The sequence below is a fragment of the Phyllostomus hastatus genome, unplaced genomic scaffold (genome assembly GCF_019186645.2).
Source record: "Phyllostomus hastatus isolate PE091 unplaced genomic scaffold, TTU_PhHast_1.1 phas_scaffold_755, whole genome shotgun sequence".
Classification (NCBI taxonomy): Eukaryota; Metazoa; Chordata; class Mammalia; order Chiroptera; family Phyllostomidae; genus Phyllostomus; species Phyllostomus hastatus.
Window position 1 is genome coordinate 7,036,087 of NW_025334039.1, and position 103,101 is coordinate 7,139,187.

The following is a 103,101-nucleotide window of genomic DNA, read 5'->3' on the forward strand; positions in this document are numbered from 1 at the left end:
GTGGAGATCCTGAGTCTAGGGACTCAGGCAGCTGAGGTACACTTAGGGGTCTCAAGGTAGTAACTATTTACCAACCGGTGTGTACATAACTTTACATGTCAGCTGAGCGTTAACGTTTAAGGACCATTTGTATTTTCTCTGTGCATTGCTTATTTCTTTTGCCACTTTTTTGTGTTATCTTTGTTGATTCATAGATTCACTGTGATCCTTTATCAGAATAGACCATATCCCAGTTCCATCTTGTCCTAAGAAGTCCTCGGTGTCAGTGAAGTAAAGTTTATGACGTGTTCCCTTCACGGACAGCACTTTTTGTATCTCTCTGGATATCTCACAGGAAAAGCCCCTTATCCTGTTCTCTTTTAAGAGCATGATGGCAGTGTTCAGCTTCTCTTCTGTAAAAATTTTAGAATAATCAGCTTGTTAGGATAATATGGAAAATTCTGGGGATTTTGCTCCGATATGCACTTAACCAGTGGGATTCGGCCTCGGAGAACCAGCGCCTTATGACACTGACTCTTCCCATCCATGAGCCTGGTTGTACTTCTCTATTTGTGCAGATTTTTCTGAATGTCCTTTGATGAAGTATCACAGTTTCCTCCAGAATGGTATCGTAAATCATTTGTTCGATTTACTCCTAACTTATACATTTTGTCTTGCTATTTAAAGTGTATCTTTAAACTTTTTTCAACTTCATTGCTAGTATCACATGCTTTTTAGACAGTGAAGATACAGTAGAAGTATGAAATGTTTTAATTAAAAAATAAGAGCATAATTATATTAAACTATATACTATACAATCTCTGAGAAAGTTCAGCTTAAATAACAAAGCCTGCTGTGGTATCCGACAGGCAGATACACCGAGGAGTTCACACTGTGGGGCACGCCGAGACGCTGAGACACTGTCCGCTCGGGGAGCACGTCACTCCACCATCGCTAAGTCTTTCAGGCTGTGGCTCTTTTGTCTCTTGGCCTTGTAGCCCGGACGCAGGAGCTCTATCTTCCTTTTCTTTGCTTCACCTTTATTTTTGTGTTTCTTCAGCTTCTTCTTGGCAGCAATATCGGGGTTAGTTACGAACTTGAAAAAAGAATAGAAATTTTCTATTACTTTAAAAGTGAATGTTAAACCAATAAAAATCAAATGCACATACAGACCATTTTATTCACCTCTAAACACAAGTGTTTACACGGCCACCAAAGTATATCTGGAGCCCCAGCGATAAAGCCCCCACTTCTCAGACACTTGGGTAAGTTCCTCTTTCCTCCCTGGGTAGGTGTGATGCACGTGTGTGCACACAGCCCCAGTTAAAAATAGTTACTAAGCCTAACATACAGGTCACGTCATATTTCAAACAGCAGACTCACCTCCAAAGCCTTTCTCTTCTTCCGGAGTGCCCTTTTCTCACTAGCCTGTTTCTGAACAGACGCGAAGGCTAATGAGAAGCTCTCCAGCCCAACCAGCTTTTTAAGTAATTCTATGATTTCCTGGGATAGATTCTTCAGCGAAGGATCTAATCACACAAAAAGTAATAATCAGAGAGTCAGTGATGTAGGGAAGGATACATCTGAATATTTATAAAATTAACATGCGCGGTTTAAACTGCGGCATTATCACTTTTATTCAACATTAAGCGCTAATCTGACACCAATCCCTACATTTCTGAGATGAGAGAACCAGAAGTGTTGGACACAGCTCCCAGCCACCACCTCATCCAGGATGCAAGGAGGGATGTCCACTTCTAGTGGACTCTGGGCTCAGAAGACCTTATTTTGAGAACGAGACAGCAGTTTTTGGTTACCTTTGTTAATCTGCTCATCGCTGCAGATGGGGGCAGGTAAGGATGTTTCTCTAGACCCTCTCTAATTCACAGGTCACAGAGGCTTAGCTCTGGCCATAACATTTGGGGGTGGGAGGGTAGAGTATTAAAGATTCCTTTGTGAAGCTGATGAAAAGCTACGCTCGCCCGTCTTTCCCTGCCTTCTTTCCCCCGAATGCAAATCACTTACAGATTTTTGCATCAGTTTCAGGAGAGTTCAGCATACCTGTTCAAGTTTTTTGAAAATAGGCAATAGGCCTTTTCTCATTATTGAACCCTAATGCCTGGCAAATATTAGGTGCTCAGTAAATGTTGGCTGATGAGAACCAAAGCAGACCCAACCTTTACCACTGCTTTTTCCTCTTTAAAGAGGAAGGAAACTTTCAGGGTTTTAGGACCAACACACATCATTGTTTTATTTTAAAACTGTGGAATATCTACCTTCTCTTTCCAGCCCCCAATTTCCACTTTTCCTAGTATCAAAATAGGCATTTTAGGATAAGTGAGGCTGATGCACCAAATGCACCAGGAAAGGAAAAAAATATTAAAAAGTACTTAAATACTATTTCATGCTTTTGCCTTATAATTCTTGAGAATATAATGACATTTCATTGTTCATTATTTATAGCACTATGAGGTTCAGAACCACCTCAATTTATAGTTTCCTTTGAGTATTTACGCTTAGGAGTAAAATATCTCTTAAGGAACATTCACTCTTAGACATGAGAAAGTATAAGGGAAGGTAGTGAAATACAGCACAAACACGCCTTATTTTTTGGTATCAATTATCTTGATGTTTAGCAAGTTCTTTTTCTTACACTCTGAAGGAGGGAGGACAGAAAAGAAGAAAGCACTCAGGGAGAGGTGCAAGTATTCAGAAGAGAGGCCACAGTTACCCTGGTCCGAATAGGTGCTGTTCAGTTCTCGGAACAGAGGATCTATGATCACCGGGAGATACGGCTTCACCTTGTCTACTCCAAGGTCCATTGCCACAGCTCCGAGAAACTTAAAGATGCATGTTCTCTGAAAATACAGACTGTTTTCATTAGAAGTGTCCCTCTTATACTTACAGCCACACAAACAGTTAATTTACAAAACAAGGTCCACGTTGGGGCAGATACTGCTATAGTTCTGGATGCAAAAGTTCCTAGGGACTTGGGAGGATCACTAGCACCACTAAAAATACTTCAAGTAATAATGACTACTTTGTCACTCTGCACATTTACTGTACCTTTAAGAGGTTTCTAGGTGAGTAAGCTGCTTCCAGTTTTGCGATCCGAGACAACTTCTGGATCAACCACAGCAGCGTGGCTGGCTTGCTGTGCTCTTCCTTCCCCTCTTCATTCTGCTCTTCGTCGGAGTCCGCCTTCTCATCCGGACGGGCCTCTGGTTCTGCTTCCTCTTTGGCTACCCCAGGTCCTACAGCTGCTTGTGCTTCCAAGTCTCCTTTCCTCTCACCTTGCTTATCCCCAGAATCAAGTTCCAGTAAATATAAGACTTTGGCTACAAACAACAAATTCTTAACAACCTAAAAAAAAAAAAAAAAAGTTTGGGCATGCTAGCTGAGATCCCTCTTTACATAGAGCATCCACCTCGTTTCTGGTGCCCCTATCTCTTAGTCTATATTGCTACATCTGGTCCGTAACGACTCACAGGAGATGTGGTTAGGGCCTTGCTCGTATCCACGTAGCACCCGCATCACCTACCAGCCCAGCTGCTCTGTCGAAAGGAGGTACAAGGGAGCGAGCAGTAGACCTACTATTCAAAACTATTTATATTTACAAATGCCTTCTCTAAATTTAATTTCACATTATCGTTAAATTTTACAACATGAAATCACATAAAGCTTTTTAGCGACAGAATTATTTGTCTTCTGCTAAGGAAAGACAATTCTTAGACCATGCAGTAGTATGAACATTATTTGCTTTCTCTTCAAATTCGAAGAAAAGGAATTCAGTATTGTAATTTAATATAAAAATAATCGGTGCCCTTCAAAGATCTGGTCACTCACTACAGATGAAAAGATTTAATGAACAGCCTCCCACTGCACCATCTTTGTTGGGAATGTTAAATGGTGCCAAGAGTAACCCCAAATGGACCCGAGAGTCAATTAGAAATATGTGCATAACTGAACATATATTTGAGCGTATGTTTCTATTTCATTTAATTCCCCAAGCAGACTAGGAAAAAAGGCCCCCAAAACAAACCAAACACCAAATGTGAGCCCATTCCTAGAATGTTGGTAGAATAGGTCCCTTCTATTTAATTGGGTAAGATTATAATATTGTATTTACCTGCTCTCCTTGAGATTGATCCAGGAATTTGGAATGCAACTGACGACAGGAGGCTAGGGAGATACTTTTCATCTGTGAAAAGAAAAGGGACATCAGTACACACAATACAGGGTATCCCTGAGTAACTAGCCATAATATAATAGCTAAGAAACTATATTTTGCTCTGACCACTTGTATACATCTGGAGAGGGAAGGTCCATGACCAAAAATTGTATTGGGTTGGCCAAAAAGTTCATTTGTATTTTTCCACGAGATGGCTATAAGTAGCACTTAGTTGTCTTTACCTTCATTCAAAACAATTTTGCAAGATTGTATTGTGACAGCTGCCATATCAGCGGGCGTTCAAAAAAACATCAAAATCAGTGAATTTTTGTGTGGCCATTTTAAAGATGGAAGAAAATAAGCAATTTTCAGCACATTATGCTTTATTATTTCAAAAAAAGTATTTCAAAAAATACAACTAAAACGCAAAACGAGATTTGTGCAGTGTATGGAGAAGGTGCTGTGACTGGTCAAACATGTCAGACGTGGTCTGTGAAGTTTAGTGGTGGCGAGCTCCTGCTGAATGACGCTCCATGGTCAGGGAGACCAGGTGAAGTTGACAATGATCAAATCAAGATACTAATTGAGAAAAGTCAATGTTAAACCACAATGGAGATAGCCAACATACTCAAAATATCCAAGTTGATAAAGTTATTGGTGAGAATGAAAAATGTATCTTTTAGTAGTTCATGGAACTAAAAGTACTTTTTGGCCAACCCAATACAACAGTTCTCTTCCATCTGCCACAAGCATCTAAACCAAAGGAAATGGTATACTTTTGAGCTCTGGCAAGACACAGCTCATGAGTCCTGAATTATTAGAGGAGAACCTGGCAACATTCCAGTACTTTTTTTTCTTCTACCCTCCCTGCAGAGTTCCCACTATGAGCCTGGTGGTGTGTTAGCCCTTAAGAACTGAGAGATGGATGTAACTCGGTCCCCACCTAACATTTTCAGGAACATGATCTTATTTGGTTATAAGGTTTTGCAGGAGGCAGGACAGACAGTATTCATCTTATTTTCCAATGTCGACAGCTTATGCATATAATGAAAAATGAATGCTAAAATAAAGCAAAGGTCTGACTAGACTGATAGTCTAAAAATTATCTTTATAAAACCTTGGCCTTCAGGGTGACCCCTCTCTGGTTCCTAATATTCCTATAGATTCCCATATGCAACAAGCTGCAGGCTGGAAGGGCTTCTCCCAAGGGCCAACCCCAGGGTGGTTGCAAGAACCAGAACGAGTATCTCACAATGATCACAAGGAAAGAAAGAGGTTTTAGAGAAACCTTACCTTTTGGTGAAGGTCACTTGTTAGGAACCTGACTGCTACAGGTTCTGTGAGTTTCCTTTTAGTCTTTTTGACATTCTGTTTTCTAATAAGCTCCTCAGGTTGGCAAGAGGCAAAGAGCAATCCAAAAATCTGGGCTGCGGTGAGCCACACCCAGTTGTGCGGGTGTCTCAGGTGAGAGTGCACGTGACCTAAGGAAACCGAAATGCATGCTCAGCTGTCTCACAGCTTTCCAGACTCTGGTGGTAAGGAGGACTAATCTAGGTACTTCTCGAGTACTTATTACACACTCAGATTTGGGAACTGAACATAGACAAAACAGTCCCCACTTCCCAGATGCTCTCACGTAGCCGGGGCGCAGTGAGGTCACGGACGCTGGAAACTGCTAGCAAACCAACTGCTGACTCGGTAAAGGGCACGGGAGAGGGGAGCCCAAAACCAGTTCCGTAACAACTGGTTTCCAATTCAAGGTCGGTAAGGTAGCACCAACGTTTACGGTTTCTAAATTAAAATTAACGTGTGTATGTAATACACGTTATTTGTTTCTCATAACTACTGAAATTGGTGGCTCCAAGTAGCTTCCAGGAAAGCATCATTTATTGATGCTTCCTGTGTGCCAGGCCCAGGGCTTTCAGACCTCACAACAGTCCTGCCAGGCTGGAGCCGTCACTTCCATTTCATATTACAGACGAGGAATCGACGTTTCAGAGGGGCTACGCGCCATGTCAGTGGTCACAGGCAGAGCCAAGCCTGGGCTCCAGCTCCGCCGACCACGAAGCTCATCCTCTTACATATGACTCTTTCAGAGCCAAAAACGGTTACGCTGCACTGCTGTTCTCCATGTACCGTACTTATAACTTGGAAAGCCTTGTGGTGTCGGGGAACAGGATTAAAATTCTGCACTAATCATGTCATAGCTGAGTTTTAGTCTCGGTTGCTATATTTCATGAACGTGGCTTTATTTTGGTTGTGCATGAACTTTTGCAATAACCTGGCCATGTCTCAGCAGAGCCACGCCAGAGGAGGCCATACAGTGACTTCGTAATGGTTTGACTTCTAAGATCATGGGGTCTTTTCAGACACATGGGCACTTACAGCGTCCATTCTAATGTTTATTTCCTCCTGACTAATCAAAGTTGAACATGTTAATTTTAAAATTCTGGGATATTCTTTTTCATTCAGAGTGATATAGGACTATTTATAGCTATTTAAAGGGATATTTACTAACTGCATTATACTAATAGTAATATGATTACTTAGGTACAAACAGGATATAAAAGTCTATATGGAGTTATACAACCTCAAAAAGAAAGGGAAAAAACCCAAAAGACTGGAGGGAAATATATACCAAATTGTCACCAAGTAGCAAGGAGGACTTTGGAAATTTTTTCCATTTTTATACTCCCTGATAATTAATATTCTTTCTTTTATAAACAAAATGTATTGCTTACAAAGTCATAAATATATGTATATATATTTCAGAAAGAAACATTTTCGCTGTAATCAATATGAAAGGGCCCTTTAAGTCTCTTTCTCATGGACTTTTCCCCTGACATTATATACTTTCTGAAGTATTCATATTCTAATCTCCCAAATCTGCTCTCAATAATTTTATCACAGTTAGTGTGTTTATTTTTAGATTTAAACAAAAATATAACACTCACTCCAGATTCTACTCAAAGTCTGAGAGGGCTTGGTAAACTGAATAACGTTACATTCCTTGATGAGTTTACTTATCAGTGTAAGAAAACTGAATAGAAGGCGATCTGCAGCTTTTTCTTCAGCCTCTTCCATGATCTAGAAACAGGATGGATGCAGACGAGTTAACACAATTTCAGAGCATCTGATGGACACTTTCATTCCAGCATGTAACTCTACGCCCGGGCTTCTCCACCTCAGCACTCCTGACATTTAGACTAGGAGAGCCTTTGTGGTAGGAGCCGCCCTGGGCACTGCGGTGCATTTGGCAACATCCATGGCTCCTCCCCACTGGACGCGAGTGCCTCCTGCCCTCTAGCTGGGACCACCGAACTGCTAACTGACTCCTTTGGGACAGAATCACCCTGCTTGAGAACCTCTGACTGTCCCATATTACGGAAGATAACTTACTTTAACCCTCATTTAATGAAGAAGATCCAACTGCATTAAATTCTTGCTCTTATACATAAAAAAAACATTTCTGAACACATTACTTATTGACCATACCATCTGAAGCAAAACTATAAAAACTAGCAAAACTTTTATTCCCTAGCTGCTAGCAAATAACTTACCTCCTCGAAGTTTTCAGGATCAATTTCCTTTTCGATCACAGGGAGAACAGTTCCAAGTCTTCTTTCAAAAGTGAGTCCTTCACTTTCCGCAAACAAGCCACAGACCAGGGCAGCTAGCTGTCTATTTAATCTCTACCAAAAACAAACCACAAGACAAGGTCAACACGACGTGGGAGGCTGTTTCCGGTGCTACAAGGGAAGATGGGCATGACGCTGTTCTCAGCCATCCTTCACAAGACCAGAAATCAATGGAAAACTGATCATTGTGGCTGACAAGAATATGAAGGAATCTTCATACCCAAGGGCATTTCAAAAAGTGATATTGGCCCTGGCTGGTGTAGTTCAGTGGATTGAGCGCGGGCTGCAAACCAAGGTGTCGCAGGTTCGATTCCCAGCCAGGGCACATGCCTGGGTTGCAGGCCACGGCCCCCAGCAACCGCACATTGATGTTTCTCTCTCTCTTTCTCCCTCCCTTCCCTCTCAAAAATAAATGAAATCTAAAAAAAAAAAGTGATATTCATCATTATCCACTTTTCTCATTGTAAATTTAAAAAAAAAATGGAAAGAAGTTTCATATCATCCCCTATCCTGCCCCCCCACCCCCGCACCCCAGCCAACTTCTACCTTTAACAATATGTAAACCAGTATTAAGATGTGCTGTGTTGTTAATGTCCCACAAAAGATGGGCCAGTGGTGACAGTGGCAGAGTCAACAAGTGGACACAATCACTGGCAAAAATTACACTCCATCAACCAAATAAGCAAAAAAGCCAAACTGGAAACAAACACTCAGCGGTGGGGGCTGGTAAATGACGAGACATTCAAGCAGTGGAGTAACGGCCGGACATTACCCACGTGGCGGGACTACAGGGCACTCTCACGTTGTCACCTCTACAACGTCTCACATTTTCTGAAATCTTACTATGAAATTATATTATTAACACAATCAAATGCAAATAATAAAGCTATCGGGGAAAAATTAATTCGACGATGTATATGCATTCTTAAAGTACAAACACCAAAAGCTAAGACTTTTCATTGAAACGTGACTAAAAGCAACCCTCACCTTCTTTGCTCCAAACCACTTGGTGACCATTTCGAAAAGCCAATCTTTCTTCTCAAGGTTGATTTTACTGAGTAAGGATTTGATCGTCATGGACGCCATCTTTTTACACATGGCGGAGTCATCGTTCACCATCATCAGACACAGAGGGATAAAGAACATCCCGCAGTTCTCATGGAGCAGCCCCTGAAGGAAAACGGGCACTTATCAGCACACTCAGAGGGAAGCTTACAGATGACCCCCAAAAAGAGGACCTTGGGCTCCCAAGGGCTCATGGGAAACCCAGCTAGCAGTGTGTCTGGGTGACGCACGGTACCTGAGGGAATGTGTCAAAGAGATAAGCAATCATTTCCAAGGTGGACTCTCTCCCGGTCTCGTGTTCATAACTAGGGCAAGAACATCAGAAGGATTTGTCAGTGCCTTTTAATTTTACCAATAATTATTTTTAAGAATTTGTAACACTGTCTTAAGGTGCCAGCTTATTTCTACTTTCTTAAAAAGTAGAAAACATTCCATTTTCCCAATTTTAATGCTTGTATATATCATGCTACTGTGCCGTGTTAAATATAATTTTGTTCGATCTCCTAAGTGGACTCTAATGAAAGCAACAGTTGGACTGAAGTGAAACGCAACGTACAGAATCGCTACGTGAAGCCACACACAATGTTTGCTGGCTAAGTCAATGATCCACATCAGAGAACGTGCCATTACGTTTAGGTGTGTTCTTTTCAAAACAGGCGCCACATTGAAAGGAGAGAAGAAACTACCCCACTGCCTCTGTGTAGTTTATGGCTTAAACTTACTTCAGCTGAGCGAGCATGAATTCCAAGTTTGGTCTCAATTTATCACCCAGGGGATAGTCAAGAATATATTTCAGAAAAACCTAGGAACAGAAGTCACACAAAAGATTACTGGGATCCTATCTCTCCAGGACTCCTGTTTCCTCAGCTGCTTTCTGGGACACGTGGGCGGGTTAAGAAGGCCTCTCAGAATAGTGATCGGTTCAGCAAAGTTCACTGCTGCACCCCTTCCTCTCTCCTCCCTCTTCACTTGTAAAGGTCCTGCCCACAGGCCTGATGGAGTCAGGCCCTGGCCCACCCCTGGCATGCTTGCTAAGGGCTTGCTAAGGGCACCAACATGTGCCACCCCCCTTCAACGGGAACGCGAAGCCCTGTTCTTGCCTCCACTCTCGCTTCCGCGCCAACGCTCAGGAGACAAGCCTTGCCCGACTCCAGACTAGGAGAACCAGACTAGGGTGGTTCTCCACCTGATCGTATGCTCTTACTATATGCTCTTCCATATTTCATTCATTTTGAGAAGTGCAGTTTTTCACATTTTAACATCTGAGATGGGGATGAGTCTTACAATAGATGGCATGTTACCCTTGTCATAGGTTTGGTTTGGTTTGGTTTGAGACCTATTAATAATGGTGTGTCCTATGATCAAATCCGATAACACTTCTTCCCCCCTGGCACTAACAATGTCTGAAATTAAATAACTGTTTGTGGAATTTTGTTTTGTGACTGTTGGGGAGAATTTTGCCATCCACTCTTCCGGCAGCAGTGACACGCAAGGGTGTGCGTAGTCGTCCCCGGCCGCATCGCTGCACGGAAATCCTTGCTGCAGGCTGTCATGCTGCAGAAGGAAAAGGTGCTTCTTCGTCTATCTGAACACGCCTCATACAAGGGGCTACACTCAAACTGCTCCTTGTTAACAGAAAACCTAAGTCGAGGCTGAGACCCCTTCTCACACTTGGAGTGTACATGGGATCCCAAGTCACAGAATAAAACATCAATACGATAGCAAGTCGCCTTCAGAACTCAGTCCATGTCGACATCGATCTAAAAACCATACAGAGGAGGCAGGGCCAGCCCTTGCCATGGGAGTAAGCTCTGCACAAACCTGTCTGCACTGGACTCGGACGGGCTCGCTTTGTGCAGAAATCGCTAGCTTGGACACTTTCCGCATGACGTCATCAATTTCTGGAACCAGCAACTTCCTTGATAAAATGGCCTAAATTACAAAGGAAAAGACATACTCTTCATGTCCATTGCAATTGGGCATAAGCTGACCTGATTGAAGTAGTTAAAATCGCTAAAGGAAGTTGAAGTAGTCACAGGGAGTTTTCAAACATAATGCAAGTACCTCCAAAAGAAAAACAACGTACACTTAAAAATCATTATAACACACGATTTTATGCTATGTATATTTCACCATAATTAAATAAAAGAAAAACAATGTCCAGTGTGACAAATACAAATACATACCTGTATTTGTACAGAATTCCTTGGAAGCACTAATATAAAACTCACATTCAAACATTTTAATAACCACCAAAATTGTCATCTTTATAAATTACTCAATTTTGAAAGTCTACAGCTAGTCAAAACACCATGTTGCATGTTATTTTAAATACCCGACGCGAGGCTCATGAACTGTAAAATCCGACATTCTGATGACACCGCACCTTGAGGAGACCAAACGCAGTGGCCTGTCTTGACGTGTCGTAAATGTCCTCCTCGGCATATGCTAGCAGAACCTGGAGCTGCTTTTCGGTTACCTGGTAAGACTTCACTTTCTTCACAAGGATGGTCACACACTGCAAGTTACAACAGGGAGGTTAAAGGCCAGGATGCCCCGCAAATCAGGATCCAGTGAAATCGTGAGGACTTAATACAGTAGCAATGCTTTTTCACACAGAAAACCAACCCTCTGACCTTAGCAAATTAATCTGGAAAAAATTCTGACCAAGATGACAAAGGACAATGTGGAAAACCGACTTTGATGTTGATTCTGGGTCTGGCTTTTCCTAAGCGGAAGTGAAACCGCCTCACCTTGAAACAATTTACCACCAGGTGGAAGTTCTGGCCCTTGGCAGCCCCGAGTTTTGCATAGTCCTTCAGCAACAGGAAAAGGTGTTTTGTCAGCTGTTCCGCTGTGGTTTCTATGGAAGGCAGAGGGAACCTCAAGACCCAAATCAGGCACTGTAATGCACCTGTGATCACCTGAAAAGCAAAACCAACAAAACCAATCAACTTATAGTGACCACACTCAACAGCCCAGCACCCAGGGCTGTGTACTCCACAGGCAATCGACGTGAAGGGATGCAACAACGCTCTGCCCAGCGCACTCTGGACGAACGGTGCCCAGGGCGTAAGAAGACAGGCAGTGTCCCGTTCCTTGCTGTGGAAGAGCTTACTGCCTCGCCAAGGCAAGTGAGGATGCATCACAAGCTCCCTGCCCATATTCTCAACCTGCATGGGTTAAATAGCATAGGTTGGCCCACTTAAACAATTTTTTTGAAAAATACATTATAAATGACTTTTCTATTTTCTAAAATGGTATTTCAGTGTAATCATTCTTATTCAGTTTGTATTATGCATACAAGACACTAATGAGTATTATAAATACAAAGACAAAAAGGATGCCATTGTCTATTTATGGAGCAGGTAGCTGGCCCAGAAATTAAGCAGGGGAAACAACAAGCTATAATTTAAAACAGTTAACTCCTGTGCTAAAAGCATTAAAAAAGTAGGTTGGGACCAGCTGATTTACACGAGAATCCCTGAACCCCCATGCCGAACCTCAGAGATCACCTACATCGGCTTGTTCACCTAGTTCCGCTGCACCTCACGGACTCCCACCACTCTGGCTGCCGTGATGGCCCTACTGCACTGGGTTAGATGGAGATACAGAGGAAAAAGCTGCAGGGTTAAAAGACCAGCACATAAATCCCAGCTCTACAACTTTTACCTACTTGACTACAGAGATGTCACTCAATCTCTCGGAACCTTCACCACAAAACAGACAAGCTGAGGATGTGGGAGGGTGGAGGCTTTGGCGTCTGAGACTGAGGCTCATATCCTCTATCACAGGTGGCAAACAAAGCCCTTGGACCAAATCCGGCCCTCCACCTTGTTTTATCCGACCCTCCACCCTGTTTCTACCTGGTGGCAGTGCCAAGCTCCTTGCCCCTAGTTAAGGAGCAGTTACATTTACACAGCCCTAAAATTACATTTGGCCCTTTAAAGGCAACCTCGAGGCTGATGTGGACCCCGGTGAAAATGAGTTTGACACCCCTGCCCTGTATCTATGATCTGGAGCAGGTCACTTAGTCTAAGGCCGAGTCTTCTCATCTGTAAAGCAGAAACAGTACTACTGTATGCCCCTTGGGTTGTTCTGAGGGTTCGTGGCAGTGAGTAGTGGCAGTGATGGCGATGATGATCACTGACATGGGGACACCTCCATTCGCCCTCATGAAGTTGCTGCGAGGATCAAATAAAGCAATTAATGTACTCAGAGGGGCTTTCCAAACGGTTCAGGGCTATCAAAACATATGGGATTACTAAATTGGGGAGCAATTTAATGCAGGGAACGGAGGAGGTTCATGATGTCATAAATCCCTTTAAAAACCCATCTACCGTGTGACGCAGGACCCTAGAAGTTAAGTCCTAGGTGTTCTGCACGGCCCAGCTCTGGCGAAGGAGCAGGGGCTCACCTTCACATCCATGGAGCCCAGGCAGTCTATGAGGAGGGACACAAAAGGATCCAGCATCTCCAGAACGTGCTCACTCGAAGACTTGATCTTGGAAGTCTTCAAACTCAGATGCAGGAGCTAAAAGATTTCAAAAGATATCTCACAGCAGGTACTCATAAGACCAAATGAGTTAGGCAGAGGTGAGATGATTTTAAGAGACAACCTGAAATGTTAAGACGCTTCTATTTGATGTATAAAAATTTTGAAAAAACAGAAAACTGCCCGGGAGAGTCTCAGCAAAGGAGGTGGAGCTCACACTGCAGCTGAGGTTCTACGTTCATTCACCGAGTGGTTCCTTGGCATCTACTTCGGTCCCAGGCACGGGCTCAGCATGTGGGATGCGGCAATGACCGACGTGGGCAAGGTCCCTGCACGGATGGATCTTAGCCTGGGATACGGACTCGAGGAAATAATTTGCTGTAAATGCAGGGTTCTGTGGGGGATCTGGGCAGAGGGAGGCCTGGGTGATAAGGTCCTGGGCAGGAATGGCGTGGAGACTTTAAGAACCGAGGGAAAGCCACGTGTGGCTGGAACATGTGTTGAAATGGTGTAATAAGAGGCGAGGCCCTTGCAGCCCAAATGAAGGGCTGGCTCTCTCCTAGGAAAAATGCATGCCAATGAAGGGTTTTTAAAAGCTCACCGTCTTTTGAAAACATTCAAAGTAGTTTAGGGGTTCAAATTCATGGGCAAAGCAACAATGAAACCATAATAAATATTAATTCAGAATCATTAATTCTCAGGGAGTTATATTATCAAAGTCAGTACTAGAAAAGATAAATAGTAAATGGACTGATGTACCTTTTAAAAAAAGTTCCATGATTTATTTATGGTAAGGCATTTACCGTGGAAATAAGCAACACCAGAAATTCAGCAGAGCAGTAAAAGGCACAGACGCACTGTGGGCGGTGAGCCTCACTGTAAGGCGCTTACCCGAAGCCCAGACTCAATAAATATGTGCATGTTGGTCTTCCTGCTCACAACAGCTTTCTGCCCGCCTCGAACTGGAGTTGGGGGGAGCAGAAGACAGCTCTGGGGAGGCAGGCGTGGGTCTGGGGCCGGGGCTGCTGGATTTCTGTCAATCACAGTGAAATAAAAAATGAAATAAAGGAAAGAACGCCCCGAGTTGCATTCACATAAGCTACTGCAGCCCTCTCTGGGGGCGAGAGCTGAGCACTAAACACAGCACTGCTTGCTGGGGTTTTCTCTCCCTTGAGCACGAGAAACAGAGGGCACCCCCGACTCCAGATGAACAGCAAGGGCACTCCTTGCCTTTGATTTCTGAACTCCAGTGCCAAGAGTGTCTTTTAGAAAACAAAAAATCTAAAGGAAGCTTCCCAATACAGTATTTTTAAATCTTTTAAGGTCTAAATCTCTATTTGATCAGAACACAAGGTATATATTTAAACTCTATCCTAACTTTGAGTCAATAAATACCCCAAATAGAGATGGTATCAGAGAAATATGCTCCCCCCCCAAAAAAAGCGATTGTCACAGCAACCTCATTCATTGGAAAAATATTAATCTTTTTACTAAACAAATTATTAAAGTGAATAAGAACTGAATGGCTTAACAGAAGCAAACACCTAAATGATAGTTTTGTTTTGTTTTTTTTTTCTTTTTAAACTTACTTTTCTTTCTCTGTTAGCAGGGGGAGATTTTCACTGACCAAACCATAACTGAGCAACAGAATGGATTCTGCCGTCATCTCCTGATTTACAATCAATCCTGCGATGATTCGGCGTAAGGTCTCATGAACTTTCCGGGCCAGTTTTAAACTGGTGGTATTTTGTAAGATCTAAAGACAAACACAAATGCCATTCTGAGGTAACACAGAATTGTATTTGGATTTGTTGTAACAGTAGTTCAAAAATATATATATCTATTTATATATATACACACATATATAATTTTTAGTATATATTTTTCTAAATAGCACATTCTTAATAAAATTTCAAATAGATATAACACACAAAACCAAATGTACCCATAACCTCAACCCCAGAGAAAACCCCAGCCAGTGGCGTGAGTGCCCCTGAGTTCCCCGCACTTCTCTCTGCTCTCTGCTGGTGAGGCCCAAGGGTGCACAGCTGGAGACAGGATGCGACACTCGGAAGATGCTGACCCTCCAAGCACATTAAAAGCTATTCCTTTGCGTAGGACCTGGTAGTAATAACCTTCTTTGCATTGAAGGGATTTGATAATATGCATGGAAAATACACATGCTCTGGTCACTTTCCCTTATCCTGAAAACATATCTAACATTCTTAGATCAGGCTAAATACATTCTAGGAACAATTATGGAGTTAATCTAGCACCAAAACATTTGGAATTAGAGTTAATTCATGCCATTAGATAGTGCTTTTTGCTCCAGTTTTAGTACTTAAAATGGTGATAAAGAGAATTAATTAGTGTTTATTCAATGTTCACCCATACAGCAGGCACAGAGAACTCTATGAAGGGAGGTGAATTACAGTCCCTGCCCAATTAAGGCAGAAAGAACAGAAAAACGTTAGCTTCAGACCAGAAAGGTCTGAAACTAAATCTTGACTTTCCTCCTCAACCATGTTCCTTACTCCCTTCATGAGCCTGAATTTCTCTGTAGAGGGTGGCTGTGTAGATCAGAACAGATAACAAAGCATGATGTTTAGAACATAATACACGTTCCACAAATGACAGCTTTCCTCCTCGTGGCATTCTGGGAGCAGCAGTCTGCCTCCAAAGGCTACATTCTTAGCTGCTGACTGGACCAGCTGTGCTACTCACTTGCACTCTCCTTCTGCATCTCACAGCTCACATCAGGGACTCGGATTCTTGGATTAGAATGCTCAACCCAGGGCTGCCAGCTAGTGGCCACCAGGCACTTGGTGTCCTTACACCAGGGAAATTACAGTCAAGTGCAGTGTCAAGGTTTGCCCTGCGAGGCTCTTTTCAAGATCCCCTGTATTGCATCCAAGTCCTCACCTCTTTCAGTGGAAGGATAAGTTTTGTAACCTGATCTTTTCCTACAAACTTGCCCAGGATTTCATACGAATCGTAACTCTTGCTTCTTCGTGCCTCCATGACTTTGGAGAGGATCTGCTTTACTTCCTTCTCTTCGGCAATGGCACCAAACAGCTCGTGATTAAAAATCTTTAAAACAAAAGAGCCAAATGGCAGTTATGCACATTCAGCAAGATATACCAACATAAGCAGTCTTTCAAAAGAGCAATGGCAGATCCAAATCAAGGAAAGCAAGTAGGACTGGACTGAAATTAGATGGCAGGAATTTCTATTAGATTTCACTTTTGTCAATGTAGTTTAGGGACCAGTTACTAAAAAACAAATGCAGAAACATCTACAGGTTTATATCAGTGCGAAACAAAAGAACATGGTAAATTTTCAATGTCATCAATAGGTTCTGCAACTGTAAGTGAAGTAACGTGTAACAAAACCAGTTTTACCATAGGCTAATTGATATAAACATCTCATCAATGTTGTAATAAAATGACATCATTCAAGGGCCTACTGTACTACAGAGATTTACACATAAAACTGTATAATATATACAGAATCTTAGATATTACCAAATAGCTTAATTTCTTTTTAAGAATTCTCATGACATTTCCAAACCTAGTCATCAAAATTAATGCATTTAATTCAAAACGTTAGTGTCCGCAGTTTTAAATAAATAAAATGTGTGGCAAATTTAGTTTCTTCCTAATCTTACTCTCCAAATTATCAAATTATTTTATTTTAAAAGTTATTAATTTTTCACTATTATAAATAAAGCTCTGGCCATGACTGGTGTGGCTCAGTGAATTAAGTGCTGGCCTGTGAACCAAAGGGTTGCTGTTGCTGGTTCAATTCCCAGTCTAGAGCACATGGATGGGTTGCAGGCCATGTCCCCAGTAGGGGGCACACAAGAGGCAACCACACACTGATGTTTCTCTCCCTGTTTCTTCCTCCCTTCCCCTCTCTCTAAATATAAATAAATATTTAAAAATAAAATAAAGCTCTGGTAAACACACTTTTTATAAAACCACAGACCACATCTCTGATTACTGTTTTAAAACAGATTTTTGGAAGTGGTTGAAACTGTTGTCCATTTCCAAAGCTCTTGATACACACTGCCAGTTTCTTCCCAGAAAGGTCATACCAACTCATGACCTCCCAGCTCACTTCACTGGACTCTTAGCTTTCTGAACCTGCTCATTTGAGACATGAGACAGTGCATTATATTCACTTGCACAGGCTATTCACTGTCACTCTTGCTTATTATGTGAACTGATTTTTTGGTGTCTTTTGCCCACTTAAAAAAAATAAGAATTCCTTTCTCTAAATCTTACCTCAATCATTATAGCTAAAGAAGAGTCCAAATCTCCGACTTGTAGCTTGCCTGTGAGGCCATGCAGCAACATGTAAACAGTGAAAGTTAGCACGTGAACCTAAAATGAATGTATTAAAAAAGTATGAATGGTTAAGAACACCACACTAGAAAAAAAAATAAGAGCTAAAATCTACTGCCAGGGGAACGCTCAGAGTATATATCTGTCATTACTGCAGGGAGAAACTCTGACAAATAACACACTCCATCTAAAATCTTTCAACCAAGTGGTGACTTTGTACGAAGACACTCAGAAACATACGACCATGCTTAGGATGACAGCAACTAACAAGTCCGGGATTTATAAAAGCACAAGAACTTTATAAACCAAACCCCAACTAAGGTGCTTGCCAATGCAATCAAAGCTGGTACAAAGTGTTATGAAGAATGCAAATACATTTTTGCCAAGAGTAACCACAACTAACATTCCTAAGAGCTTGCCATAGGCTAGGCACGTATTAATACCTCACATGTACTGAATCATTTAATGCTCACCCATTCTATGAATGATGTAGGTGCTATGTTACCAGCATTTTTTAGAAGAGAAAGCAGAAGCACAGAGGTCAAGTAACTTGCCCAAGGTTACATGGGTAGGAAGCGGTAGAGGCAGGATTTGAAAGCAGATGGGCCGACGCCGAAGCCCTAGCTCTGCATCACCCTGCTGTGCGGCCTCTCAAGCTTTCTGATTCTTGATACTGCTTCTCGAGCTGCGAGACTATCCAGGTAAACATCAGACAATGACCACAGGGCAAGGACACACACGTGGTTGTAAGGACACAGACTGGATTTCAGAGGCATAATTTCATATACATCTACTTGTGAACTTGCAGTAATTTTACATATGTAAAATTTTTGTTGAGGGCTTTATGTGATTTTAAAAAATCCTTTTGGGAGGATGAGGAATGGCACTCAAAGAGTACAATCTTGGCAGTGTTTGCATGGTTAACATTAAAATCCAAACCAGTAGTGTCTGCATGGTTAACATTAAAATCCAAACCAGCTGTCCTCTATGTTATTATTTTTTATTCAGATTTTTTGGATGACATTGGCTAATGAAATCGTGTTTCAAGTGTTCAGTTTTACAATACACCATCTGTATGTTGCACTATTGACCCATTTACCCCTTACTACCTCTCTATTTTAGTTATTGTAATAAATAATAGGATGGACCTGAAAAACAGGTGGTTAAGAGCTACTCATTTAAATACCACTGGTGCTCCATTAAATTTTGAATAAATCCTCTAAGACAGAGTTGTGCTTTATTTATCTTTGTATGTGTAGTGCCTGACCCATCAGATTCAGAGTTCAAAACACTGGTGATAAGGATGCTCACAGAACTCATTCAGTACAACAAAAACATAAAGGAAGAAATGAAGGTCACACTAAGTGAAATAAAGAAAAATCTACAGGGAACCAACAGTGAAGGGGAGGAAACCAGGATTTGAACCAACAATTTGGAACAAGGAAGAAATAAGCATTCAACCAAAACAGCAAGAAGAAAAAAAAGACAGAGAATCTTAAAAGCAGCAAGAGAAAAGCAGAGAGTTACCTACAAAGGAGTTCTCGTAAGACTGTCAGCTGATTTAAGAAAGAAAGTTTGCAGGCAAGAAGGGACTGGCAATAAGTATTCAAAATGATGAAAAGCAAGGACCTACAATCTAGATTATTCCAACCAGCAAAGCTATCATTTAGAATGGAAGGGCAGAAAAAGTGCTTCCCAGACAAGGTAGAGTTAAAGGAGTTCATCATCACCAAGCCATTATTACATGAAACGTTAAAGGGAATTATTTAAGAAAAAGAAGATCAAAACCATGAACAGTAAAATGACAACAAATGCACAACCATCAACAACTGAATCTGAAAAAACGAAGTAAGCAAACAACCGGGACAGGAACAGAATCATAGATACAGAGATCATCTGGAGGGTTATCAGCTGGAGAGGGAAAAGGTACAGGGATTAAGAAGCATAACTGGTAGGTGCAAAACAGGGAGGTTAAGAATAGTACAGAAAATGAAGAAGTCAAAAAACCTTTATGTATGACCCATGGATGTGAACTAAGGTGGGCGGATTGCTGGAGGGAAGAAGGTTACTGGGCAGGAGAGTGTAAAGAAGGAAAATTGGAACAAGTCTAACTGCATAATCAATAATATATATATATTTTTAAAAGCTTGGAAATTCAGAAATGAAGAAAGAGCAGTAGAAATGATAAATATCAGGACAAAAAAACAGACCATTCTTCTTGAATTCTTTAAAATATGTTTGAATTCTTTAAAATATGTTTGATAAAACTCTCACACTACCTGATAACATTTTCAATATATGGCAATGTAATACAAAAAGAGAAGAGTGAAGGGATCTATATGGTATGTACATTCTACTTGAAATGGTAAAATAGTGACTCTCAGTAGATCATTAAAGGTAAGTGTATATGGTAATCCCTAGAGCAGCCACTAAAAACCATACAAAGAGAGGTGGTCAAAATGAACACTGATATTTTTAGTGTGTTAGACTTATGAAGTGTAGAACAGGAACCTTACCTATGAGCAAATGAGGACATGGGAGGGAGAACTACCAGGAATCTTGGCTGGACTTGAAAAGAACAAGCTGCAGTTTCTCTGACTTGAGCTCATCTTATTAAAATGCAGCTTCTGTAGGTCGGCTATAGGGCCCTGAATCCTGCATTTCTAACAGACTTCCAGTAGCTACTGATGGAGCTTGCCCAGCGCCCACACTGGGAGAGGTGAGGAGCTAGCAAGTCATGTAACTACTCAGAGAGCTTTGTATTCCCCCTATTTTATGACTTATGTCATATTTTTCAACTCTTAAACAGAGCATATGTTCTTTACTGTTCACCTTTGTGTCAATACATTCAATATGCATTCAGCGAGAATCTTTGGAAAAACTCACAGAATGCAGAACTTGATACTGTGACTTAAGAGCAAATGACAGGTTATGTAACCTAGACCTATAGTTTTTGCAAAAATCAAATATAGGAGCTTTTTAAAATGCTGATTAGAAACCTCTGACTCTTCTTGATTGCTACCTCGGCAGATCAGCCATACTGAAGACTGGCCCAAGGCACCGTGACTTAGTGTTCGAACTGCACACACGTAAACTCCAATCCAACTGGAAAATGAGGCACATGATGCAGTTTACCTGATATCCGCGGACAAGGGTAGTCTGTAATTCTTTTAAAATATATTGTAGGTAGTGCACACCCAAATCTTCTATTATTTTCGAAAGAGTGCTGCGTGCAATGTCTCTGACTTCTTGTGCTCTATTCTTGAGAAGGGCACACACTTTCAGCAAAACACTAGAAAATTAAAAAGTGACAAATAAAAACAAGTAAGCACATAAAGTATTAAGACCCTTTTCTTTCTTAATTGCCCATATCCCCACACTCCCAATCAGGATTATAAACCACAGCAAATTATGACAGTGCTTCTCTTCTTCCTGATAAAAGAGATTCAAAAGTCAGGAAGAAAGAACCAATGTTTGAGTTCGCGAAACTTTTCCAACTGTAACACAACACACCTTGGCAGATTAGTTTCCATAACTTCTCGTGGAAGGGAATGCATCAGTTTAACCATGGCAAAAGCTAAAGGAACTCGAACCACCTCCTCATCATTCACAACCTTGGATTTTATGAGCTTGTGTTCTTCTTCCCTTTTAGTCTGTGAGAAGAAATCAGGTTAAAGTAAAATTGAAGTAAGTGGATCAGGGACCTACCAATACCGCAACCTTTCATTTGAAAGATAAGCTCTTTTAATATAGCTTATGTCCATTTTTAAGTATAATGCCTTAAAAAACAGACCTGCAGATTATGATGCTAAGTGAAATAAACCAATCAGAGAAAGACAAATACCATATGATGTCACTTCTATGTGGAACCTAACAATCACAATAAACTGATGAACAAAACAGAAACAGGCACAGATTCATGGAACAGACTGACAGCTGTCAGCGGGGAGAGGGAGGGAGGGGGCTGGATGAAAGAAGGCGAAGGGATCAGCTAGGAAACATGTATGTATAACTCACAGACAACAGTGTGGTGATGGCCAGAGGGAAGGGTTAGCAGGGACTGGGTGGAGGTGGGCAAAGGGGGAGAAAATGGGGACATCTGTAATAGTGTCAACATTAAAAATAAAGTAAAAAAAAACCCTAAATTATGGAATTTAAGAATAAGCCTCTAAGAAATGTATAAATAGTAAAAACACAAATGTTTTTACAGAGGAACAACCAGAAAAGTAATAAAGCCAAGTTTTTACTAATGTGGGTTACAACTGCTGTGAAATATATAGAACTCATACAAAATTTTTATCAGTTGGGACTTTCAAGTATTTGAGTGACACTGCTGGTACATAAGAAATACAGTGTTTCAAATAAGATTGCTTACTAAAATATAGAATGACCAAGTCAATATTCTACACCAGGGGCTGGCAAAAGTTTTTCTTAGAGAGTCAGACAGTAAGTATTTTTTGTTTGCTTTCTGTTGGAACGATTCAACTCTGCTGTGGTAATGCAAAAGCAGAATTAGACTATATGTAAATAAATAAGCGTAAGTGTGTTCCAATAAAATTCCATGCACAAAAACAGGCTGCAGGCCAGATTCAAGGCCAGGGCCACAGTTAACCCATGTTTTACACTTAGTAGGAAGGGCTCTGGCTTCATGAGGATCCACTGCTAAACGCACCCTGTTAGCCAGGGGGGAGATAATTTTGAACAGGAGAGAAGTGGCCAAGAAGTAAAAAAGGGAAAGAGACTCTAATTTTAATCACCTGTTTTAGAAATGGGAGTCATCTCACCACCTACTTCAGAGATAAAAAAGCCTATGTCTACCATATGAAAATGATAATGAAGAAGGAACACTACTGCCCAGTTGCAGCAGATGAACCTGAAGATGACAAGACGAGAAAGAAGGTGAATCGTGAAAGGTTGAGATTAAAGAAAATCCAAAAGCTGAAGTCAATCAACAGTTCGGAGCCTAAGGCTGACAGGGCCCTGCAAACACCCCAGTTCACACAGACCTGCAGGGCCCCAGACACAGTGATTACCGTAGATGCCAGGCACTTGTGTAGCCTGGGCAGGATATCCCCTGTTATGGCTCCTTGGATATTTTTAATCGTTCTCTCCAATTCTTCCTTATTCTTCGGAAGGCAGGAGGAGGACTCGGTGGTACACTCGGTTCCCTTCGCTGGCGTTCCTTCACAATCGACTGGGTCAGGGTGTCCTGGTCCTTCGATGTGGCCTGACACACTCTCACATGGAGTTTCCATCTCCTCCTCACCCGAAAGCTCTAATTCCATGGCTTCGGGCTCTGGTAACCCAATCACTTCTGTTGTGTCTATGTTTAGTAAACGACAAAAGTCACCTTAAGTCAAATAAGGAAACAACACACTTGGGTTGAGCAGTCTTTTCTACCAACATCCAATAAAAAATATCTAGTCACCAATTACAGCAAGCTAAGTGCTGAGGAAACCACAGTCAATGGGAGGGTTATGGGTTTTTGTCCATCTGTCTGTCTGTTTTTTGCTTCCTCAGAGTTTAGTCTAATGAAGAAGGGAGACAAGTACACTGACAATTATAAAAGAGTGTGATCTTTGGGAACACACAGGAAGGTTAGTAGGGGAGGAGGATCTTAAGCGAAAGGAAAGCTTCCAAAGTACTGCGGTTGGCGGTTTCTGACAGTAAAAACCTACATTCACAAGCATGAAAATCACACTGGCAGCCGTCAGTTCTCATGCAGAAATGCTCTGTACTATGGGGTTCTGTTTATTAAAGAAAGTCCCGCAGCCCAGTATCGTGGATGGCGTCCAGCTGTGGCTCTGCTAACCAGCCCTGTGACTACAGTCAGTAGTTAACTTAACCCCCAGGGCTCTGGAGTCTTCACCAGTAAAATGGAGACAGCATCGACCCTGTAAGGCTATCGTGAGGATTAAATGCGATAAAGTCTATAATGCGTCTAGAATACAGGGTCCGGCAGAAGTAACGCCTGCTTGAGTGTGGCTGGTAGGGTAGTAATATGGATGTAGTAATTTATAGTATTAATTTGAACATTTCACCTAAAATGTCATATGGTATGCTTGAGTGTGACATTGTTATGTTACAGAATTACATGTCTATGATTTTGTAATAAAAAAGGTGCCGGACGCTATATGGTTCTGACACTTCACTGACTTTCCCAAAATGGAAGCTATTAGTCTGTTTTGCCTACTGGTTGTGTAGCTTTGGGAAAGTTACTTTGCATTTCTGAACCTTAATTTCTCCTGTCAAACATACTGGGTACCCAGTAACTAAGGTTCTTATGAGAACAAATGACACAGTGTCTATAAAATCCCAGCTCACAGTAGGAGCTCAAAAAAGTGCTTTAAACTTCAGAATATCTAAGAAGAAAAGAAACAGTTAAGCCAATTAATTATTTTAAATGTTTAAGTTTCTATTTATGCAAAATTGCAAAATGCAGATTCAACTGGCTAAAGGTAAACTGTGAAAGGGCTCTAGTGCACTGTTTAAAGCACGAATGGTTCCTACACACCAAATCACCTTCTCTGTTCATTACTGTGGTTCTAGAATGATTTTGCCATGAATCAAAGAATTAGAAAATTTTGAGTTAGAATGTTGGAGAAATGCAAACTGAGGGCCAGAATATTTCAACCTTTTTACCCCAAACAATCAGGATACATACTTTGGCCTGCCTAAGTATCCATTCTTTTCCTTATTTTTCTGTGCTGGCTAGAACTGCTAGTTTGATACTTGATATAAGCAGCAGTGGCAGGTCCTTGCCTCACTCTGGCTTTAAAGCAAAGTCTTTTAAACCTTTACTACTAACTATGATGTTGCATTAGATTTTTAAAAGGCATCTTTTAATAGGTTAAATACATGTTATTTATTCCTTGCTTGATAAGTGCTTTTATAACACGTAGATATTGAACTTATTTTTATTTATTTTTAAAGATTTTATTTACTTATTTTTTAGAGAGGGGAAGGGAGGGAGAGAAATATCAATGTGTGGTTGTCTCTCACATGGCCCCCACTGGGGACCTGGCCTGCAACTCAGGCAGGTGCCCTGACTAGGAATCGAACTGGCAACCCTTTGGTTCACAGCCCACACTCAATCCAGTGAGCTATGCCAGCCAGGTAGATACTAAATTTAATCAAAAGTTTCCCTTTTGTCAATTTAGATGACCAATATTTTTGTATGCTAATGTGTTAAATTCCATCAACCAGTTATTACAACTTCCTGAGTTAGTGGAGTATGCCCTCTTTCAATCACCTGAAAGAGCTGGTGTTAAGGCTGAAATGACTCAGTGCTTGAACATTTGCAGAAGTTGCCTATAGAACAGTCTGAGGCTAGCATTTTCACAGGAGAAGGTTTTTAACAACCAATTTAATTCCTTTAGTGGTTATATGTCCATCCAGATTTTCTATTTCTTCTGAAGCCAGTTTTTAAATTTTATTTTTCTTACATTTTGTACATTTCAGTCAAGTACTCAACTTTGTAAATACAAAGATCATAATATATTTTACCTTTTCATTTAATTGTGACCTTTTAAAGTTCCTGATATTATTATGCCTTCCATTTACAGTGACTGGTCCATTTATAATCTTGTCAAATACTTATTTTTAGTTTGAGGATCCTTTCTTATTGTATCTATTTCATATTTCATTAATTCTTACACTAATTTTTAATTCTTTTCTTACACATTTTTGCATTCATTGCTAAATAATCTTTTTAAACATGAATGCAATACTACTGGATTTCTATGTAAATAATCTATAGCTCAGATTTTTTCACCTATACAGTTTAGACTGGCCTTCTCTATTGTTAAATAAGTTTTTACAAGTATACTCAAAATATTCATTTTAACTTCTACCTGACTCATTCACTGGTCATTGCTATAAGAGCGAAAAAAGAGGAATAAGTTGAATTTTGTAATCTTTACTTCATTAGCATAAATTATCCAAACACAAAATAAAAATCTAGTTTAAGGAAGTTTTAAAAACTTACTTTCTTCATTCTGAATTTTTCTCATTTGTTCTTCAAGAGTTTTGTGGTCAAAGTGGAATGCGTCTAACACTATCACTAGCAAGCTGTTAAGAAAAGGTACACAGAAATACTTGGTTGTTTAATAATATCATTTGATGATTAAAAGGAGAAGTAATTCAAAGATATAAAAACATCAAAATTATTTTTACCAGTTTATGGTATTTTTGACTTTAACAAACATTACCATCACCTCAATAATAAAATGTAAAATTAGATTACAGAAAGACTATTTGAGAAAATAAAAAATTTACATTTTAAAAATATAACAAAAATAAGAAGCTTGACTATACCTGACACCCAACTTTTGATTGACCTGCCCTGTCTGTAAGACATGAATGAAATGTTTCAAGTAATATAAATACGCTGACCACGGGAGATGTCTGCACACAGCTCCAATGATCTCTGTGGCAGCGATGGTTATATTTTCATGCTGTAAAACAAACCAAGAGCATCAGCATAAAGAAGGCATTTGCAAATAAAATACAGAGGTAACTTTGTACATTAAAAAGCTTAGACAAAAGGTGATTTGCAATTATAGAAAAGAATGCTCAAACTAGACTCTATTTCCACCCTTGAGAAAAAAATGCTGTCCATTAAAGAAATGCCACCGTCCTTTCATTAAAAGAATATTAACACATTTTGAGCTTACTCAGGCCTCTCTGATTGGTTCAAGCCCACAGACTGTGATTGAAATTAATTCAATGTGGAAAACTTGACAGATGCCCAAGTTAACTATATTCTGCACTGCTCAACATTCAAAAGCACACTCCTTGAAGACCTCGCTTTCCTGCCATGACGGAGAATAGTAACAGGATTTGCTCTCACACCTTAAACTAGAAAAGCAAACAAAAACATACGAAACAACGGTTTTCAGACTTTAGTTACCACACAGTGCGGGACAGTGTCCCTGGCAGGAAGAGTAACAAATGAAGAGCACACCTTGCAATCACCCAGTCACCGTGTGGAGAGAACGGTCAGGTCACAGCCAGGAAGGGAAACCCAGAAAGGCCCCGTCCCGTGTGAAGGAGGCAGAGCTGGGGAAATAGCTGTCAGAGTCCACAGGCCTACGTACCAGAGAGGAGAGAGCTACACAGACAGGAAAGCTGCACGGGTGTAGAAAGTAGGAGAAAAATCATCTCTAATGAGAAGAAAAATACCAACTAATAGAAATAGACCCAGGGATGACCGGGGTGATAGACTTAGAAGGTGAAGGCAGTAAGACAACTGACATAATTTTATTCCATATGATCAAGAATGGAGAGAAAAACATGAGCATACTGAGGAGAAACATGTAAGGTATAAAAAAGGCCCAAACTGAACTTCTGGAAATGGAAAAAACAATTTGGGAGGGATAATATGCAGATGGAATTAAAAGCACATAAGGTAGTATGGAAGAAAAGATTAGTGTACTTGAAGACACAGCAATAGAAAACAAAACAAAATGAAAACTGTAACAAAATATTTAAGGAAAGAGCTTAAACGAGTTATGGACAACTTGGAGTGGCCTAATATACATGGGGTCTCCCAAGGCAAGAAGGGAACCCAAAAATATCTTTGAAAAAATAATGACCCAAACTTTTGAAGTTTGATGAACAGTACAAATCCATAAATCCAAAAAGCTAAATTCACTTCACGCACAAGAAACATGAAGGAAACTACAGTAAGACACATTGTAATCAAATGACTTAAGATGAGTGATAAGGAGAAAAATTTAAAGGCAGCCAGGAAAAGCAAAAAATACATTACACTTGGAAAAAACAGAGATAAGAATGACTTCTCGTGGGAAATTATGTAACCCAGAAGACAGCAGAGCATTATTTTCATAGTACTGGGAGGAAAAACCCTGAAACATTATCTCCCAAAAGCAAAGGTGAGAAAAGACAAACACTGAAAGAATTCATCACCAGCAGAACTGTACCACGAAAAAATTAAAGGAAGTCTTCCTTTCAGAAGTAAAATGATACAGGATTACTATCTGGATGTAAATATGTAAGCAAATAATAAAGATCTTTTCCTTATTTTAAAAGATGTCTTTGAAAGACAACTGTTTAAAGCAAAAGTAGCAATGCATTTATTGTGTGAGTGGTTTAAATCTAATGTAGGGGTAAAACCTATACAATGATAACTAATAAACAGGAAGAGAGGAAACCAAATCTTTAAATAATAGCCAACTGATCCGATACAAGGTAGAAGAAAAGGAAAACAAATTGGGACAAGGGAAAAATAACCAACAAGACCACCAACTTAAACCCAATCATATTAATCACCATGTTGAATGTAGATGGTCGAAAACCAATGAAAAGGCAGAGATTGTCAGACTGGATAAAAAAGCTATCTTACTAGAAAACAACTTTAAATGTAAAGTCACAAACAGGTTAAAAAAAAAAGACTACTAAAATATATATGATACTAAAGCTGGCCAAACCTAACTATAATTTCTTTTCCCACCTACCCCTCTTCCCTATTTTATTGCCATCAGACCCCGAGTGGTTGTGCTTACTGATTCTTTTAACTGGAATTTAAGGGAATATTCCTTTATTTACTTAGGTAATTTTTAAAACATTTTTTAATACCCTGAAACAACAGAGCAAATATATCCTTGTATAAGACTATGTAATTAATAAAAGTATAAATTTAAGCCACAAGTCCTGATATTACCTCAATTAGATTTAAATATCTGGGTACTATCTTTCCTTAATCTATTCAACCAATAAATATTTATCAAGTCCTTACTGTTTGCCAAACACTATTCTATTCTATGCACTATGCAGCATAATGGTGAAAGTAGTTCTAAGTTCAAACACTGGGTCTGAAACTGCATGTCTCAGAGGTTACATAACCTCACTCTCATTTTACTCTCTTATGAAACAGTGATAACAGTCTGGACCAAACAGGGTTGAGCTGTGGTGAGGAAGAAGTAATATTACGTAGTCAAGCACTTACCATAGTGCCTGTAACTGGTGCAGTGCTACAGAAATGGTAGCTATTGTTTTATTTCATTTCTCATGAGCCATTTGGGAAGACAACTACTCTACTGATCACTGGAGTTTAAGCTCTATGATACAAAATTAAAAAGTATGCTGCCTTAGTAATGTGATCACTTCTAACAGGGGAAATATTCTATGGTTGGCCTCCCGTGAGCTAATAATAGCAAAAATAAAAATATAACCACCACTTACAGAGCAATGACTATGTGCCATGTACCATCCACAGGGCTTCGGAACTGTCCCAAGCCTCTAGCTGAGGTGACATCGTCAGTTTAGATGCCACGAAATTCAGATTCCATCCCCCACCTGCACTTTGGAAAGCGTGGCATAGCACGGGAAGAGGGTTACCGGTTTCTGGATCTGATGCCCTACCTTGAGCATTTTCTCATCAAAAACTGGAGTCATGGCATAAGGCATGATGTAATTCTGGAGGGATTTAGAGGACAGCATGATTTTGCCTTCCATTAGTTGTTTTGCCAGTTTCTTCAGGGCTCTTGCTCTTCTGTGGATCTATGAGTTAGATAAAATATGAATCAGTTACTGAGTAATCTCACCTACAACCGGCTCCATTTCAGTATCGTGTTCCTTCTGCATGGAAAGATTAAGGGGTGAAATACAGTCTATGTGTTACATGAGCAAACACCTGTGCCTTGACTTGATTCCGGAGACATAATCCTTAGCATTTGCTTAACAATGGATCGCCAAACATTTAAACTTCTTTTAGAAATGGCAGAGAAAGGTAACACTATTATTGCAGGTTGTGATACCACCAAGGAAATCAGACTCCAGGAAATGACCCTCCCCTACGCAAAGTTGGCTGATATCATGAAGACCAAGGAATGAGATGCTCACAACTTTTTGACAAGTTAAAATATATCTTTTTAAATGAGACAGGACAGTTTGCAATGCTTATTTTATAGGCAGGGGTTAAAAAGCGGCAGTGTCTTCTACCTGAATGTGCTTCATATTCTCAAAGAAGTCCATTTCTGGGTCATGGCAGTCAGTGAGCTGCACCAAGTCTTTAAATTCTGGCTGATTTGGAAAGGTTTGAATTAAACAAGAAAGCAGTGTGGTATAATCCTGTTGAACACTCTGCAAATACCAAATTGAGAAAAGAAAACTTATTTTAAAAAGAATTTGCTTCCTGGATAATACAAAGAAACTCAGCCATTAAATTTTTTTACGAAGTAAAACATTCCCACGGTATAAACAAACTACATAAAATCACAAAGTGATTGCTCTTTCCATTCCCACCCCCAAATATGTGGTAAATATTTTTACACAATCGACTATTTTAATGAAATATACCAAGGCTGACTGCTTTTCTAAACAGAAAAAGCAGGGAAAAACAAAGGCATAACAAAAAACCACAGACAGTAAGAAGTACATAAAAATAAAGTAACTGCAAAGCCCGATACCTCTGTCGGGCTCTTCAATCCTCTCCTCAGTTTCTCCAGGAGCGAACGATGAATGATTTCTCTGTAATCTTTCTCCGTGACGTTCAAGGCAGCTAGCTTTTTGATGATACTCATTAAGCACATGCTGGCATTATCACTTAATGACATGTCTCCTAACTGGAAATTAGAAAAACATCCAAATTATTCCATGTAACTAAATATAATAAGGAATATTCTCATAATGAACAAGTTCACAAAATTCTGCCACTGCGCCATATAAAAATTCCTACTAAGCACTGCCCCACGAGGACTTCACCCCTTAAGAAGAACCAAACACAGGGTTGTGAGGGACACAGTAAATGACTTTGAAGTGCCATGCTTGCTGAGACGTGTCGCCCCATTTCAGAAAATACTATGACACAGACTTTTTAATTAATTTGACTTCTCAAAGCAAACAGTAAAAGGTTCAGTAAACTGTTTTTAATATTCAGTGTTAGATGATCACTGAAAATGACAGAGGTGGCTGGTTATAATTCTGGTTAGTTGCACTTGAGTTCCTGGTTTGAGAATGCAGGCAGTGAGTACAGGGAAAGTATTTCTAAGTCTGCCAAACAGGCAGCAATTTAGAATTCCTTGTGTTGGAGAAAACCAAAAAAAAAAAAGAACCCCCCCTTTTGAAAATGAAAACAAAAACAAAAACACACAAATAAACAAAGAATTCCTTGTGTTAAACTGAACATGATATATAGAGAATGAGACCCAAATGGTGAGATTACTTTTTCATACATCAGACAATCCTTAATATCAAATGAATAACTATAAAATACCACAAAGAAATTACTGATGCCATTATATGATTAACCATTAATTAAGGACTTCATTTCCACTGGTTTGGGGTCTCAGTTCAGTTCAGCAACATGGAACCTTATATAGTCTCACCTCCTTTTATTTCTACTATATCAATGTGAGAGACAAAACTGTCAAATACTTAGCTACGTAACTTTGAAAAACTGAGATATAACTGACATACCATAAAATTTACCCTTTTAAAGAGTACAATTTAGCAGTTTTTAGTATATTCAGTATAACCATCACCACTATCTAAATTCAGAACATTTTTTTATCCTCACCTGAGGACATTTTTTTTCATTGCTTTTTAGGAAGAGAGGAAGGGAGAGAGAAACATCACTGTGAGAGAGAAGCATCGATTTGGCTGCCTTCCATAGGCACCTGGATCAGGGACTGAACCTACAACCTAGGTATATGTCCTGACCAGGAGTTGAACCTGCAACCTTTCAGTTACTGGATGATGCTCCAACCAACTGAGCTACACCAGCAGGGATAACTTCAGAACATTTTCGTCATCCCCCACAGAAACTCTGTACCAATAAGCGTCACTCACTCCCCATCCCTCCCTCTCCCAGGAGCCACTGGTTACCCCTAATTTAATTTCTGCCTCTAAGGATTCCTCTATTCTAATACACAGCTTTCTGACTTCCATATATTTTATTCAAAATCTTAGTCTTTCAAATCATGCAAGTAACAATCAGGAATATTCTGCAACTAAAAGAAATTTTATATTAAAAAACCCTTGTCCTCCTCAAAACACAGATTAAGAAATTAGATCATGTAGTTGTATTATCAAAACATTAAAAAAAACACACAATTCACAAAGTTTAGCTATAAACACCTACCTCCAGATTATAGAAACAATTGTGCATCACTGGAATGAGGTAGTTAACATCCACAGTCTGCATCTCTTTGATGTAGGCGGTGATGGTCTGGAACGCTGAGAAGCGGACATCGAAGTTGATGTCATCGAGATGTCTTTGATCAAAGGCATTGAGCTATGAGAAATGCCATTGAAACCATATTAAGTGAAGGCATATAAACCTTAAATAAACAAAATTGACAGCATTATTGAAACAGAAGTGAAATAAGATTTTCTTTCTTACCTTGACAACATCAGTGATATATTTTAACCCACTTTCGAAATCAGAAAGAGTCTAAAAGGAATGGAAACAGTGTATTAGTGAATAAAACCTTAACTTTTCTGCCCACCTCCTGTCAATTCTCTGCTCCCACTCACAGAGGTGATTCAGAGTAAAAATGAATATCACAGACCTGGAAAATTGTGCAAAGCAATTGTCTTGACAGCTTGTTCTTAATAACTGAGAAGAGTTTTGCTAGAGGCTTGAGGAAGCTTGTAGGCTCCAGACAATGTTTTAATAGGTTTTGTATTGTCACTAGAATATCCACCTCTGTATCCTTAAGAAGGAATATTAAGAAAAATTATATTTCAGTAATTTATAAAACTGGTCAACTTGGCTTTAATACATTACAGCACAGAAAAGAAATAATTATGTGCACAGCAAAGGAAACAATCAACAAAATAAAAAGACCCACAGAAAGGGAGAACATATTTGCCTATATATCTGATAAGGGGTTAGTACCCAAAATTTATAAAGTACTTACAAAACTCAACACCAAAAAAACAAACAACCCAATTAAAACATGTGTAAAGGACCCGAACAGACACTGCTCCAAAAATGACATACAGATGGCCAGTACACATATGAAAAGATGCTCAACGTCACTAATCATCAGAGAAATGCAAGTTATAACCACAATGAGATAACACCTCACACCTGTCAGAACGGCTATCATCAATAAATCAACAAACAACAAGTGCTGGCGAGGATGTGGAGAAAGGGGAACCCTCATGTACTGTTGGTGGGTATGCAGACTGGTGCAGCCACCGTGGAAAGCAGTATGGAGATACCTCAAAAAATTAAAAACAAATCTGTCTTTTGACCCAGCAATTCCACTTCTGGAAATATATCTGAAGGAACCTAAAACACTAATTCAAGAGAACATAAGCACCCCTGTGGTCATGGCGGCATTATTAACAATTGCCAAGATATGGAAACAGTCCAAGTGTCCATTAGTCATCAGTAAATGAGAGGATAAAACAACAATAGGATATTTACACAATGGAATAGTATTTGGCCATAAAAAATTTTTACCCTTTACGACAGTATAGATGGAACCGGAGAACATTATGCTAAGTGAAATGAGCCAGTAAGAGGAAGACAAACACCATATAATTTTACTCACATATGGAATCTAATGAACAAACTGAACTAACAAGCAAAAACAGAGACAGATGCATACACAGATGGAGGGAGGGCAGATGACAGCTAGTGGGGGGCAGGGAGGCTGGGGTGGAGGGATTGAGCAAAAAGGAAAAAGGACTTACGGACATGGACAACAGGGTGGTCACTGCTGGGGGAGGGGGTATAAGGGGAGTAAATGGTATTGGAAAAAATCAATAAAGATTAAATTTAAAAAATAATTAGGAATAAGAAGTAAAACTAGTTATTGGAAAAGTTATTCCATAGCCTTTTAAGAGTTTTTAGACAATTTAACATAAAACCCACAATGTCCATTAACAATTTCTTCCTTTAATTCTAATAGAAAATAAGCATGGTTTTGAAACAAACTTTCTTCTACTGTAAAGCAAAAAAACAGCCAAGAAACATGAGCTTGCTAAAGAAAAATACAGGCCTCAGATTGTCTCCACACCCGTGGTCTGCTGCACTGAATGATTATGCCATAACGGATGTGAGTGTCACTACTGAGGCCTCACAGACGAGTGCGGGCCACAGGGAGACTCTTTGAATCAAGTCTGAACTAGGGTTTAAAAATCACGTCAGAATCTGGCTGGCGTAGCTCAGTGGATTGAGCTCGGGCTGTGACCCAAAGTGTCGCAGGTTCGATTCCTAGCCAGGGTACATGCCTGGGTTGCAGGCTATAACCCCCAGCAACAGCACACTGATGTTTCTCTCTCTCTCTCTCTCTCCCTCCCTTCCCACTCTAAAAATAAATAAATAAAATCTTTAAAAAAAAATCACGTCAGAAGCTCTTAGCTGTATCTAAATACTAGAATAGCCTGACTTTTCATTCAGCTTTGCCACTGTGATCCATGTTTAAGATGACACAATGCACTTCTTAGGTTCCAGATTTGTTACTCTTCGAAGTCAGACAGGGAAAAAAAAATCCTGAAATGGATGAGAAGCTAAACAGAGGAAAACAACGGGCTAACAATTTTACTGTTACGGTAGATGGTGATGTCTCCACGTTCCTGCCTGCCTGCATTCCCGACTCTGTCCCAATTTTTCTCTTCTATTCTCAGTTTTATATTTCTATTTAAAGTCTTTTCACAAATACTTTGAGATAAACACATCATAGAACCTAACTGATAAAATTACTGTTCACAAATAAACCTAATGAAGTGCCACTTCACAGACACAGTCCATCCCCTACGCGTTTATACCTGAGGGACGTTGCCACGGTGGAGGAAAGGAAGCAAGAGTGTAATGAGCAGAGAACTCTGTTCTTTGTCTTTCATTAGTTTGCTGATCCTGGAGAAGGAAAAAAACCGGTAGGTAAGAAAAGTACACAAACTAGGAGTATTTCTCTAAGGAGTTACTTTTTGTAGACAAACATCAGGGAGGAAAGAAAGGCACAGGCGACGCTGAAGTGTGTGTGCACGTATAAAAAGTTTCACTCGGTAGTGGTAGTGAGCGAGCGGTGCTCCTTCTCTCCAGCTGTAGGCTCAGGCTATTCTGTTGCTTTTGTAACATCTGACTGTGTAGGTGGATTAGGATTAGGGTAAAGGCCAGAGCTTTTCTGGCAATTAGTCATTTCTTAGTTCAAGGAAGTAACTTTTAAATGCCAAGATTTGTTTAAGAATATGTAAAGCAGTACAATGTAACTCCCACCACAGCTCTACAATGAAGGGTTTCTGAGCTCCACTTTCCCCAGAGAAAGCCGAGACCCAGAGAGGTCGAGTCACCCAGCAGGGCAGCGGCAGAGCAGGTCTTTCCAACACTGGTCTTTCTGGTGCCTAATCTGTCATCATCTTTGCACCACCATGGCCTGTGATAAAACTTAATGAGTGTGTTTAGTGTGGTCCCCACTCTCTGCGGAACTTTGAAATACAGCAGTATAAATAAAATATTTAAAAGAAGTTTCTGGAAGATTCTAACACATTTTGTTGTTGCTGAGAGTAACAAAAAAATAAAATAAACTCTCAACAACTAAGTCCTAAAACAATTACAGCTTAAGGTACAATCATATTTTTGTACTCAGGTTTACCAACCTTGCACTTTATAGAAATCATAATTATATATACTATTAGGTCTATTGCCCAAGAGAATTGTAAAAGACCCTTGTGAGATCTACTTGAAACAGAACTGTTCTTTCATGTAACTCAAAATTTTAACTGAACACGCAAAGGCAAATTAAGCAGATTAGTCTATTTTAGAACTCTGCAGTCCATTCACTTTTTTTAGTTAAATGAAGGCAGATGCCATAAAAGATTTCTAATTAATACTCCAGCAGAGAAACAGAACTCTACACTAACTTAAAATAAAACCATGGATGGTAATGTTATCTTTTAAGGACATGTATCACTTACTTGGAAAGAATGCCAAGTTCCTTACTGACTTGTGTCCTGTTCTTTTTCTTCTTCACTTTCTCTGCACTTATTGTGGTTTTGCTGAGATACTGGAGAAGTGCAGGTACATGAGGTAGAATTAATCGTCCTCCTACTGTGATACACTCTGAAATACACAGTGACAAATGTTTTGGTTTTAATTAACTATTCTCTTAGAAGATAACTGAACGCTATCTTCATCATGACAGACAAGGAAAGGCACTCAACTACTGTGAAAATTTAATAAACTTCAACTCTAAAGACTAAGTAACTTTTTTCTTAGAATAAGCAGCTGCATCGCTGGCTAAACGACAGATGTGTATAAGACACCCCGAGGCGTTATTTAAACCATTTCTGGCAGCGGTGGGAGAGCCGGCAGGACAACACGGCGGGAAGGACTCAGACCCGGCATTGGAAAGCATCTGATGATGGCCTGGAGGACAGCTGAGCTTTCTGGAGCCTAAGTAACCTGAATTTCGACCACGGCAAAGAAAACTCAGTTTGTGTAAATTGTTAGAGAAAAGAAACTTAATAGCATAAGTTATTCAAAGAGTCAAATTTTCCTTCCTGAGGGAAAACGCGACCTCCACAGTCTAGGAATCATCTGCTTTGTGCGGCACACATACCATCTGCACTCTCTGGGAACACACATCCCGTCACGGGCAGGCTCGAGACTGTGTCCGTGGGCTCAAAGTCTGGCAGGGAGAGAAGGTCATCGGCTATGTCCATCACAATACTGGCCGTTGCTTCGGAGAGGTTCTTTGCTGAGAGAATCGCAAAAACATTGAGCAGGATATCACATTCTGGGTGCCCAGGTTTCTGTTTAGCTAGAAAAGGGAAATATCTGCAAGAAAAAATACTGAAATTGTCATCTTATTTCTCAGTACTTATTTTTAAAAACATCTTCCACGTGAATTTTTATATTGAGTTTAACAAATAGATGTGTTTGTGAACATTAATAGATACTCAAAAGGGATATTACTGTAAAATCTAAAATTTGAGGGATAGTTATTTTAGGCACCTTACAAACATATATACTTAGGTACTTTATGTACTTTTCTCATCTAATCCTCATCAGATCTCTGAGGTAGTGTCATTACCTCTACATTCCAGATGAGGAAAAAGACTTGTCCAAAGCCACTGAGCTAACAAGTGGTAGAGCTGAGATTTGAACCACAAATCTCCAAGTCAAAGCCCTTTATAAAACAAAGATATTGAAGACAGGCTGTATTTTCCACTGTAAGCCTTCTAGAATGTGAATATTTGTACACTCACACAAATGTACTACAACATGGGAATTAGGGGTAGAGACCAAAAGAAACATTTGCTGTGTCAGGATATGCATTGTTCAGAGATCTGTCAGGGGAGATGAATGAGTTCATCCCCAATACTGAAAGACTCACAAGGGACGAGAGCACCCTGGCCCATAGACTGCACAGAGGGCACAAAGGCGTTCCAGCCAAGGGCCAATCAGCAGTTGTTTTACAGTTGGAGATCCAATGCTACTAGTAGGAAGGTCAACCTGAAAAATTCATCATTACTGGAAAAAGAGCTCAGGCACTTTAACACACTGATAGAAAAGTTCTAAGAGATATTCTTCAAACATTTTTGTCCAACAGATACTGGGCATAGTATGGACAGGCACCAAGGAAGACACTTTCCATATTCTTTCCATTTTACAGGTGGCAAAACCGAGGCTCAGGAAGGCCAACTTTGCCAAAGAACACACAGTGGTGCTAGGTCTTGGACCTAGGTTTGTGTGGCTTCAGAGACTACTCTTAACCATTACGTATAGTTGTCTTAAATTTTTTTCAAGCAGAAAAGGTAACAGAACTGCTTTCTTTTTTTTCAAAGTTTTATTTTATTTGTTAGTATATTTTATTGATTACGCTATTACAGTTGTCCCATTTTTTTCTCCCCTTTATTCCCCTCTTCTCTCAGCACTCCCCCCATTTAGTTCATGCTCATGGGTCGTACACATAAGTCCTTTGGCTTCTCCATTTCCTATACTATTCTTAACCTCCCCCTGTCTATTTTGTACCTACTATTTATGCTTCTTATTCCCTGCACCTTTTCCCCCATTCTCCCCTTCCCCCTCCCCACTGATAACCCTCCATGTGATCTTTATTTCTGTGATTCTGTTCCTGCTCTAGTTGTTTGCTTAGTTTGCTTTTATTTTTTTTATTTTGGTTGTTGACAGTTATGAGTTTGTTGTCATTTTACTGTTTGTAGTTTCTGATCATCTTTTTTTTCTTAGATTAGCCCCTTTAACAATTTCATATAATAATGGCATGGTTAGTGATGATGAACTCCTTTAACTTGACCTTATCTGAGAAGCACTTTATCTGCCCTTCCATTCTAAATGAAAGATTTGCTGGATAGAGTAATCTTGGATGTAGGCCTTTGCCTTTCATGACTTTGAATACTTCTTTCCAGCCCCTTCTTTCCTGTAAGGTTTCTTGGGAGAAATTAGTTGATAGTCTTATGGGATATTCCTTTATTGAGAAGTTCCCACACTTCTCAGTAAATATGTATTTGGTTTGTAACACAGCATCTCTGAACCATCAGTAGATACAGGCTCTGTACACAGCCTTTGTCATAAACGAACATCCTGCATGACAACTGTATGTATGGTTCAATGGCACTTTACAAAGATTAGAAGACACGCAGAAACATCTAAAAAGCTTGTGAAATTTTTCTGACTTTAAATGGGAACTGGGAAAAGAACAAAGAATGCCAATTACAAACCAGCTTTTATTTCTAAGCAAGCACACAGAAAACGGTAATATTTATGTGCTGATTTCACTATCTGCCGTGTTTCACATTCTGATTTTCCACTTGCCAGGCCAAATCAAACTGCTGACCCAATTATTAACCAATGGAAGAAGATCCCTATCAGTTATAGTACTTCTGATTTTTAAGGTTTAATGAAACTGTAAAAATAGGAAGCATGTACAAGTCTTGATAAAAAATGCTTTCCAACTTTACATTAAATTGCAAAATGTTATTTTATCTATTTTTTTTTCCTTTTTAGAATCATAAATACTGCAAACACTCAAAGACATGTCATGCAGAGGCACCACCTCCACTCTGGCCCCCCCAAACCTGCACGGGCTGCAGTACCATGACAGCCTCCCATGTGTCCTAGACGTTTTCTGCTGCATTCCCGACCTGCATACGTGTACAAGTGTTTTCGGGAACTACATTATACATATTGGTCAGCAGCAGTGTTTTGCTTTAAACCATGTATTCTGAGATTCAGTTGCCTTATTCTCTTTAACCATACCTTCAGTAGTTCACTGCGTGGGAAGACCCTAAGTTACATTATTAGTGACCCTGACTAACGTAATCTGCCCTTTTGAAAGGGGGGAAAGGCCATACCTTGCATTTCTGCTCCAGACACTTATTAGTTTCAGCAGAGGAGTAGGGGAGTACTGACTCTCAGATCCAAGCCTGCTGATCTAGGACACAAAATAAAAACAGAGGGTAAGATAAAACCATATACAGAACTGTAGGACTGTAACAATTGAAAGGCCTGACCGAGCACAGAAGCTGCACCAGAGGATGGAAGAGCCAAGGCACAGAGGTTAACGGTTAAAGGACAGACCGAGAAAACGCAGGTAATCCAAAATAACACCTGCCCGGGAAAAAATGCAAAGCGGCGCGTGGAAATGCTTGACACTTGAGGGACCAGGCAGTTTAGGCTTCAACTGCTCAGAGATGACAAGCTCAAGCAGCTAGAAATCTCTCCTAAAGTTAAGGCTCTGCTACAGTCAGCTTTGCTACAACCAATCTTAGCTACTACCAAGTGGTTACAACCAGAGAATCAAATAAGGGAACGTGTAACAAAAATATGTGTATTTTCCCTCATGCTCGTTAAAATCTAGAGACACATCATGTGAGATGCTAAAAAGTTATGTAACATTTGCTTGAGAGACACAATCATATTCAAATTAGCCTTAAGAATAATTGCCATGGATTGCAGAAACTAGCTCTTGAGCTTTAGGTGGTAGCCTTGATGTAAAAGAAAAGACCAGGACAGGCATTCATGTCTGGGTTTGGACCATGCTGGTACAATAATGACAGGGGAAGAAGCAAAGGTATCCAGGCGAAATGCAGAAATCAAGATTTACCTGGGGCCAAACTGCACCATGAAACACAGCATCGATTTCTTCTGTTCTGAACTGATAGGACTCCCAATCCAAAAAGATATCAGTTACCATTTTGATTCCAAGACGCCTTAAATTTTTCAGTGGGTTGATAAACCTCAGCTGTATCTGTAAAACAAAGATCTCTTAAAAAAATGTGATAGACATCACTTTAATTCTTGACTTCTCAGGGAAGCACTCTTGCTCAGACAGCTAACAAACTGGAAATCTTGCTATTAAGTCTGTTGACTTTGGTTCTGACTCACAAGGAAAGGTCAACTAAGCAAGTTATACTGGTTTTTTCATTGAACAAGATGGGGAAACAGAAACCTAAAGAATCCAATGGAGAGATGTGCTCCATTATCACTACCCAGTAAAATCACACTAGAGTATCCCAAGGAGAAAAAAACCCCACAACTGCAACAACTGTTTTGTTTCCACATTGTTTTACTTTTCTATTGAAGTAATTGTCTCAAATGAAATCCTGATTTCTGCCCTGGCTGGTGTGGATCAGTGGACTGAGTGCCAGGCTGTGAACCTAAAGGTTGCCTGTTCGATTCCATCAGGGCACATGCCTGGGTTGCAGGCCAGGTCCCCAGCTGGGGGCGTGTGAGAGGCAACCAATCAATGTATCTCTTACACATCCATGTTTCTCTCCCTCTCTCCCCCTTCCCCCCTCTCTAAAGATAAATAAAATATTTTTTAAAATCCTGACTTCTTCCTATGAATGGAACATTTAACCAAAAAAAAAATTTTTTTTGCCATCACAAAGCCTTAGATGAAAGGAAAAGCCTTCATTTCCAATAAGAGTCAACATTCCTTTAAAAAAAATGTATTTATGTTTAGAGTGAGTGGAACGGAGGGAGGGAGGAGGGAGAGAAACACTGGTGTGAGGGGCACTGACCAGCTGCCTCTCGAATGCACCCCAACCAGGAACCAAGCCTGCAGCCCAGGTACGCGCCTGACCAGGAACCGAACTAGCGACCTTCTGCTTCGCAGGACTACGCCCAAACAACGGAGCCACACCGGTCAGAGCCCTTTTTACTTTCACATTTGTATTATTATTATTTTTACCTCTATTAAAACTAGGAGTTTTTAATTATCCTTGTTAAAATTAGCCTTAAGATTTCATGCTTTCTCCATACGATGGAATACTTTGTGCAGTAAAAGAAAACGAGGCAAATAAATGAAGGCATGGGAAGATCTCAGAATATGTAATTCAAAGAAAAACACAATTTGGAAGAAAACGAAATTTGCTCCCATGGAGGCCCTGAAGCTGGAGTGGGGGGAAGTCTGAAGGGACAGAAGCTTCTCCTGTAACAGAGACTGCGTCTGCTGCCGGCACCTCCCCCTCTGCGGAATCACCGGAGTCACAAGCATGGAGGCGCCCTGTTTGGGCTCCGAGCAGGACAACCCATTGAGCCCCTGCCTATGTGTCCAACGCTATGACAGCCACCGTCCCAGCCTCAGCCTAAAATCTTTTGAAGGAAAATTTGTTAAATTATGTAGGAGACTGAAAATGCCAAAGACATCCAAGAAGGAGGAATTATAAATTCGAGAAGGGTTAAATAAAGATTCACGGGAGAGGCAGAATTTCTGCGGGATCTCTGGGGATGCAGAGGTTCAGGCCAGGCAGAGGGAGAAAAAGGCCTCGCAGGTCGGCTTCTCCCAAGCACAGAATGTTGTAAAAACCAAACGCAATGGGGGAGATTGAACCCCTAAATGTCTTTCCACTTGATGAATATACTGTGGACTCTGGATTTATAAGTGGCAACTTATTTTTACATATGAGTTTAATTACCTCTATCAAAATCTAAAAACCACCCTGCATATTAGGAAGATAACACCGATGCTCTAATAAATAAGTATCACATCTTACGACCAAGATACTATGAAAAAACAAACAGGGGAGTTATTTATCATGAAAATCTGATATTCTGAACAACAGAAGGGCTTGAATCAGAGTACATTTTTTGTTATTTTTATTTTTTAAAGATTTTATTTATTTACTTCTTAGAAAGAGTGGGGAGGGAGAAAGAGAGAGAGAAACATCAACGTGCGAGAGATCCATCGACTGGGTGCCTCTCACATGTCCCCAACTGGGGAACGGGCCCTGAACCCAGGCATATGCCCTGACTGGGAATCAAACCTGCAACCTTTTGGTTTGCAGACCAGCACTCAGTCCACTGAGCCACACCAGCTGGGACTGAAAGAGCACATTTTAAATTCAAGTGAATAGGAATAAAGATGCCATTACTGTACAAGTTTGAGGAATCTCATTTCACACACCCATCAAGTTTCTACCATGTACTAGTGATTAATCATCTCATTATACGAAGTTTAAAGACAGAGGAAATGACAGGCAAGGATAAGAAGGTGACACAGTTACAAGTCATTTCTGCTTCAATTCTACTGGTAATATTTTCATTATCAGCTGCAACATGTTTGATAAAAGACAAAAACTATTACTGATATTTGAAAACAACCTGGTATCATGATCCCCTGGAGCAAATGAGAAACTAATCTCAGCACGCATGGTATCAAATCAGACACCACAACCCCCAACCTTTTCCCCAGTTGCACTCCAAGGCCCTTCTCTGTGGGGTAGGATCCCTGAGTTCTATTCACTTCTAAAACCATGGCACCAGCTGCCCAGTCTACTCAACTGTTGAATAAGCTGGAAGAAAACCCTGCAAGTGAGCAATTGTAAACTTCAGTTCCTAGAGGAATAGCCAACATGAGTGAGTTCATGTACATTTCCAAGTTACTCCATTGTTTAAATGCACAGAAAAAATAAAACCAGACCAAAGCAATCCTCACAATACACATTTGATCCTTGGAGGATCAAAAAAGTAAATGTATAACTTAACTCAAACACGCAAATGTAGCATATTATTATGCAATAATTCTTTACAGCACCTCAAAGAAGTCTTTAGATTTGTCCAAAAATTTAAAAAGAAAATAGGAGAACTGCCTCCCGTTCAAGAAGCTTATTAGCACCTCGCTGACTAATGAACTGTGAAATTGCACAAATGATCCTTTGAGTTACTAACTGTTGACACAGGAGTAAGGCTGCATTACTGATTAATTTCTAAGTTAACCATAAATTTGGAGGGCTTACAGAGGGTTTATAACATCTTTAACCATTCAGATTCAGTGTATCAACACAGAGATAAAGTCACTATCACCCGCGTTTAAGGCATAAAAGAAAATTCTCACATAATGTCTGCCTGCTCTTTTCTGGTGGTTTTTCCACTTCCAGTCAAATGGAGCTGGGGGCCAGGTTTAGCCTCCCCTCTCAGACACTGAACAACCGAACCAAACATATGAAACAATAATTTTCAGACACTGGACAGCAGGCAGCAGATGGCAGTAAGCCCAGGCAGAGAAGAAAGAGATGAGGTGAGCTCCACACATCCCCCATCGTCCTGCCCGGCCAGTTTCAGGCACCAGTGTGAGAAGGAAGAGCCCAGGCCGAGTCCAGCCCTCTCTCTAAGATGGGAAGACACGGCCATATGACTTGAGGGGGTGAGGCCAAGGCAGCTAGAATTCACAAGGAAAAGTGTACCAGGAAGGAGAAAGCTACACAAAGAATGACTTTAGAGATCTGTAGATGGGTCTCATTTTATTTTCCTCTCAGAATCTGCCACCACCTGACATTATTCTAATTACTTATTTATAACTTTTCTCCCCACGATACTGAGTCCTTAACGTTCTCATTCCCCCAACCTAGAACAATGCCTGGGACACGTGTGAAATATTTACTGAATGAGGAAATGGACAAAAGCTTTGTTCACTGCTCCATCCCCAGTGCTTACAACAGTGGCTCACACATAGTGGGGGCTCCATTAATATTTGCTGACGGAATGAATGAAAGAACAAAGAAGACAAAACCGTGCCTACCAAAATGGACGGTGTGTTCCGCATCTCTGGATCTTGCTGATCACAGAATATTGTTTCATTACTAAAGCAGATTTGTATCTATGCATAGCCCCAAACGCAGCATACAATTTTGGCTCTCAAGTTTTGGTTATCATGACCATATCTGAGAGGCAGTTCACCACCAGGCACAGCCATAAAACAAAGGAAATAAATCTCAGCCCCATTAAAGCTGCGCCTGTTTATCCTTAAGTGAGAATCAACGGCAGAAGCCTGAGTCTGGGTCTGCACTCCAAGCCCGATTTTCTCCAAGAAGCCTTTAGCCCATGAAGATACTAAGTTTCTCTAAACTCCAGACAGTATCCTCTGGCCACATGCCTATTTCAGCAGAATGTGCTGTCTTGAATACAGTTCAAAAAACACTTTCTGAGTGAGCAGCACCTCGTGAAACCTCTTTCTTGGCAGTTGGCTAGCTGACTTGTCTGGTCTGCCCTTGCTTCTGTGTTCAAAACACTGCACTTACACAGCAATCAAGCATTTACTTCTAAGAGAGCTCTGGGAACTCTTTGCCAAAATAACAAGAGGATGCTAACAGTATTCTATTCACTCCCCACCTGTTCTGGATAAAGGAGCATCGGAAGATGTCCTCCATCTCTAGGCTCTTAAAATGAAACTCTGTCTGACTTTGATTTCTGAGATGTATGTAGAACTCCCTATTTCACCTCCTTGTAAATTATATACTTGATATAATTCACATTTTCTGGCTATACGTAAATATTTATAAAAATGGAGATCCTCATTATGTGGAAAACTGCTTTCAAGACACTTTGCATAAGAAAGATTTAACCTGGAAAGGTGTTAGGCATGCAGGTCCCAACCCATTTCCCAAAGAAAACGCAGACTCGTGTTAGCCCAGATTCGGCGGATCTCGCTCACTTTCTCCCGCTGATCAAGGGTGTGCGACACGGCTGCCGTCATGCAGAGCAGGATCTGCAAAATGTTTGGTAAGTACGCGCTGATCAGGTGGCTGATGTTCTTCAGGACCACTTCCAGGCTGTTTAAGATGCCGTGCTGGCGACCTAAAGGAAGAACCTGAGACAAGTCCAAGTCCTCCACTGCCCGAATGACGGCGGAGTGGCATTCTCCTAGGGAAACAGACGGACAGAGACGTCATGTAAAAGGAAATATTACTGTTATCATTTACAATTATGCCTCCTTTCAACTTCCCTCGGTAACACAGCATTTTTTATTCCGTAACACTTTATAGATGATAATATACTTTTGTCATTTTTCTCCTGATCCTTACCAAATAAATATTCAGTGGTCTAGGCATGGTAGGTTTTACTACAGGATGAGGCAAAGTAGGTTTACCCTTGTTCATTTGGAAAATAATACAAAAATTAATTAATAATGCAAGAATAAACTCTGTGTTTCAGGTACTCACAACTATAAACCTACTTTTGCCCACCCTGTACTATCACTCTATAAGTGAGGAAACTGAGATACAAAAAGAGTAAGAAACCTGTAACAGAACGGAGTCTCTGAGCCCAACTCTCATCCCGCTTACCTTTCCCCTGCAAATCTGAGTTCCTACGTCCTTTATTCCATCGGGAAACTTGCCAAGCATTTTTCTCACTCACAGCTTTCCCTGACTACGCAGACTACAGTAGTTTTACAGAAAATGTTTCACTACATTTTAAGCTCCTTGAAAGCTAAGAATCAAATGTTTTGTCTTATAGCCCCTGGGAAATAAATAAAGCAATAATCCTTTGTTGTTTTATTTATTCATAATTTTCTTAAAAGACTTGAATTTTTATTGACTGAGCTTTACTTCCAACCAAATGTATGGGGTCATGGCTCGCTGACGCACATATCTAGAGTGGCCCGTCGGCAAGAGAACCATTCACAGCACCCTCTTACAATGGAGGCTACTACACTGAACAGAAACTTGTATTCATTGGAGCCAAATTCCCTCACAGGGCAATTTTACACCAAATGAAAACCTTTGTAATGGCTGGATCCATTACCATAGAAAAAAAAAAACACCAGAAAACAAATGCAACACATTACCCTACACATAAATACATATATGCTGGCCTCAAGCAAAGAAATTATGGCACTATGTTAGAGGTTCTGTAGTCAAAAAGACCTGGGCTGAATCCCAACCATTTTCTAGCTGAGTAGTCACGGACGAAACACTTAACCTCTCTAAGCCTCCGTTTCTACATTTGTAAAATGGGGCAAAAAGTAATGATACCTCATGTGGTTGTTTTAAGGCTCAACGGAATTGTCTGTAAAGGGGCCCATCATATCGTCTGGCAAGAGGTAAGCATTCAGTGTTAGCCATTATTATTATTATTGTTATGAAATACTGGCATGGCATGCCAGAGGACATGCCACAGAGCATCACAGCTCACTGAATACACTTACTACACCTACTTCATTTAGACTATGAGGTTGGGAGAGGAGATTATAAATACTGAGGTTTCTATTTTCAACAGAGTTTCAGATCACAGGGTGTATTCAACAAGGCATTACTCACTAGGTGAACAACTCGGTGAATGAAAAATACCAAGACAATTAAGATGAATTTTGTAGCATGCTTTAAGTTTGTAAGGAGAAGCCTATTCGTTGTATGTAGATAGGTACCATTCTCAGATGCTGCACAATCACAACAACAAAAATACACATTTTCTAATCTGGGGCTTACAAACACAGATGCTGATCAGGTGTGCTCAACTGGGAGCTGCACCCAATCACTCAAAGTTCACACTGAACAGCATTTCAGTGAAAAAGACCACCACCGAGACGGCCGCGGGGGCGGGGGGGAGCAACCCCGTCAGAAAGACCCAGAAGAGCGCAGGAAACCCAGCCTGGACCATCGGAAGTCTACAGCAGACAACACACAGTCAAGGTGCCGGGCGGGGGGCAGTCACCCGTTCTGAAGTGCTTCACGGGTTCGAACAGCAGGTCCAAGAATATTTCGATCTCCTCGGGCTGGGTGCCGGCGAGGAACCTCAGAACGATGGCCATGCGGGTGCCTGACGCAGATTTCCCCTGAGTTTTACTCCCGGTCTTATTCTTCATTCGGCCGTACAAAATCCTAAAAGTCAAAAACCATTATTTCATTTGCACATTAAACTGAAAGCATAATACTAGTTGTTTTGTTTCCTGGAAGAGGAAGCAAAGCAACTCAAGAGATTTACATAGATATACTATAAAACAAGAAAGAGTGAAACAGAAATTTGATAGTAACATAGAAATTTAGATAAACGACATCAACCACAAACAAGGAAGCAGGAAGAAAGAAATAATAAAGGAGAAAAAATGTAATAAAATAGGCCAGTGAATGGTAAGTCTAATTAGAGAATGCAAATAAGTATATATAGACTAAAAGGAAATAAAGTAATACAACTGTAAGTAAAATAAGGAAACTATAAAGATTTCAATTAAATGGGTAATTTTCTGGGGGAAAAAAAAATCACACGTATAATTAAAAAAAAAAACAACTTAAGAAGAAAACCTAAATAGGCCAGTGATCATGAGTAAAAGTGGAAGTCATAGTTTTCCAGAAGAATTTTTTAAACATTCACCAATGTCCATGCCATAAACTTTCACAGAAGAGAGAAACCAGGAAACAGCCCTTCACCATTTATGAAGATGGTATAACTATGATATTGCAAAGGGTTAAGGAGTAAAAATGAAACTATATACCAGTCTTCCTATGAACATGAAACATGGTATTTCTAAATACAGGATCCAGGGCTGAAAAAAGCAAGCCAAACAAGGATTACCCCAGAAATGCAAGAAAGTATCATTAGTAAAATCTATTAGATTAATATAGGTCAATGGCTCATAGGAAAAAGTTTATATGATCACTTTAATACATGCTTAATAGGCATTTTAATCAAATTCATCATCCATTCCAGATGAAATATTAAGTAACCTAATAATGAAAGCTACTTCCTAACATAAAACCTACTGACTTAATTAGTAGCATCATGAAGAAGGTTTTAACCTTGGGGACCTCGTGACAGTGTCTCAGGGACAGCCCAAGTCAAGAAGGACCAGACCACACTTTAACACCAGTAGCTATTTTAGAAGCATTACTGTTAAATCCAGGAGCAAGACAAGAATAACCACCACTACAGTTAATTCCTCTAGGTTATGTGGGTAATACGCACATTAAAAGCAAAGCAAAACAAAACAAAACAAAACAAGACTTCCTGTCAAGATGGAGGCCTACTACGCTTTACTTCCTTGTGTAACCATACAAAGAATCACAACTAGATCTCAAAACAAAAAACACCCAGAACTGTCAGAAAATCAAGCAGTATGGTAGTCTGACAACCAAAGAGATAAAGAAGCCACATTCACCCAGACGGGTAGGAGGGGCGGAGTCACAAGGACGGGGAGGCGGTGTGGTGCAGAGTGGTGGCGGCAGTGGAACAGACAGTCCCATATTCACATTCGTGTGTGGTGGATGAAAATCTGGAGGGACACCTTGGGAGCGAGAGATCCCAGCCCCAGGCCAGACAGCAGAGTCCAGGGTTCCAGCACCGGGAAGATAAACCCCCATTACCTCTGGCTGTAAAAACCAGTGGGGGTTGGGAGGGCAGAAGAAACTGCCAGATTTTTGAGGCTAAAGCGCCCACACAGACTTAGAACATACACAAACCCACCCACTCTGGGATTCACCACCAGGGCAGCAGGAGGAAGGGCATCAGTCACATATGGGAAGTGGGTGAAGTGACTAAACATGGGGCAAGTGTCGAGCAAACTTCCAGAAGCCAGGCAGTGGCACTGTCCCCTCTTCAAACCTTCCCCCCGACAGAGCCACAAAGCAGTGAAGCAGGTTGCCCCACTCTGGTGATTACCTGAGACTCCACCCCACAGAATTTACAAGTGTCTTTCCTACAACAGGCCACACTACTAAGACACGGAGTCAAAGGGACTCTACCTAATTCACGGAAACAAACACTGGAAGGCTGCCAAATAGAGGACACAAAGAAGTGTGGTCCAAATGAAAGAACGGAACAAAGCCCCAGAAAAAGAACTAAATGAAACGGAGACTGTCAACCTATCAGATGCAGAATTCAAAACACTGGTGGTCAGAATGCTCAGAGAAATAACTGACAACAGTAAAAATATAAGGGAAGAAATGAAGGTTACACTAAGTGAAATAAAGAAAACTACACAGGGAACCAACAGGAACGGGAAGGAGGCTAGGATTCAAAACAATGAATTGGAACAAAGACAAGAAATAAACATTCAACCAGAACAGAAAGAAGAAATAAGAATTCAAAAACCCCGAGGATAGCATAAGAAGCCTCTGGGGCATCTCCAAATGTGCCAACATCCAAATCATAGGGATGCCAGAAGGAGAAGAGGAAGAGCAAGAAATTGAAAACTTATTTGAAAAAATAATGAAAGAAAACTTCCCTAATTTGGAGCAGGAAATAGACATACAAGTCCAGGAAGCACAGAGAGCCCCAAACAAGTTGGACCAAAGGAGGAACACACCAAGACACATCATAATTAAAATGCCAAAGGTTAAAGACAAAGAGAGAAACGTAAAAGAATTAAGGGAAAAGTAGAGTTCCTACAAAGGAGTTCCCATAGGACTATCAGCTGATTTTTGAAAAGAAACTTTGCAGGTAACAAAGGACTAGCAAGAAGTAATCAAAGTGATGAAAAATAAGGATCTACAACCTAGATTACTCTCACCAGCAAAGCTATAATTTAGAATGGAAGGGCAGATAAAGTGCTTCCCACATAAGATCGAGCTAAAGGAGTTCATCATCACCCAGCCACTATTACATGAAATGTTAAAGGGACTTATCTAAGAAAAAGAAAATCAGAACTATGAACATTAAAAAAAGCAACAAATTCACAACTATGAACAACTGAATTGTTAAAAAAAAAACTAAGCAAACAAGCAGAACAGGAACAGAATCACAGGTGTGGAGATCATTTGGAGGGTTATCAGCTAAGAGAGGGAAAGGAGAGAATGGGAGAAATGGTGCAGGAATTAAGAAGCACGATTGGTAGCTACAAAACAGACAAGAGGATGTTAAGAATAGTATAAGAAATGGAGAAGTCAAAGAACTTACAGGCATGACCCATGGACATGAACTAAGGGGGTGGAACTGCTGGAGAGAAGGTGGATACCAGGCAGGGTGTGGGGAGCAAGAGGGGAAAATTGGGACAACTGTAATGCAATCAAAATATACTTAAAATCAGAAAAGGTTTTATATCATAAAAGAAAACACAAAATTCATAATGAAAACCATGGAGTTCACCTCCTGGCTAGGGAGGTAATCAACATGAAATAGGCTATGCTGAGTGATTTAGAATTGTGAATAAAAATAAAGAGAAGCAAGGGACTAGGAAGTGATAAGGGGGGGTGTGATTTTGTATCAAGAGGCCAGGGAGGCACCTCTGAAATGATGTCTGAGAGGAGGCTGAGTGAAGAGGAGGTAAGTGTCACATGTTCCAAGCAGAGGGATGGCAAGTCCTAAGACTCTGAGGTGGGCTCTGATGGGGCAGTAAATGGGGGAGATGCAGTTAGGGAGTGGGTCTGGGGCTAGGCCATTCCGGGTCCTCTACGGAGTTGTAAGGACTTCCTATTTTATTCTCAGTAAAATGGTTACCTCTAAGGGTTCTTTACATAGGGACTAACAATCCAAGGGATAACTGTTACTTAGCATTATTGTTCTGACCAAGAAAATCCAATGAAAACTAATAAAACTAATAAGTTTTGTGATGAAGATGATTAAATAATTAACACAAAAAGTTAATAGTGTTTATATCCCATATTCAGTTACATACAAAATAAAGGAATTAGTCCTGACTGGTGTAGGTCAATGAGTTGGGAGCTGTCCCGCAAACTGAAAGGTTTCTGGTTGATTCCCAGTCAGGGCACACGCCTGGGTTGCAGGCCAGGTCCCCAGCAGGAGGCATGCAAGAGGCAACCAGTCAATGTTTCTCTCCCTCTCTGTCTCCCTCCCTTCCGCTTCCTCTAAAAATAAATAAATAAAATCTTTTCAAAATAAAGGAATTATTTTTTATTATTTCTCAATAATAAAACTTAGAGCAATACTGAATTTAATTTTATCATTATTATTTAGGGACAAAATATTCTGAAGTCTCTACAGCAGACCTCAAAAGATCCAATTTAAAAAAATCCAGAGAAAATGCAAGATGAAATACTCCATTACAACTACTGAAAGAACCATCATACTACTAATACTCACAACTGTTGCTGTGATCAACTATTAAAATAATCAGACTTTAAACAGTACAAATACCTCATCAGAATAGGAAAGAGATCTGCTCGGTGGGCTGTTTTCACCACTGCGTTATCTTCTGAAATGCTGAAATGCACTATCTCTTCCTTAAAGCTTCTGTCTTCAAGCAATCTTTGCAAGTTTTCCCTTTCAAAATAGAATGCAGTACAAATCATCCCTCAATAACCAACAGTATTTTATTTTAAATGCAAGATAGCAGAAGAGTATATGTGTAACTAAAATAGGTATTAAAGAATAGTCTCTATAAAGTAGTTGACATCCATAAATAAAAATCTTACAGAAATACCTTTCAAAATGGCAGGTTTTCAAATTTTAAAGGATGAAAGGGATTCTAAAGAGTTGGACTTAGTCAATAAATTCAGCTGTTTCAAAGAGCATAATACAAAAGCTTTCTTCAGGTCTTAGACTGATAATTACAATTTGCCAAGTACTCACCAAGATTTTTAAGACATTATATAAGCAAGGAGAAATGATATAATCTTCTCAACACATACTTCTCAATGAATGTTCTCTTTCCTACCTTATTGCCTATGGAGGAGCACTCTTAGCAAACAAACACACTCCCTATTTTCATTTCTTACCTGAAGTAGCATTATGACTGCCTTAGAAAAGAGGGAAATTTCCCAGGCTTTAACAAAATTATTTTAGAAGAGGCCCTCAGGTAGAAAGATAAAAATCAACCACAGAAATAGCTTCAAATAACTCACCTGTAAGGGAGGATATGCGGATGTTTATACGTCATTATACAATCCAGGGTGATTTTCTGAACTGTTTGATCTTGGTGCAGCAACAACTAAGAATGATATTTCACAGATAAATCAATGAAGTCACATATACACATACCACAGGATAGTAATTCTTTTGTGTTAATCTGCAAAATCAGATTTCTTACGATCTAAATTTTTAGACATGGTTTAACACTAACTCCTGACAAAAGCCTAAAATGTTCCTGGGATCAAAGGACAAAGAGAATACATGCAAAGAACTAAAAAACCCCAGCTCTGACATCTGCATCCTGCACCCTAGACCTTCGGGTCCACCAGTCTTTTGGCCAACACCAGTTCTCTGCATGATCAGGAGTCGCACCCAATGAGCTGGCCCTGTGCAGAGCGAAAGCTCTTTATGACGCCCTGAAGGTGACTGCTGTCTGTGAAATGCTATGGAAGACCTGGCTCTGCGGCCTCTTTGACCAGCAGTTCAGGATTTTGCTTCCTATGGACAACTGAGACTTTTGAGTTCTGACTTTACAAACAAGTTATATCTGAATTATGGGCAGACATAGATAAAGTCCGCTTGAAAGGAAATGTTTTATCTACAAAAGCATCCAAATGAAAGAAAATTTTGTTTCCTAGTAAGTTAAGAATGATATTCAATTCTTACCTGCTTCTGATATCAAATTTTTTCTTCAACCTTTTCTAGAATTTGGGGTCATAAAATTGTGACTGTCACGGACTATAATGCCAACTCTCTGTTTCCACTCAATGTAAAACATCCTGAAACTCTAGCACTCTACCAGGCTGACCTACCCAGAAGTGAAAAGTAGCCAACTGCTCTCGGCACAACCTCCACCACCTTCTAAAGCTACTTCCTCAGATAAAACTATGCTTCACTTTGCTCAGTATTAACACAGCCAGCCTGTCAAAGGCAGCCCCAAATGCCTTTAAAGTCAACTAAATCAGTACTGTCTAAAACTTTCTCAAGATACAGAAAATGCGTATTAGTTTAAAATATATATATTTTATATATTTTTTAGTTAAGTGTATGTGTGTGTACACACACACACACTTAAAATGCAGGCATGGGCTCTATTCAGCAATTATTGAAAGCCTAAAAGTTATTTAGACAAAGAAAATGGTAGAGAGTAGTGCACAAAAAATTGCAGAGGCGAGGAATTTACTTACCTGAAGATAGAGCTCATATAGTTTGGATTCCAGATACAAGGCCCGTGGGTTGGAAAACTTAGAAAAAACTTGCAAATGAGCAATTAACTGCCTAAGAAAAAGAGACAGAAAGAGGGGGTACTACAAACTTAACCAGAGATTATTTTCTTAAGATGACAGCACTCATCAATATTCATCTAACAATTATTTCAAAACCCTTAACTATAGTTTGGCTGTTAATTATACAGTGTTAATTATTTGCATTTAGAAAATTACTCTCCAAAAATTCCAAATCTCAGGCAGGTCTTCCCCTTAAAGTCCCACTCCCCACTGCAGAAAGTCATTCAGGATGTGCTTAGGATGGCTCCAATCAAGCCCAAAGCAGACGGAAAAGTAATCAAATACTAATACATTCCAAAGTTGTGTGTAGATGAATGTTGGAATGATTCCTTGTCTAGTTTCTATGCAGTAAACAGGGAAGTGGTAAAATATATTCTTCCTCACTTCCATATAAGATAAATACTGATATCAGGCACAGAAGCTGAGGTTCAGGTAACCGTGGCTCATGCTTACCAAGGAAGAAGAAAGCAATACTCTATGGCTGAAAGTTCAATTAGAAGATAGGAGTGACTCAGGGTAAATTACATCATCTACTAAAACAATGCATGAGAAGAGACCTTTTACTGCACTTACTAAACTTTCTAATCCACAGATGCTATAAGGCTTTAAAAATACTTGAGAAAACTGTTTCCTCTTTGTATATAATTTATAAGATGTATTCAAACTTAAAGGGGAAAAAAACACAAAACCTTGAATGAGTAAGCTGTTATGACGTGGAGAGATTTCTTTTGCCTATTTCAGGGAGAAGTGAAGAGGCAGAAATCAAACTGCAGATGTATGACCCTGTCATTCTGAGCTTTGTGACACTGGAGAAAGTTACTTAATTCACGTCTCAGACTCCCGGTTTCCTCATCTTGACAAGGACAAGACCTCCAGTGGTGTTCTGGTGAGGACTAAATGAAAGAACACAAGTTGTGGGGCTTCTGCTACTAACCATGCTTTTCTCTGCCCCTTATCTAGAGGAAGCAAAACTCAAAGTTCTACTAGTTAATACAGAGAAAACAACGGGAAATTGTAACCTCATTAGATATTGCAGAGAAATAGGGGAAAGTAGCTTAAATGTCTGTGTTGCAGAGTATCAGAGTATGATGTGTCCACTTGCCTAAGTCAGAATACTCACTTACGTGGGGTTTCACTGCAGCACTAGCCGAGGTGCTGCAATGGAAGTATTCTACAGACACTAACATCCACAATAAGCAGACTTTTAATAAGAGATTACCCTCAATAATGTGGATGGGCCTCATCCAATTAGTTGAAGGCCTTTACACAAACTGGTATTTCCCAAAGAAGGAATTCTACCTCAAGACTGTAACACAGACATCCTACCCTCTGAATTTCAGACTCAAGGCTATAGCTTCAAATCCCACCTGAGTTTCCAGCCTGCCTTCGGGCCCTGTAAATTCTGCACTTGCTGGCTCCCATAATCACATGAGCCAATGCCTTAAGACCAATCTCTTTGTACATAACATATATACATACACACACACAGCATACATAGGAGGTCTGTCCAGAAAAAGTCCAAACATTGTTAATAGAACAAGAACAGTTCGTACAACACTGATGGAATGGGGCAGCCAAGGAGAGTGGACTGGAATGCGCATGCGTGAACAACTTCACTGTACTAGTCAGTGGGGGTGGCAGACACCACTGAGCGAGCATGTGTCCTGTGTAGCTGTCACACTCAAAATGACTGAGTGAGTAGAACAACGAATCTGCATCAAATTTTGCATGAAGCTTGAACATTTCTCCATGGTAACTATTCAGATGCTTCAGAAGGCCGCAGCTACGGGCAACTGGTGATTGGCAGCTTCATCACAATAAGACAACCTCTCATGCCTCATGTGTAGCACAACGTTTTTTGGCAACACGTCAAATCACCCAAGTGACTCAGCTCCACTACAGCCCAGATTTGGCACCCTGTGATTTCTGGGCTGTTCCCAAAACTAAAATCACCTCTGAAATGGAAGAATTTTCAGACCGTTGATGAGATTCAGGAAAACAGGATGGGGCAGCTGATGGCAATTGGGAGAACTGTGTGAGGTCCCAAGGTACCTACTTTGAAGGGGACTGAGGCGTCATTGTCCTGTGTGCAATGTTTCTCGTATCTTGTGTCTTCTTCAGTAAATGTCTCTACTGTTCATATTACATGAATGGACAGTTTCTGGACAGATCTTGTACATACATCTCCATTTTATGGGTCCTATTTCTCTAATGCAATGTCCTTGTGGCTACTTATCATGGAGTGCTTACACTTTAACAAGTAAACTTTAAAATCTTTTCCACTGAGACATCCACTCCTCGCCCCAACATTTATCAACTATTTTTTACGCACCAGTGAGCCTTAAATAGCCACAGGCAACAGGAGCTAATCTTCACATTCTCATTAAATACTTGCCACTGAGGAGCATGTTCCCTGACTCTGAATATACTGAGTCTACGAATATACTGAGAGGCACCAAGAATGTCATTATCAATTTATTCAGTTTCAATCCTGGTATGTATTAGCAACAGCCTAGGTCTGGCTACATGGCAAAGGTAAACCAAGATATGGACCTTATCCTTGAAGACTTTCTGATTTTTCATGCAAGACGTATAAAAATGAACTACTATTCAAGGCAAGAAGTAGCATCATGACAGAGGCCTTCATTAATGGCTGTTTTGAGAGTTTGAAGTCAGGTAAGAGAACTTTCAGTTTAAAAGGCAAGAATGCCTCGGTGAGGGAGCTGTGTCTTGAAGCATGAACAGAATTTCCCTTGGCAGAAGCGAGGCAAGGACGCAGCAGAAACAGGGAAGGTTCAGGGTGCGCAAGGAAGAGGTCTGACTGGATAAACAACTTATTCATTTATTCACCAAACAAACAGGACTAATCTTTTGCTGGCTATTACACTGAAGGGCGTGAAGAGGAAAACCGAGATCTGTCTTAGAGAAAGCCATGGGGAGCAGGCCGGTGAGGGCTGTGAGGAGGTAGAAGCAGAGAAGAAACTATGCTTCAGACGCTTGGCCGTGACCTTTCTTGCCTCTGTGCTTTACACACTGTTTCCAGTAGCTGGCAAGTCCTTCCCTGCCTTAACTGCCAGCAAACTTGTGTTTCAGCGTCAAAGGTGTCTTATACTTTGTAAAAGTCTTCGCTTTGTGGTAGAATTGCCACTTTTTACTGACAAGTCAACACCTTTAAAATATTTCCCCTAAGAAAACATTTCACCAGGCATTAGACCGGGCTTCCTGCATGGCAGAGACGATGTACTGTGCATCTCTGCAGCCCAGCAACTGGCAAAAGGCACTCCCGCAGCTGCTAAATGTATGAACTAATAAAAGGCTCATGGGAACAACTCAAGGAGTCGACGTAGATTAAGATTGAAAGTGTTAAAATAAGCCCTGGCTGGCGTAGCTCAGTGGATTGAGCGCGGGCTGCGAACCAAAGCATCACAGGTTCAATTCCCAGTCAGGGCACATGCCTGGGTTGCAGGCCACGGCCCCCAGCAACTGCACATTGATGTTTCTCTCTCCCTCTCTTTCTCCCTCCTTTCCCTCTCTGAAAGTAAATAAATAAAATCTTTTTTTTTTTAAAGAAAGTGTTAAAATAACACAGTAGCACCAAATCCAGGGGATCTCTGACACCCCAAATCAGGTCATCTTCAAGTAACTTTTATTAAGCATGATCACTTCCTATTTTTCTAAGGTTTCTAACAATTTCGGTAGACAAACTGCCCAGAGAATGAGAGAGAACACAACAGCTGAAAAAAAGAGGAACCAGAAGGAGACAAGTCAGAAGGCAAAGTGAGACTGCTGACGCATGTATCTGTAAGGGGAGAGACGGCCCATTCCGCACTCCCCAAAACACAGACACGATGCCCTGGCACCAGGAAAAGCAAACACTACAAGTCAAAGAGCATTGAACAGCTCTGGGGCCCAGCACTCTCACACATAAAAAAAAGCTATGATTAGGTGATTTTGACTCTTAACATTCTGTGTATAAACAAGAAAAAAAAAGCAAACCACCACAAATTTTGGAAGACTAAGTTTTCTTTGGGCTGTAAAAAGAAACAAAAACCAGAAAGAAAAAAAAAAAACCCAAACTAGGGAGATACAGCACTGATGTTATCTGAGCAGGTCACCTCGCCCAAGGCCATTTCCCGTGCAGGCCCAGGAGATCGCAACCCTTTTCTCCGAGAACCGAGAACGAGAACCGAGAACGGAGAACCGCAGGTCTGCGATCTAGCAGCAGCGCTGAACTCACTTTGTTGCAGCTCTTCTTGTCCTTTTCTTCTGTGAGGGTTCGTCTTGGGGCACCACCTCCTCCTCCAACTCTTCCTCGTCTTCAGCAGCAGGTTCTTCTGTCTCCTCCACCACCGCTCCTTTGCTTCTCCTTCTCAGATCCTGGGTTGGGGCAACCTGCAGGTCTGCAGGGTAATACTCGTTGCTACAGAAGGAAGGGAGACACATGGCAGATGAAGCCGAAATGTCCTGATTCTGTTTGTGACAGATGTTATGTCCACAGTTCACAGAATCACACACGGAAGAGACATGTGAGGCACCTTAGACAAGCCTGTGCGACATTATTCTTTAGTAGTCAGCCCCTCTGAGGTACCCTATTTAACAAGTCAATCACTAACTACAGAAGACAGTCCACTCCATTGTTACACTGTTGAAAATATTTGAAAAGTCTGGTTTGGACTGAGCTGAAATCAGCCTCTCCATCTCTGAAGACACAACTGGGGAAGGAAGGTGCAGGGGTGGATTACAGGAAATACTGAAAGTACAGCATTAAGACCATGCTAATCATTTTTAAACCCAATGTAGCTACTTTGTATGGGGCTGTAATGAAATTCAGTCCTCTAGGCATGTGGTCTGATAAGACAGATGGAACCAACAACTGCATTGCCTTTGGGGCAGTCACAACATGACTCAGGCTTAAACTGAATGTCCAGGCAATAAAAATCATCTAAGTCTTTACGTTTGTGTCCTCTAAACTTAGCTTGTGCAGTTGGTATTCACATTTGTTCTCAATGAATTCCATCCTTTAATGTTGGTCCGCTGCTGAAGGTGACTGACACTACCCTGAAGGCTGTTGCTGCCATTCGCTTCATTTATTTTGTGTTCCTCCAGCCCACTCACCCAACAGTTATGTTTTTCTTGTCTGTTTTGTGCATAGCACTAAGATACAGATGTAAGGGGATTTAATCAGACATTAAAGTCCTCACTCAAAAATATGCTGATAAAAACAGCATGTTTTAGGATATTACCGTAACCAACACACCTGCGGGAAAGTCCGGGTTAATACACTAAATGACTACAGAGGGTTGAAATGCTACCATATTCAACTTTGTGTTCTCAGGTAGCAGGATCTAGCAATTACTAAATCAAAAAATGGATGAATAAATGAAATGAGCAAAGTTGCTCATTTATAAACTATATCTCATTGATTTAATAACATCCATATTATGCTCTCAACAGTCAATTAACCACATGACATGTCTTTAACCTTTATCTCCACGCACAGCATGCTCACTCATTCATTTATTAAATAAGATATTTCACATAAAGCACTTACAAGAGTGTCTACACAGCAAGTACTCATTCATTAAGTGTCACTGTTACCTATTATTGGGATGTTTTTGCCATTGTTAGTCATTCATTCCTGCTTGATTCTCATATGATTCTTCTCAGAGAATGGTGACAAGGGATTCACAAATTAGGTCAACATCAAATTATTTGACACATATTTAGAAAGGTAAATTTCTAGACAAAAATAAATAAGCCCCCAACATATTTCAAAGCCAGAATTAAAGGTGACATTTGGGTTTTCCATTAGTTTGGATCATCTGTAAGAGTATTAGTTATAGGTAGTCAGTGTCAACTAGTTTTAATTTACACATTTTATGAAATTGTCTATCTTTCATTTCTAAGTTTTCTTGAACTCAGAGACCCACCTCCTGTTATTGGCTCCTTTCTCTATCCCCACCCTCACAGCATCTTGTACTATTAGAGGAAGGTCTTTATCTTTAGGCTAAGGGGTAATCCATTTCTTTCTTGAAGGAAAAACTTAAAAAAATGAACATAATAGGAAATTCATATTCTACTAACACCATTAATACCAGCTTGCATGTGCATAGCTCTCTGCAATTTACAAATAACTGATAAACATTATTTTACATGATCTTCAAAACAAGGCAAGGTAGCTAAATATTACTGTTTTCACCTCTATCAATAAATTAAAGACTAACAAGTTATGTAAAAAAGAAAATCATTACTCTTTTCCCATCCCATCTACTGACCTGCCCGCATCTTTGCTTGTAACCTTTGCCAGAATGAATTATTCATTTAAACCTTTTCACTTATTCATGGAATCCTGTCTCCTCTTAACTATTCAAAGACATGGCTTTAGCAATTTTATCTCCTCTTATATTACAAATTTTCCCCTCCCTTCTGGGTCTTTCACAGCAGCATTACACACATACATGCTGCTTAAATCTTAAACAGCAACCTTGACCACCGCTCCCTCTCCGCCCCTACATCTCCCTCCACTTACGTCTGCTTCTTCTTTTTTTCAATAATTGTTCATATTTGTTATTTCCATTTTTCTTCTCTATTACCTCTTAAACTCATTTTAATCAGGCTCTCATCCTTACCAGATTAATCCAAACAACTCATGTTAGGGTCACTTCCAAAGACAATGGGGGGGGGTCATTTCTTATTTATCACCTGACTGATGTCTCAGACACATTTGATTCCACTGACCACTCCCTCCTTGAAATCCTTCCTTCAAGGAATACTATGTCGTCCAGGCCTTCTTTTATCATTTTCCTGGCCTGCTTATCTCCCAACCTCTAAATATTGCTGTCAGTCCTTAGGAATCTTTCTCTATATTTACATGCCAAGATGTGATTTAACTCCTTGCCCATAATTTTTAAAAACCATCTATATACTGATGAGTTTCAAAAGTATTATCTTTAGACCAAGTCTTTCCCTTGAACTTGAACTTCCAACTTCAATAACCTACCCGACATCTCTAACTAGACGTCTATTCAGGACCTGAAGCTTACCATGTCTAAAAATGAACTCTTGATCTTCCCCCCAGATCTGTCAATTTCTGCATTTCTCCCAATCTCAATAAATGGTAAGCCTACGGCCAAACCCTCGGAGACATTGGTTCCTCTCCTTCCTCCTTCCTGCACTTCTCCCGACTCTCAGCCTCATCACGACACACCTTACCTGATGGCAAAGCCTGCAGGCTAATCTAGCAGCAATTCTTCAAACAGGTATCATATTGAATTGAAATCCTTCAAAACCATCCAGTGTTCAACTACTTTCTCATAATCTATACTACTCTAACATTGATCAAGTCACCACCTATTCTTCCCCAGATTTTTGCAGCCTCCTCCGAACTCTCCCCTCTCACTGCTCTCACCACCACCATCCTACTGTCGATTCTCAACACAGCAGCCAGAAAACTCCTGAAGAAACCTCAAGTCACGCCGTCATGTTTAAACCTTCCAGTGGCTTCCCACTTGACCGACAATAAAAACCCAGGTCCTTACTATCACTCAAAGGTCCTACACCACTTGGTCTCTTGTTACCTGCCCTCGTCTCCAACTACTTTCTCAGGGGTCACTGCTGGAGCCACTCGGACTTCCTTGCTGTTCCTGAACCAGCCTGCCATGTGTGGCCTGCAGCCTGCTGAACTCAACCCTACGGCATCTTCCCAAGGAATTAAACAGTGTTGGAAAACATGCATGTATTGATTAAGTAGGACTGTTTTGCACACTACCTTATCTTTAGTTTTAAAGCAACCTGATTCTCACACAGCTTATCTAGTCAAAATGGAGCAATGCTCCAGAATGTTGCTATTTTTTTGAGAGTCCATTCCTCAGCATCATGGGAAACATTGAAGAGGTTCAAAACAGAGTGGCTGGGTTACTGGAAAAACACCTTGAGGCTGCAGGCAGACAACAAAACCATGAACAGAGTGAGAAATAGCAAGGTCTTTGTACAATGAGCTAACACAGTGTGGCCCTTTTTATTTTGTAACGAGAAATGTTTTATTAACATTCTTTGTTGGCCAGTTAAATTCATGTAAAGTTAAGTGGTGAACCAAACTAGTTCAGTTGTTAGCTGACAGCGCCAGGGCTTTACAGATGGGCCAATGATTTACAAACATGGCAGACAGACAAAGAACTCAGCCAGCTTAATATGTTGTACCTTCTCTTGCAGGCACTGAGGACACTCAACCAGGAACATGTTCCAAGAGAACACTTACCTGATAAATCTCAAGAAAAGCGGGGAAAGCTCCCTGGACCGTGGCTCTACCCTTTCTGGAAATTTTGCCAGAGCTTGCCACAGCAAAAACCGAAAATTGGTGTGGTCCAGTCTTTCCTGACAGTTGGTTCTCAATGTCAGCTGCTCGATGTAAAGTGCTCCCAAATCTCCTTCCTGAGTTTGCTCCCAACTTTCACCTCCAGTGGACGTCTCCTCATCTCCCGTATCATTTTGCAGTTCTTTCTCTGAAAGAAAAAAAAGTCAAATAACCACCAGAGAAATGTTAACATTTGTCCTTTGTGTTTCCTTAAGTAACGCCGTTCCTTCCTCTAGTAGTACAAGGGAACAAGAAATTGCACCCAAAGGCTATTGAAGATAACCCAGTTCTCATCTCTGTTCCCCGACCTGATGAGCAGTTGAGCAGTAAAATTCAGCTGAAACCACCACCGCTCTCCCCAGTCCCACCTGACGCCCCCTTACATACCGGCATGTGTAGCTGCGTTTTCTAGATGTTCGTAGTAAACTTTCCAAAATTTCTTATTTTCCATTTCATGTGCATGAGAGCTAAGAAAAAAGATCACAAAACAAAATATGTGATATGATCCTTATTTTGTGATACAGGGGAAAAGAGTGAAAGGATATAACTAAAATGTTAGTTAAGTCATTCCTGAATGTGAGGTTATAAAGAACATCTGTATTTTTCTATATTTTTCAAAATGCCTGCACTGACCACAAATTATTTTTATAGTCATAAAACACTAAAAGACATATTTAAAAACCCAAGTAGATCTTCATAAGACGACTATTTTTAAAGCTCAGTAATGGGAATGGGACATGGGGTGTGAGATAGAACCCATTAAGGAAGGACAGGCCTGTATTTAGGGGGGAAAAAAAAACCCCCAAAACTCAGCGTGTTCACAGATAACTTTAAAATGTTGGCTTTTCTCCCACCAAATGCAAATATACTTATTAACACAAAGGCAAAATAAATATTCACTAACTGCATGAAACATACCTTTTAGGGCTTCAAGAAATTAGCTCAATCATGTGTTCACATAATTTATATTCTAGCAATAGTATTCTCAAAATGTTTATATTCTTTTTTGTAGTTTTCTAAGAATATGCACAACCTTTACACAAGACACAAACTGTGTATGCTGTTGACTACTTGTAAAAAATAAATCAACTTTTAGCCTGAAGGATGAACTCGACGGTGAGCGAGCCCAGCCAGATATGGAGGACCGTAAAAAGCACTCAGGAACTGGGGAGCTAATAATTTTGATAATGGGCTATTGGTAACACATGTCAGATTCTTCCTTAAGCACAATAAACGACATTATGAAGTCGGTGTTAGAGGCCTTGCTCCCAGCATGCTGGTCTGATGGCTTTAAACGCCAGTAAATGGCAGGCAAGGTGGTTCCAAATTGGCGAAGGGTTTGTTTATTCTGCTCTGTCAAATAAAAACTAAGAGTTAGGGTTTTGAGAGGCCACACATGACATATTTCCAATCTGACAAAAGGCCAGAGTAGACCATCTGAGGTCAAACATCTGCCAAAGAACAGATTTCTACCCATGAGGCACAACATGCGTATTTTCTATGCAATTATTAAGGTCCTTTTTAGGCTACAGGGATTTTTAGATACTAGACAGCAAGAGCTTTTAAGTCCTTATTTTTATATTAAAGTTTGGCTCAATGATTCATATACATAAATAAAATTATGCAATTATTATACAGTACTTTGTTACTGAAAAAATTCAACAATACAGATGTATCATAGAAAGTACAAATAGACAGTCCTTCAAAGTTATTTCAATGTACAAAGAAACAGACACATAACACTTGCACTGTTGAAAAACTTGGCATCAGACAGAATAATTTGTTTGTTTTTTCTTTGCCTTGTCCCACAAAGGATTTATGGTAGCTATAAATACTGTACACACCTACTCATTTAAATCACACCTAGAAGGAGTATAATACTGGTTCCACCACTCTGCAGCAGTTAAAACATCCATTTAACGCACGCTTACCTTATGAGTTCAATAACAGGATCCCAGAGAGCGCTGAAGTTAATATACAACATGCCTAATAGATAGCGAAGTGGCACCTGCAATTAGACTCATTTAGTAAATGGGTAATGAACTACTATAGAACAGCACCGAGATGCAAATATCCCAACTCAGACAACTGGAGGTTTGGAAAGACACTTTACGCTTTACAAAAAAGTTGTAGGTACGAATTCAAAAAGCAGTGAGTAATAATGTTCCGACTCTCCCCAAAATGCCACTTGCTATTTAACACTGAAGAATCACTAAAGCAAATATAGTATTTAAACTCACTCCAGATGTTCATGCTCAAAGGATATATTTAAATAAACGGATTTGACTCATGATTGAATTCCCTCCTAACAAACACTGCCATCCCCATCACCTTAAAAGACAAAACTTGAACAGTAATCAGTAAAGCACAGATGGCAAGGAACCCAAGAAAGTCTGCGGGGAATGGCAGCTGCGGCTTCACAAGCAGATGTGAGTTCTCAAAACTATGCATTAGCCCTGGTCGGGTGGCTTAGCTGATTGGAGCGTTGTCCCATACACCAAACAGTTGCAGGTTTGATCCCCGGTTAGGGCACACACCCAGATTGTGGGTTTGGTCCCCAGTTGGGGAGTATATGAGAAGCAACCAATCGATGTTTCTCTTTCACACCGATGTTTCTCTCTCCTTTCCTTTCTCTCTAAAATCAATAAACATATCCTTGGGTGAGGATTTAAAAAAGAAGAAAAGAAAAACCCCATGGGTTAAAGGAGTTGCATTCAAGGGTCTAAAGTTTTCTCAGTGGCCTTTTGCAATGAGAGGCTCTGCTAGCATCCTCACATGCTAGGGAGGCACCATGCAGAACGGTAGTTCTATTACTATTTGGGGATGGGTGTTTGTAGCCATTTTAGCAGCAGAACACAACACAGGATAGTAATACATAAAGCAGAGTAGGAACAGAACTGGTCTGATGGAAAGGGGGATGCCTCCAACTCGGCCTTCTTCCCAAAGGGACCCGTGAGGTATCTTCAAGGGTCATGGACAGAAAATCTCACTGCTGACTTTGTACAGCAATGAACAAAGCTGGAGAAGATCAGGCTTTAAACTTGATGTTGAGTCCTCCTGCCGTCACTTACTACCCACCTTCCCAGAGGACACACACCCTCAGGGGAAGGGGGATAGGAAATTACTTCCACCACTGCTGAATTGGCCGACAGAGCCATCTACCTCAAGGGATCTAAGAGAACTGAGGATTTATCCAATTTCAAAAGTTATTATTTTGGGTGACCACTTGGTATGTTTCTCTTTTCAAAAGCCAGCCAAACAGATCTAAAGGCAAAAACAGAGGAAAAAAACAAAGGACAGTGTTTTATACCTCCTGCAACGGCCCATCAGGGACTGTGGCCCGCACCACATCGTGCCTGAGCTTTCTCAAATGGAGAAGCTTCTCTCTGTAGTCATTCACCGTTGCCGGGACGAGTTCCGCCTGGCACAACACAGCGAAGGCAGACTGGCGCTCCGAGGGCGCGTCATCCTGAACAGCCAGGGAGAAGGCAGCAGACATGTCAGTACTGCGATTCTCCAAAAAAGCATTAAATGTGACCAAAGGTCTAAAAAATAAAAACTGGGATGAGTTAATGTTTTAAGTAAGATAAGCAATATTTTGGGGGGAGGAGGTGAGGGTAAATGATTCATTTTTCCTCACACAATTGACTTTCCAGTAGACAATTCAGGTTTATATCTAGCATAGAAATAAAGAAATAGGAAAGTAATTCTAAACATGATTCAAATAGATTGGTAACATCTGTTGAAATGAAGAAAATGTGTATGCATTTTCACTGTATAATTCTACCTCTGGTAGAAGTCATTTCTACCTCAAGAAGAAATACTCTGCATTATGGAAACACTTCCCTATACAAAAATATCTGTGTAAGGATGTTCATTGAAGTATTACTGGAAATACTGAAAAACTGTGAATAACCTACCTAGCAGCCATCAATAGGGAATTGGTTAAATAAAATATTTTAAACCGTGGGCTGCTATTCAAACTTCAAAAGAAATGACATAGGATGAGAGGTAATGATATGGAAAAACCTTCGTGACACCTTGAGTTTAAATTACGTGTATATATAAAAGTCTGAAATAATATTCACCGATTAACGTGGCTTTTCAGTGGTGGCCTTTGTGTGGTGGGATTAAGAATTACAAAAAAAATTCAATCTTTATGGTAGATATTGACCAAGTGAACGTTCTATGAAAGTATAATTTTGCAAATAAAAACATTTATCAGATGACACGTTCAAAAAGCTATCCAAACTGAACAGTTATAAATAATACCTCCATTAGTTCTGGAAGTCGAACCTCAAAGTGGTTTAGGATCCTTACTGTTAAAAGCCGAATCTGGAGAAAGTAAAAGGCACGTTTCAAAGTCCAAAGTTTAAACATAAGAAGAAACTGATGAAGAGTCAGTGAGAGCTAAGTTTCACAAAATTATGAAAAATGCATCCCAACTAAACCTGCTGCCATCAAACCGATGGCAGGTCAGTGCCCGGGGAATCCCTGCTTTACCAGAAATCACCCCACAGCAGCAGCTTCTGAAGAAGGGGCTGGGACAACCGCCGGCAATCCATGCAAACAGAAACCGAGAGACAGGGAGCACGCCACGAACCAGTGTTACCTTGGATATGCCAGTTGAAATGTTTGCTTGTAACTTGGGAAATAATTCCATCAAAGCTTCTTCAGAAAGGGGCCCTTTGCAGCCACATAAGGATAATCTCTGATAATAGAGATCAGCCAACAGCAATACAGCTGGCTCCAAAGGAAACCGTCTGAAACAAGATATTTATTAGGCCCAAACTGTCCCATACACCCCAGAGCATTTGGACTACAATAGCATCCACAGAAAATTATCACGGACAAAGGAGAGGGAAAAGGGAACAGATAAGAGTTTTACTCGGACATTTACCATCATTTTAGAAATAAACCTAGTGACATTGAGTGACATATTCAAGGACACACAGCAGGTTGGAGGCAGAGGAAGGATTAGAAATGCTGTTTTGCCTAAAACCCAACGTGGTCTTTTCAGTCTACATTGTTGTAAATTACAAGGACTGTGAGCTCCTGAGGGAAGCAGTGCAGAGGAGGGGTCCTGCACCCAGGGCCTGGGGTAAGGCAGCCGCATCACCCATCAGCAGTATAACCCTGGGCAAGTTGCTTAACCTCTGTGTGCCATCCTCCTTTAACAAATATTTACTGGGTGCATATGATGTGCCAGTGCTATGATGTGCTTTTCTAGACACTGGATACACGGGTAAACCAAAGACAAAGTCTCTATTCTCTTGGCACTTATACTCTAATAGGGGAAGGCAGCCAGTAAGTAAATAACAATTAGTGTGACAGTGAGGAGTGTGGTGGAGAGAAGTTAATCAGAGAAAGGAGCCCAGACTGAGAGACTGGACTGTAAGGGTGAAGGGTGAAGGGGGAGTGGGGGAGTGGGGGGCGAGGAGGAGCACTATTTGATGTGGACGTGAATGTAAAGAGATCCTAACTGGTTTCTCTTACTCCCCTTCAGTCTCTTCTCAATACAGCGGCCGGGGGGGACCCTATTTAGGCCTAAGTCACTGCCCTGCCCCTAATTCCCTTATGTCCCCTTTCGCTAAAGTAAAAGTCAAGGCCCCATGAGGGCCAAAGGTCATACACTACCTGCCACCCCTACCTCTACGTCCTCTTGTCCTACTACCCACTCCTTGCTCTGCTCAGCCACAGGAGTTCCCTGTTGCTCCAACGGCACGCTCCCCGAGCCCCTGCCACGACGCTCCCTCCTCTCCGGGTCTGGAGGACAGAGAGCCCCGGAGCCCCAGCACCCTCCCGGGTTCCCGGTTTCTGCTCAGACGTCTCCTTGTCGGTGAGGCCCTCCCTCCACTTATGTGAAACTGCTCTGGCCCCTACCTCCAGCCTCTCCCCGTCCCCTTCCTCTGCTTTAATTTTCTTATCACCACCTAACATGCTATTTATTTTACTTATTTATTTCGTTTATTGTCTCATTTTGTTAGCATGTTAGTTCCACAAAGTCGGGGAATTTTCTGTGCCATTCACAATGTCTCCCAGTGCTTAGAATAGGGTCTGGTACAGGAGAAAAGTGAATGAATATTTATGGAAAGAAGGACATGAATAAATCTGTTTTTAAAACGCAGGAGAATAAAATGTTCTGAACTTCAGAAACAGAAGCAAACTATTTTACCAGGTTTTCGGAAGGCCTGTCCTTTAAAAGGGTGCTAATGAGGGTGAGCGGCGCATGGCTAATGGCCCTGTGTTAATATCCTAACCAGAAACTTGAGAAAACTGGACTGTTCTGGCATCCGAGAGGGCCACAGGGAAGTGTTCTGGAATGCTGTTCGCTTTGAGCCAAGAACATGAAAGTAGCAGGAATGTCTTATGTAGGAGCCGCGCAACTACTGACAAGAGGGCAGCACTGCGCAATGTTACGGCTGGGGGTAACCAGCACTAAATACCCTTGACAGATTCTGCAGGACCAGTTCGCACACACCGTGAAACGCCCCTTTACCAAGATGAATCTGTATTTAAAGACTGCCAAGAACTGTATTTTCATTCGAGTATTTAAATCAATTATAAATCTCTTATGTGAATACAGCTCAGGTATAAAATAGATCAAAATAGGACTTATTATACCCCAGAGTTAACAATAACATAAGCTTTTATAGTTTGTTCATTATTAAGGTAAATGGAGAATACGTTTACTCACGAGACTAAATTCTTCACACGTTCCACAGGAACCAAATTAAGAAGTTCAGAAGATTCTTCTAAACTTAGCAGGGTATTTACAGCTTGACAAAGAACAAATAAGATTCCTGAAGGCAGAAAAAAACAAAGAAACCACATTACTTATATCTCTGACATAGTAACTACCAGGCATCTCATTTATATGACACTTTATACAAACTTCTTCAATTTGAGCCTTCTATAGAATTATCTGTCAAATGCCAGAACTTAACAGAAGGGAACTAATACCAGAAGGTTCCAAGTCTTGTATTTAACTTTCTGAAGAGAAAAACATTCAAAATTAGAGAATAAAAATGCGTGTTCCATGAAATGAGATGAGGAAGTCCAATGGTCCCACTGGTTGGCATGATCGAAATGAGAACTTACAAGCGGGGGGAGAACCGGACTTTTTAAGAGCTAAGACATTATCTTCATATAAAGCCCATGTGGATTTCACGCCTCCAATTTATAAGGCGTTGCATATTCAATGGCTCCTACCCATAATCCACTTAATTAGCACTAGCTACACCTTCATTTAATGCTGGAACAGACGTTGGCAAGCTATGACCAACAAGTCAAATTGTGCAGGTAGTCTGTTCTTACATGGCTGGCAAGGTAAAGTTTTCTCTTATGTTGTTAAAGCATTGTTTAAAACAAACAAATAAACAAACAAACAAACAAAAATATACCTCAAATCTGAATGTGGCCTACAAAACCTAAACCATTTACCAATCAGCCCTTCCTTCACACCAACACTTGCCAAGCCCTGCTCCAGGCTCGAGAACAGTCCGTCCAGTGGGACTTCCTGCGGTGGCAGCGATGTTCTCACTCAGGCCAAGGAGCAGCCACAGTCCACACGGCAGGTAGCCAGTAGGTAGCCAGCAGCCACGTGCGGGTGCACCCTTGAAATGTGGTGAGTTACCTCACAGTCTAATGGGTGCTTAGCATCTCACAGAGTCTAGCATCTTAACAGTTAAATGAATGAATGACTACTGTTAGAATAAAAATACTGGGCTAGAATAAAACAAAACACCTACTTTTAAACTGCCGTTCTCAGGCTAGTGAGGGGTCATGTACAAGAATGCAATAGGAAATGGTGTTTTGGGCAGAGCAGCCAAATTCTGCCTGCAAGAGTCATGTTCCCAGAGGTATTGTGCTGAGTTTTGAAAGACATGTGAGAGTTCACCAAACAACAGAGACCTAGAAAGAACTGCAGGGAGAAGGAACAAGGGCATGTCCAAGGGCAGCCAGAGGGCTGGAAGAGGAAGTGTGTTGCTCAGGACAAGCAAATGCCTGGAGCATAAGGTGCACACCAGGGACAGCCTGGGTGTGGAGGCGGCGAACAAAACACAGGCTGGGGCTCAAGGATTGGGGGCGGGGGGGCTCTCATTTCTTTGACCTTATGTTCAAGCCACCTGACCTGGCCACCAGGTTACAAAGTACAAGTGCAACACCTCCCTCCTGCCCTCTTTTTTTCCCCCGTATTTCTCACAGGTGGTTACACCAGGACACACTGTTCCCTGGCATTCTGTGGATTTACGATGACTGGGTGTGTCAGTAAAGAGAGACAAGAGAACACACGGACATTATTACTGACCTTTACCAAAGCGGCCTCTGTCAACAGCCACGAAGAGCGACTTTGTGAAGCATGCGACCAGCGGTATCACCTTCTCCTTCTCAAGAGGTCTATCCAGGGAGCAGGGAGGAAAAGGAAAGGTTCAAACCGGCTTTTCATGGAACAGCAAGGAATGGCTAATGAAGGTTTTACTCAACGTGCTGAGCATCTCTTTAGAAATAACACATAGCGTATTTTCTCACCTAACGTGGGGTAACACGACAAGGGCTGCCCAAGAATGTGACAGGAAAGTAGCATCTTCATTTTGGGGTAACTGAATTAGAGACAAAAGGTGGTCCAGCACGGGGTTCTGTTCCTTTCCTCCATGGGACCTGCTCTTCTTCTGCCTTACATAGGATCTGAAAGACGAAAAGACAAACAAATATTTTAAACAGAATGGAAGGTAGTCGCTGTTGCTTTAGGAAGTCTGAAATACAGCGGGGCTCCTTTCCATGCATGAGCATCCGGGGCGAGGAGGGCATGACGGTGGCGATGGCTGAATACGAACCACCAAACAAATGTGGACCATTTACTGATTTTCGGCGACAGCCTTTTTCAACCCCATTGGTTCTGCTCTCTTCTATTTTCTACTTTAACTTTCTTCATAACTTAAAGTATTTCCTAGTTTTAAGTACTCCCAAATGCCGTGCAGATAAACATACAGGGTCCGGCAGAAGTTGACGCCTGCTGAGGGTGGTTGGTAGGTTTATAATGTGGGGTAATAATTTATAGTTTTAATTCAAACATTCCACCTAAAATGTCATATGGTGTGCTTGAGTGTGATATTGTTATGTTACAGAATTACATGCTTATGATTTTGTAATAAAAGATTTTGTAACAAAAAGGGGCGTTTTTGTGCTGGACCCTATACTTTTAAGAACTGGAGAGTTAATTTATTGGAATACACTGACTTCACCATCCTCTTTCCTTTTTGGCATAATATTACCCTAGTAGTTCCTCCCACCCTTTATCTACAGTTTTGTTATGAAATTCCATACATAAACAACTCATACATTTTTAAATTGGGTGCTGTTCCCAGGAGTGTGATGGAATCTTGCCCTGTCCTGCTCCATTCCACCCAGGATGTGAGTTATCTCCTTCTCCAGCTTCTCCACACTGAAAAGAGGGAACCACCAGCCCGTCAGTCCCTTAGAAGCTGTCCTGCTTATCAGACGAACTACCAAGATATCGCAGTGCTCCTGTTCCAGTGAGCCTTATTTTACTTAATAAGGGCTCCAAAGCACAAGGACAGTGATCCCGGCAATTCAGGTATGTCGAAAAGAAGCCGCAGACTGCATCCTTCAAGTGAGAAGGTGAGTGCTGTACAGCGAACTATTCTGTGAGAGGGAGACCGCACTCACATCACACTTATTACAGTATATTGTTGTAACTGCTCTACTTTATTATTGGTCATTGTTGTTAAGCTCTCACTGTGCCCGAATTACAAGTTAAGCTGTATCACAGGCATGTATGCATGTAAAGGAAAAAACACACAGTATACAAAGGGTTCAGTGCCAGCTGGGGTTTCAGGCATCCACTGGGAACCTTGGCATGTGTCCTCCGCTGGTAAGGGGGGAGCACTGTGCTCCACGAATGTGCAGCGATGTCGCAAAGTTACTGCAGTGCGCATGACACACGTCACTAAAATGATTAGGATTTAAAAGTAACTCTCTATGGTGCTTTAATCTGATAAATGGTTACTCAGTGATGTTTTCTGATCCGACATTCAGTTTTAAGTATCTGTTACTCTGGCACTCTTCTCGTTAGCCTCTTTATTTTTGCCAATGAAATATACCTCAGTCCTCTTTAAAACAGAAATGTAATCAAAAGAAAAAACATAGAAACATGTAAAATGATATATTTATAATTTATCTACCATGTCCAGTTTGCTCACCGTGTTACACAAGAGAAGTGGAATATCAGATTTGTATTCTTTTTATCATTAAAATGAACCAGAAAGTTGCATTCCATCTTGTTTCATACTTATCAAGGTATTGAATGCTTGAAGATTATGATAGTTAATTTCCCTTGCAGTTTCTAAAAGTCACTGCATCTTGGAATATAGTCTTTCTAGTACTAACCATGACTGAATAATCTGCCAAAACCTGACAAATAAAATATCAAGATGCTTTAAAAAAACGCATCCTTGGTTGCCATGCCATCCCCTCATTTCATTACATCTGCCGCAGCTCCTCCCATAAAATCCACGCCCCTGGCCTCGCTCTGGGAGGTTCTCAGCAACCTGACCCTCGCCTGCTTCGCTCATTCCCTCATTCCCTCACTTCACTCTCCTCCGAGCTCAGTGCTCCTTATCCACACGGGCTTTCTTTTTGTTCCTCGCACATCCTGGGCTTATTCCTGTCCCGGAGCCTTTGCAGTAACTCCTCCCTCTGTCTGGAAGGCCTATGACCAAGCCTTTCTTGGCCAGACTGGCTCCTTCCATCGTTACAAGGGACTCAAAGGCCCCTCTCCAGAAAGGAGTAATGCTTTTCCACTCCCTCTGCCTCTCAACACCCTGCTTTATTTTCCTTTTTATCACGGTCTAAAATGATCTGGTCTGTTTCCCTGCTCCACATACTCCCCTCACCCCAACAATGTCCTTTCAAAAGAAGAACCTTTTTGCAAGGTGACCGACCGTTCACATGCACCCTATTTCTGCGAAGGTGGCGGAAGGTTTTCTCAGAGAACTAAACACAGAAGCGGTGGCACTCACCTTGTTAATATGCCCGCATTAATTTTTTTACACTCATCATGTCACCTTCTAAGAAGGGTCTGAGATGGCCGAGACCACTGTATGGGGAGGTCTGCCTCACGGCCTCAGCTGGGCCCTGGGCTTCAACTCGTGGCGGCTGACCCAGCAGCTCACTCCCACTGCCCAGAACCCACAGTTCTGGTCACTTGCAAGGAATCTGTCTGTTGGGAGATTGGCTTGGTGTTGCAAAATCAAGAGAGAAGTTCCAAGGGAATAATTCTGCAGGGGTTACTCATTACCTATTCCTCAGGAATCAGAGCTCAGCAGAGTCGAGCATGTTCTTAAAGAGAAACTAAAGCTACTCTTAACGTTGGCAAGACCAGCAAAGTGTGAAGAAGATGGGTTCCTTCAGAGTCACGTGCTGTTTAGGCTCAAAAACTAACTCTGTGGTGTGACTGTGGGGACAGTGACACCCGTCTCAAGGGATGCTGTTGCTTCAAAGCCGATTACTCAGCACAAACCATGGAATGCAGCAATAGGCCTAACTAATCCAAAAGAAACAAGAGAATCCTTTATCCCTATGTATTCCTACCTATAAACAAAAAAGGGAACTGGTTTCCTAATTTACAATTTCTAGAAGTATACCCACTCCAACTATTTGAAAGGTGATAAGAAGAATTCTCCCACATATTTATATAAACTTTGTTTTCATGGTCCGAGACTATGCATTGTTTTTAATAGGATTAAGAAAGTAATCCACGGCCATTCTAACAATTCAAACATTGCAAAGATATAGAATCTAAATGTTAACCGTCACTTCTTTCTTCCTCTCGCCAGCCTGGTGATGGAAACAAAGCCAACAGTTTCATGTTTCCTTATGGAGATGTCCATCCTCCCCGAGTTCATCTATAGATTTAATGTGATTCCAAACAGAATCCTGGCAGGGTGTTTTTTGGGTTATTTTTGTATACATAGATAAATTTCTTCTGAAATTTACACAAAAATGCAAAGAAACAGGAATAGCTGAAACAATTTTGAAAAAGAATAAAGTCGAAGAATATCTTCTCAGGATTTTAAATCTTTAAGAGCTATAGTAACAAGACAGTGTAGTATTAGGATAGGAAAGTCATGCAGATCAGTGGGACGGAGAGAGAATCCAGAAGAGACCCACACATAAATGCCCGACTAGCTTTCTGACAAAGGTACGAAAGCAGTTCCGTGAGGAAAAAAAGCCTTTTTGGCAAATGTTGTCAGAATAGTGGACATCCATAGGCAAAAACAAAACAAACAAACAAACAAAAACAAACAAAAAAAACCTTGACCAAAACCTCATACCTCACATAAAAATTAACTCAAAATGAATCATGGACTTACATGTAAAACATAAAACTATGAAACTTTTAGAATAGGAGAAAATATTTTGGACCTTACAGCTACGCAAAGAGTTCTCAAACTTGACATCAAAAGCATTATCCATAAAAGAAAGAGTTGATAAACGACCTCATCAAAATTTGAAACTCTGCTTTGTAAAAAAAATCTTTAAACAAAAAAACACAGTGTTGCAGGTTCGATTCCTAGTCAGGGTACATGCCTGGGTTGCAGGCCATGACCTCCAGCAACCACACATTGATGTTTCTATCTCCCTCCCTTCCCTCTCTAAAAATAAATAAATAAAATCTTTAAAACAACAACAACAACAACAACACAAGCCACAGACTGGGAGAAAATATTTGCAAATCATGTATCTGCCATAAGGACTTATACCTGGAAAAGATATCTAAGCACTCTCAGAACTCCATGGTAAAGAGCCCTGGTGTGGCTCAGTGGACTGAGTGCTGGAGAGCAAACAAAAGGCTTGCTGGTTTGATTCCCAGTCAGGGCACATGGCTGGTGTGGACCAGAGCGCCAGTAGGGGGCATTCGAGAGGCAACCACACATTGATGTTTCTCTCCCTTTCTCCCTCCCTTCTCCTCTTAAAATAACTCCATGTAAAGAAAGAAAGCAATGTTCACAACAGTGCTATTTGCAATAGTGCTGGAAACATCTTAAGTGCCCATCAGCAAATGAGTGCCCATCAGTAAATGAGTGCCCATCAGTAAATGAGTAGGTAAAAAAACTGGCACATTTACACAATGTATGGATGGAACTAGAGAGCATTATGCTAAGTGAAATAAGCCAGGCGGTGAAAGACAAACACCATATAAGTGGAACCTAATCAATAAAACCAACAAATGAGCAAACAGAGATTTGGAGATAAAGAACAAACTGACAGTGACCAAAGGGAAAGGGGGATAATGGGGGAAAGATGGGGGGAGGCAAAGGAACATGAATAGAGGACTCATAGGCACAGACAATGGGGCGGGGAAGAAATGAGGGGAAAAAGGTGGGACAACTGTGACTAAACAACAGTAAGTAAAAAAAAAAAGAAACAAAAGAATTAGAAAATGGGTCAAGGAAATGAACAGGTATGTGGATGATAAGCACATGAAAAGATATTCAAATCATTAGTCATTAGGGAAATGCAAATTAAACTACAATGAGATATCACTATACCCTGAAACACTGGTAAGCACATAACAGTGTCACCATCCAGTGCTGTCCCTCACACCACTGCTGGGGACAGAAAGCAGCACAGCCCCTCCAGACAACGCTGTGGCAGTTTCTCAGAAAACTAAGCCTGCACTTACCACATAATCCAAGTCTGCTTTTGGGCAGTTGCCTCAGAGAAAAAGTTACATACAGGAATTTTGTTATGCACAGGGATGTTCCTAACAGCTTCATTCACAATGGCCGAAAACTAGGCTTGACCTAACCGTCTTCCAAAAGGTGAATGATTAAACAATAAGCACGTGAAAAGGCGTTTGACATAAAAAATGAATGGATTCCTGATGCACACAACTTGGGTAGGTTTCAAGGGAACCGTGCTGAATGAAAAAAGCCAATCTCAAAAGGTGAACTGTACAACTCCATTTATATAATATTCTTAAAATGACAAAAATGGGGAATAAATTAGTGGTTTATGGATGGAGAGGGGAGCAGTAGTGTGAGAGTGGCCAGCAGAGCACCAAAGACCCCTGCAGGGCTGTGACAGCTCTGCACCTTGATTCCCGTGCTACACCTGACTTGACCTTTACAACCATGTACATACACACACATAAGTGCCTACAAAACTGGTAACTCTGAACAAGGTCAGTGCAAGGTCAACTCTTTGATGTCCGGTCTAAGAATTCTTTGCCAAGCTGCAGGTCCCACATATTATATAAATGGAACTGTGCCTTGTACAATGTCAATTTTCTAGTTGTGATATTGCAGGGAATTTACATAGATGTTATCACCAGCAAAAATTGGGTGAAGGGTGGTATATGGAACCTCTCTGTACTATTTCTTGCAACCGCACATGAATATACATATTTTTTAAAAAGGCTAAAAAAATTTACCAGTCACATTTTCAACTTACTATCCTCCTGACATTATGCAAGTTAACCTGTTTGTATCCTCCATGTGTTTTCCTGTGCTTTCTTATTACACTTTTTAACTATGCAAAATGCGATCATACTTTACACACTGTCCTACAGCTGCTTTGTCCACATAATCTTCATGGACATCTTTGCAGTTTTTATAGTACTGTTCATGCATTATTTTTCAGTGGGCCATCCCACCAACAATACGGGGATGAAGACGGAGCACTTACCCCACCGTTTGCTGTGAGAAAACCAGAGGGTACTTCTCAATTGCCATCGAGCCGGCCGTGGGGGGCGCAGCTTTGTTCAGAATGAGCTTGGCCAGAGTGGCCAGAGCTTCATCTTTGGCTGTTGCGTCATCAATCAAGAAGCAATTCTCAATATATAAAAGAAAACTGGGTAGAAAAAGCTAAAAATAAGAAAGAAAAATCACGTTTATTAACAGATAATAAATTCCAGAACACCTAAGGAAAAGAAGATTCTAACACTTTCGCAAAGAAAAAAAATAGATCATAACCAAGGATCAGGAATCCTAACAGTATCAGACCTTCCCACTGGAACCATGGAAGCCAGAAGACAATGAAGCGATGCCTGAAAAACTCAGGGAAAATGACAATCTAGAATTCTATACCCAGCCTACGAGCAATGTAGCATGAGGAGAGAATAAAGACAATTTTAGGTGTACTAAATCTCAAAATTTTACTTCCATTAACCTCTGAAGGAACCTCTGAAGAATGTTCACCAAAATAGGAGAGTCAACTACAATATAACACCAGAAAGACGTGGAATCCAGCAGACAGGAGAAAAGCAAAGGTTCTCCTGGTCTGACACCTGTGCAGTGGGCTGAGGACACAACCCAACCAGACTCGAAGTACTCCAGGGCGAAAGCCTCCACAGAAGGAGGAAAAGCCGAGCTGCCGAACGTCCGACCACGTGCCACGTGGCTACATTCCACCACGGTGCTGGGAAGGGCTCGCTGACTAGCCAGCCAAAGAAAACAACTCCCAGTTGTTAAAGAATGGGGCAATTTCAGGGGAAAAAAATGTATACAACATTATAATTATAAAAAAATCCTTTTTGTAAAATAAGGATTAAGTATATAGAGAACATGAATTCAGCCCAAACCTGTCATGTGACTCTAACCAGACGAGAGATGGAAAGGAACCAGGATCCAACCGCCACAGGAGGAAGTCTGCAGGCGGGGGCTGCAGCTAACTCATGGAGGAGCAGCGGGAAGTTCCGGTGACTTAAAATACGAAGTAAGTGCCAGAAAAAAATGTAGCTAAAAATCATGAGGTGGTTTACTCCTGGTGAGTAATTTGGGAATGGAAATCAAGTGGCTGCCTTTCAGCCCTGTTTGACTTTAAATTTTAAACACCATAGGGTACTCTGAAAAATATAACTTTTTTTTTAAGAGACCAAAGGAAACAGGAGAGAAGGAAAAGATGCAGTTGCTAAAAACAAACAAAAAAACACCCAGTGAGATAAAGGGCCTCCACTGGGCAGGAAGGAACAGGGCTAGAACGTGTACAAAGAAGGTTTTTTTCTTGTTGTTGTTGTTTTGAGACAAATGATAATATATATTATCAAGGGCTAAAGGGAAAACTGAGAGAACAGGTAGAAAAATAGGTTCCGTGAAGTATACTGTGCAATTACCAGTTATAAGGAATAGCAAATGTTTGATGGACGTGAGGGGAAAGAGATAAAATAAATTTAGGATTTGATGAGTAAGACTTGTCTCCATCAGGTATCTATTTTGTAGCAATGAAATGAATTGGCAACATTCTTCCAATGCAATGATCTAGAAACTATTTTCAGTGTTTCCAATAGTAAAAGTTCCTTAAACTGTTTCTTATTCCCAATTTTACCACATGATTCTATAACTTCCAAAAAATTATTTTAAAACAAGCTGGTTCCTGAAACTAATATAATATTGAATGTCAACTGCAATGAAAAAATAAAAACAAGCTGGTTACCTAATATTTTAAATACCTTGGTATATGGAATACAATTTCACTTGTGACCTACAATTGGAAACATACATGTAATTGTTTTAAAAAGTATATATGAATAAAAACATCCAATACTGTTTCTCTAAACACACACACACACACACACACACACACACACATCACAGGATTTTACATTTATTTTACCATGACAGATTAAAAGCAAAACAAATCAAAACTTAGTATCTTGCTCACCTGCTCAAATTGCTTCATAGCAAACATGACTTCAGAAAAATCCAAAATCAAACGTCTTTCATATTGGCTCTCAAAAGTCTGTGGACCACAGGTAAAAAATATTAATATAAGTACACAGAGAGTACTTTCCCCATTCAAAACCTTCAAGGTCCTCTAACCTGCAAACAGAAAGTAGTGGGATGCTTGATACAAGTTAACACAGTCGCGGGAGGTGAGAAGAACTTGACTGCTATGTCTGCAGGTGGGCAGGGGATGCTCCCAGATGGGAGACACAGCTCTGAGCCCTCCTAGGAAAGCAGCTAGAGCAAGGGAGTGGCGGGCACCGGTCACTCAGTATTCTGTCTGTCCACAGGTTAAGCCTTCTCCACAGCAGCTCACACAGAGGTGAAGGGCCCTGGGTTTCTAGTGATCACACTGGGCTCTGCCAGAGCTGCTCACTCCTCTCCAGCTACGGAGAATCAGCTAAGAGCCAGCAGCATGATGTTACATCCTCCTCTACACTTCCTGCTGCTGCACCACATGAAGCTAGGAAGAACCTAATTGATCTATTTTCAATGCCACTTCCCTCCAATCCATCTTCTAAACTCACTCAAATGCAAATTTCATCAAATCGTTTCCCTGCTAAAAATTTTCCCAGGGCCCTTTACGGCTTGCAGGGTAACATCCAACCTAACTTTTCAAAGCCCAGCAGAGCCAAGCCGACAGGATATACATCACACTTCCTCACATGTCCACGTGCCTAGATGGCATAAATTTTTGAACACATCTTTGCTGTTTCCTTTCCTAGAGTTTTTAACCCTCTCTCTGCAGGCAGTCCATTATTTAACCTTCAAGGAGTATCCCAAATACCAGTCCCTTGAAAAGTAATCTATGTCCCTCAACCCCAGACAGAATTAACTGTTATGTTTCTGTGTGGTGTCAATAGATCAGTTCAACAAATTGTAACTACTCACTCTTAGGGCCTTACTTTCGTATGGAAAATCACAGACATGCCCTGGCTGGTGTGGCTCAGTGGATTGAGCACCGGCCTATAAACCAAAGAGTCACTGGTCCAATTCCCAGTCAGGGCATGTGCCTGGGTTGTGGGCCAGGTCCCCAGTGTGGGACACTCAAGAGGCAACCATACCTTGACATTACTCTCCCTTTCTTTCTCCCTCCCTTCCGCTTTCTAAAAATAAAGAAATAAAATCTTAAAAAAACCAACCAACCAACCCCAGGCACTATAGTGTCCACACCCAGCACAATTTAAGCACATTATATATTTGAGGCACATTTGCCAAACAGCTTTAGCTTTTATCACACTTTGCTTTCCTTATTACAGCATGCAATTCAAAGATTATTACTAAGATTGTAAATTCTCTGAAGGTAGAACCTTTGCCACGCTTCATTTATACTTCCCAGGAGGCTTATGCAATGCTAAACATATTAACTATTCAATTAATATTTGCTGAAGTAAATTACTTTTTCTACGGTTTCTTTGATGAGGGTCTCGGGCAAGGAAACATTTTCGCCTAGGATCAAAGCAGAAATCACATCCAAGAGGCTTTTCCGGCAAGATGTGGAGAGATGGGCTATTTGTAATGTTTGAGGCAAGACCTATAAATAAAAGAGAAAACAATGCTCATTTAGCAATCAACTTTTAATGACCAAACTCTAAGCAAATTAAGTTGGGGACTCACCTTACAAACATCAACAGGCTTGGTTATCTTTGATCCATTTCCATATTTCACAAGTATCAGATATGTTTCTAATAATCTTTTAATCTGTTCAGAACTTTCACCACAGTTAGCTGGGGTTACTTTTGTATGCAGATCCAGGAGTGATTCCTGCAAACAAAAAATTTAATTTGAAAGAGAGACTATTTAATGGGGAGAAGTATAAAGTATCTAATTCATCTGTTAACTGAATAATATAAGCGGTTCAAATTTTCACTGGGAGTCACTTTACTGGGAGTCCCTAAGGATAAAGACAGCTAGCATTTCTGAGGGCACAGTTGTTATTTATAAGCATTCCCTCATAATCCGCAACCACGAAGGAGGAAATCTCAATACTATTACCACATTCACCAGATGAAAAGGGGGAAGAGAGGCTTAAATTAACTTTCCCTAGTCACACTAACGATACGCAACACAGACAAGATGCAAACACAGGCAGTCTGGCTGCAAAGCTTGCTCTTAACCACGATGCTCTACTGCATCTCACAGTATAGACGCAAATAAAAATAGTGCAAGGGGTTGATGGAAGGGAAATCCTAAGTGTGTAAAAGTATAAAGGCAGTTATAAAATACAATCTCCAGGAGTCGTCTGCTAAACGAGGAAGAATAATCAACTCTTAGACTCTTATTACATACAAATCCTGAAAAATGAGAACTCACCTGCAGACATTCAAAAAATATACCAAAATGTTCCTTGTGGATGTAGCACGCAGTAGATTTGACCATGTGTTTTAGTGTTTCTCCAACTAATATCCATGAGAGTTGAGTTTCCGTTTCAGTAACTGGCCCTAGTTTTTGCAAAATCAGCTTCACTGCCTGTGGGAATCCGAGAGTCATTAAAATAAACATGTCAACCCTCATTTTCAGTACTACATTGTAATTTCCCGCTCTGATTATACTGGTTACCTGAACATCGAATCTAGGAATAATCATGGATAGGACACTGATGGTTAACTCTCTCCAAAGGAATTTCCGAACCAGGATGGAAATTTTATCACCCAGCTGCCCCCACCACACCCACCTGTGCTCATCAATCAACTGATGTTACCATCTAGAGCCCAGGATGAAAAGAAAGTAGTGATCTTCTAAGTAAAAACACCCAGTGATCCGGAGCCTACATGAGGTCAACACCGCTATTAAAGCCTTAATGCTCCCCATTTAGTCTAATTATTCTCAGCAATCTCCTGTCCATCATTTCAGCAAATCTTGTTTTCTTTTTAATCCCTTTCGCATAGATTCAAAGTATTCCTCTTGGATATTTACCTTCCCCGCACAGGAGTGAAACATATTTCTCACTCCTTTGCACATTTCAAAGAGCAACTGGCCAACTCCTTCTGCCTTTTCCGGATGTTCATCAAGATCAAGAAACATTAAATCGAAAAGTGCGTTCTTATCAGAAACCTAAAACACAAAATGTAAATGGAAAACTGTATTTAAAACATAAACATAGCCAAATAAAGAAATTCTACTTGCTATTCTACAGACTCATATTTAAAAATGTAATTAGGAAAAAATTCTAAATGGAACAGACACTTTTATTGATCTCAAACTACTATAATAGTACAGTAAGACTTGTAATGTCACACAAGAGTAATTATTTCATTGGCATAAGGGATATACCAAGAAAACCTATGGTTTTCTACACAAGGAAACATCTGTCTTTTGCAGGAAATCGTATATTCTATGAGTATGAAACATTTAACATCAATGTTCTCATCTTATTACAAAACCCTCTAAAATTTACTATGGAAACCCACAAAAATGATACTATGCAATTGGTTTCTTCCAGGAAATCATTATAAACATTCCTGTTAATCCCACTGTTCATGTATTTACTGGCTTGAATTAGGGGGTAATTGTATGCACACACACTGAAAACTACCAAAAACCTAAAATCTAAATAATAATTAAAAAAATGATCCAAATTATTTGACATTAGTGAGAAGACTAAGCCTATACTACCATTACCTCAAAATACAGGGGTGTGTGTGTGGAGATATATATATATAAAATTAGTCCATGATAACCACTTCATAAAAGATATCAACTTTTGTTCATCAGATTCTTGAGAATTAATGAGCAATAAACATATAAAACATCAGACTAACCTTTCTCATCAAAAAAGTAAAGCTTTCAGCAGCAAAATTTCTTATATGTAGTTTTTTATGAGCCAGGAGTGTACTATACAGCCTATAAACAAGAAATAAGACCATTTTAACAATGCACTGTTACACGTCGACTATATATCCAACCAACCCTCTACCAGCCATGCAAGGAATATGCAGCAGGTATAAAGCAAGAAGTTTAAAATCTCATTCGATTGCCAAGACACCCACACATTGGAACAGAAGAGAGGGTCACAGAAATTAAGAAGCACAGGATCAGTGGCACTGGACTTACAGAAAGGTCTCCAGGAAAAGTTGAAGCTTGTATTAAGATCTGAACAACAGAAAGAATTCAGGTGGATGTCAAAGTGCTTATCACTAAAGATAAAAGCGAGATCAAAAATGGGGTGGGACAAACAGTCACAGTTGAGAGAGGAGGTGGTGGCCGGGACAGGCAGTGCGGTTAAAGCTGCCTCCTGAACTGATGGTTCTGAACACTGAGCAGACGAGTTTGGACTCTTCCTATCTTGGTCATATCCCTATTACCTGACAGCCCCTTGCTCAGAGCAGGCACTAATACTGGCTGAAAAAGAAATGAACGTCTTTAGTGAGATTAATTCAGCAGCAACATACGGGAAGAAATAAAAGAACAAAGAGGCTAGCACTCCAACTAGAAAGCAGCTCAAGCCATACAAGCTTGGGTATGAACACAGGCATGAAAGAGGTTGGTGATGGAAGGGAATGCAAAGGATGGACCCAAGGGACACTTCCAGAGTCCCTGCAATGGAACCAAAGACCTTACAGTGTCCGTGAGGCTCTTTATGACCTGGCTCCCTAGCTACCATGACCCTGACATCACCTAATTACTCCCCCTTACACACGCTGCTCCAACACCCCAGCTTCCTTGCTAACACCACGCATGCCAGGCATGTGCCCAAGATGTTTTCTCTCTGCTAACATGTAAACTTTGAAAGAAGAGGGATTTTTATCTGTTTTATTTGTGACTGAATCTCAAATGCCTGACAAACAGCCAATGTTCAGCCCAGTGAACTGAGTGTATGAATAAAAGAATTATGAGGACCTGGAGACTGTGCAGACATGGTCGAAGACGCCCCTAAGGCACCAAATCTCAGTGATGGGAGGAAGGTCGGCATCACTATCAGACACAGGGCAACCAAATGGGGCCGGCACTAAGCATGTATTTACTCAACACATGAATGAATGAATGAAAAGACTTAGCTCGAAGGGGAATGTACTGACTTTGGTTTCAGTCATACTGAAGTAAAACAATCTGGGCTGTTGAGGATGTCATACTAAAAGCAAATACATTTAGAACTAGAGAGCCTGACTTAGGAGATATAAAAGGAACAGAACTCATGAAACCAAACAAACTGTACATGCCCCCAAGATCCTGTCAGGTTTTAATGAAGTAATCAGGGTTTCTGATACATTTGACCAAAAGCTTCATCGAGAACTACTAAAGACTAGAAAAATATTTTTCTCATTCTTTGTTCAAAGGAAGGAAGGGTCAGGGGAGGGGCGTGACAAAGACAAAATCTATGGTCTTATCCCACACCCACATCTATATGGCAGGGGAGGGAGAAGGGTTTATCTTACATATTCATGTGGCAATTAAAGGATGCAGGACACCAAGTAGAAAATTCCATCAAGTCGAGGATTGAAACAGATTATAAATAATCTTTCCCTTATTTTAAACAAACAGCTACTACAGAATTCATTCTCTTTCCCTGTTCACATTTGGTCACAAGTATTGAGCGCCTCTTTTGGCTTAACAGGTATGACAGGGGCTGGAGAAATGTAGATGTTTAAGATGAGGTCCTTAAGGAGTTTGTAGAGTAGAGCATTGTATTATGAACAATTATTAACGGAAGTTGTGTAACGTAAGTGGTATGGAGTGCCCAAGGGATAGAGTACAAAGATCTCGCTTCTGGTCAAGATGCTCTGGTATATTAGTGGAGGTTATGAAATCCCAGCCAGGTGTTAATGGGGTGGGGAATATGATGTCAACAGCTGCATACGAGAGGAGGACAGGTCAGCGCAGCCTGGTGAAGTGAACCGTGGACGACTTTAGCTGGAGAACTGACTTTATTGAAGGAAGTAATTAGAGACCGAGCTGGAAAGATAGTTTGGAGTCAGACAGAAGCCAGGGAAAAGATAATTAAAGAACATAGGTAACTATGTCAGCAGGCACACACAACAGGTGGTACGCATGTTTTAACTAAATACGCATGAGAGTCAAAAATTCTCTCCTGGTGGGCAATATCAATAGAAAGTGCCATTGACCAAAACATAAAAGCTTATAAACTTAAATGCCAAAAATGCTCATCATTGAGGAGGACGATTCTATTTAGGGGCCCCAAGCACACAGCTGTTTTCACAGAGGCAATCCTGAATACTGAACACACACGCGTTGCTTCTGCTCTCAGAACTAAAGCAGACGGGGAGCAGGACTGCCTGCAAACAGGCATTAAAGGCCTAGCTTATTCCAGGCATCTTTTGGAGACAATGGAAATGCAATGAATTGTCAATAAAATATAACAAAAGTTAAAAGCAAAAAAGAAAAAAGAAAGAAAGAGAAAGAGAAACTCCTGTATTAGAGAGAAAAGGGTCACCTGTATATATTGGACATGTCCTTCACCATGAGCCTCCACAGGTACTTGTAAAGATACGACAGTGAGGTGAAAGCCCATTCTAACAACTCAGTGTCCTGAGTCTCCAGGATGGAGGTGATAGTCAGGAAAAAATCCTGAAAATGTGGATAGAAGTCTGTTTGCAGATCTCTTGCCAACTGTACAATCAAACTGAATTAAAAATAAGAAAAGCGACATTTGTAAGGCATATGGACCGAAAAACAAACATTAAAAATCTATTTCATGAATGATAAGTCGATCGCCTGTGATGACAGGATTAATTAAACCTAAATCAAGTCTCAAGAGAGGTAAAAGTATATACTTTCAATTCTGCTTTTATGGCAATGCACTAATATTCAGACTAACAGGAAAGATAATTTTTTTATTTTTAAATTACAAACATCACACCTAAGGCACATATAGCTATTAAACACAACCATTCATAAAATTCAAATGTACTTGAGCTTTCTCTCAACGTGCTACTCACTCCAAAAGGGGCTGATAGGCAAAACTGTTCTTGATTTGCAGGTGAGTCTTCAGGCTCTGAACTATCTCGTTTTGATGATAGACCAGCTGATTGAATGACTGACATTTGTCAATAACTTCTTTGTAAAATTTTCCTAGATGAAAAAAAAATATATTCTGCTTTTCCATCACACCACTATTTAGTTGTTTTGAACATATAAAATATAAATGACAGGTGAAACAGAAACAAAATAGAAAATACCAAAGTGTTCTGTAAGGTTCAATTCTCTCCACTTCAGTAGACCCTCAAAAAAGTAGGTTTCCACCTCCTATGGAGATGAAAGCAGTCCATTAATTAGACGGTTCAAAGACAAACTATATATAATCACAGTACATAAGAACAGTGGTATATTAATATCTCAAGAAAATAATGATGGTTGAGTTAAAATCTTATTTTTTAAAAAGGGCATTAACCAACGCACTTCAAAGGCATTCAGGTATACAGTAAGGACAGATGCTTAATAAAAAAGTTTTCCTGATTTGGTAGCAGTAAATAATTCTCTAAAACCTGTATAATAGTCATACTAGGGAAAAAACCCTTTTTCCTATGTTTTTTACATTTTTACACCCACAAAAACACATGGGCCTTTTACAGTTCTTTCATTTAACTTTTGGAAATGTGAACTGTACAAGACTATGGGAAAGTCATATGGCATTTCTATTAAAATTAAAAACCGGTATGCCCTTTGACCCAGTAATGCCCCTTTTAGAAATAGTTCTTATAAAATTGCAAAGATATACGTATATAGATGTTTAACAGTTTGAAACCTAAACGCAGAAGGCATTCCTAGCCTAGCACTGTGACAGGCATCATGTCCACTGTTTGTAATGGACTATGTCCCTGTCCCTTTGTAATGAGACATGCAGCCCCCACCCCAAGAGATGGAGTCTATTTCCTCATCCCTTGAATCTGGCCTGGCCTCATCCTTGCTGTGACCAATGATACGCAATGGAAATGATCCTGTGACTGCCAGAGCTAGTCTTTAAGAGCCTTTGAAGTTTCTGCTTTCACTCCCCCGGAACAATTCTGCTATCACAAAAAGAAGCCTAGTCTAGCTCATTGGAGAGCAAGAGGCTACAAGGACAACCTAGACCAACAAGTCCTAACTCAATGGTCAGACATTCATTTGATTGAGGCCATTCTGGACCATCCAGCCCAGGATCCTATTCTAGGCTCTCTTCTCCGCTAACTTAACACTTAATCCTCTACAACTTTCAACCTCTCCATGCTTTAACTATAAACCATATGCTGAATGATATCTGTAATTCCATCTCTGAAGTCACCAAATCCAAATGTCTTTTGGGCAGGTATATCAAATTTAACAAGACTTAAACAAAACTAATCCCATGTTCCTCTTCCTATACATCTATCTTGATCAATCAGATCCTCAACAACTTAGGTGTTAAAATAAAAAGTCTTAACCCCATTCCCTTGCTCCCTGCATATCTGGCAGGTAACAAGTCCTATCAATTCTACTTATTTAATATCTCTGGAATCCTTCCCTTCTCTCCATTTGACTGCCACTACCACAATCATTTCTTACTTAGCTAACCACCAAACCCTCACAACTGGTGACCCTGACCCCAGTCCTGCTCCTTCCTTCACACTAAAGCCACAGAGATCTAAAGTTAAACCTCATCATGTCACTTACTCCACTGCCTTAAAATCCTAGAATCACATCCCATAGCTTCAGGATAAAAAGCCACATTTAGCTTGATATGAGGTCCTTTATGATCCTCAGCTACCCCTTCTGCTTTCTCTCTCACCAGGTGCCCCTTCCAGTCATCATCAACACATTTAGACACGCACCCTACATACAATTACAACCACAATAAACCACTCTGTCGTTCTTGAATGGGACCTGCATTCTCTAGCCTCTGGTCCTTTGTACAGGCTTCTCCCTCAGCCTAAACAACATTTTCCTGTCCTCTTTGCCACGCTAAAACCTATACAAATAACCAGACTAAATTTAGGTATCACTTTGTCTACATTATCATTTTTGACATCCCACCCTTTACCCCCAAGGAATTTAGATTAGGCTCCCTTCACTATGAGTTCCCAACACATTATGTGCTCTTACCCAGATAATACCATCTAACACACTGAATATAACACACTTGTCTCATACACTGGAGACAAGGCACTCAACAAGGGAGTGAGCAGAGTCCGACTAGAGCCAAGTGCCACTTAGTTAAGAACTGAGTTTGAATCCCTGGGCTGAAAGCATATTACACAGGACCTTTAAAGGCTAGCGGAGAAATAATTATTTGAAACAACACAAAGCAAGATTTTTGAATAGAGGTGTGACTGAGTTACAGCACAGTTAAAAGTAGAAAAAAATGACCTAGTTGTAGTCCCTTTCTTTTTATAAAAGAAGAAACAAAGCACCAGGAAAGTAACTTGCTCAAAATCTCTTTAAAATTGTAGCTCCACAATATGGTACTGCAACAGTGCTTGGAATGCATGTGGGAAAGGGGGAGGCTGGAATCATAGAAGCCACCTGGGTATCAACGCAGTTACCTGACGCAGAATCACCCCAGAGAACTTTCTGCAACGATGGGAATGTTGCATATCTGCACTTGTCCAGTGTGGTAGCAATTAGCCACAGGAGACTACCGAGCACTTAAATTTATAATTTAATTTAAACAGAATGTGTCATGTGTCACTATTGTATCAGGTCTAAATCCATTTTATGTTCATAAAGCGATAGCTTGAAAAACAATCCAGTTCAAGAGAAGGCACTAAAAAACTGACTATGAGTACTTGAAGACTGGTTAGTATAACATTCTCTTACCTCATCATAGCTCGCGGTTCTATCGATGCGGTGAATAATATCGATGTTTACATTCCCCAATCGTTCAGCAAATGTAAGAAACTGAGGGGAGTGGAGGAACATATTTAAGATACATCATCATTTAATATTTATCACATCTTCAGTATAGGTTTGAACGCTGTATAATCACATGTGGCCGATTTCCTCTTGAAAGTCGAAAGGTTAAAGCTTCCATAAGCCTCCTTATGTACTATCATTATATATCATCATATGTAACGGTGTGCTTCCCTTGCAATTTCAGAATTGTATTTTCAGTCAATCATAAAATGTATGAGTTTTGATACTAAAAGTAGTTATCACAGATAAATCAAAAGATAAGTGTATAACAAACGGAAAGACGTGAAGCCTTAAACAAATGCACTGCACTACTTTACGGAGATAACATTTAAAATACTTCTATGAATGAGTTTGCATAAGTTTTTTTAGTTATGTAATTTCAGGTAAAATTTCCATGCTAGACTGTGGAAAGCCGGTGATGTGACCTTGCTATTAGCTATTGCTAGATTTCACAGCCCTCTAAAAGCACGGGGACCTGGCTAAATCGTTGCAGTAATAGTGTTATTAAACATATACGAACCTAAGGTTGTACCGTAACAAAGAAACTCTCGACGGACAAAGAGAAAATGGTACAGTAGCCACTGGCTGGAAATCACTCACTTTCTCCCTCCGCTCCGCCTCCTAATTTGGCATTTAAAGATAAAACTAGCAGGGGAGCGCAGCTCCAAAGGAATTAATCTGTGAGACTGAATTTAACTCTGGACTGAAGGGGCTTCCCACGCACTCCAGAACCCACAAGCCGTCGGCGAAATTTGCTGCCAGACCTTCTTCCCACCCCCACGTTTACCACGTCCGAAGAGTCCCTCTCTTTTGCCGGAGCCGGAGCCTCTGAGCAAGCGACTCACGCTTGGCCCAGAACACTGCGGCCCCGGGAGTACCACTCAGAGCCAGTTCCACGGGTGAGACACCAGGCACTCGGCTCCCGGCCCAAGCTCCCTCGCTCACCCGGTGTGTGTTCTCGGTCTTGTGGGAAACGGGCTTTATCTTCATGGCTGCAGAGGGGCAGCGGCCCACGAGCGCCTGGGGAAGGGTCGGAGGGATGCAACCGAAGGTGGGGAGCGGAAACTGGATGACTGACTTGCACTCTCGGATGCCCTGGTATCCAAACCCTTTCTCACGTGTGCCTTGAACTCCTGGAGGCCGCCATGTTGGAGACGGGGAGGAGCCTGAGGGGGGTCACATGGGCGGAAAAAGGGGACGGAGCAGGCGCACCCTCCGGGAGCTGCCTGGGAGACAGCTGGGCGGAGGCGCCGGCTGGCGAGTACGCAGCTGGGTTCTTATTCCCGCTGGTAAAGACGTGTAAGGAAAATGTGTATCTTTATCATAAAAAAAAAAACACGTTTGTCATTATTACCAGGTAACACTCACCAACACTTACTGCGTGTCCTGCACCCTGCGAAGTTCTTTCCGTCCGTAATTTCACAATAAAGCATGCACACTGAGCAAATGTATCAGGAATCTTTGTCTAGAAATAAGTGATAAAGATTTATTTAAGGTTCTTAGGGTTTGCAAACAGAAAACGCAACTAGGCAATACCCAAAGTGTTCTGAAAAAGAAAGTGAAGCTGAGGTTTCGTATAGTACAAAAGTCGTTGTTGCGAAGCAGCCCTGCACTTTTAGCCTCTGCATTGATAAATGATGGTGGTAATCTTGTAGATGATCCGTAGTCTGAATAATCGACCTCACGTGGTGTGGATCTATGACAATTCTTTCCTGAGTCCTTCAGTGGGGTAAATCAGAGGCTTACCTGGAGGTTTATTATACAGGGTACGGCAGAAATAACGCCCCTCCTTTTAATTACAAAATCACAAGCATGTAGTTCTGTAAGAATATCACAGTCAAGCACACCATAATGAAATTTTTGGTGAAATGTTCAAATTCAAACTATAAATTATTACACCCGTATTCTTACACTACCAACCACACTCAAGCAGGTGTTATGTGTGCCTGACCCTGTATATCCAGGCATTGAGAGAGGACTGGAAAGTTCAAACGTTTAAGTCCCCAGGCCAGTTAAAACCATCCTTTCCTCATATCTCGAACTACTTGCTTTTAGTAATTTAGCAACTTGACTGTAGTGACTCCATTTTATTTCTTCACTCTATTCCTCAAGCACACTGAGTGCTGCATGAATATGAATGAGGTATGAAGTTTTAAGCCCCTTTGGCAAATGAAGAAAGCAAAGTAGGTGGTAGTCTGCCAGAGGTCACACAGCTCCAGAATCTGGTATTTTTAACAGCTATGCTCTAAGTAAAATTGAAAAGTAGAAAAGGAGTTTTAAAGAAAAACTGTACAATTTCATGCTCAAACGTTAATATATTTTGGTGTTTTTCCCACCCCTCTACTGTCATGTTATTAACCATAACTGTACAAACAGTTGTGCGTATATATTTTTTTCCACTTATTCACTCAACAAATATTTCTTGAGAGTCTGCTATGGGCCATGCACTATTCTGTGAGCTGAAAAACACAGACAATAATTATAATCATAATCATAATCATAATCATAATAGCTGTCTTTGGAAATGCTTGGTCTGAGGTGCTTAAATCTTAGATAACCAAGGAGAGATGTTAAGCAGACAATTGAATACATTCCTGCCTAGAGCTCACTGTAGAGGTCAGGACTGGAGGTGTGGATTAAATACCTTATGTACATTTTACTGAAAGTTTGAGGTATTTAAAGCCATGGAACTGGATGAGATCACTTAGGGAGACTGTGATGGAAAGGAGGATGAAGTCTGGAGTCTCTAGACTTTAACCCTGGAGTCTCCAACAATTAGCAGGGCCAGGAAGGTGACTGGGAAGGAGCCTGTGAGATAGAAGTGGGCTAGTCTTGGCATGGGAACTGAGCAAGTGGCCAACTATACTCAAAGCTGAGGGTATAGAAGTAGCTGCTGGATCCAACGAGGTGAAGGTGACCTTGACAAATACAGTGTTGAGGCAATGAAGTGAAATATGCATGGACTGAGGAGAGAATTAGGTGAACACTTTATATTGTTATTAGCATTACAGCATCACCATTTTCTGTTATACCAGGGTTGTAAATATTTTAATGGCTCTACAGCATTTGTGGACTTTATTTTTAATAATAAATATAGAAGTGTCCAGTGATTCGTTGGCTTCCAATAAGCTTATTGGTTATTTTTTTCTTTCTTAGGTGATTCTTCTTTTTTTATGTCACAGATCCCTTAAGGAAGCCTTAGAAAGCTGTAGCACTTTTCAGAAAAATGCAGATAAACTCATTCATGCTAAAATGTTAGATGATTTCAGAAGTTTGAAGTCTGAAGTTACCTAAAGGTAAGAGGCCCCACTCTAAGCAATGGTCCCAACCTATTTACAAAATCACTCCCAGATAATTGTGTTCTTTTCCTTCTCTGTTATTTACTTTTGGTAATGGAGTTAACCAGACAATAAGGAGTAGAGAGAAAAATATAAATCAAGGACTAAAAGAATGGATGCAAGTTTCCTATTGCATTATTACTCATTATATGATTCTCATATGTTGACAACACTGATTGAACAATGTATTGACAGAACATGGTGGTTAAAAGCATGGAAGGAACCAGGGGATGAAGATAATTCTAGGCAGAAGGACAGCAAGTGCAAAGGCCCTGAGGTAGGACTGAACTCTGGTCTGGTCCAGGAATACCCAGGAGCCCAGTGTGTCTGAAACCTAGTGAGAGATAAGAAGGAGAGGAAGTCAAGGGGGTGGGGAGAGTGGATCACATAGCGTGGACCAGTTAATCTCATAGATTATAGGAAATTGCTGAAACAGCCTCTTAGAAAGAGTTAGCAGAGCCCCAAAGAAAGGACAGTGGGAGCGAATTCATGGAAGAGGGAATTGCCAGATGCTTTGTAGTGCCAGGGACAGGAAGGTTACCATCCTTTTCTGGAGCATCTGTAAGCTGATCTATGCTTCCTATTGATGGGGAATTCCAGAGACAAAGATAAGTGATTTCAACATATATTCTTGGAGGTATTATCTTAATCAAATGCTGTATTTGTAATCAAATGCTGTCTGGGAGGACATACTTTCCAGAGATTCAGTGGTGATTTAATGTAAATGATCAGTAATACTCCACCAAGAAGTGACCAGAACCCAGGAACTAATGCTCAGAAAGTTCTCTGTCACAAGACCTATGTACTCAGTATTATAAACATTAATCATTTTACAGACTATGGGAACCCAGAGGAATAAAATGACTCACGTGAGATGGTACAGTGAATTAATAGCAGAGCTGGGAGCTGTAATCCAGGAGTCCTGACTTAGTTTAATACCCTTTCTATTACAATCAGTTTTATTCCATGCTAGAGACAAAAGACGTGGAGGGTATTTCAAGTCCCAAAACAATCCCAATGACTTTTGAACCGGGTTTGGTTGGAGAATATATCATTTTATGTCAGCAACATAAAGAACATGAGATTTTCTTTCCTAATGATTCCTTATGCAAAACAGCCTGGGATGAAAAACTGCCCTAACTGCACACTCATCAGATAATCTGGATGAAGATAACTAGTGTTAATAAGACCTTTTATTTATGAAGGACTTGGAGGTTTTCAAAGACTTTAACCTCCATCATCTCCTCTGACCCTATGGCAGCCCAGTGAAGTAAGCCAGGTAGATATTTTCATCGTATTGTAGATGAAGAAATAAAATACCCAGAGTGACAATAAGTGACGTAGACAAGGTCATGCATCTGTCATTGCTGGTGCCACACATCTCTAACTTCTTATTTGACACTCAAAGGACTTGTCACCACATGAGTTCTCCTAGATGATTAATAGCTGACACTTTATAGCTCTGTGTATGAGATGATATTCTAACTGTTTTGCATATAATGACTCACTTACTTTTCCTATAAAGTCAATTTAACTACCCCCACTTACTGATGGGAAAACTGAGGCACAGAGAGACTGAGTAACATGCCAAAAGTCACATAGTCTTTGAAAGCAGTCAGAGTTGGAACCCAAACCTAGGCAAGCTGTGTCCAGATTCCATGCTCTTAGCCACTGCAGTATGCTGCCTCTCCAGTTAGGACCTGGAAGCAAGTTCATGATTCAGATAGCTCATGGGCACACTTCCAAAGTCTCTGAGATGAAGGTCAGGTCCCTTACAGCTCCTAGACTGTCACAAGCCCTTCATTTTATCTGTATGGCCACTCGACCTTTTCATCTACTTATGTGATTGAGAGATGTGATCAAAATTTGATTTTTAGACCATCTGGGTGGAGCAGAAGAAGCACTGTACACAACAAGAGCTACTTTAGCATCAATGTTGCAAGGTTTTTACAGGTAGGTGTGGACTGCTTTCTGCAGAAGACTCAATGCTAAGTCATCCCTCTCTTTTTTAAAATTCACTAGTCATACTGGGGAGTGTAGAAGACACCTACTCCCCCATTCTTTGGTGGCACTGTTTCCATTTCCCTTTAGGAAATCTTGTTCAGTCTTAGTCCATGTGGTTTCAATACTAACCCCTCTCCTGTCTCCAAGGTTGCATGCATGATCCTAGTCCGGGTCCAGTGTATCTCCCTGAGAAATCAATGCGGTTGGTCAGGGACAGGTATATGATCCTGATCAATCTGATAAAAGTTGTTCCCAGGACTTTGACTTGAACTGTTGGGAAACAGATATCCTCTTTCGCTTGATAATTAATATGATAGAGTATAAGCTGATGATTGCGGGTGGCCACCTTGCCCCATGGGAGTATTTGTATTAGACAAATATTGGAACAAGACTAGACAGAGACAAAGGTAGAACCAGGATCAAGTTCCTAATGACAGATCTGGGGCATCTAAGATCTACCTCTGTATCCTTGGAATTTTCATTAACATAAATAAAAAAATTCCATTGTGTGTTCAAGCAAGCTTAAGTCAGATCTCTGTTGCTTGCAACTACATTAATTTTCCTGATTAAATGTTGTTCTGCCTAGTACAGGCCTAATTCCTGCTTTGCCTGAAAAATAAACTGTAGCTGGTGTCTGTTGCCCTGGTAAAGTGACATAGTAAACAGCCACAGTGGCACGCGACAAGGCTGTGGTTGGTTGGGTGATTCTGCTGTTCTGGGCTGGCCCTGGCTGATCTCAACTGGGCTCATTCAAGCATCTGTGGTCTGCAGACCAAGGTTGGGGACTGAGTAATCTAACATGGCCTTGACTTAGATGACTTGACTACATGGCTCTGTTATGTGTAGTCCCTCATCATCTAACAGGCTAGCCTGGGCTTTTCTGGAAGAGTGCAAGGCAGAGGCTCAGAACTGTCACATGTCACATCACCGCTCTTACTGTCTGCTATTGGGCAAAGCAAGCCACAAGAACAGCCTGTACTCAAGGGGTAGGGAAATGGCCTCTTGATGGGAGGAGCTACAATTTCCCATAGCTACAGGGAGGCGTGGAGAATCAGTCTACTACACTCACCCTTGTTCCTTTTGTAAACCAATGGTGGTAAAGAGGTAAAATAAGCAGATGGATACTGGAACATAACCAGGGACTCAGCAAAGGAAGAAAATTCCTTTGATGCTACCTTCTCTTTATTTCACTCACTTAGCAGGGGTAATTTTTCTTGGTCTTGGAAATATGTACAGAAACTCTGTTCTGCAGAGTTTAAAGGTCATCTCGTCCAAGAGTTTAAAGGTCCCCTGGTCCAACCTCCACCTTTTACATAAGAATGGCCAGACCACAGAGTTAGGGAACTTTCCCAGGGCCATCCGTGCAGAGGCAGATCTGGACCCTTACCTGCTGATTCCTAGTACAGCAGGCATTCATCATCTTATGCTACACCCTTCCCACACCAAGGCAGGATGTAGTAGCAGCCATGTGCTTGAACTTGGGAGTCAGTCAGCATGGGTACTTATCTTGGTCTTGAGAAGTTAAGAAATATGAGACTTTAGACAATTATTTAACCCCTCTGTGAGTGATGGTAATAGTGTTTCCCTCATAGAGTTGTTGTGAGAACTAAATGAGAGAAAACAAATAAAGCACATAGTTAAGTGTTCAGTAAATGTTAGGTATCACGTCTCTTAAATCAGGGCATTTTTCTATTTGGCTTATTCCTCTCTGCATTAGTCTGGGTTTAGGTGTTTAGGGGAACTGAAGATATCATAATTCCTAATATTAGATTTCAGGGGTAAACAAGTCTTTTAAATTATGCTGGGTGGCAATCCCAAGGTTTCTTATAAGAAGAGATGCTTATCACCTAATTCTTCTGTGTATTTACTAATACATGTGTACTGAGGGTATACTCAGAGTTGGGCATTGTATTAGTTTGCTTATTTCTATACATATTACCATAAATTTAGTGGCTTAAAGCTTCATTTGTGCCCTGGCTGGTGTGGCTCAGTGGACTGAATGCCGGCCTGCAGACCTTAAAGGTCACTGGTTCGATCCCTGGTTAGGGCACATGCCTGGTTTGTGAGCCAGATCCCCAGTTGGGGGGTGGGGTGGGGAACCGATTGACGTTTCTATCACACATCGGTGTTTCTCTCCCTTCCCCCTATCTAAAAATAAATAAAGTCTTTTAAAAAAAATTTTAAAAGCTTCAGTTGTTCTGGGGGTCAGAAGTCTAAAATGGATCAGCTGGACTCCATTCCTTCTGGAAGCTCTAGAAAGCAATCTGTTTTCTAACTTTCTTCAGATTCTAGATGCTGCCAACATTTCTTGGCTCCTGCCCCACATCACTCCAACCTCTGGTTCTATCATTATATTCCTTCCCTGTCTCTGCTTCCATGGACTCATTCCTTTCTCTGACTCTCTTACCTCCTCTTACACACCTCTCCATGTGGCTTGTGCTTCTTTACAACATGGTAGCCTGGATTAGTCACTTCTTACATGGTGATTCCAGGCCCTAAAATCAGAGTTCTCAGCAAGTGAGACAGGTTCTTTATGGCCATTTCTGAACTATCCTTAGAAGTCACATAGCTTCATTTCTACCATATTCCACTGGTCAAAGCAATCCTAAGCTTATTTAGGTTGAAGGGGAAAGGACATAGATCACGTTTTGATGGAAATAATTTTAAGGAATTTGCGGTTATATTTTTAAATTATATTTTATCGATTATGCTATTACAGGTGTCCTAATTTTCCCCCTTTACCCCTCTACCCAGCACCCCTACTCCCTCAGACAATCCCTACACCTTTGTTCATGTCCATGGGTCATGCATATAAGTTCTTTAGCTACTCTTTAGTTTCCTATATTGTACTTTACATCCCCACAGCTATTCTGTAACTACCTATTTGTACTTCTCAATCCCTTCATCTCTTTACCCATTCCCCTACACCCCCTCCCATCTGGCAAATATCAAAACTCTCTCCATATCCATCATTCTGTCTATGTTCTTCTTGTTTGCTTTGTTTGTTTTTCAGATTCAATTGTTGATATATGTGCATTTATGCCCATTTTATTGTTCATAGTTTTGATCCTCTTCTTTTTCTTAAATAAATCTCTTGAACATTCCATATAATAACAATTTGGTAGGATGAACTCCTTTAGTTTTTTCTTTTCTGGAAAGCTCTTTATCTACTCTTTGATTCTAAATGATATCTTCACTGGGTACAACAATCTTGCCTTTAGGTCCCACTTCTCATGACTATGAATATCTCTTGCCAATCCCTTCTAGCCTGCAAAGTTTCTTTTGAGAAATCAGCTGACAGTCTTATAGGAACTCCCTTGTAAGTAACTAACTGTTTTCTTTTACTGCTTTTAAGATTCTCTCTTTATTTTTAACATTTGGCATTTTAATTATGATGTGTCTTGGAGTGGGCCTTTTTGCATCCAACTTGTTTGGGACTCTCTGTGCTTCCTGGACTTGTATGTGTATTTCCTTTACAATATTAGGGAAGTTTTCAATCATTATTTTTTGGAAACCAAATAGATTTCCAATTTATTCTTTCTCTTCTCCTTCTGGCACCGTTATGATGTGACTATTGGAATGCTCAAATTTGTCCCAGAGGCTGCTTATACTATCCTTGTTTTCTTGGATTATTTTTTCTTCTTGTTGTTCTGATTGGTTGTTTTTTTTTCCTTTTTATGTTCCAAATCATTGATTTGATTCTCAGCTTCTATTGTTGTTTCCCTGTAAATTTTTCTTTATTTCAATCAGTGTATCCTTCATTTCTGACTGGAACTTTTTTATGCTGTTGAGGTCCTTACTAAGTTTCTTGAGCATCCTTATAACCAGTGTTTTTGAACCCTGCATCTGATAGATTGCTTATCTCCATTTTGTTTAACTCTTTTTCTGCAATTTTCATCTGTTCTTTCATTTGGGTCATGTTTCTTTGTCTCTTCATTTTGGCAACCTCCCTGTGTTTGTTTCTATGTGTTAGGTAGAGCTACTATGACTCATTGTCTTGGTAGAGTGGCCTAATATAGTAGGGGTCCTGTAGGATCCAATGGCACAGCCTCCCCTATCATTCAAGCTGGGTACTTGTGGTGTGGCCTTCATGTGGGCTGAGTACACTTCCTCTTGTAACTGAGCCTTGATTGCTGTTGGCAGATTGATGGAAGGGATTTACCAAGGCTAGTCAGCTTCAGAGACTGGCTGTGACCACTGACCACCAACCTCTGCCCTCCGTGGAGGATCAGCTGTGCAGGGGCAGGGTAGTGGTACTCCAAGTGGTCTGTAGCTGTCCACTGGGTATGCAGGCCCTGGCTTTCCTGGGTGGTACAAGCCTAGATCAGCCCCCATCAGTGTTTTGCCCAGGGTCACCCTGCCTGAGCTATAGAGCAATCTGAGATGGCTGTTACTTGTGCTGGGCTTGGAGATTCCCAGGCAAAGCCAAGCTGAGAATCTAAACTGGCTGCTGCTAGTGTCAGGCCTGGGGCCACTTAGTAAGTGGTTGGAGGGCTGGCCCGCCCCCCCCTGCTGAGGCTAGCTGTTGCTTCCTAAAGTTGTGAAGCAGGAGCCAAGATCAGCCTTTCATATGGAAATACAACTATTAACATCTATAAATTGGGTGGGACAGAGCCCCAGGGGATCTCCAGGATGGAGCAAACAGTGTTAGCCAAGTTGATGGAGTCTCAGATGTGGTACTTGCCCGCCTGCCAACTTTGTGCCTCCGTGGGGCTAGGGTTCAGAAAAGGGACAATAGCCTCTACCTGAGAGAAAGCTGTCCCCAAGCTCTTGCCTTGATGCCAGATACTTCAGTTCCTCCCCATATGCCACTGATGCCTTTCAAACTGCTACCCCAGTGCTACAGCTCAGAGGGAGTGAATCTGAGAAGTTCATGTGTTTAAGAGGAACTGCTGGGACTCCAGCAGTTTCTTCCATTGACTCAATCCCCACTGGTTTTTGCAGCCAGAAGTTGGGGGGCTTATCTTCCTGGCACTGGAACCCTGGGCTCTGGGGCCTGGTGTAGAGCTGGGACTCCTCACTCTTGAGATATTCCTCCCAAATTTTTATCCACCACATGTGGGTATAGGGCCAGCCTCCTCCATATCTCCACCCCTCCTACTAGTCTGGATGGATGTGGTTTCTTTAATTCCATAGTTGTCAGGCTTCCATTCAACTCAATTTCTGATGATTTTGAGTGATGGTTCTTCTATAATTTAGTTGTAATTTTGATGTGGTTGTACAAAGAGGCAAGCTATGTTTACCTGTGTTGCCATCTTGATCAGAAGTCGCAGTTACATTTTTAAAATGCCCAAATAGGCTTCTCAAATGTGAGTTTTTCAGTTGTCACTATATGTTCCTGCCATCTCACTGCCTTGGGACAGGGGAGGTCTCTGAGGTTGGCAGCAGTTTCCTGCCAGCTTCTGAGTTGTATGGCATCGGCTCTCTGGCTCTGAGGCAGTGAAACTGAAAGCTAGTGGAGCTCTCCCTTACCTTTGCTTCTCAGGTAAGCACCTAATCTCCTTTCTACTTGACAGGCCTAGAATTGTATTTGTCTTCCCTCTAGGAAGCTGATTGATACAGGCTCCAAGTCTGGTCTCTTAATGGCTGCCTCTCACGTTATCAACCTTCACCATCTTTCTCGTGCTCTCAACCTGCTCCCTCCCAGCCTGCCCACATGCCTGCACACCCAGCATGCCCTTGAGAAGACAACTCTGCTTCTTATTGCTCAGAAACTAAGTATATATTAGGGACGACCTCCCTCAAATCTCTTTACTCAACTGGATATATAGCCACCCATTTTCCCCACTTATGCTCCATCTTCATCTGTCCTTGTGGAAAAAATAGATAAGAACTTTTTATATCTTATATGACAGCCTTCATTTACCTTTTCAACCTAATTTTCTGCCACTTTTTCATATGTGTCTATATTAATTAAAGTAGATTCTCTGCATTAATAGACTCATAAAACAGGTGCAATTGTTGCCATAACAAAAACGTCTCAAAGATCTACAATGGCCCAAATACAATTAAAGTGTTTGTTTGTTTTTTTGCTCAAATAACAGAGCTGGGCTGTTGAACAATCAGTGGGACAAACCCTCCTCTACTTAGGGACACAGACTGATGGAGATGTAGCCATTTTCAATGTATTCTTTTTAATGTTACCTGTTCCAGACATTCAGAAGGGGAAAAGCAAATGGCCAGGGGGTGTGCATGGGAAGTTTTAATGGGTCTGGCCTGGAAGCAGTGCACCTTTTTTCTGCTTAGATTTCATTGGCTAGAATTTATCCACTTGGCTATGCCTAATTGCAAAAGAGGCTGGGAAATGTAGTCTAGCTTTGTGCCTAGGAAGAAGAGATAATAGGTTTTGGTGAATAGCTATCAGTCTGTGGCAATGGGCCTTGAACCTTGGAAAACTTACTTAATTTTTCAATAGTTCAGCTTTATCATTTCTGAATCATAGATAACAATAGCATCTCTTCCGTAGGGCTGTTGTACGAATTAAATGTGTTAGTTCTATAAAGACCTTAAAACATTGCCTGGTAAATAGTCAGAATCCCACCATAGTAACCTGTTGTTGTTGTTGTTGTTGTTGTTGTTGTTGTTATCATCACCCTTAGATGTTAGTTCCCATGTGCAGCCTCCCTTCTCTCCTTCCCCTCCTGTTCATTTCTCTGCCAGACTCATATTGTATTATGTCTGTTTAATGATTGTCCTCATCTACATGTTTCTTGAGGACAAAGATTGTGTTAAGTTATTTTTATATCTCAAGTACCTAGCATAGTCCCATAGTGCAGGTACTCACTAAGTAGTTGTTGAAGGAGGAAGAGAGGAGGTGATGGAGGAAGGAAAGAAGAAAGGAAGGAAAACCAGTAAGGGTCAACATCTTGTCCCGGGTAGATCCATGAAAGGACAGCCCAGCAACCTGCATAGCACCTTTAGTAGTCACCATATTCTGGGTTCTGTAGGGGTCACTTGGTAATGAACTCCCATCTGCCCAGGGACCAAGGCTGCCTGCACACCTTTCATGCTCCACATTGGGTGCTCCTTATGCACCTCCTGTCAGCCTGACTTTACCCCGCCCCTGCTGCAGCACCAGTGGCCCGAGTACCTCACCTCAGGTGCGCTATGTCTCATTCTGCTCTGGGGCTACTCTCACTCCACTTCTTTGGACACATGAAGAAATGAGCTTTGAGTTTCACACATGCGAAATTCACACGGGCAAGTGCAAGAGCGTTGGCATCTCATGGGATAACTTAACTGCTGAAGGATGGAAGCTACTGGAGAAATGTTTCTCTCTTCTGGTTGTTGGGCGGATGATTCTGATAGGGGGACCAACTTGTCCTGGTTTTCCCAGGACTTTCCTGGTTTTCCCACGGAAAGTACCACATTGCTGGAACCCCCTAATTCTGAGAGGCCTTCTACAAGACTCCTCATGGGGTCCCAGTGGGGTAAGTCCCAGTTGCTCAGAGTTTGATACACACCTGTATTGTCTTTCCCTGCTTCCTTGCGTTATGTCTCAAAAGAAACTACCCCTTTCTCAGGCTCTGTTTTTTGTGGGGAATCTAGGTGGTCTTTGAATTGGGCAGCCCTGAGCTTTCCTGTGCAGTGATGAGTGTTTACAGCTTCAGAAAACTGGAAAAGGCAGAGGCAGAGGAAATGAGTCAGGGTCCCAAGCAGCCAAATTATCACCTTCCTGATGTTGTTACAAAATTAATGTGAAAGATAAGGTAATGTTCAAAGATATCATCATGCAATGTTTATTGTAAGATTTAATCACTTCAACAGCAAGGTGTTGGAAAGGATTACAGACAGCCAGTCAGAAGACTTAAGTTTTAGTCTCACTTCTAGTATTTAAAATTCTATATGACCTTTATCATTTTCCTTTTCCGTGGGCCTCAGTTACCTATCCTTAAAATGAGATTTGACTTGTCCTATCATTGGCTGTTGTAGTTACTTATGGGGTGAGGGGCATGGATAGCAAAGGCTTGAGGGGGGAGTCAGTGAGTGCAGTGACTAGGAAGGGAAAGGGGCTGAGGGTTCACGTCCGCATCGGTAGTTGAGCACATGCTGCAGGAAGATTTTGTAATGGGTCATGAAACACCCCTAGCTCATTTCCCTGACATTCTTGAGACCTTCCAATTAATCTCAAGTCCTCTTTCTGTAGTGCCAACTAAACAAGATTTCAGAGCCAAGAATATTCGCCTCTGAGTTTTAAGGAAGATCTTCATAACTGAAGGACTTGAGGGGATGACCCTCCAGGCCAAATCGAACATCCCCCTAATGGTGTGCTGGAGCAACGTGTACCTGCTTGTAAGAACTTGATTGCTAAATATTCAGGAATTGTGTGAGCCAGACAACCATGAGAATCTTGAAACCTATATCTTATGAATATGGAAATAGTGACATCATAGAAATTGGCAAATGCTATATAATGCGACTCCCTCTGCCCCGCAACCCAGTTTACCAGCTCATTGCTGCATCCAGCTTCGAATGCTGGTATCTTCTTATCCAGGACTGTGGCTAGATTAAATGTGTGTCTTAAAAATATTCTTTTCTCCCCTACGTTCTGGTTTCTATATACAAAGAGCAGAGTCATTAAAACCCGTCTTTGTCCTTCAACAGCGGCTTTCCTTACAGACTCTTTGAATCTCAAAGATGCAGATTCCTGCAGAGGTCTTGGCAGGACTCCGCACGCCCAAGCCCTGTGGGTTCTGGCAGGGGCTGGGCCCTGCCGGGAAACTCTCAGAACCACATCAAGGTGTCACACTGCATTTCAAGGGAGTTTGTCCTCATGAATTGCCTATGTGAGGGCTCTAAGCAATTCTTTAAGTGTTTCAGAGCCTGGTTAGATTCCTTGCTCTGCCACTTGGTAGCTCTGTGACTTGGCAAGTTTTTTAACCTAGTTGAACTTCCTTATATTTAGAATGGATAACACTACTTGAGAGGGCTTATGGGTTTACCATGAAGCTACGGACTTGAAGTATCAGGACACCTGACTAATATGGGCCCCTCAACGGGGTGCCTTAGGCATGTTATATATTTAATTTTGTAATTAAAACACCCCTGTCCCCACCCCAAAGTGTGTAGTCTTCAGAGACTCACACAACTTGGATCAGCTCCTGCTTGTGGGAATGAATCACGTAGCACGTGCGGAGCACTTGGCCCAAGGTTCTGTCTGTTCTAGGAGCTTCATAAATAGTCCTTGTCGTAATGCAGGTACTTTCCCTCCATCATCACATATTTCACATAGTTTTCTCCCTCCCTAAATGTCAGCGCTCATCCACGTTCTGTTCAGAGTTTGGTTCTCTTCCACCTATAACATTGACTCCTTGCCAACAAGGCTGCACTTGCCACTTTGCCAAACTTATTCCAGGAGATACAGCAGGCGGTGCCCTACTGTGTCCTTTGTAATGATGGGAAAACAGTGTTTAGCAATTACGCCCTTCACAGAAGTGATGTGACGGCAGAGAGAGATTGTAAATAACTTGCCCATAGCTCCTTGCTGTGATGGGAATCAAAGTCATATTCATGCTTGAAAAAACAGGCAGTAGGACAGGAAAACAAAGGACAATGGAGGCAATGCTGTGATGTTTTGCCAGTTGTTAAAATAAGAGGGCAGTTGTCAGTTGATCATAACGTAGAGATGCTTCCCTTAAGAGCATGTGTATTTCAGAATGATTAAAGAGCTTTAATGGGCTTTCACCTCAAACAGAAAGAATGTAAACTACGCTTAGTTTTGAAAGACACAGCACTTTGCACTGATGCTGTCACAAGAGTCTGAGACATTGTCTTTGCTCAGGGTGAGTGAGCCTGACTTGGTGCTACTCCTTCCCTGAGCTGTAAGAACAGAACTTGGCTCAGGAACAAACATAGGTGCAGCCATTATTGATGGCCTGTTTATTGTATACAG

At 40.9% G+C, this 103,101-nt stretch overlaps 1 protein-coding gene across 1 annotated transcript; it reads right to left on the reverse strand.

The window, feature by feature from the left end:
* Window positions 1–727: 727 nt before the first annotated feature.
* UTP20 (UTP20 small subunit processome component) lies at window positions 728–89,013 on the reverse strand. The gene is made up of 62 exons (XM_045826501.1): window positions 88,813–89,013; window positions 87,772–87,852; window positions 85,179–85,245; window positions 84,939–85,071; window positions 84,434–84,622; window positions 81,804–81,885; window positions 80,959–81,096; window positions 80,356–80,511; window positions 79,660–79,806; window positions 79,442–79,576; window positions 77,981–78,058; window positions 76,007–76,185; window positions 69,827–69,982; window positions 69,606–69,694; window positions 67,992–68,097; window positions 65,907–66,057; window positions 65,567–65,629; window positions 64,605–64,763; window positions 63,226–63,302; window positions 61,682–61,761; window positions 61,199–61,442; window positions 57,179–57,361; window positions 52,843–52,933; window positions 51,649–51,734; window positions 50,942–51,067; window positions 46,568–46,734; window positions 44,568–44,776; window positions 39,738–39,881; window positions 38,986–39,065; window positions 36,231–36,448; window positions 35,587–35,731; window positions 34,441–34,528; window positions 32,229–32,372; window positions 32,060–32,110; window positions 31,799–31,951; window positions 30,126–30,281; window positions 29,659–29,799; window positions 29,080–29,217; window positions 26,011–26,150; window positions 25,682–25,764; window positions 22,728–23,017; window positions 21,208–21,347; window positions 20,830–20,986; window positions 17,635–17,733; window positions 16,271–16,438; window positions 14,938–15,104; window positions 14,240–14,381; window positions 13,271–13,387; window positions 11,607–11,777; window positions 11,240–11,371; window positions 10,675–10,785; window positions 9,576–9,655; window positions 9,089–9,158; window positions 8,776–8,958; window positions 7,711–7,842; window positions 7,105–7,237; window positions 5,444–5,631; window positions 4,109–4,180; window positions 3,046–3,342; window positions 2,711–2,837; window positions 1,363–1,508; window positions 728–1,075 (listed from the first exon to the last, which is right to left on the reverse strand). Exons 1-62 carry the CDS (start codon window positions 88,855–88,857, stop codon window positions 920–922), a joined length of 8,376 nt encoding a protein of 2,791 aa, XP_045682457.1. The 5' UTR covers window positions 88,858–89,013; the 3' UTR covers window positions 728–919.
* Window positions 89,014–103,101: the final 14,088 nt, after the last annotated feature.

Coding starts and splice junctions, on each gene's coding strand:
- UTP20 (XM_045826501.1), bottom strand. CDS start 88,857: ATGAAGATAAAGCCCGTTTCCCACAAGACCGAGAACACACACCGG. Junction 34,529..35,586: donor GAACTTGGCATTCTTTCCAA/GTAAGTGATACA, acceptor TTCCTTCTCCAG/GATCAGCAAACTAATGAAAG. Junction 31,952..32,059: donor ATATCACTGATGTTGTCAAG/GTAAGAAAGAAA, acceptor CATTTCTCATAG/CTCAATGCCTTTGATCAAAG.